Source organism: Bos indicus x Bos taurus, chromosome 18 (assembly GCF_003369695.1).
Source record: "Bos indicus x Bos taurus breed Angus x Brahman F1 hybrid chromosome 18, Bos_hybrid_MaternalHap_v2.0, whole genome shotgun sequence".
NCBI lineage: Eukaryota > Metazoa > Chordata > Mammalia > Artiodactyla > Bovidae > Bos > Bos indicus x Bos taurus.
In genome coordinates this window covers 52,540,817-52,682,278 of record NC_040093.1, presented here as the reverse complement: position 1 = coordinate 52,682,278, position 141,462 = coordinate 52,540,817, and the positions used below count along the sequence as shown (strand labels likewise).

Below are 141,462 nucleotides of genomic sequence, written 5' to 3'. Positions count from 1 at the left end.
ACAGGGCCTCACTGGCTGTTCTCGGAAGGCCTCAGTTCCTCATCACATCTCTGGGGAGGGCAGCTGGCTTCCCACAGAGTGGGTGATCAGAGACAGGGAGAGAAAGACAGACAGACAAAGACATAAGCCCCAGTCCTCTTGTAACTTAGCGATGATGCCACACCACACCTGCCTGTTCTATTTGTCAGGGGTGAGCAAGTGGGTGAGTACAGCCCACACTCAGGGCAGGAGAATAAAGCTTCCCTCTTGAGGGGTGGAGAGTCCAGGAATTTGTGGGCATACTTTTATTTTTTTAATTAATTTATTTGGCTGCATCAGGTCTTAGTTGCAGTGTGCAAATTCTTAGTTGCAGCTTGTGGGATCTAGTTTCCTGACCAGGGATGGAACCCGGGCTCCCTGCATTGGGAGCATGGAGTCTTAGCCACAGGACCACTGGGGAAGGCCCCTGTGCACATACCTTAAAGCCACCACAACAGATGGCCTTGCCCTGCTGGGGTGTGTGGCTTAAACAGGGGTCCAAGACTGCGGTGATGCTCTGCTGGGAAAGCAGATGACGACCTGTCTCCTGCCTCTACTGCTTACCCGCTGAACATCCTATCTTCTTTGTCAAAAAAAAAAAAAAAAAAAGACTAAAAGCAAAACCCAGGAACCATCCCTGATCTTAGCAGGATGTGGGATGGTTAACTCGGCTGGGGCTCAGTTTCACAGTGGAATAACCTCTGTGTGTGTTAGTTGCTCAGTTGTGTCCTACTCATTATGACCCCATGGACTGTAGCCCACCAGGCTCCTCTGACCATGGGATTCTCCAGGCAAGAATATTGGAGTGGGTTGCCATTTCCTACTCCAGGGGATCTTCCCAACCCAGGGATTGAACCCGAGTCTCCTGCATTGCTGGCGGATTTTTACCACTGAACCACTGGAGAAGCCAACCTCTATCCTCACCTTTAAAATGAATGACAGCTGCTTGAATCAATAGAGAGGAACCTAAAATGTTACATCAGGTGGAGGGAAAAAGAACTGCTAAAGGATTTGAATGGTATGACCATCTTTACGGACATTTCGTGGGACACACGTGACGATGGCATATAGTGGGAGGGGTACACAGTAACTTGGCAAGAAGTGGCCGCTGAGCCAGGTGAGAGGGGAAGGACGGGGCAGAGCTTCCACTCTAAGCTGATCTCCTTAAAAAACACTGCAGAGCAAATACGGAAAAGATGAACATTTGTTCAGTCTGGGTGGTGGAACATGGGTGTCTGGTACAGGCTGAACCAGGCACAATGTAAAGTCTTGAGTGTGTTTTGACAGCGGAGCTGCTGTGAGGATGCTGTGGGGAGAGGTGGGTTGAATGCACCCCCTGCCCCAGACACTAAGGTGCTGGAGACTCCTAGGGTCATCTCCTTCCCTGGGCCTGGATTGGGTCACTTGTGTCACTGAGTCGCGATACGGGAGGCAGGCGTGTCGGCGCATAGCAGAGTCTGACTCCGACTTGGATGTTGGACTGCTGGCAGCTATGAAGCCTCCGCACCAACGCCCCACGTCCGGGCAGGCTGATAGGAAGTGGGTGCTCCCTCCTTCGTGGCTGCTGGCAGCTCCGTTCTGAGAGCAGACACCTCACCCCCAATGACAGCAAGACCCAGGCCAGTCTCCCTTCCCTGCCATTTCGGACCCACATGGCTGGCCGCCCTGCTCCCCGCAGTGAGCCTCATCATGGGTGCATGGGCTGCTCATCTCTCCCGACCTGAGACCCCCCACTTGGCGGTGGAGGGGGTGGTCCACCCGGTCCCTCCCACCCAGCCGCAGCACTCTGATACCTGGGAGCTCTTACCTCCTGACTCAGGAAGGCTGGGCCAGGCGAGTCCCTAGTCCATCACACATGGGCATCTTGTCTCCGGGAATCAGACAGAGGTCTCCCTCTGTCTGGATTCCGTCTCCCCTCCCACCTCACGGCTCTTCCCTGGGATGACCCTTGGAGTCTCGGTGGGAGACAAGAGAAGGGCAGCTCCCTCTGGCGCGAGATGGACAATGGCCTCTGGGGGCTCTGTCTGCCTCGTTGGCCAACAGTGCTCACAGGAACTTCCTCCAGGAAATGACCCTAAAATGCTGGAAAGGGAAGATGGGGGGCCCGGGCCCTCTAACGCCCCCCAGGGGACTGAAAGTGAGCTCAGCTGTCAGGGGACAGAGGGGCTCGGAGCACCCTTGACGTCTGATTCCCTGAAATATGGTCAGTGTTGGTGGCAATGTGTGTGAAGAGTGACGGTGCATCCTGAGAACAGGCCGATTATAAAGCAGCCTCGGAGGTTTGCCACGAACTTAGCACTGAACCAAATGAAGTTGCCCTTTTGGAGGGCAAAAAAGGCCCCAATTCAGCAACTTCATGTGGTTTGCACAGGAAACAAAAACACCCTATGTATTTTGTGCCTTCCCCCCTCCTTTTACCCAGAGTGGAGCTGGTTGTTTGTCTGATCCCTGATTTCAAGAAATGCCCAGGCTCTGTAGCCCCTTGGGCTGGAGTGGAAGCCCAGCGTGCACACTGCATCTGACGGGCGGGGAGAAAGCGAGGCGAGGCGGCTGCACGGACGCTCCCGTCCAGACGGGGTCTCCCTCGGCCCACCGTCTGCTCTGGGCCTGCTTGCAGCGCCGCCGCAGGAACTGAAGCCACAGGCCAGAGGCTGCTGGAAAGGCCCTCTGGGCGGTGCAGGGCTGGACCCCAGTCACCTGGCCTCGGTGCAGAGAGCTGGTCTCTCTTGGCCTCTCTGGATAAAGTGCATTTTCTGGAACTGGCCGCATAAACAGTTCCGCTGGACTGGCGGCTAACGGCAGAGATTCAGGCTCCACGCTGAGATGCAGGCAGCACGCCAGGACGGCCTTCTAGCCCTGCCACTGACACTGCCTGGGGCTGTGGTCCGCCCTGCCCCGCCAAGAACCCGGCTTCCTACAAGGAGGGCTGGCGGAGAACCTGTGTGCACCTGATGACCCCTGCCATTGGGGGGTGGTCCTGGACCTGGGTGTCAGCACTGCCCACTTTAGAAATGCAGTCTCAGGGCCTGTCCAGTCCTGCCAACCCAGAACTAGAGCCAGGAGGCTCTGTGATGAGAGGCTGAACTGTAGCAGGGAGGACCATCCAGCAGCAGCTGGTTTGCAGAATGTGTGTGCCCTTTGACGTGGCCAGTCTGCATTTTGGAATTTATCCCAAGGAAGCAATCAGAGATCCACACAGGGAAAAGTCTGACCTAGTAATGCAGTGCTTACTCCAGACACGATGGACACCTCATTCATTTCATGTCCTTGGGCGTAACCCTGGGATGGGGCTGGCTGGCCAAGAGGGGACTGAGGCTCACAAAAGTTAAGGACCCCCAGGTCGCCTGCCAGGGCACAGTAGGGTGAGGAGTTGAGCTCGGGCTGCCCACCAGCAGTCCCCTGCCTCTTGGGTGAGCATGGCCATGGTGGTGCTGTTTACAAGAAGTGGGCAGAATGGGGGCACCTCGCACTGGGCGTGGGCGCAGGGGGACGTGGTCTGTCTTTACAACCAGGCACCCTGCCTCTGGTTTGGGGGCGTGGATACCAGTCCCTGATAGGCCCGCCTGTGCACTTGAATAGCACCCCTAGAAACTGGGCTGAGGTCCACAGTTTCCTCCTGCCCCTGTAAGACGCCCCGGAACCCCAGGGGCTGCCGTGGCTTCCCGGGGGTGTGGGGGACTCTGGTTCTCCCAGCTGAGGCCTGTGAGCCTGCTCTTCCTGCCATGGCTGCCATTGGCCGGGAAAGCACGTGTCTGTGGTGACTCAGGCTGGCATCGCATCGGGTAGCTTGAGGCAACCCACATCCTAGAACCTGGTGCTTGAGACCAAGGGACTGGGGATTAGGGGCAGAAGAGGACCCCCAGCCCCTATGGCTGCAGCTCCAAGGCGTCACTGTAAATGGGTTCCCAGGTTCTCAAAGGGGCTGGCAGGTGCACAAGTCCACAAGACGAGCACAATGGCTTCCCGGCCATCAGAGGCACAGATAGCCCAGCGTCAGTCACAAGCTGGACCCATAGATACCACTCCATGTGTCTTCCAAAGCCCCAGAGAAGGGGGAGTCTGCCCCTTTACCCCACCCTGTACCCTAAGTGCCCTCCCTGTCCCATTTCTGCTCATAACCAGGGCACTTCAGAGTCAGCGTGGACCCTGGAGCCAGACTGCCCAGGTTCGAATCCTGGCCCTGCCCCTTGCTATGCTAAGTCACTTCAGTTGTGTCCGACTCTGTGCGACCCCATAGACAGCAGCCCACCAGGCTCCCCCGTCCCTGGGATTCTCAAGGCAAGAACACTGGAGTGGGTTGCCATTTCCTTCTCCAACGCATGAAAGTGAAAAGTGAAAGTGAAGTCGCTCAGTCATGTCTGACTCCTAGCGACACCATGGATTGCAGCCTAACAGGCTCCTCCCTCCATGGGATTTTCCAAGCAAGAGTACTGGAGTGGGGAGCCATTGCCTTCTCCGGCCCTGCCCCTTAGGAACTGTGTAATTTTGGACAAGTGGCTTCACCTCTCTGTTCTTCAGCTTCCTTCTCTGTAAAAGGAGTCATAATAGTCCACTGAGAGCATGCAGTTGTTGTGAGGGTTAAATGAATTAACATATGGAGAGCACGGAGAACATACGAGCACAATGCAAACATTATAAAGCTCTAAAGGGATGGAAACTATATTCAAATCTAACATTCGCTATTATTGATGGCTCTGGACAGACACTAGCAACCTGGGCCGTAGAAGACAATTTAATGAAATGAGAAAATGTGCAGAACATGTGCTAAATGGAAAAAAAAGGAAGTACAAAAAGCGTCTTCCTACTTTTGTAAAATCTATCTGTGTTAACTGCACCCAGAAGAAAAAGCCTGGGAATAAAGAAATCAATTGTTGACTGTGTAACTGCTGGACTTGGGGGCGATGATGACTTTCACCTTTTGTGTGTGCATTCCTGTATTTTCCAAAGTGTGTACAGTAAATCTGATGGTTATAAGATGAACCAAATACATTTTAAAAACCTGCCCACAAAGAAGAAAGCTATATTTCAGGGAGCCCCCGACTCTTGTCATGATGGGGAGCTGTCTTTCCTTTTCCCAAAGCCGTGGCCCCACTGTGGGGGGTGGACCAGTGAGAAGTTACAAGAACCCTGATCTCTCTATCCCCAGCTCTCCAGGGAGCAAGAGACCCCTGAGCCAGCAGGCTCAGGCCCTCCCCACTCCTGAGCTTCTGCCTCTTTTCCTGGGGGTGCCTCCCACAGGGAGGGATGGATTCAGTGGGTAACACTGAGGCCAGCTCTTCATTAAATGAAGGGATTGTCACTGCCTGCAGCTGGGTCAACAGTGACAGTCACACGTCACCTACTCTCCGCAGGAAGGCGGCGTTGATTCTTCTTCCCACATGACAGGTGATGACTCTGAGGCCCTGAGAGTGTGGCCCAAGGCCACAGAGGAGCAAGCGGCAGGCTTAGGACCGAAGACGCATTCCCCCGAGTCTGCCCCAGGCTCGTTCTTCATCGGGTGGGGATCCCTCCACTGACAGCTCTGTACCAGCCGAGTCTGGTCTCCACGTCACCAGTAACTGTGGCTGCCGGCTGTGAGCAGAGCGCACTGGGCTTCCGCAGACGGCTTTCTGCCACCAGGGCAAAGACCACACTTGTCCTCTGCCATACCCCCAGCCCTGGCATAGGGGTTCTTGAATGAATGTTAAGTGAGCTGTTGAGGGTTTGAGGTAAAGAGCCTGTGTTTGGGAGGCAGGAGAGATTGGGAGAAGGGGCTGGGAAAGAAGCCTGTCTGGTCAGCAATTCACTTGGCCGAGCAGAGCACAGACCAGCTCCTGTGAGCTCAAGGCCTGGCATGTTCTCTGACTAGTCGGGGTTCAGGGAGGCTTCAGTGGGCTGGAAACACCAGATTAAAGCACACTCCAGGGTGTAGGCCCCCAAAAGTCCGAGCTTGACTGGTGCTCACGCTCTGTGATTGCCACTTCATGTCTCACTGACCCTTCCTCTAGGAAGCCCTCCAGTGTCTTATCAGCTGTGGTTACAGTGGGAATGGGAATGTGTGTGTCTCAGAACCCGTCTGTTCAGGTACCTGAGATGCTTTCCACAAGAACACATTGTTGGGGGTGCTGATGACTCATCACTGGTTCAACTACCCCTACATCCCCAGAGCATGAGGCTCTCTGGGAGGCAAGACTACTGCACTCTGAGGATACAAGCCGGGTCAGATGGAAGAGGAGTGGCCAGTTGTCTCAAAGAAGTTGGGTGTGTTAGTGAAGATCCTTCAGGAATGACACCAAAAGCAGGAGGGATAAAAGAAAAAGCAGATACAAAGGGCTTCATCAAAATTAAAAGCCTTCATGCTGCAAATGATAAAACCATGAAGAAAGTAAAAAGACAACCTAGAGAATGGAAGGAAATATTTGCAAACAGTTTATCTGTTAAAGGATTTGTATGCAAAATGTGCAAAGCACTCCTACAGCTTAATAAGAAAAGTACAGATTTAGAAAAGGGCAGAGGACTTGAATACACAGTTCTCCCAAGAAGACATACAAATGGCCAGTAAGCACATGGAAAGATTCTCAGCGTCACAAGTCACAAGGAAAACAGTGCAGCTGGGCTGGAAAACGGTCTGGCAGCTCCTCCAAAGGTGAAAGAGAGTCACCACGTGACCCAGCAATTCCTCTGCTAGGTTTATACCCAAGAGAATTGAAAACATACATGCACACAAACGTTTGGAAACAAATGCTCATGGCAGCATTGTTCACAGCGGGCAAAAATAGAAGCAACCCAAATGTCCATCAGCTGATGAATGGGTGAGCCAAATGCGGTCCATCCCCATGACGGAATGTTACTCAGCCACAAACAGGCCCGAGGTACTGATGCTAAAACATGAATGAACCTTCAGGACATTATGCCCAGTGAAAGGAGCCAGTCACAAAGAGCCTGCATTGTATGAGTCCTTCTATATGGGGCGTCCAGAACAGGCAAATCCGTGCAGACAGAAAGCAGATTAGAGCTTGCTGGGGGTTGGGGGAGGGGACGGTAAGGAGTGACTGCTAATATGTACCGCGCTTCTTTGGGAGTGATGAAAAGGCAAGATTACATTGTAATGCTGGTTGACAACTTTATACTAAGAACCCTGAATTCTACACTTTAAGTGTATGTATTATATGGTATGTGAATTATATCTCAATAAAGTTTTTGAAAATTTTTTATTAATTTCTTTTTTTAGTATATTCACAGAGTCATCGCCACAATCAACTTTAGAACCTTCTCATTGCATCAGAATGAGCTCCTGTACCTGTCAGCAGTCACTTTCCCCTTCTCACCAACCTTCCTGGCCCTAGATAACCACTCTTCAGTTTTGTCTCAATGAATCTGCCTTTTCTGAGGACTTCATATCTTATATGAATTATGTACTATGTAGTCTTTTTCTTTTAACCTATTTTTGGCTGTGTCAGGTCTTATCTACAGCACCAGAGATCTTTGTTGCGGTGTGCAGGTTTCTCTCTAGCTGTGTGGTGGGAGCCCAGTACTTGCCGTGTCCAGGCTTAGTTGGACACTAACAAGACGTGGGGTCTTAGTTCTCTGAACAGGAATTGGACCCACATCCCCACATCACCACATCACCTTTCCACATGCATGGAAAGGTGGATTCTTAACCACTGGACCTCCAGGAAAGTCCCTCAATAAAGATGTTTTAAAAACACCCTTTTGCAAAACCCGGAGAACCCAGCTGAGAGAGCTGTGTGCAAAAAGGGGTTCGTTCGCTTCTGTACTTGAGTAAGTCAGTAAGTTCAGACAACACCGGCCTTCAGGTACCACCTGATTTGGGGGACTAAATCAGGTCCTCAGCCCTTGGGTGAAGGGGCCCAGCACGTGGGCTAAGACTTGGGAAGACTCTTGAGTGCGTTTGTGTGAGCAGAGTACTGGATTCTGAGCAGCCCTGCGTGCACTGCCGGCTCCAACTGGCACAGAGGGGTTGGGGGAGGCTACATCCATGGGAAAGCAAGGTGGGGGTAGGGGAGGACTGGAAGAGGGGAGGAGGCGGTCCTCAGACCACGGTACCTCTGAGTTACTCTATGGTCCTGGGCAAACACTGGCCCACCATCTTCATGCCATCATCCCCTGAGGGACTCGTTGAGCACTGCTCTGGACCAACACTGAGTCAGGATAGAATGTCAGCCCAGCAAGCCCCGGTCCCTGCCAACAGCCACCTGGCAGAGAACCCTGGGGAGAAGCAAGTCTGGACCACACGCTGCGGGTGCACAGAAGCCCCAGGGTCTGTGGCAGCACAGGCGGGGCCACCCACCCTGGCCTTGGAGGTGGTCGGGGGGCCAGGCAGACTTCCTGGGAGAAGGAGTTACAGAGCAGAGACCTGACAGGATGCGGCAGGAGGGGGAGCAGAACAGATGAGGGCAGAGCCAGCAGCCCAGGCCAAGGGGACATAGGGGCTGGGAGGGGAGGAGGCGGACGGAGAGGCAGGCACCGGTCAGGGAGGCCTTGTAAACCGGGTTAGGGAGGCTGGGTGTGATCCCACCTCCAGTGGGCTCTGATGAGACACTTCCTGACAGGACAGGTGTGAACTCACCTGGCCTGGCCCGCATACCTGGTCCACACTGCTTGAGGCTCCCATCCACGACCACGACTTCACCTCCCCAGCTTCTGAGCCCTTCTACACTGTCTTTGATCCTGGTAAACCCACCACCTACGGCAGCTCAGCCCCTGCCCATGGCCCTCGCCCAGACTCCAGGACTTTCATCCTCCCCTTTGATGAACCAGCAGATTTACAAGCCTCTTCAGGCCAACCCTGCAGCACACACACACACACCCCCAACCCCGCTGCCATCTCGCTAATCATCACAGGGATGGACGAATCGGATACAGAGTAGATAAGGGAATGGCAGGAGGAAACCACTAGCTGCCTCAGTCTAATGAGGTCTAATCACCCTTATTAGCCCTGGGAGGCAGAGAAGGAGGCGGGAACAGAGACAAGCGATCTGGACGGGGGTGGGGAAGCGTTTTCCTGGACGCCTTTCTGCCCCCCACCCCGACACCCTGCCTGCTGAGCAGGGAGTGTGCGAGAAGCCTCCATAATCCTCCCACTCCTCTGCCCATACATAGTCTGTGTCCCCACTGCCACCACTGTGACATCAGAGTGTCAGACAAGGTCAAACACGGATCGAAAGCAGCCCCAGCTGACAGCACCTCCGGGCTCCAGCGTTCACTTACGTGACAAGCTCTGGTTTAGCAAATGTTTAGGGAACACCCACTGTCCATTCATTCATCGGCTTGTTCATTCATCATTGACTCGACTGCAACGATCACACTCCTGGTGTGTGCCAGACACCATGCCAGGCACAGAGAGGGGAGGAGAGGAATCAGATGGGGTCCCACCTTGCAGTGTTCGCCTGCCTGTAAGTGGATGAGACCATGAATTAAGACATATGACTTTACAAATAACTACAGGGCAGAGCGACATGTGCTACAACCAGATGAGCACAGGTGTCAACAAAACTCAGAGGAGATGCACCTGCCGAGCCTGGTTCCTGGGGAGGGAGGCTGATGGTGAGTCTTGTGAATGAGGAAGTGTTCCCGGTACAGAAGTGTGTGCACACGTTACAGAACGCATAAACTAGAAAGCAAAAGTAGCTGTGTTAATAGCCCCAAACTGGAAACAACTGACCCGAATGGCTAGTTATGGTAGAATGGAGCGAGTAACATCTGATGTATTTATACAGTGGGATATTATACTGTTAAGCAAATGAATGAGCCATAGAGCTATGTTGGGTAAAAGAGAGTGCATGTATTATAAGTTTGGTCACATAAAGTTCCAAAACTAAACTCAACTACAGGACTTAGGAATACACATACACAGGTGGTAAAACTATAAAGAAAAAAGATAATGAGAAACTCGGATTAATGGTTCTGTTTGGGAGAGAAGTTATGATTAAGGGGAACACACTAGGGGGTTTGAGATGCTGATAATGTTCAATTCCTTGCCTGGGTGGTTGTTCGTGGACAATGCTATATAACCATTCATTAAAATGTACAAACATGTAGCTTGACCATAGACGACAACTTTCCCAGTGAGGGGATATTTACACACTCAAGACAGAAAAGTGTGGTAGTTGCAAGCCTGCTTTTTACTGTTTGCTGATGGTGATAGAAGCAAGGTCTGATGCTATAAAGAGCAATATTGCATAGGAACCTGGAATGTCAGGTCCATGAATCAAGGCAAATTGGAAGTGGTCAAACAAGAGATGGCAAGAGTGAATGTCGACATTCTAGGAATCAGCAAACTAAAATGGACTGGAATGGGTGAATTTAACTCAGATGACCATTATATCTACTACTGCGGGCAGGAATCCCTCAGAAGAAATGGAGTAGCCATCATGGTCAACAAAAGAGTCTGAAATGCAGTACTTGGATGCAATCTCAAAAAGGACAGAATGATCTCTGTTCGTTTCCAAGGCAAACCATTCAATATCACAGTAACCCAAGTCTATGCCCCAACCAGTAACGCTGAAGAAGCTGAAGTTGAACGGTTCTGTAAAGACCTACAAGACGTTTTAGAACTAACACCCAAAAAAGATGTCCTTTTCATTATAGGGGACTGGAATGCAAAAGTAGGAAGTCAAGAAACACCTAGAGTAACAGGCAAATTTGGCCTTGGAATACAGAATGAAGCAGGGCAAAGACTAATAGAGTTTTGCCAAGAAAATGCACTGATCATAACAAACACCCTCTTCCAACAACACAAGAGAAGACTCTATACATGGACATCACCAGATGGTCAACACCAAAATCAGATTGATTATATTCTTTGCAGCCAAAGATGGAGAAGCTCTATACAATCAGCAAAAACAAGACCAGGAGCTTACTGTGGCTCAGACCATGAACTCCTTATTGCCAAATTCAGACCTAACTTGAAGAAAGTAGGGAAAACCACTAGACCATTCAGGTATGACCTAAATCAAATCCCTTATGATTATACAGTGGAAGTGAGAAATAGATTTAAGGGCCTAGATCTGATAGGTAGAGTGCCTGATGAACTATGGAATGAGGTTCATGACATTGTACAGGAGACAGGGATCAAGACCATCCCCGTGGAAAAGAAATGCAAAAAAGCAAAATGGCTGTCTGGGGAGGCCTTACAAATAGCTGTGAAAAGAAGAGAAGTGAAAAGCAGAGGAGCAAAGGGAAGATATAAGCATCTGAATGCAGAGTTCCAAAGAATAGGAAGAAGAGATAAGAAAGCCTTCTTCAGTGATCAATGCAAAGAAATAGAGGAAAACAACAGAATGGGAAAGACTAGAGATCTCTTCAAGAAAATCAGAGATACCAAGGGAACATTTCGTGCAAAGATGGGCTCGATAAAGGACAGAAATGGTATGGACCTAACAGAAGCAGAAGATATTAAGAAAAGATGGCGAGAATACACAGAAGAACTGTACAAAAAAAGATCTTCACGACCCAGATAATCACGATGGTGTGATCACTGACCTAGAGCCAGACATCCTGGAATGTGAAGTCCAGTGGGCCTTAGAAAGCATCACTACGAACAAAGCTAGTGGAGGTGATGGAATTCCAGTTGAGCTATTCCAAATCCTGAAAGATGATGCTGTGAAAGTGCTGCACTCAATATGCCAGCAAATTTGGAAAACTCAGCAGTGGCCACAGGACTGGAAAAGGTCAGTTTTCATTCCAATCCCAAAGAAAGGCAATGCCAAAGAATGCTCAAATTACCGCACAATTGCACTCATCTCACAAGCTAGTAAAGTAATGCTCAAGATTCTCAAGCCAGGCTTCAGCAATACGTGAACCGTGAACTTCCAGATGTTCAAGCTGGATTTAGAAAAGGCAGAGGAACCAGAGATCAAATTGCCAACATCCACTGGATCATGGAAAAAGCAAAAGAGTTCCAGAAAAACATCTATTTCTGCTTTATTGACTATGTGGATCACAATAAACTGTGGAAAATTCTTAAAGAGATGGGAATACCAGACCACCTGATCTGCCTCTTGAGAAATTTGTATGCAGGTCAGGAAGCAACAGTTAGAACTGGACATGGAACAACAGACTGGTTCCAAATAGGAAAAGGAGTACGTCAAGGCTGTAAATTGTCACCCTGCTTATTTAACTTGTATGCAGAGTACATCATGAGAAACGCAGGACTGGAAGAAACACAAGCTGGAATCAAGATTGCCGGGAGAAATATCAATAACCTCAGATATGCAGATGACACCACCCTTATGGCAGAAAGTGAAGAGGAACTCAAAAGCCTCTTGATGAAAGTGAAAGTGGAGAGTGAAAAAGTTGGCTTTAAGCTCAACATTCAGAAAACGAAGATCATGGCATCTGGTCCCATCACTTCATGGCAAATAGATGGGGAAACAGTGGAAACAGTGTCAGACTTTATTTTTCTGGGCTCCAAAATCACTGCAGATGGTGACTGCAGCCATGAAATTAAAAGACGCTTACTCCTTGGAAGGAAAGTTATGACCAACCTAGATAGCATATTCAAAAGCAGAGACATTACTTTGCCAACAAAGGTCCATCTAGTCAAGGCTATGGTTTTTCCTGTGGTCATGTGTGGATGTGAGAGTTGGACTGTGAAGAAGGCTGAGCGCTGAAGAATTGGTGCTTTTGAACTGTGGTGTTGGAGAAGACTCTTGAGAGTCCCTTGGACTGCAAGGAGATCTAACCAGTCCATTCTGAAGGAGATCAGCCCTGGGATTTCTTTGGAAGGAATGATGCTAAAGCTGAAACTCCAGTACTTTGGCCACCTCATGCGAAGAGTTGACTCATTGGAAAAGACTGTGATGCTGGGAGGGATTGAGGGCAGGAGGAGAAGGGGACGACAGAGGATGAGATGGCTGGATGGCATCACTGACTCGATGGATGTGAGTCTGGGTGAACTCTGGGAGTTGGTGATGCACAGGGAGGCCTGGCCTGCTGCAATTCATGGGGTCACAAAGAGTTGGACACGACTGAGCGACTGAACTGAACTGAACTGATTGGGTTCATTTCCATCTTGGGCAACTGATTTGACCTGTCCAAGTCTCAGGTTTCCTCATGTGTAAAATGGGGATAATAATAATACCAGCCTCATAAAGTTGTCATAGGATTAAATGTGATAGCAAATGTCAAGTGCTTGACACAGAGCCAGACACATGAATGTAGTAATTAATCCTGATCACCATAATCACCACCATCAGCACCGTCATCAGTATCACCACCATAACCATCATCATCACTACCATCATTATCAGCACTACCTTCAGCGTCACCATCATCACCACCATCACCATTGCCACAATCATCACCGCCATCATCATAACCACCATCATCACCATCACCACCATTACCACCATCACCATTACCAATATCATCACCATCACCACCGTCTCCATTGCCACAATCATCACCATCACCATCACCTCCAACACCATCATCACCATCACCATCATCACCATTACCACAATCATCACCATCACCATCATCACCATCACCACCATTACCGCCATCACCATTACCAGTATCATCACCATAATCATCACCATCACCACCATCATCCATATCACCACCATAACCATCATCATCACTACCATCATTATCAGTACTACCTTCAGCGTCACCATCATCACCACCATCACCATTACCAATATCATCACCATCACCACCGTCTCCATTGCCACAACCATCACTATCACCACCATCACCATTACCACCATCACCACCACTGTCATCAGCATCATCATCACCATCATCACCACAGCCTCTTTTTCCTTCTCATTAATCCATCCAAATCACTTCTTCCTTATCCTTCTCTTCCTTCTTTATTCTTCCACCTCTCTCTTCTTCATAATTGTCTTTATCTAGAAATGGAAATGACCCAGTGACAATGCTCCCTGGGGTCATAGATAGTTCTGCTGCTGCTGCTAAGTCACTTCAGTCGTGTCCGACTCTGTGCGACCCCATAGACGGAAGCCCACCAGGCTCCCCATCCCTGGGATTCTCCAGGCAAGAACACTGGAGTGGGTTGCCATTAGATCTTTGTAAATAAGGAAGTAAAATGACGCCTGCCGTTTTTCAAAGCTCTTTTATTCTCAATTTCAAATTATCTGTCCCATTGACAGGACACATATCCTAGTTTATTTTATTGAACTATTGACTTACAATGCTGTATGAGTTTCAAATGTGAGAATGGTGATTCAGTTATATGTATAACACACATATACATATATATATGATGTGATGATATGATGATGTGTATATATGTTATATTATATATATAGAATATATGAATTATTTGTATTATATGTATGTGTGTATATATATTATACAAATAATCTGAAAAAGTATATATATAATATATATATATATTATTTTCAGATTATTTTCTCTTTTAGGCTACTATAAAATATTGAGTATAGTGCCCTGTGCTATACAGTAGGTCCTTGTTGGTTATCTATTTTACATATAGTCATGTGTATAAATGAATCCCACCCTCCTAATTTATTCCTCCCTACCCTTTCCCCTTTGGTAACCATAAGTTTGTTTTATATGTCTGTGGGTCTAGTTCTGTATTGTAAATAAGTTCATTTGTATCTTTTTATAAAAGATTCCACATATAAGTGATATCATATGATATTTGTGTTTCTCTGTATGACTTACTTCACTCAGTATGATAATTTCTAAGTCAATCCATGTTGCTGCAAATGGCAATACCTCATTTTTATGGCTGAGTAATATTTCATTACATGTGTGTGTGTATATATATATATATATATACATATATATCTCACATGTTCTTTAACCATGTGAGATAGGTAGATATAGATATGATGAAATATTATTCAGCTATAAAAATGAGTGAAATCTTGCCATTTGCAGCAACATGGATAGAACTTGAGGGCATTATGCTAAGTGAATTAAGTCAGGCAGAGAAAGACAAATATTTCATTGCAACTATGTGTGGAATCTTTTTTTAAAAAGGGGGAAAGAAGCTCACCGATACAGGGAACAGATTGGATTGAAGGTTGCAGGGGAGGTGGGTGGGCAGAATGGGTGAAGCAGGTCAAAAGGTACAGACTTCCACGTATAAAACAAGTAAGCCAGGGGATGTCATGCACAGCATGCTGCTGCTGCTGTCTCTTCAGTCATGTCCAACTCTGTGTGACTCCATAGACGGCAGCCCACCAGGCTTCCCCATCCCTGGGATTCTCCAGGCAAGAACACTGGAGTGGGTTGCCATTTCCTTCTCCAATGCATTAAAGTGAAAAGTGAAAGTGAAGTTGCTCAGTCGTATCCGACTCTTAGCGACCCCATGGACTGCAGCCCACCAGGCTCCTCCGTCCATGGATTTTCTAGGCAAGAGTACTGGAGTGGGGTGCCATCACCTGGCCTCTAGTTAACAACACTGACTGCATATTTGAAAGCTGCTAAGAGTGTAAACCTTAAATGTTGTCATCACACACACACAAAATAATCTATAACTCTGTGTGGTGATGGATGTTAATTTTAATTAGACTTATTGTGGTGGCCATTTTGCAATATATACAAATATCAAATCATTACGTTGTACACCTGAGACTAGTATGATGTATGTCAGTTATACCTCAAAGAAAAAAAGAAGAATGAAAATCTCTAGGTCCATCCATGGTTGCTACAAACGGCATTATCTCATTCATTTTTATGGCTAAGGCAATGCCAAAGAATGCTCAAACGACCGCACAGTTGCACTCATCTCACACACTAGTAAAGTAATGCTCAAAATTCTCCAAGCCAGGCTTCAGCAATATGTGAACCGTGAACTTCCTGATGTTCAAGCTGGTTTTAGAAAAGGCAGAGGAACCAGAAATCAAATTGCCAACATCCGCTGGATCATGGAAACAGCAAGAGAGTTCCAGAAAAACATCAATTTCTGCTTTATTGACTATGCCAAAGCCTTTGACTGTGTGGATCACAATAAACTGTGGAAAATTCTGAAAGAGATGGGAATACCAGACCACCTGATCTGCCTCTTGAGAAATTTGTATGCAGGCCAGGAAGCAACAGTTAGAACTGGACATGGAACAACAGACTGGTTCCAAATAGGAAAAGGAGTTCGTCAAGGCTGTATATTGTCACCCTGTTTATTTAACTTATATGCAGAGTACTTCATGAGAAACGCAGGACTGGAAGAAACACAAGCTGGAATCAAGATTGCCGGGAGAAATATCAATAACCTCAGATATGCAGATGACACCACCCTTATGGCAGAAAGTGAAGAGGAACTCAAAAGCCTCTTGATGAAAGTGAAAGTGGAGAGTGAAAAAGTTGGCTTTAAGCTCAACATTCAGAAAACGAAGATCATGGCATCTGGTCCCACCATTTTGTGGCAAATAGATGGGGAAACAGTGGAAACAGTGTCAGACTTTATTTTTCTGGGCTCCAAAATCACTGCAGATGGTGACTGCAGCTATGAAATTAAAGGACGCTTACTCCTTGGAAGGAAAGTTATGACCAACCTAGATAGCATATTCAAAAGCAGAGACATTACTTTGCCAACAAAGGTTCGTCTAGTCAAGGCTATGGTTTTTTCTGTGGTCATGTGTGGATGTGAGAATTGGACTGTGAAGAAGGCTGAGCACCGAAGAATTGATGCTTTTGAACTGTAGTGTTGGAGAAGACTCTTGAGAGTCCCTTGGACTGCAAGGAGATCCAACCAGTCCATTCTGAAGGAGATCAGCCCTGGGATTTCTTTGGAAGGAATGATGCTGAGGCTGAAACTCCAGTACTTTGGCCACCTCATGCGAAGAGTTGACTCATTGGAAAAGACTGTGATGCTGGGAGGGATTGGGGGCAGGAGGAGAAGGGGACGACAGAGGATGAGATGGCTGGATGGCATCACTGATTCGATGGACATGGGTCTGGGTGAACTCCGGGAGTTGGTGATGGACAGGGAGGCCTGGCATGCTGCAGTTCATGGGGTCGCAAAGAGTCAGACACGACTGAGCGACTGATCTGATCTGATCTGAATATTTCATTGGATGTATACATATATACACCGTATTCTTTATCCATGTCAGATAAAGGAAATATAGATCATCATGTAGATATGATAAAATATTATTATGTGGAATTATAACAAGGCATGGTGAAGAAAGCCCTGTGGGTGGGGTCTTTGATCCACATGGTATTTGCTGCAGCGCCTAGTCAGGAGCTGGCAGACCTACTTTCAAAATGGTATGCTTACAGAGCTGTCACCTGGGACTGACTGTGGGCCAGGAGTCCAGCTGCGCTGACGGCTGGAGGCTCTGTTTCTCTCCCAGTGCTGCTTGGGCTTCCTAACATCATGGTGAGTGGGGTCCAAGCTCTCCAGGATCTCAAGAGCATGAAGCAGAAGCTGCATTTACACTGTAACCTTCAAAATCACATTGCGCCCCCTCTGCTACACTCACCAGCCAGTCCACCTCCCAGCAGGAGAAGTATCAGCATTATGTTCTAAGAGAGCAGGAATGAAGGGGGCTCCTGATGCAGGCATCTCACAGTGTCGGGTAAACACGGGCACATTCATGAAGTTTCTGTTCAGTTACCCAGTCATGTCCGACACTTTGCGACCCCATGGACTGCAGCACACCAGTCTTCCCTGTCCTTCACTATCTCCCAGAGTTTGCTCAGACTGATGTCCATTGAGTAGATGATGCCATCCAACCAGTTCATCCTTTGTCACCCACTTCTCCTCCTGCCTTCAATCTTTCCCAGCATCAGGATCTTTTCCAATGAGTCGATTCTTCACATTAGGTATCCAATGTATTGGAGTTTCAGCTTCAGCATCAGTCCTTCCAATGAATATTCAGGGTTGATTTCCTCCAGGATTGACTGGTTTGATCTCCTTGCTGTCAAGGGACTCTCAAGAGTCTTCTCCAGCACCATAGTTTGAAAACATCAATTCTTTGGTGCTCAGCCTTCTTTATGGTCCCACTGTTGCATCCATACATGACTACTGGAAAAACCATAGCTTTGACTACACAGACCTTTGTTGGCAAACTGATGTCTCTGCTTTTTAATATGCTGTCTAGATTGGTCATAGCTTTTCTTACAAGGAGCAAACATCTTAATTTCGTGGCTGCAGTCACCATCAGCAGTGATTCATGAAGACGAACCGTAAACTGTAGACTGAAGCTCAGTTCCCTGAAGGAAACACACAGGCTTCTGTGGAGGTGAAATGGGGCCATTCTTTAGATAGGGAAACCAAGAAGCCTTTCTGAAGCCAAAATCAGAAAACTTCTTGGTCATAGGAAGAGGGAGTGGGCAGGGAAATGGGGGCTCTCAGTCCTGGAGGCTGGAAAACTGGACAGCTTTGGCTGGAATCCTGCTCAGTCATTATTTTTCCTTTGGCCAGGCACTTCACAGAGAGAGCTCCAAGCTGGTGTTTTTTTTTGTTTTTGTTTTTTTAATTTAGTATTTATTTGGCTGTGTTGGGTCTTAGTTGCAGTATGGGAGATCTTTAGCTGCAGCATGTGGGATCTAGTTCTCTGACCAGGGATGGAGCCCAGGCCCCCTGCATTGGGAGTATGGAGTCCTAGCCACTGAATCACCAGAGAAGTCCCCTCCAAGCTGGCCTTTGTGGAAGCTGAGTGGGTAAGCCCAGGTCACCTGAGGAGTTCCCTGAGGTCACTACCATGAGCTGTTCACCCTAGAGCCTGGTGCACAGAGTCGTGAAATTCCACATGGGGGTCTGGCTTTTTGTTTTTTCTCCCTGGTCTGTGTTTTGAAATTGCTGGGTGGTACTACGTTTATAAACTTAGAGAGTTTCCTCCAAAATGAAATCAATACTGTCAGCCCTACTTTATGGGAGAATGATTTCCAAATTGCACAAAATGAATCCCTCTAATATCTGCATTTCAGGAAAGAGTCTGAAACTGCTGGAGCTGATCTGACCAAACCTGGAGGGGAGGGAGGGGTCCTGGGGGTGTGTGCTGGAATTGCCTGGGGGAAGGGTATGCATTAGCTAGAGGTAGAAGGTGCTGGCCAGTAATTATTTGGAACCAATCACCATTTCCCAATGAGATCTCAGTTGCAATCCACTGCTTGTGTGAGGAAGGGCCGCTGAATCAGCAAAAGACAGCTTGGAAATAAAATGGAAGAAAGAAAGTGCAGAGTGTCCAAGAGAAATGGCAATTTTATGTCAGCTGTGTTAAGGGGAGCAGGCTGAAGGCTGGGTGTCCCATGTAGAAAGCCATGACCTTCGCTGGGGATTGGCCTTCTAATAACATCACGTCCCATATCTTGAGCACCTATGAGGCACTGGGCACTCAGTTCAGATAAATTCTCACAGTGCTCTGATGGAAACTGTTATTGTGCCCATTTTACAGATGAGAAAAATGAGCTCAGAGACTTTAAGGGACTGCCCAGAGCCACACAGCTGCCAGTTGGTGGAGGCAGGATTTCAATCTGAATTGTGAGGAAAGTCTGTAGCCCTTCACAACATTTAATCTTTCATTTACACGGAACAGCCCTGAGATGCTATTTCATATCCATTTAGAGAGACAAATGGCAACCCACTCCAGTACTCTTGCCTTGAAAATCCCATGGACAGAGGAGCGTTGTAGGCTACAGTCCATGGGGTCGCAAAGAGTCGGACACGACTGAGTGACTTGACTTTAGAGAGACAAAATACAATAAAAGCAGACCTAAGCCTGATAATACTGAGTTTCAGCCAGGAAGCAGAGAACCAGAAACCCAGGGCACTTGCTCCGGGTGTTCTGGAGGGCCGTTGGGCTACTTCCATTAAGTCTAAGACAGGCTAGGCCCAAGAACTCCACCCCTAGGTATGTAGGAAAACCTCCCAGAGGGCACAGGGAGGCGCCACCTAGAAGGTGCACGGAATCCCAGTAACTCCAAGTCACAGAACAAAACTGAAAACTCCCTAATTGTCTCTCTGATGAGGGGTGGTGAAGAGGGTACAGCCTTGCAGGCCGATGGCCCTTCAGAGAGGGGGCTTTGGTTATCCCGGGGAGAAAATAAACTGGACTTGAATTCTAGGAGGAGGAGGGGCTGGTTTTCTCTTGAGAGCCAAAGGTGGGAACACTGCTGGCTGGAGGTGTAACCCCGTCCCCCCACGCTGCCCCCGGAAGTGCAGCTCTCCTGGCCTGCCTAAACCTCGGCGGCAAGGTCTGCTCCTCTGAGTAACCCCCAACCCCCATCCCCCACTGCAACCAGCCGCGACCCTGTGCAATCTCGCCGCGCAGCACTTGGCTGCTGCCATTTGCCCAACACGTTCCGGAGAGCTGGGAACTCGGGCTCCCGCCTGCGGATTTATGGTCCAGGAAATGCACTTCAAATTGGTCCCAGGATACCCGGATCCAGGAATCAGACACCATCTTTTGGGGGTGGGGGGTGGGGTGTGGGAGTGTGTGTGGAGAGAGACCTAATTACGCCTGAGAGGCGATTCCACTTTGTTCCCCCAAAGCGCAACGGCTCACGGGATGGAGGGGGACTACCTGTTGGCCGGGGCGCAGGGGAGGAACGGAATTTGGGTGTCTTTACTTCAAGGTTTGTGCGTAGCTGGACTTTCTCTTAATTTATGGGGAGGGGCCAATGGCCAAATACCAGTTTTCTTTCTAAGGCGAGCATCCCCTTTCCCCCACATGTGGACCCAAATCGCCTGTAAGGAAAAAGGAAGGATCATTTGTCATAGAGAAAACCACCTGTGGTCCGCAGAGAGCCTCTCCAGTCAAGTCAGGGCCAGGCGTCCCAGACAGGAGTCGGGCGCGAGGGGCGAGGCGCGCGGTGGGCTAGCCGAAACGCGCGGGGCGCCCCTGGCCTGCCCAAGGCCTACGGCCCCGGCTTCACCTCGAGGCTCCCGGGAGGGGGCAGAGAGCGCCCTGGGTGCTGGGCGCCTTCCCGTTACGCAGTTCCTGTCCCTTTAAACCCAAGTCCCGGGAAAGACGGGGGGAGGGGGGGCGTCTGGGGCGCCGCGGCTGGACCCCTATTTCCAGGCCGATCGGAGCAAGAGGTGACGCCGGGCGGGTGGGGCGCCCCGAGTCCCCGCCCGCGCCACGCGCCCTCAGCCAGGCGGGCCAGCTCCCCTCTCCAGGCCGCGGGCGCGCCGGGGGCGGGGGTCCGGGCGGCCGGGCGGGGGCGCGCGGGCGGCGGGGTGCGGGGGCGCGCGCGGGCGGGGCGCGGGGTGCGGGCGCGCGCCGCGCCGGCCCGAGCGCGCGAGCCGGGCCCAGAGCGCACGCCACCAACGCCGCCGCCGCCGCCGCCGCCGCCCGACCCGCCGCATTGCTGCTGCCGCCGCCGCCCGGCCCGGCCCGGCCCGCGGCCCCCAATATGGTGCAGCCGCCCGCGCCGCCGCCCGTGCCGCCGCCGCCCGCGGGCCCCGCCGCCGCCCTCGGGCGCCCGCAGCGCGGCAGCCGCAGGTGGGGGACTGCGCCCCGGGCCTGAGCGCCGCCGTCCCCGCCTGGCCTGCGCGGCCAGCCCGGCGGGCTCGCCTCCGAGGGGCACTTGCCGCTGAGGTGGAGCCGTTCGCACCAGCCGCTCTTGCTCCTGCCCCCTCCCTCCCCCTCCCCTCCCCTCCCCCGCCCTCCTCCCCTCCGGTCCTGTCTCCAGCGGGAGCGCGAGACGCTGGTCAGGCTCCGCGGCGCAGCTCGAAAATGAATAATCGCCCCCAATTGACTTGAATTCCTCCGAAGCCGACGCCGCGGCCGTCCGCCGCCCGGGATCTGTTCGCTGTGTTTTTTGCTTTCTCCATTCTTCCTTAAAAAAAAAAAAAAAAAAAGCAAAACAAAACCAGCCAGCCAGCCAACCAAGACTCCGGTTTGTTGATCGCCTTTTTTTTTTTTTTTTTTTTCACCGTTTGCGGGATTTGCAAACCGAGTTACATGCATGTCCAGTGGGGGCAGGTTTAATTTTGACGATGGAGGGTCCTACTGTGGAGGCTGGGAGGACGGCAAGGCGCACGGCCATGGCGTCTGCACCGGCCCCAAGGGCCAAGGCGAATACACCGGCTCGTGGAGCCACGGCTTCGAGGTACTGGGCGTCTACACCTGGCCCAGCGGCAACACGTACCAGGGCACTTGGGCGCAGGGCAAGCGCCACGGCATCGGCCTGGAGAGCAAGGGGAAGTGGGTGTACAAGGGCGAGTGGACGCACGGATTTAAGGGGCGCTACGGGGTGCGGGAGTGCACGGGCAACGGGGCCAAGTACGAAGGGACCTGGAGCAACGGGCTGCAGGACGGCTACGGCACGGAGACCTACTCCGATGGAGGTAGGTGCGCCCGGCGCGCGGGGGCTGGCGGAGGAGGGACCTTCTTCTCTCGCTTCTTCTGTTTTATCTCTGGGGAAGTCGAGCTTCTCCCTCCAGAGGACCGTGGGCACCTGGGGCATTTCCTGGGGCTCCCTGGAGGCCACAGCGGCCTTGGCTACAGGTTGCCTCACTGCCTGGTGGGGGACAGCGCCCCTGTGCCAGCGGAAGGGTGTTGGGGGCTTTCTGGGAGCAGTGCCAGGCCCGGGAGCCTCGGAGCTGAGCCGGGTGTTAGTGCATCGTCCAAGAGCAGGCCGGAAAGGCCAGGCTGGGCCCGCGGCCTCCTCTGGGACCCAGCAAGGGCGCAGGGGGGCTGGGAGAGGGCCCCCCCCCTTGCTGGCCCAGCTCCCTGGGTGTCGGCCTCTGGGAGTCAGGCCCCTGCTCTGCTGCTTGTTTTTCCTGCGGTGCCTCCGGGCCTCTCTTAGTCCTGATCAGCCCAAGCCAATGGAGAGAGAGCGGCTGGGAGGGCTAGAGGCGGGGGACGCGCACCCAAACCGTCACAACAAGGCAATAAACTTCTAGGTGGTTGGACGCGGGGCTAGCGCTGTTGGAGCAGGCTGCTGGCGGGAGGGAGGCAGGGAGGCCCATCTGTTTAGCGTGAGCCCAGGAGTCTCGCCTTCAGCGGCTGAATCATTTTCACCGGTAGTTCAGGGATGCTCCGTGCCTTCATTCCAAGATGCCGCCACATTCCCGGCTGAGCCGGCGCCGGAAGCCAGCGTGCTGCCCGCCCTCCGCGGCTCTAAGATGGTTTCTGTGCAGGGAGCCCTGGCTGTCCCAGACACTCCAGTGTCCACTCCTCGGGGCATCTGAGAGGTGTGGGGCACTTCTGTTCCTGGAAGCCAGACCCCAAGCAAGCCTGCTCCCCAGAGGCCCCCTCCCCCATCTGGGAGCTTATCCTGATGAGTGGCTCCCTCTTGGCGGCTGGCTAATTTTTCAGGCTCGGATGCCTGGGAAAGGAGTGGGGACTGGAGGGGACTTGTGTGCTTCTGCTGGGCACAAGAGTCACAAACATATGTGCGGTCCCCTGCTCGCTCTCTGAGGCTCCTGAAGCTTGTGCTAAACACCTGCTCCCCGGCCACATCCAGGAGTGTCAGAGGGCTGGAGAGTAATTATTATTTTGGCTTATGCAACTGAGAGGCAGGGTTCGTTATTCCTGCGAGGGGAGGAGGCGTGGGGGGCAGTTAATTATATAACGCTCCTGCCTGTCAGAGCCATGGCGCCCCGTCCCAGGCGGCCTGTTCTGTGCTGTTGTTGTTCTCCTGGAGTGGGCTGGAGAGTTGCCTTGACCCTGGGGTGCCCGGGGCAGGCCGAACAGACAGCCCTCCTTGGGTTCTAGGCTGTGGGCGTGTGTGTGTGTGTGTGTGTGTGTGTGTGTGTGTGTGTGCAGGCACGGCAAGGCCCAGGCAGCAGATGTGGGTGGCTGAAGTGGGCGGCCAAGCAGCCTGGCGCTCCCAGCTGGGCACTTTGGGAGCCCAGGGCAGCCGTCACCCGCGGCTCTGGTCTGGCTGCTCTGCAGATCCCTCCCTCCGGAGGTTCTGCCAGCTGTGTCTGTGCCTGGAGACTGGAGCCTGGGAGGAGAGGGGCTGGGCCGGTCCCCAGTGGGACTCGGCAGGGTGTCTGCGAGGGAGGTCCAGCACCGTGGTCGGCCCCCCTTCCCCAGAGATCTTCAGTGGCCCATGGAATTCTAGCCTCTGTTCATCAGACATCTCCCAAGTGCCTACCATGAGCAGGTGCTCGGGACCCTGCTGGATGGAAATCTGTGCCCTCACGGAGCTTCCATTTTAGAGGGAAGGGTGGTGGTTTCCCTGGGAGGAGAGGATCCGATCCTGTGGGGGCCACGGGTGTAGGATGGGCTGTGTTGTTGTGAGAAGCGCTGCTGTCATTGGGTGGACGTCCTTGGGTCTCCGTCGGCTACCAACCAGCTCCACTGTGTCCACCCCCTAAAACGCTTTCCTCCACATCATCTTGCTTGAGTCTCACAGGTTGCAGGGGAGGGAGTCATGTCCACCACCTACCGAGCCAAGGGAGGCCCTGGAGCCCATGGGACAGGACTGAGCCCCCAACCTTTGGTGGCAGAGGCGAGGGTTTGAACCCCTAGTCTGTCCAGGGTGGGACCCCCCCCCATCCTCACTCACATCCCATCACCTGTGTGCCAGCCAAGGCAGGCACGAGGATGCAGGGTGCCAGGCCAACTTGCTGCCTTTTGGTTGGCGACAAGGCAGCACAGAAAGTCGAACTGACCTTTGTGGCCTGGAATAATCAGGCCAGACGTCTGGGGCTACTGGAACCCAATCCCCACCCCTCACTAGGAAGGGGGTGGCTGTTGCGAATGTTTGCCCTCAAGCAGTGCGCGGGGCGAGCAGAGTTGACATGATGTTTCGTAATCCACCAGAACTGAGTGATGGTCTCCACGCCTGCTCCCAAGTCAACTGGTGGGCAGCGTGGGTCATGCTTGGAGAGGGCCAGCAGAGTCTTAACGAGCTCATGGTCCTGCCTCCAACCCTGCTTTCCTCTGCACACGGGATGGGGATGTGGGGCGGGCAGCCGCCCAGCTCCCAGTGCTGACTTGGGGAAACGGCGATTTTCATGAATAATGCACCAACGGCAAATGTATTCTACATTTAGCTGGAATTGGTATGGAATCCATTTCAACTGGGGACACTTCTGCCAACTCCTCCTCCTCCAGGTTCATCCTCCCCCAGGCACAAGGCCGGCATTGCTCACTCAACTGAGCTGAGTGGCTTCCACTGTCTGTCGGGTGACCCTGAAGAGATGGTGAGGCCTGAGGGCACAAGGGTGTCAGGAGCACACGCTGTAGGGTCGACACCCATTGGGCTTGAATCCCGGTTGTGCCTTTGTTCTTCTCTGTGACCTTGGGGTGAGTTACTTAACATCTCTGAGCTTCTGTTTCTGAAGCCATACAAAGGGCCAATAGCAACGACTGTGAAGTAGGTGGGGCTTAATTGAGGTGGTATACATGGCAGTGCCAGGAATAGAGTAAGCATTCATTATTATTTAGCACTGTTTTATTGTTAGAGTTCACATGCAATGAATGTCACTTACAATGATCGTTATTAGAACCAAAAGCCAGACATGACGATAATGATCATGAAAATGTTAATAAACGGCCATGCTCAACACTTACTGTGTGCCGGGCATGTGGCGAGTGTGCATGACCACAGCACTCAGTCCCTGTTCGTTTCCGGGCTTGGTTTTCTCCTTCCTCCCATTTCCCACTTTGGGAAGCAGAGGCTCAGAGGAGCCCGGTGACTTGATGCTGCACACTGGGCGGCACCTAGAGTCACACTCAGGGCGGCGGTTCCCAAGCTCTTGCTTCTGTGCGGAACACCTCTCCCTGAACTCCCTTGTGCAAAGCTCCATGCTGGTTCTTCCTCTCCCTCCACACCCTCCTTCTCCTCTGGGCGCGCAGAGGAGTTGCAGGCAGGAGCACACGGCCAGATACCCGACCCGGGCCCTCTTCTCCGCTTGATGGACCCCTGCTTTGCTGCACAGGTAAATATTTCCTGTCGGGTGCCATGTGCACAGGATCCCTTGGACCAAAAGTTACCCCCCGCAAATAAAACCCTCCCACAGCCCGAAAGATGTGAGTCATTGCACACACCCGGCCGCTCCCCCTCACATACAGATTCCGTTCACTGGCCCAGATCCCTCGGCCCACACAAATCACACACGCCCACAGTCAAAATTCAGACCCCCTGCGCCTGCGTGCGCGCACACAGTACACCTGTCACTGGAGACGGTTTCCACCCTGTCCCCCAAAACACAGCCACGTGCGCCCTCCAGCTCTGTTCGCTTGCCAGGTACTCCAGGTCCCCCCACCTCCGCTCCTCCCGAGAAGCGGCACTCCCCGTAAAGAGAGGGTGCCAGCCACAGAGCAGGGCTTGGGTACTTATATGGGTCTGCGGCTTTGTTTCCACTTTAAATACACATTTAGGCAGTCAGTACCCCTCCCCCTTTAAGTGGGGGAAACCCTCTATCAAAATAAATGACTTTTGGTGCTTGGAATATGTGAAAAGTGAACTTTTTTTTTTTAATCCAAATGCTTAATTTAGGAGGAAGCAGGTCCTTGGACAGGGATATTGAGCCAGTAGGAAATCATTTCAGAAACAAAAGGCAATTGGAGATGAAAGTGTGTCTTCAGAGAGTCTTTCAGCCCCTTTGGGGAGGGAGAAGGCTCCGTGAGGTGAAAGGAGAAGGGAAAGCAAATAACTAGTTCTTTGTTGCCAGTAATAGCTGAGAGAGGAGTGTTACTGAAAAGTCCCCTCACCCAGCACAGCCCTGGAGCAATTTGACGGGCTTTATATTAGGAAGCCTAACTGAACTGGTGAAGATCAGCACCCTCCGAAAATAGCCATCCACTGGGTAGCTAGTGAGTGGCCCTCGCTGACGCTAACAGTTCATGCAACGAACCCAAGGACAGGGGACTGTGGGTCCATCTTCTGAGGATGCCTGTGGAGAGAGGAAGCCCCCGGGAAAAGGTGGTGATGGTGGCAAGAGGGCAGGGCCAGGAGTGTCTGCCATTTTTCCTCTTCCTCATCTTCCGCCAGGTCTCCACAGCTCTAAAGACAGCTAGCTATCAACCCTGAGCTGATAAGTCTGTATAAAACACTCCTCAGGTCCTTCAATGTCAGTACAGTATTAGATTTGTGAGCCCTGGAAGGACGGGTGATGTTTGAATTTTCTGCAGTGATTCGTCTCCTCTTGGATCAACTGCTCCCCAGATTGTAGTTTCCTGGCTTGGGAAAGGGCACGTGGTTGATGAAAGTGGTGTTATGTTGGGTCCTGGCTTTGCCAAACAGGCTCTGTGGACTAGCGCAAGGGGCCGGCTCACCAGTTGTTCCAGAGACGGGAGCGGCCCCTTCAGCACCATGGAGAGCGCTCCCCTGTTCTGCCTGAGCTGCTGGGAGAGACTGCCTTGCTCCGATTCCCTCTGGGCACTTCGTCCACTAAGACCTTGTCTACTGGCCAGTTGAATGCCTTCTCGGTGTCTCCTTGTGAGCCAAGGGGGCATTTCCCAGCTAGGGTGGGCAGGGTTGGAATGGGGTCCTTTAGTAGAACTCATGCAAATCAAACCTGAGGTTTACTTCTGCCTTGGGTTGTGTGTGTTCAGTTCCCATGGGGTGTACAAGGGTTACAAGTGCACACCAGGGGCTTCCCTGGTCATCCAGTGGCTAAGACTCTGAGCTTTCACTGCAGAGAGTGTGGGTTCAATCCCTGGTCAGGGAACTAAGACCCCACATGCCACGTGGCACGGCCAAATAAAGAGAAAACGTGCACACCAGGAAGTGCACACACGGCAGCAAAGGAAGGATTTTGTCTGTTGCAGACAATGAAAGATGGTCTTGCCTCCGTTCTGTTTAAATCAGCATCAATGGATTAGTCATCTGAAGCAATTCTGCCCAATCTGCATGTGGCCATTTGAATTTAAATTTGAATTAATTGCAATTAAATGAAATTTAGAAACTCAGTGCCTCTGCCATGCTAGCTGCATTCCACACGCTTAAATGCTGCTTGTGACTTGAGGCCACCACCTTGGACAGTGCAGAGACAGAACATTTCTGTCATCGCAGAAAGTCGTCTTGTACAGCACCAGTGTGGAGCATAAGAGTCGTGCAGGAAGGGCTGTGTGTCCCGTCACTAAAGTAGTGCCCACATACAGTGGTCACTCAGTAAATATGTGTGGGATGAATCCATTGGGCAAAGGAAGCAGTATTTGGTAATTTCATTCACTGTCATCATTTCACACATCCATCCTGTTGCAAGAGCTTAGAACTGGATGTAGACAGTTAAAGGGAAATTTAAAAACCCTCTAAAGCATCACTGTTAAAATTCCCTGATTGGTTTTGTTTTGTTATCAGCTCTGTTGTTGCTCATAGACCTGCCAGCGTTTTCCATGAGTAAGATGGATGGTGTTGAATACAGTGAATAATAGAGAAGATGTTCTAATGCTGTGAGGCAGTCATGGCCAGGAGACATTGTTGGAATACTGTCTAATGAACAGCATTCATTGTAAAGTGCTAGGCAAGGGACTTTTCTGGTGGTCCAGGAAAGCCTGGACCCTGGTTGGAGAAATAAGATCCCATGTGCCATGGGGCAAGGAAGTCCATGTGCTGCAACTACTGAGCTCACGCACTCTGGAGCCTGTGTGCCACAACCAAAGAAGCCTGCACGGCACAACAGAGAGCTTGTGTGCTGCAACTGAGACCCAGTGCAGCCAAATAAATAAATATTTTTTTAAGTGCTAGGAAACACAAGCAGAAAAATAAGTACCCTTTCATCTGTCCACTTTCTAATGGTCCCTTTTCCTCAGCTTGATTCGTTCAATAATGGAGCATTTACCAAGTTCCTACTATGCTCACAGCGTAAAGATTAAAACCTCATTTTCAGTGGGTCCACCTGGCAGTATCTGCTGCGCCTGACTCTGTGTCTTTGTCCCATTGGGCTGCTGCAGCGGAAAACCATAGACCAGGTGGGGGATGGGGAGGTTATAAACAACAGCATTCGTTTCTCATGCTTCTGGAGGCTGAGAAGTCCCAGATCAGGGCGCTGGCAGATTCAGTGTTTGGTGAGGACCTTCTGGGTTGCAGACCGCTGGCTTCTCTGTGTCCTCACATGGGGGGAGGACAGAGGAGTTCTGTGGGGTCTCCTTCATAAGGGCACCAGTCCCATGATGGTGGGCCCCATCCTCATGACCTCATCACCTCCCAAAGCCCGTACGGTTCTGGGGGTACACAAGCATAGTCCATAGCACTATGTATACAGTACATAGTTTGAAGTAATGTAGGCTGTTGGAAAAGAAATAAGCAAATAAAATCTAAAACACGAGAAACAGCATGACGTGACTTTTACCGAAAAATATGTAGTCTGGGTACAAAACTATAATATGTAAAATAATTAGGAGTTTCTCATGCCAGACTTCGGCATCTCAAAAGGAGATTCCACAGGTGAGGGTTCTGTGAAGGGAAGGGAGAGCCATGTCCGTCCTTAAGTGAGCCCCAGAGGCATCCTCAGAGGGGCACCTGAGCCGAGTCTGAATGGCGGGGGGTAGTGCGGTCGTTACACCAGGACTGAAGTTGCTGGCCTTGAAGGAGGCTTGTCCTCAGCGTCGGTTTTCTCATCTCCATGATGAAAGTGTTCGTCACTTCAGTCGTGTCCGACTCTTTGTGATCCCATGGCCTGTAGCCCGCCGGGCTCCTCTGTCCTTGGGATTCTCTAGGCAAGAATACTGGAGTGGGCAGCCATTCCCTTCTCCAGGGGATCTTTCCGACCCAGGGATCTCCTGCATTGCAGGCAGATTCTTTGCCATTTGAGCTACCACAGCAATTTTTTCCATATGTGTCATCTCACGAATTCCCAGGAATGTCAAAGTTATTGATTCGGACACAGGGAGGGCTCCCTGGTGCTTTTGGAGACCTCCGGTTGAATCAGGGGTCAGTCTTGCTGCTGGTGCTGGCCTGTCACTGTCTCTTACCCCAGGCCAGGGTGTCCTCCACCTGACTGTGTGTGAGTCGCCTGGGAGGTGTGTTAAGATAGGTTGCTGACCTCCTGGGTCTGAGAGGTACCCCCAGGAATTTACATTTCTTACAAGTTTCAGTTGACGCTAATGCTACTGGTCCGAGGACCCCACCTCTAGAACCACGGTGCTAGGCAGCCCTTCTCATCCCCAGCCACACAGTAGCTCCACCAAGGATGGTGTCCGGGGAGACTGTTAGAAATGCAGGCCTCCCATAGACCTGCAGGATCAGAATCGTCGTGCTTGCAAGATGCCCAGGAGGTTCACATGTGGGCAGCTCCATTCAAGCTCCTACCTTGGCTGCATGCAGAGTCATCTGGGCACTATGAAAAATACGTGGTGCCTGGCCCCACCCAGAGATGCTGACGGGGTGATCTGGGTGTGGCCTGGGTATTTGAGTCCTTTTTCAAGCTGCCCAGGTGATTCTTATGTGTGGTTTGGTCAATGGCCTTGCGTCCAGAGCAGCCTCAGCCACACGTTGGGATCACTAGGATGGTTTGAGGGAGGGACGTGTCTGGGCTCCATGCGGCACCTCTCCAGCCAGGATCTCGGATGGTGGCATCCGGCTTGGGTGTGTGACAAAGGAGGCAGGGCTGAGAGTCACCGCTCTGGACAGTGTTTTAAACTCCGGGTCACATGGCTCACGACAATGAAATAGACTAGCATTCCCCAGCACCACATCCATGAGGGTAAGCGATGTTTCACTTCTGCCCCATCACCAGCAGCCTCCTTCTCTGTGTCTCCCCTTTGTTTCTTGAAAGGATGCCTCTCATTAGATTTAGGGCTCAGCCAAAGTCCAGGATGATCTCATCTCAAGGACTTTATGTTCGCTGCATCTGCAGAGACCCTTTTTCTAAATAAGAGCACACAGGGGATGTCCCTGACGGTCCAGTGGCTAAGCCTCCATGCTTCCACTGCAGAGGGTATGGGTTTGAGCCCTAGTTGGGGAACTGATATCCCACATGCCACCTGGCCCAGCCCAAAATAAATTAAGATGTTTAAATAAGGGCACATTCCCAGGTATCAGGGTTTAGGACTTGGACATCTCTTTTAGGGGACATTTTTCAACCCACTGCAATGTCATACCAGTTTTGGTTTGAAAGAGCTCCAAGGTGAATACGTGCTAACTGGAATCCTGAAGCCAGGAGATTCCTTTGGAAGAAAGGTACTCACTGTCTTCACATCCACTTTGTTCCAGGGGCTGAGCTGTGCACTTACCACAAGTGTTATTTCTTTTAGTCCTTTGCTGCTTGTTCAGTCGCTAGCTCACGTCCGACTCTTTGCAGCCCCATGGACTGCAGCACGCCAGGCTTCCCTGTCCTTCACTGTCTCTCAGAGTTTGCTCAAACTCATGTCGATTGAGTTGGTGATGCCATCCAACCATCTCATCCTCTGTCACCCCCTTGCCCTCCTTCTCTCAGTCTTTCCCAGCATCAGGGTCTTTTCCAGTGAGTTGGCTCTTCACATCAGGTGGCCAAATATTGGAGCTTCAGCTTTGGCATCATTCCTTCCAATGAATATTTGGGGTTGGTTTCCTTTAGGATTGACTTATTTGATCTCCTTGCAGTCCAAGGGACTCTCAACAGTCTTCTCTAGTACCACAGTTTGCAAGCATCAATTGTAGTCCTTAAATCAGTGGTTTGAGGTAAGGTGTGCATGCTCAGTTGCTTCAGTCATGCCCGATTTTTTTCAACCCCATGAACTGTAGCCCACCAGGCTCCTCTATCCATGGGATTCCCTCAGGCAGGAATACTTCCATTTCCTTCTCCAGGGGATCTTCCTAACCCAAGGATCAAACCCAAGTCTTCTGTACTGAAGGTGGATTCTTTACCATTGAGCCACCAGGGAAGCCCTTGGGGTAAGGCATGGGGTCTCATTTAGGGGATGAGAAGGTGAAGTGTGCAGTTTCCGTGGCTTTAGGAGGTTGCATGACTGTTGGGTGTTGGGCTCAGCTGGCCCAGAGCCGCCCACAGTCCCAAGCGATGGTGTTCCCCAGTGGAGCCATCATTTCATCTCCCCTTCCTTACAGCTGAGGAAGCTGGGGCCAGAGGAGCCCATATCTCACTGTGAAGCAGAGGCCGGAGAGGGTGACACCATCTTTTGAGCCTGGACCTCCAGTGGGCCTTCGTCCACATTTGTAAACACGTGGGTTCTCCCAGGCCCCGAGAACTCTGGCCCTCTCCCAGGGGCAGGCAAGTCCTGTGACATTTTGTGGGCACCTCTGGGGGTTTCAGACCCCCTGAGGCTTCTCCGTAGACCCCAAATGAGAACCCCGCCATTCTCCATGGGTGTCCGTAGATTTCACAGCCGAGGTTTCACAGCCAGTGGGAAGTGGACAGAGGACCTGCAGACTCCTACGGGTCTGAGTCCGAGGCATAGGGCAGGAGTGGGCACTGGGCCTCCCCTGCCACTCCATCCCTCCTTCCTTCTCAGGATGCTCCACTCCAAAGACCCACAGCCCGAGGCTTCTCCTGGAGGACTCCAGGGCCCACGCTTGCAGCCAGCCTCTGATGCCCTGACCTTACTCCCACCCTGCTCCCCGCAGCTGCCCTCTGTCAGCTACCCTCACTCCCATGCCTGGTGAGTGTCTGGCCTTTTGAGCTGGGGGTGAGCCAGACTCCTTCTTCCTTTTTATAAAAGTTTTGGCTGTGCTGGATCTTCCCTGCTGCGTGTGGGCTCTTCATTGCGGTGCGGGCTCAGTAGTTGAGGCGCGCAGGCTTAGTTGCCCCTTAGCACGTAGGATCTTAGTTCCCCGACCAGGGATTGAACCCCGCATTGGAAGTGCGGATTCTTAACCACTGAGCCACCAGGGAAGTCCCTGCCCAGGCTTCTTCCCTGTGGTCCTCCTGTGAGATAAGCATGACCCCTCCATTTTACAGATGGGGGGTGGCCCGAGGCTCAGGGAGGCAGGGGAGATGGGAAATGCTGAAACAGGGACTGAACTGCCTGTGGTCTGACCAGGGCCGCCTGGACGGGCTCCCAGAGGAGAGCACGGGGGCCTGCAGGGGGGCTGCCTGATGCGGGTGGTCGTGAGGACCGTGCTGAGAAGACCTGATCCCCACCCCAGCGGGTCTTTGCATCGGGGCTGAGGACGGCTAATGGGGACAGGAGGTGTTTCCATGTGGGCCGGGCAGCACCTGCACTGTGGGAAGTCCTGGAGGGGTTTTCAGTGGGAGGGTTTCAGGGACTAAGGGGGCTTGGGGGGGCCCTGCCAGGAGTGCCAGGTGAGACCCTACGTGCCCGGCCGCTGTTACAAGCCACACAGGCTTTCTCGGAGACTGGTTGTAGGAGGAAAGTTGGGGCATGAGCTGGGGCCCCACTGCCTACCTGGAGATGTTCAGCCAATGCGTGTGCGTTTCGGGGCCCTGCCCCCAAGCATTGGGTTGTTACTGGTGAGTTTGGAGACCTGGCTGCTCGTGGGTCGCTCTGAGATAAAAAGCAGCAGTCGAAATGCACTTTGGTGAGGACAGTGAGGGTGGTTTGTGGCTTTGCAGGGGTGGCACCCCCTCCCCACCGCTGGCCCCTCGGTGCCCCTGGGCCCTCCCTGTGTACCCGTGCTTGTGCACTGGCTCCTGTGGCATCTTCTCTCCTTGGACGGGAAGCTCCAGAAGGGCAGAGGCCCATCTGTGGTCCTGACTGTGACCCCCAGTCCAGCCACAGCGCCTGCAGCAGGGGGACCTCGGGGGACCATGGTTGGATGGTGAATGAATGACCCCTTAGCAGGGAGCTGGCAATGTGAGAGGGCAGCCCTGTGGAGAGCGAGAGAAGGTGCTGGCGGGGAGGACAGCACGTGCAAAGGCCGGAGGCAGGGCTTGGTCTGCAGCAGAGGGGGCAGAGGGGAACAGTGTCCGGGCTCAGCTTCCGGGCTGCGGGAAGGATGCTGGATTTTGTCCAGAGGCCAGGGAAGGGCTCTGAACGATTTAAGCAGGGCAGCGTGCGATCTGGTGTTTGTGCTTTCGTAATTAAATGTTTGTTTCCAGATAATTGTAGATTCACACGCACTTGTGAGAATGATACAGGGACATCCCCTGAACCTTCCACCACATGCCCCCAGTGGTAACATTTTGCAAAACTCTAGTACAGCGTTACAGTCCGAATGCCAGCCTGGGTACTATCTCAGACAGAGTATCTCGTCACCACCCGGACCCTCCGTCTTCCTTTAGGGCCACATCCGTCCCTCCTCCCCGCTCCCCCCGTACCGGTCTCCTCGGCCTCTGGGACCATAGACCTGCTCTCCATTTCTGTCATTTCTCATTTCAAGAATATTCTACAGATGGAGCCCTTGGGAGCTGCCTTTGTCGCTCGCTGTGGTTCCCTGGAGACCATCCAGGCCATTGTTCGCACCAACAGCTGGTTCCTTTCACTGCCCACTGTGCTTCTCCATGAATGGAGAGGCGCCCTGTCCCTGTTGAGGGGCGTCTGGGGTGTTCCCACGGGGGGCTGCTATGAATACCACCGCTGCAGTCTTCCATGCAGAGGCTTTGTGCAAACCTAAGCCTCCATTTCTCTGGGATAAATGCCCAGGTGTGCGCTTGCTGGGCCGTGCAGCAGCTGTCTGGCTGTGTTTGGATGATCACTCTGGCTGCTGGGTGGGGAAGGAAAAGGAGGGGCTAGAGAGGAAGCTGGGGGCTCCCAGGAGGGGTGCAGGTGTCCAGGAGGGAGGGGATGATGGTCTGGGTCTGGGTGGGTACAGTGCACAGGGGAGAACCAGAGGCCTGAGGATTTGGAAGTGGGCAGAGCAGGGGGGTGGAGTGCAGACAGTGCCCAGGAACTGGGGGCTGAGGGGACCCCGGGGAGGAGTGGATGTGGGGTCGGAGGAGGACAGGGTGTGGTGAGGGTTGTGAGTCTGGGTCTCAGGGGACATCGTCCTGTGGGAGGTGATGCTGAAAGCCAGGGGAGGCGTCTTCCCAGAGGGGCCCTAGGACTCAGAATTGGAGGAGGAGGAGGAGGAGGAGGGTGGGGGGTGAAGACAGACCGAGGGGGCAGCAGGACAGAGGCGGGCCAGGGACTCGGTCCTCGCTTGTCCCGTCCACATGGCCACCACTTTCCTCCATTAGGCCATCTGATCACTCCCACATAGTGTGCCCATTTACAGACCAGGAAAGCAGGGACAGAGGATAGAGTGACCTGCCCAAGTCATGAGGGAGAGCTGGGTTCCAGAAGCCATGGAATCACAGAGCACAGGGCTGAGTTCAGACCACAGGCCACTGGTTACAAGCCTGCGTGGGCCTTCCTGAAGGTCCATGAGCTCAGGCGACGATTTCCAAGCTCGCACCTGGTACCCACAGATGCTCCATGAATAAGCTGCTATTACTGCTGTTGTGGATCCTTCACAAACCCCAAGGGTGGATGGTAGCCCCCATTCTGTGCTTCACATCCTCCCCACTTATCCTATTATATCCCATAGGTGGTCCCAGGTCACACCTGCGCCCTGAGAGAAGACAAATCGTACTGTTTATTGAGATATAATTTACATAAAATCCACTTTTTTAAAGTGCATAACTCGGTGCTCTTTAGAACGTTCACAAGGTTGTGCAGCTGTCACCACCGCCTAATTCTAGAACATTTTTATCACCCACAAAAGAAACCCTGTTCTGCATTAAGCAGTGACTCCCCACTGCCCCCCGCCCCCCAGCCCTTGACAAGCCCTGTTCTGCTGTCTGTGGACCTGCCTGTTCCAGACATCTCATGTGGATGGAATCCTACACTCTGCATGTGGTTTTCTGGGTTTGGCTTATTTCACTCAGCACCCAGGTCCATCCACATGCCATGTATCAGAAGTTCATTCCTTTTTTTTTGGTTTAAAATTTTTTTTAATTTTATTTTTGGCTGTGCTGGGTCTTCACTGCTACGTGGGCTTTCCTCTAGTTATGGTGAGCAGCGGCTACTCCTAGCTGTGCTCCACGGGTTTCTCATTGGGATGGCTTCTCTCGTTGCAGAGCACGGGCTCTAGGCATGTGGGCTTCAGTAGTCGCAGCCCATGGGCTCTAAAGCACGGGCTCAGCTGCACAGCATGTGGGATCAGGGATTAAACTCGCGTCTCCTCCATTGGCAAGTGGATTCTTTACCACTGAGCCACCAGGGAAGCCGCTTCTTTCCTTTTTAAGACTGAATAGCAGTCTATATGGATAGACCTCGGTTTGTTTATCCATCCATCCGTCGATGGACGTTTGTATTGGTTCCACCCTTGGACTGCTGTGAATATTGCTGCTGTGAACATTTGTGGACACAGTTTCATGTGGAAATGTTTTCCGTTCTCTTGGGTAAATACCAACAAGTGGAACTGCGAGGTCTGATGGTAGCCGTGTTTCACCTTTTGAGGAGCTGGGGGACTCTTCCAAAGCAGCTGCGCGGTTTTTGCAGTCCCATCAGCAGGCGTCTGAGGGTTCCAATCCCTCCACATCCTCTCGAACACCTGTTACGTCTGTCTTTTTGATTATGGCCATCCTGGTGGGTGTGAAGTGGTGTCTCACTGTGGTTTTGATTTGTGTTTCCTTGATAACCAGTGAAGGTGGACATCCTTTCACGTGCTTCTTGGCCATTTGTGAGACTTCAGAGAAATGTCTGTCCAGATCCTTGCCCACTTTAAGATGGGGTTATTTGTCTTTATATTATTCGGTTCTAAAGCTTTTTTTATGTATTGTAGATACCACAGTGACTTAAACTGAAGCACCTGACTCTTAGCCACCCCCAGGGTGCCCACTGGCATGCTGCCGCCCCCTTGGGTGACAGATTCCTTGAAATACATTGTGGGTGCCTTTCTCTTGGCCCGAATTCCTAGCACAGTGCCAGGCACACAGCAGGGGCTCAGTAAACATTGGGACCTCAGCACACCAGCTAAGGGGCCAGGCGGTCCTGTCTACCTCAGTGAGGTGGCTGTGATGGGTTCCATTTAGGCTCTGTGTTACCAGCCAAGAGAGAACGGCAGTGGTGTCTGTGGGGAAGCGGGGACCCACGCAGGTATTTACTGAGCACTGACTGTACTGGGCAGTGAGCTAGGCCTGGGGGAGAGAGGGGTCCGAGAGCCCCAGGGCAGGGTGTGCGTTTGCACAGGCTGGGGACCTGTGTCAGCGAATCCTGGACAGGACCGGCAGATGTCTGGGCATCTGGGAACACCTTCTAGGGCAGCGCTTTTCCACAGAGACCTGAGAGTTTCAGGAGAGAGGCAGGTGTCAGAGGTGCACAAGGAGGAGATGTTTAATCACCCCCAGAGGCAGAGAGAACAAGGCAGCCCCGGGAAGTACGGATGAGGGGTGGGGGACCAGTGTGGCTATGTCTGGCTGGGCACAACGGGCCGTGCCTGGGGGCCAGACCCCCCGCCCGGTGCATGGGGACCATGGCCTGACCCTTCTGTCTGCACAGAATCAACTCGATGGTCAGGAGAAACGAGCCAGGAGGTAACCCGCTGGGGCCCAAGGTCCTAGTCCACAGCCGGGCCGGATTCTCCCAGCATCCCGCGCTGCCCAGACAGACTGGGGACCCGCGCATCCTGCGTGGGGGCCTGAGCGGCTGTGTCCACAGGGCCGGGCCCAAACGTGGAGGAAATGAATTGAGTCCCCAGCAGAAGTCAGGGTTTTCTTGGGGCTGGAGGCTGCCGTGTTAGTGACTGTATTAGTGGAGAGACAGGAGAGAGGAAGGGAGGAGAGCAGGGGAGAGAGACAGAAGGAAGGAGAGACAGGAAGGGCAGAGAGAGATGGAGGGCAGAGAGGTAGGGTTCAGGGGGAAGAGCCAGGGAGTTGGGGGCGGGCTGCGGGGGCGGCAAGGGAGAATGAGCCCTTCCGCCCCTCCAAGGGCACACATGTTATTTCTCAGTCCCCCCTTGTTCAGAAGCCCAGCACCCAGCCCCTCCCACGCACCTTCCCGTAAAGCCCCAGCAGCTGTCCCCTGAGGCCGGCTGTCTTGAAGCTCAGAGCAGCCTGAGCAGGGCCGGGGGCGATCGGGGGTGGGTGGTCTGTCCCACTGCCGGCGGCCAGGCTGCTCCCGTGTCCCAGGCAGGCACCTGCCTCAGTATTCAGCCCTGCGTCCCCTTCTCTGGACAGTGAGGGGCCCTCGGTACAACTGGGTCCCCATCCCCCAAGCAGCCCACGGCCTGATCCCACTTGAGTTGCTGTCAGTTTGGTCCAAAGTCCTGGGGTGAAAACTCAGGGCCGCCTCACCCACCTGTGGAGCAGAACCCCCCGACCTGGGACACCCCCTCTTTCTGCCCGGAGCCGCTCCCTGGGCTATCCTGTAGGAGAACCCCAGGCCTGGACCCCTGCCCAGCAAGCTGCCTGAGGGTCATCGGGGGTGATTCTGAGCCTGGGCCAGTCAGGCTGCAGGGGGCAGCGCTGGGGGCTCCTGGGTCCTCCCAGCGCCCTTGCCTCTCCAGAAGGTCCCCAGGCCCCTTGGGCGTTGAGTTGGAGGGGCGGTGGAGGTGGGGGGTCTGCTGGCCCGTGGACACCATGTGGGCCTCTCCTGCCCCTCCCTCTGCCCTTGGGGTCCACGGGGCGGGTTCAGGGCGGTGGTGCCGCGTGTCCCGGGCCCAGGCCCAGCATCCGGCATGGTGGGCGTGTGAGCCTTGTGTTCAGCTCTCCGGCCGGCGGGCCTGGGTGTAACGCTCTTCCAGGGTGTTTGCAGCCACCCACACTGGACCTGCCATTTCCGGGGGTGACAGAGTCCCGGGTTTGGCGACCACCACCACAGTTTGCTGCCAGTGAAATAAGGATACAGTTTCTTCCCCCACAATCCCCAATGCCTCCCTCCCCCTGGGAGCCCACCGATCCTGGGGTGGGGGGTCCCTGCCCCAGCACCCCCCCACCTCGGGAGCAGATGTATGACCTGAAATCAGAGAGCCCACCTCCGTGTCCCGTGGGAAGTCCTGACTGGAGCCTTCTCCACACCACTTGCTGCCAGGGCCTCTGGGTTTGGGGGTGTTCTGTGGGAGCTCAGGGCACCGCTTGGAAATACTCCTCAGCTGTGGGGCCCCCCTGGGCTGCAGAGCAGGCTTTCTGGGAGTCTTCATCTGTGGGAGCCCCCATGGAACCCAGGAATCAGAGGGTTTTTTCCTGGCCTTGACAGGAAGTGGTCATGTCCCCACTGGGGTGGTCAGGGTAGCTGTGATGCCTGTCAGTGGTGGTGGGGGGATGTACAGAGACCCCCAGGGCCCTCCCCAAGGCAGAGGAAGGGCGGGGCCAGCTCCCCCCGCCCGGGGCCCACCCTGCTCAGACTGCAGAGGCTCTGCGGAACGAGGCTCTGTTTTTTATAGTTTGAGCTACAGTTCATACAACATACAGTTCCCCCATTTAAGGCGTGTGATCGCGTGACCTCTAGTATATTTGGAGTTGTGTAGCCATCACCAGGCAATTTTAGAGCATTTTCATCACCTCCAAAAGAAGCCCTGTGCACAGCTGTCATCACCCCCTGCTCATCCCCTAGCCCCCGGCAACCAGGAGTCTGCTCTCTGTCTCTGCAGATCTGTCCACCGTGGACAATTCATGGAGCTGGAACCCTGTGCTGTCTGGCTTCTTTCTCTCCCTGTACCGTTTGCGAGGTCCATCCATGTCAGAGCTTGACTACAGGCCACGTGGGTATTAAGACTGGGTAATATTCCAGCGTGTGGAAGGACCACATTCAGTTTATCCAGTCGTCCAGTGAGGGAGCTCCGGGTTGTCTCACACAGTACTGCTGTGTGAACGTTCTTGTACAGGTTTGTGTGTCGACGTGTGTTTTATTCATTTCATTCTTGGGTATCAAGCCAGGAATGAAATTGCTGGGTCAGGCTGGACCTCTCCGCTTAAGAGAAACTGCCAGACTGTTTTCCACAGAGTCTGAACCCTTTTACATTTCAGCTTCTTTTTAAAAGACTTTCCTGGGAGCTGAGACATCTTTACGAAGCCCCCCACCCCTCACCCAAACCTGAAAATCTGTTCCTGGACATGGTGAAGTCTGTGTTTGGAGAAAATCATTTCTTGAGCACACGGTCTGTGCCGAGCATGGAGAACGCTCAGTGTCGCCCCCTGCAGGTGGCTGCACCCATGTTCCTCCCCGCCACCCCCAACCCCCGCTGCCCTGCTCTAGCTTTCTTCAGGGTGCGGTTCACCTAGTGTCTCTAAATCTGTCCCCCTAAATCTCAGGTCCGTGAAGTTCTTTGTTCTCTATACCCTCAGCCCCTGGCACTCGGAAGATGTCTGGTGGTTATGGGTTGGGATAACCTGTCATTTAGAGGAGGGGCTGTCCCCAAGCCACAGGAAGCTGGGGAGGGGACAGGGAGGGACCCTGGGGAGGCTCTCACACTGAGCGTGACCAGCAAGCCTGTTCTCCACGTTTGAGGGCTTTGGAAAAAGCCCTGCACACTAGGGCCCAGGCTGGCGGGGGTGTGGGAGCCCCTGCTTTTGGTGGTGGGCTTGGCTGTTTTCCTGTGACAATGGCTCAGAACTCGAGTCACATCCCAGAGGGATCTGACCTGCCTGAGCCCCAATCCTCCATCCTTCCCCGGGTGCTCAGCCTGCAGCCTGGGCCCAGGCCATGGTCCTGGGGTGTCTGGTGTGTGTGTGTAGCACTTGTCCCTGAGAAGAACCGGCAGGGCTCCCCAGAAAGTGTGAAACAGAGGCTGCGGCCTCGGGGGAAGCTGGGAGCTTGACCTCTGGCAGCTCTTCAGCAAAATCTTGGTCCTCAAAAAACGTAACAAAGAAAACAGTTATTGGTCCTGAAATAAGAATCACACGCCAGCTTTTTTTTTTTTTTTTTTTTAATGGTTATTTATTTATTTGGCGGCTCTGAGTCTCAGTCATAGCACCATCTTCATTGCGGCATGTGGGATCTAGTTCCCTGACCAGGGATCGAACCCAGGCCCCTTGCATTGGGAATGTGGAGTTCTGGCCACTGGACCTCTAGGGAAGTCCCCCTTGAGTTTTTTAAAACCCACCTCTGCTCAGGCCTTGCCTCTGACCACTGAATCAGCGTCTCTGGGTGGATGGGGCATCGGTCATTAGTTTAAGGTCCTGCAGGGGTTCTAACAGGACAACCCGGGATCTTGACCTCAAGTGCTGAGAAACCCAGAGGGTGTTATAGCCCTGGTGGTCTGCCCACCCCCACAGTTTCTGCTTTGAGGGGCCCAGGGGAGCCCGAGAATCTGCATTTCATCAAGGTTGTGGATGCTGTTGGAGACCCCAGCCCAGAGCAGCCACGGCCACCACTGTCCTTCACAGCCCCCAAGGCCTCTGCCTGGTCACGTGCTAGACAATCGTGGCTTCTGATGTGATGTACTTAATGCAGAACCTGCCACGCACCATCTTGAGGCGCTTTGCAAGTACAAATCCACTTTCTCCCCTTGAGTGTCCCACAAGGTGGACACTGTTGCTGTCACCTCCACAGAAGGGGACACAGAGTCACAGCCATGTCAGGTGTCTCAGGGCAGCTCTGGAGGCATTGAGTGTCGGTCTGGCTCCAGCTCCTCTCTCCTCCCCCCTTTCTTTAGCCTGAGGGGAAATAATTTTACCCCCATTTTGCAGATAGAGGCCCAGGTCGGGTCATCCTTCCAGGATCTGTGCTCAGACCTGCCTGACTTCCAGCCACTCTGGTGAAGGGCCCTCCCCGAGGAGGGGGCTCCCTTGCTTCCTCCTCCCACTCCTGCCCAATGGCCCCCGCTGCCACACCTCACAATTGCTTCCATGAACCCCTCACTTCTAAGAGGCCAGCCCTGCCAGCCTCTGCAATTGAATCATGATATCCCCTGGGTGACCAGAGAGGGAGGCATGGGCCCAGAAGGAGGCTTCCTGGGTGGCGGGATTGGGAGCCCTGCCTTCTATTCCTGTCTCCCCTGTTCAGGCCCAGGGGGAGGGGCAGGAGAGGTGGGCAGGGGTGGTCCCTGCTCACTGAGGCCCGAGAGGAGGTGGGGCTACGGGAGGGATGCCCAGCTCTCCCCAGCCTGTGCCTTGAAACCGTTGCCCCTAGAGAGGAGGCTGACTTGACATGACTGGGTCAGAAGCAGCAACTGCTGCTGCTGAGCGAAGCCCGGGGCCCTCCCGCCGCCCGGGGCCAGCACCTTAATGCCGGGCGCAGAGCTGCATCCTACAGGGACCTCCTATGGGGTGAGTCGTCCTGCCACCCTGAGTGAGGACCGCTGGGCCAGGGGGCCTGGTGTGGGGGGAGCTGGAGGCTGTGTACTTCGATGCAGACCGCTCTCAGAGTTTCCCGGTGGGCAGTGGAGAAAGGTCGCAGGCCTGAGAATCCGGCACATGTGGCAGGGGTCCTAAGCTGAGCCGCTTCCATCTGGACTCTGGGCAAGAGCCTTAACCTCATCACGCCTCAGTTTTTCTGTCTGTAAAATGGGCAGTGTCTCCCTCGTGGCTCCCTGGGGCCCGCTGTGAGCACTTTGCAGGGAGGTCAGAAGCCCCGCCCTCCCTGGGAGGTCAGAGTGACTGACAGGCGAGCAGAGGGGCTCTCCCCAGGGAGTGCAGCCCAGAGAGAAGCAAGCTCAGGGAAGGGACCGCTGACTGGGGTCTACAGACCAGCCGCTCCTTAGACTCGCCCCAGAGGTGCACGCGTCAGCTGGTGGTGCCGGGGGTGGGCCGGCCCCTCTTCCCCACAGCCCCTTCCAGCTCTGCGGACAGCAGAGGAGGGAGGTTCAGATCTTCACCCCTGCCTGCTGAGTGGCCTCAGACAAGTCACCCCACCGCTCTGAGCTCCCTGATGTGATGGCAGGTCCTGGCCCTCCGTAGATGGTAAGAGCTCAGCAGATGTCAGCGGATGGTGTCCCTGGACGCTGTGGCTGTGGTTCCTGACCTGAGTGCCCTGGAGGGTTTTCTTGGTGCCTCCAACTGAGAAGGCAGCCAGTGCAAGGAAGTTCAGTAGAACCCTGGCTTGACAGTGCTCAGCTGTAAAGAATCCCCCTGCAATGTGGGAGACCTGGGTTCAATCCCTGGGTTGGGAAGATCCCCTGGAGAAGGGAAGGCTACCCACTCCCGAATTCTGGCCTGGAGAATTCCATGGACTGTATGGTCCATGGGGTCGCAAAGAGTCAGACACGACTGAGCCGACTTTCACTTCACTTAACAGTGTTCGTTTATCTGAAGTTAGACCCATCTCTTGTTTTTCTGATGTGGAAAAGACCTTCCATTTATTCGTAATCACCAAAACTTAAGCAGCAAAGGTACTCCTGAGTTGGAGTGGAGGACACAGTATGGTTCAGGCCCACAAAAGGCGCGGAGGTCTGAAGTGCGTGTTGCAACGTGAAAGAAGCCAGTCTGAAAAGGCTTCATACTGAGTCCAACCCCACGACTTTCTGGAAAGGCAGAACGGTGGAGACAGTAAAAACTGGGCGGTGGCCAGGCGCTGGGGGAGGGAGGGTGAGCAGGCCGAGTGGAGAGGGCTTTTAGGGCATGGAGACACTGCATGTCTCGGTAACAGCGGATACAGTTTGCATTCATCCAGAATCAGGGGATGGGCCACACCAGGGGTGATGAGATGTGTCAGTACTGGCTCGCTGACTGTAATACATGCGCCACACTCGTGTGGGTCTGTACTTGCACTCGCTTTTCTGTAGACTTTATAGTTCAGTTCCGTTGCTCAGTTGCGTCTGACTTTTTGCGACCCCCTGCACTACAGCACACCAGGCCTCCCTGTCCATCACCAACCCCCAAAGCTTGCTCAAACTCAATTCCATCAAGTCGGTGATGCCATCCATCCTCTGTCATCCCCTCTTGACATTTAATCTTTTTTTAAGCTTTTTCTATTTTAATCCGTAAGAAATATCTTTATTCATCTTAAAAAATAAAAAAAACCCTAAACCTTCCCAGGATGAGTGGATAAGGAGACAGTAAAAGATGAGTGGTGCAGAAGGAGCAATGCTGGTGTGCAGTTGGTCGAGTGGGCACGACCTAGAATGCCGGCTGAGGCTGGCTCTGAGCCTGGTCCTCCCCCAGTCTTTGAGGACCCTGCCCCCCACCGTGGCGGTGGGCCTCCCTGGGTGGCTTCCTGGTCCAAGGCCAGCAGGCCTAAATCCCCTGCCCTCTGGGCAGCACGAGGGCCCATACTCGCTGGTCTCCACGGGCTCTGCTTTTGCTCTCAGCCCCTCCCAGCCTTGGGGTGGCTTCCTGGCTGGTGTCCTGTCCTCAGCGTGGGAATGGCCTTCACCTGCACCCGATGCTCATGGCCTCTGAGGTCACTGACCTTTCCTGCCTCTCATCTGACATATCTGATGCCTTCTCAGGGAGTTTTGTCCCCTCCATCCCTCCAAGACCTCCACCGACCTGCCGCCTGGGCTTCCTCTATGACTTCCTCTACCCACCTGCTAAATACTGGGCTGGGCATCCTCCCGGTCAGCGTCCTCTGTGAGGAGCAGGGCTTAGCTCGACATCCAGGTTCACCTTTGGGCCCCCACGAGACACAGATCCCGAGGCTTAGTTTCTGCAGCTGGGAAACAGGCATAAGACCACTATTGTGAGAATTTTCTCGTCAAAGTCTCATCCCCCTTGAAACATTTAATCTTTGTCACGATGATGTGCCCAGAGTTTAAGACGTCAGTGGGCGCTGCAAACAGTAGCACTTAGAACAAAATCAGCAGGATCCCGACCCCTACTGCGCCCCAGAGCTACAGCTTTAAACTCCTGCAGCCGTGTCTTCAGAGACCCACCTCCGAGTTTCTACATCTGTGTGCTGACTGCTTCTTGGCTCATCGTCTCTTAGCTGTTAGGTACTGACTTCCTAAGGGGCTACAGTCCATTAGGTCGCAAAGAAATCAGACACAACTGAGCGACTGAACACGCGCGCACTGACTTCCTCAGAGTCAGCATGGGACTCTTAGGTGAAGATTCTTAGTCTTGGGACTGGCCTGGTGGTCCAGTGGTTAAGAATCCATCTGCCAGTGCCGGGGACATAGGTTCTATCCCTGATCCGGGAACTAAGATTCCGCGTGCCTGGGGCAGCTAGGGCCACGACCACAGCTACTGAGCCCGTGTGCTGCAACTACTGAAGCCTGCTTGCCCTAGAGCCCGTGCTGTGCAACAAAGAAGCCCCCACGATCAGACGCCACACCCCACAACTGGGGAAAGTCTATGTGCAGCAACAAAGAACCACATGGCCTATGTATATTTATGTGTATACTTGAGTCAGACTTAAATAAAAGCTTCTCAGTCTTTTAGAACCACCTTCCTCTTCCCTTTAACTGTTTCAGCATGGTTACAATTCTTCTGTTAAATTCGTTGTGAGTTGTCATTATTACGAGACTATTAAGCATTACTTATTCCTGGGGCGAGCAATGCACTGATTCTGTATACACTCAAGTACTTCTCCTGTGCAGCATAAGTTAGTAACTGCCTCATTTTTCAAATGTATGAAGTGAAAGTCGCTCAGTTGTGTCCAATTCTTTGCAGCCCCATCGACTGTAGCCCGCCAGGCTCCTCTGTCCTTGGAATTCTCCGGGCAAGAATATTGGAGTGGGTAGCCATTCCCTTCTCCAGCAGATCTTCCCAACCCAGGGATTGAACCCAGGTCTCCCACACTGCAGGTAGATTCTTTACCACCTAAGCCACCAGGGAAACTCAAGAATACTGGAATGGGTAGCCTATCCCTTTTCCAAAGGATCTTCCTGACCCAGGAATCGAAACGGGGTCTGCTGCCTTACAGACAGATTCTTTACCAGCTGAGCTACTAGGGAAGTCCTGATTCCCCCGTCAGGGAATCAAACCCCTGTCTCCCACATGACAGGCAGGAATACTCACCACTATGCTGGTCATTTCTTTCCCCACCTTCCAAATGCTCAATAAAATACTACTCCATACAGCTTTTTGTCTGAACAAATCCACCAAATTCTCTACATATATACAGTATACACACATTTCATTTTGTATATTTTCTTTCATTGCTTGCTATAAGTTATGTACAGTTGACCCTTGGACAGTGTCAGGATGAGGAGCTCCGCCCCTCCATGAATTTGAAAATCTATGTATAATTGATAGTCAACCTCAGTGTATGTAGTTCTACAGTATATGCAGTTCTGCATCTGGGAATTCGACCACTGTAGGCTTTACCATTGGGAAAAAATCAGTATAACTGGACTCTCAAACCCATGGTATTTTTGTGCGCATATGTAAAACCGCTTCCCCTCATGTTTGTTGGATCCCCCGTGCCCTCCCCCTTCTGTGGTTTGCTTCCTCGTTTTGGTGGAGTACATCGTGCAGTAGCTTCCTAAGAAAGGATGCATGGAAGATAGTTGTGGCTTGATTACTTGATCGATTGGCTGTATATGTAGTTTTAGATTGAAAGTCATTTTTGTTCCGAGTTTAAGTGGGAGAAATTCCCCACCAACGTCTCGGTCTCGGTGTTGCCACAGAAAGGTCTCATGCCATGCTCTCAGCCCTTTGTGTGAAGTCTCTTTTTCTTCTCTGGAAGCGCTTGGGGTCTTCCTTTGCCCACCGAGGTTCTGAAGTTTCACTGGGCTTGGCCTGTGTCTCTCTCCTTGGTCGTGCAGGGTGTCTTGAGCCCTTTCAGCCTGGACTCTCACATCCTTCAATTCTGGGACACTTTCCCATTTTACATATTTGGTAATTTTCCTTCCTTGCTTTCTGGAACTCCTAGTATATAGATTTGAAGCCATCTACATGACTCATGGATGGCTCTAAATTTCTTCTATCTCTCACTACTTTGCCTACTTCTTTTTGTTCTAGTTTCTGAAAGATTTCCTTGACTTTATCATCCAACTCACATCAAAATTTTTATTTTGGCCATTACACTTTTAATTTCCAGGAACTCTTTTTCTCTGATTTCCTTTTCCTTTTTTTAAAAATTGCATTTGATTCTCATTTTGAAGGTGTAGCATCTTATCTCTATGAGGATTTCCTATTTGGTGTCCACACCCTGCATTTCCCATGGTTCCCTCCAGTTTTCCCCTAGGTGGGGCTCTTTCTTGCCCCCTCACCGTCAGGTGCCATGGGTGAGCATCCTTCCAGGATGGGGCCCTGGCCTGAGCACCCCCACCGCCCCCCATCTGCTGTGGGCTCCATGCCCTTCCCAGGAAGAACAGTCCCCGTCCTGCCCAGGGCTTGCTCTTGGAGGACACAGCATCTGGCTGGACTGACCTGTCTTGTCCCCAGACTGGTCCCTGAAAGTATCACAACATTAACAGTTGAACACGTTGTGTCTGTGATGAACGTGTTGGAAGAACTTCAGTGGATGAGGCTGGGGAGGGGTAAGAAAATACAAGTGTGTGAGAGACGCGAGGGCTCTGGGGAGACCTGAATAAGTCAGCAAGAGCAGACTGTGCACAGTACCCGAGAGGCTGGCAGCGGGGGTGAGGCCTGGATCTCCGCTGGCTGAGGGCCGTGGGGCAGAGCCAGCTTTTGAATTTGGACCTGGTGGTGTTCAGAACCAGACGGCGCCAGTGTCCATGGTGTGCCCAGAGCAACGGTCACAGTGGCGCTCGAGTGGGTCCCTGGGCACAGTGTTGGCCTTCCCGGAAGGCTTGTCAGGAACGCAGGGGCTGTGGCCAGGAGCTCGGGGGATGTTGGACAGCCCCGCAAGCCTGAGACCCGCTGGTGTTCACACCCTATTGGCTTTTCTCTGCAGGCCTGGGTCACTCCAGTTGGCATCTCCCAGGCCGCGTTTGGGAGGTTTGTTTCCTTACCTGAGGTCCACTGAGATCTGGTTCTGAGTTCTGGGTGACGGGGGTCATCCCTTATCTTCATTGCAATGTGCAAAGTCCCTGAGTGGGTCGCCTGTGTGCCACCCTACCCACCCTGAGGTTACCTGCCCCCCCACCCCCAGCTGCCCCCTGGATGATTCATCTTCATCTGGGTGTCTCCCTGTGAGGGGCAGACACAGGGCTTGCAGGGCCCCGGGTCAAGGTACAGAGTGCAAACAGGAAGTTGCCCCTGCCCTGGGGTCTGCGCCACCCAGACTGACCCTGCAGCATCGCAAGGGTGCCCATGCAGGGCCACAAGCGGTCTTCTGTCTGCACTGGGCTGGCTTCTGTCTCTCCACATGCAGGCTGCTTGGCATATAAAACAAAACGGCGGACTTAGTCTTTTTCAAGAACCGACCACATTCAGTGAAACAGCCATGGAGAACCAGGGGTTTGATTTCAACCCGTCCTCTACTGGCCCCAAACAAGAAAGGGAGATGGGAGGAGAAGAAAGGACCTGGCCCTGCGGGGGCCAGCCCAGAGCCCCAGCTTTGGGAGAAGCTGGCTCCTGGCTGAAGGCCTGTCTTCTTTCTCCTGATCTGGACCAGCCTCGAAACTGGGCCCAGCTATCCCAGCAGGTCACAGCAGAGCTGATCAAGAGCGTAATATCGAAATTCATTTTTCTTACTGACATCAGGTGTAAATTCGGAAATGTGTTCCGACTGGGAACGAAAGTGCAAATACAATAAAGCTGCATGCCCTGAGCACGGAAGGCTCAGCTGCCCGCATCACACCGTGTGCAGGAGGCCACACCCAGGGCTCCATGTGTCTAGAGGATGCTCATGGTTGTCACCCCCATGTCACAGGTGAATTAGGAGATCTGAGAGGTGGAGTGAGGTCCCCGGGTCTGGGGTAAGTGGAAAGCCCCAGCTCTGAACTCGGGGCTCCTGACTCCTGGTGCCCACGCCCCAGGCTCCAGCACCGCTGGGCAGGCTGGCCCAGCAGGGCCCCAGCAACCACAGGCATTTGTTTCAAAGCCCCGAGGCCCTCATTCTGCTTAAATCACCTAGAATGTGACCAGTTCATCTTCTGTCTTGATGTTTCTCACTGTGCATGCAAAGTTGTTTCAGTCGTGTCTAACTCTTTGCGACCCTGTGGACGGTAGCCCGCCAGGCTCCTCTGTCCATGGGATTCTGTAGGCCCGAATACTGGAGTGGGTTGCCATGTCCTCCTGTCGGGGATTTTCCCGATCCAGGGATCGAACCAGCGTCTCTTACGTCTCCTGCATTGGCAGGAGGGTTTTCTACCCCTAGCACCACCTGGGAAGCCTGTTTCTCTGCTTCTGCTCATTTTTCTGCTACCAGCTATTACCATGTATCTAATTCCAGACTGTCTTCATCACCCCAAAAGGAACCCTGACCCTGATAGCCATCACTCTCGTCCTCCCTCCCCCAGCCCCTGGCGACCACCAACCTGCTATCTCCCTGGACTGTCCGTTGAGGCTGTGTATTTTAAAGCGGAGGCTGGCTGTGCGGAGCCTTCTCTTTAGCATTTGCTCCTGTCTGGGCACACCCTCTGGACACATCTCTGACCCTCTCCAGCCTCAGCTCACCTGTCCAGGGACCCCTGGAATCATGGAATTCAGGCATAGTATGCCGAGCAGCTTTTTCGCTGATGTGAAAACAGACTCACCTCTGCAGAGCTGCGTGGCTTGTGGAAAGCCAGGGCAGCAGGACTCAGGAGCTCAGAGTGGGAGGGAGGCTCGAATCCCTACCTGGGACCCTTGCTTTGCCTGCGCCGATGCTCAGAGCAAGCTGCAGCTTGCCTTTGCCTCCGTGTATGCGATGGACTCCGCGTCCACGTCTGGAAGGTGGAACCACGCCCTCCAGCCTGTGGGGACGTCGTTCAGACTCCAAGATAGACACAGGGAGGCCCACTCCCCGACGCCTCCCTGTTATTACCCTTTTATCTGAGGGAGGGAGTGTGGGCAATCATTTTCTCAGGGATGGAAGTGGCCCGCACCTCACAGGATGCCAGGTGTGGCTTCCAGCCTGGTGCCCTCTGGACGAGGGTAGGCAGGACCTCACTGCGTGCAGAGCCCTGGCAGGGGGAGGATGCGAACCCTGGGGTTGAATCCTGTCCCTCTTTGAGCCTCAGTTTCCTCACCTGCCAGGTAAAGTGCTGTTTATCCCTGAGGTTTTCTTCCTTAACCAACTTTTCTTTCATTTTGTAAACTTTTTGTTTTATATTGGAGTATAGTTGATTTACAGTCTTGTGACAGGTTCAAGTGTACAGCAAAGGGATTCAGTTTTACGTATCCCTAAGGTTTTAATGACGGTGATGAACAATAGTTGCTGATTACTGAGCGTTAACAACCTTTCCACACTTTACGTGGATTACCGCATTTAATCGCACAGCCATCTTCCCTGTTTTACAGGTGAGGAAACTGAGGCATGGGAACTTAAAGCAGACATTCCCAAGGTCACAGATGCAGAAAGAATGGAGCTGGGAACTCGATCCCGTGTCTGTCCCCCTCCTAATTCCTCCCTCTACCCCCATACCCACCTCCTCCACAAGGCTGGGTGTGCAGCCCCCATGTGTCCTCAGCTATATGTTCAGCCTGCCTTGAGGGGGTGCAGGGGTGTTGGTGGGGAGGTGGGCTGAGTCTTTTCATGCAAGGGCATCCTCAGCTTTGTGGAGGGCTGCCAGAGAAACCTGGGGTGACATCTTGGGAGACCCCAGCGGGGGCGACTGGATTCAGCAAATAAACACGTGGGACATTTAGTTAACCCTGAATTTCAGGTCATCAGTCTGATCATTTCTGGCCTAAGTATGTCCCATGTAACATTCCCTAAAAATTATTTGTCCATGTGGAATTCAGATTTAACTCGGGGCCCTGTGTTTTATCTGTCCCCAACCCACAAGTGGAAGTGGCAGGAAGCTGGGAGTGAGAGATCCCTGCAACAGCTGCTGGCTCCCAGCTTGAACTGGCCACAGGAAGGCTGCTGTCTGGTGGAAGGGTCTGGCCTTAAAGGGCCAGCTTCACACAGCCACCCACCCAGGAGGGGAGGAGCCATCCAGGACCGAGAGGCTAGTCCAGCGTCCCTCTCACAACCCAGGGTGCGAGTCCTGGCTCTCTGCCCCAGCATGGGCAGCTGTGGCCCGAGGCAGGAAAAGCTGTTGATATTGGGGGGGTGGGAGGATGGAAGAAAGGATGGAGAGCCCCGCCCTGCTGTGTGTGGAGTGTCATTTAATTTGCATAACTACCTAATGCAGGAGAAATGGAGACTCGTCCTGTTAAGAGTCACACAGCCAATAAGCAGAGCAAGAATATGAGCCCAGTGCTGTGATGTTTTAGCTTGATTGTGGTAAGATATATAGATAACATAAAACTCGCCACTTGAACCATTTCTAAGTGCACAGTTCAGTGGCGTCAGTCACTCTTACAGCGTCACACAGCCATCACCTCTGTCTGCTTTCAGGACTACCGTCCCCCCAAACAGTAACTCTGTACCCAATAAGCAATAATTGCCCATTCCCTGCCCCAGCCCCGGCCCCACCATCTACTTTCAGGCTGTCTGGTTTGACTCCTGGATATCTCCTGTGAGAGGAATCAAATAGCGAGTGTCCCTTGTGACATGTTTATTTCACCGAACATGGTATCCTCAGGGTTCATCCATGTTGTAGCAAATGGCAGGATGGCCTTCCTCTTGAAGGCTGCATGAACAATGTTTCATTGTTGGATGGACCACATCTTCTCTGGCTTTAGTGAGTAATGCTGCTGGGCTCGTGCAGGTACGAGTGAGTCTCCACTTTGGATTCTTTTTTTTTTTTTTTTTTAAACTTTACAAATTGTATTAGTTTTGCCAAATATCAAAATGAATCCGCCACAGGTATACATGTGTTCCCCATCCTGAACCCTCCTCCCTCCTCCCTCCCCATACCATCCCTCTGGGTCGTCCCAGTGCACTAGCCCCAAGCATCCAGTATCGTGCATCGAACCTGGACTGGCGACTCGTTTCATACATGATATTTTACATGTTTTAATGCCATTCTCCCAAATCTTCCCACCCTCTCCCTCTCCCACAGAGTCCATAAGACTGTTCTATCACTTTGGATTCTTTTGGAGACATCAGGTCTGCCAGTTCTCATGGCCTTCAGGTGTGGTGGTCTTCCCAACTCTTCTTGGATGCCTCCAGCAATGGAGAACTCACTACCTTCCAAGACTGTCTCGTCAGTACTCAGTCTGTAGCCTGGCTCTGTGTCCTTATATCTGTCACTCATGGGCCCCACGAGGCCAGTGTGGAGCCACTCACCTAGGGTGTGCTTCTTTGTCTCTCCCACACCCTTGTGCCCATGTGCCTGAGGAGCTCTGCGGTTCACTCCTGACGGCATCGGACTCTTAACTCCTCTCTCCCTCACCCCAAGCCCTAAGGGAGCAGAATTCAGCTTCGAGAAACAGGAGGGAAGGGTCTTTAAAAATGACCACCTGTGAGTAACATGGAAAATTACTTTACCATATGTAAAATAGATAGCCAACGGAGAAATAGCTGTAAGGCTCAGGAAATTCAAACGGGGCTCTGTATCAACCTAGAAGGGTAAGATGGGGAGGGAGATGAGAAGGAGGATCAAAAGAAAGGGGACATATGTATACCTATGGGTGATTCATGTTGAGTTTTGACAGAAAACACCAAAATTCTGTAAAGGAATTCAGTTCAGTTCAGTTCAGTCGCTCAGTCGTGTCCGACTCTTTGTGACCCCATGAATTGCAGCACGCCAGGCCTCCCTGTGCATCACCAACTCCCAGAGTTCACCCAGACTCACATCCATCGAGTTGGTGGTGCCATCCAGCCATTTCATCCTCTGTCGTCCCCTTCTCCTCCTGCTCCCAATCCCTCCCAGCATCACAGTCTTTTCCAATGAGTCAACTCTTCACGTGAGGTGGCCAAAGTACTGGAGTTTCAGCCTCAGCATCAGTTCTTGCAAAGAAATCCCAGGGCTGGTCTCCTTCAGAATGGACTGGTTGGATCTCCTTGCAGTCCAAGGGACTCTCAAGAGTCTTCTCCAACACCACAGTTCAAAAGCATCAATTCTTCGGCGCTCAGCTTTCTTCACAGTCCAACTCTCACATCCATAGCAATTATCCTTTAATAAAAAATAAACACATTTTAAAAATAAATTAAAAAAAAAGAATGGTATACTTTAGACAGCACTCAAAAAAATGACCACCCCTGATAGAAATCGTCACACCACCTGGGGGCTGACAGTCTGACTGCCTCGATGTAAACCTGGCCGAGTTGCCCCAGGACGGGGTGAACCGTGGCGGCCGTGTCACCCCTCCCGCCCGCAAGCCTCACCCTCTCGTTTGTCTCCACAGGGACCTACCAGGGCCAGTGGGTCGGCGGCATGCGCCAGGGCTACGGCGTGCGGCAGAGTGTCCCCTACGGCATGGCGGCGGTCATCCGCTCGCCCCTGAGGACCTCCATCAACTCCCTGCGCAGCGAGCACACCAATGGCGCAGCGCTCCACCCCGACGCCTCCCCTGCCGTGGCCGGCAGCCCGGCCGTGTCCCGCGGAGGCTTCGTGCTGGTGGCGCACAGCGACTCTGAGATCCTCAAGAGCAAGAAGAAGGGGCTGTTCCGGCGCTCGCTGCTGAGCGGGCTGAAGCTGCGCAAGTCGGAGTCCAAGAGCAGCCTGGCCAGCCAGCGCAGCAAGCAGAGCTCCTTCCGCAGCGAGGCCGGCATGAGCTCGGTCAGCTCCACGGCCAGCGACATCCACTCCACCATCAGCCTGGGCGAGGGCGAGGCCGAGCTGTCGGCCATCGAGGACGACATCGACGCCACCACCACCGAGACGTACGTGGGCGAGTGGAAGAGCGACAAGCGCTCGGGCTTCGGCGTGAGCCAGCGCTCGGACGGGCTCAAGTACGAGGGCGAGTGGGCGGGCAACCGGCGGCATGGCTACGGCTGCATGACCTTCCCCGACGGCACGAAGGAGGAGGGCAAGTACAAGCAGAACATCCTCGTGAGCGGCAAGCGCAAGAACCTCATCCCGCTGCGCGCCAGCAAGATCCGCGAGAAGGTGGACCGGGCTGTGGAGGCGGCCGAGCGGGCGGCCACCATAGCCAAGCAGAAGGCGGAGATCGCGGCCTCCAGGTAGGCGGGTGAGGGGCGGCGTGATGGGGGGTGGGGCACAGGGCAGTTCTGGGTCGCTGGACCTGGTCTGGTTGGTTGTGCTGCCTGGTTCGATGCCTACGTGTGTGTTTCTCAAACTATGCCCTGTGGAACCCTGGGGTTCCTCAGAGGTGGTGCAAGGAGATGGTTGATCTGAGGAGGCCCTGGGTCTTACAACCTCCCCTCAAATGGAGCAAACCTCCCTTCCCCTCTCTTCCTTGTTTTATATGCTGGTGTTTGATGGAGAACAATGTTGGCCATTCTCTTAGGATGCATAGCACAGCTGCTGGCTGAGAGGAAGGTGTGTGCCCCCACGGCCTCATTCCCAGGTGGGCATGGAGTGCCGGGTGCTGCAGGGATGTGGGAGGCTGGGGGTAGCTGTCCCGGCCACCCCAGCCTGAGGCAGATTCTCCACAGGCCCTGGAGATGGCACCAAGTGAACAGGGCTAGGCTGTGGGCGCTCGCCCAGGAGTCACTCACAACTTGGTGCTGTCGGCCATCAGCTGTTCGTGGGACACGGGGCTCACTGTGTGGGTTCAGCAGCCTCCAGACCCTAAGCAGGTTCCAGAGTTGACTGTAGGCGGGCGCTGTGTTGGCTGCTGAGGTGGCTTTGTATTGGTGCAGGGGTGAGAACTTCAGAACTGGTAGAAGGGGTCCCTGGGTCCTCCCGGGAAGTGCAGATGAAAGTGTGTGAGCCTGGCTCTGCCCCGCGCTGCTGTGGGAGGCCGTGGACAGCAGGAACTGCCAGCCCCAGGTTGAAGGGAGCCACCCAGTTGAAAACCAGGGCCCCCAGGTGGCCACGCTCCTGGATTCTCAGGAAACCATTCCTGACTTGAGTGTGTCGAGAGCTTCCTGCCATCTGTGTACTTTCCTGGGTCAGGGTAGGGCCCTGGGGTCAGCCCCGAGGGTCATGGGGCCTGGGACAGGAGTCTGGGGCCCTTTAGATGCCTCAGGCTGCCCGGACAGGAGGTGTCCAGGAGGACAGACACTGAGTCTTTCTGGATGATTCTGAATTCCCGGCCAGGGCAGGCCTGGGATTATTCCAGGGAGACACCCAGCTCAGTTATGGCTCAGGCCTTCCCAACCTCATTGCTAATAAAACTTTAGCCCATTTGGTTCTGGTTTTCAGCGACCTTCCATCCATATTGGAAGAACAAAAAAAGGTGGCTGTGGTTTGTTGGCAGGATATCTGCCACTCACATCCAAGGTCTTAGAGGGGAACAAAACCCATTCCAAGAAGCCAAGGGGAAAAAGGAATTACTGCCTGAATGTCGGGGTCCAGCCCTGCTCTGTTCACCCCTGCCAGTTCCCCCAGAAGTGTTCAACGATAAATAGGAGCAGTGTTTATCACTGCTCCTCTGGTATTTTACAATCGGATTTGGTTCCCTAGTTATTTTTTCCTTTATGAATATATAACCCTTGCTCCACATAGAAAAACTGGATGATGGAACATGAAGGCAGGGAGCAGCCTAAGGCAGGTCTCGTGCGTCACCCAGAGACCCTGCTGGCGTTGGGCATTTTTCTTTCCTTCCAATAGTTCATCTATTTTTTACCTTTTGTGTTTGTTTGTCTTGTTGACCTTAGTGGATACGAGGCACTCTACAGGGCAGGGGGTCAGTGTCGTCAGAGATTTAGGGGCTTGTGAGGCAGAAGCACAAAGGTTTCATGGACAGCATTCCCCGGAATTGGCTATCTTATTTTTGCTAATATTTATTTATCCGCTGCGCCGGGTCTTGGCGGTAGTAACGGGATCTTCAGTCTTTGTTGCGGCTGCAGGATCTTTAGTTGTGGTGCGCGAACTCTTAGTTGTGGCCTATGTGGGCTCTAGTTCCCTGACCAGGGATTGAACCGGGCCCCCTGCGTTGGAAGTGTGGCGTCTTAGCCTTTGGACCACCAGGGAAGTTCTGATTTTATTTGAAAGTCTGTCACTCAAGTGAACCTCTTGGGACTGGGGACATGGGATGCGGGGCAGTTTTCTGACATACCCCAGAACCTGGGGCTGCTGGTCTCTAAGAAGGAGTACATGGAGGTGGTGGTGTGGGCGGAGCTCAGAGCCAGCTCCCCGAGGACCCCTACCTGGATCCCCGTGTAGCTGCCTGCCTGCTGCAAAGGCCTGAGGGTGGCTCCGTGTATTGCGTGCTGGCTCGCTGAACGTCCAGCCTGGCCCACCACTGCTGAGCAGCCTGGGGAGGGCGCTCACCCTCTGTGGGCCGGGTCCTTGTGGACAGATGGCATGGAGCAGCATGCAGTGCCCTCGGCAAGTGTGGGGCCTGGCTACCCTCCCAGGTGACCCCTGAACCAGGTCGGCCCCTCCCCTCGTGCCCCGGCCTTGCAGGGAGGTGGGTGTGAATGCACACCCTGACGTGGTCTCAGCCTGGCAACCTCGTAGTGCCCTAGGCCACCGTCAGAGGTGGGAGGGGACAGTGTCCTCGGTCCCCAGACACGGTGAGGACGAGCCTCCATTCCAGGCTGCGGCAGGAGCTGCACTTGCCTGCGTTTTCTCAATGGGCTTAGATTAAAAAAAAAAAGAGAGAAGCCAGAGGCTGCCGTCCTGGAGAGCTAAGCCAGTGGACGCCCCGGAGCCCCGAGGCCCGCCCTCCACCGGAGCGTGAAGGCAGCCGCAGCAGCCGCGTGGGGCCGCGGAGTGCCTGGCCCCGGGCGGGCTGTGGTCACTGTCACAGCCAGCAGCCGGCCTGGCGTCAGCAAGCCGTGTCCTCAGGCCTAGGAGGGCGCAGTCGCTGAGCCGAGCCAGCCAGAAACGGTTGTGTGTATGTGCCCTCTCTCCCAGTGCGGGGACCTCCCTGAGGGCGGCTGCCGTGAGGACGGGCACGGGCCTTCCTGGGGAGGGGGGCGGCACGGAGCTTCGGGTCCCAGACGGGGTCCTGCTCCCTCTGTTTCAGGGTGAACCGCACCCACCCTGGCTTCTAGGGCCAGGGCCGGGCCACATGGCTGAGATGGGGAGCTCGGGTTCCTCCTGAGCACCGGGTCTGCAGGCTGGTCCCCATCATCGCTACCCGTCATGCAGGCTGGCATCACCAGGGACACACAGGCAGCCCGCCCAGAGATGCCAAGCTCCTCGACAGGGGTGCCACCTGGGCTCCAGAGCCCTGCCCCAGCCCCCTCAGGACGTGTGTAAAATGCAGATGCCCCCCACCCCCAGAGCTTCTGCCTCAGCAGATCCGGGTGGGGCTTGAGAACCTGCATTCCTGGGGAGCCCCTGGCATGCTGGTGCTGGCTGGGCCCCCATGGGGGGAGCAGACATGCCTGCGGCCGAGGTGAGAGGTGGAGGAGCTTCCTGCCCAGTCAGGTAACGTGGAGCCGGGGCTGAGGGAAAGGTGTGCCAGGCCAGTCGGTCTGCAGAGATAGGCGGGCTCAGAGGCCCCGCAGGCCTACGCTGGGGACTTCTCAGCAATGTCTTGTCTGCACAGAAGCTGGTTCTGAACGAATGAATGAAGATGCTCAGCCCCGCCCCTCCTCATCGTCAGGGGCCTGGCCACCTCCTTCGGTTCTGTGACCTGGAATCAAGGCCGTGGCTACCGTGGGGCTGGGCCAGGTTCCCCAGGAGCCACAGCCACATCGTTCATCCCAGGAGGATCACAGGTCCCCTCTTGCTCCTGGGTGCCCGCAGACTCTCCAGGGCGAGAGACGGACCCGCCGCAGTCCAGCGGGGCAGCGTCCTCGGCAAAGCCCACAGGGTAGAACTGCAAGTTCCCGCGGGCTTGGTTGTCTCTGGCCCGACCTCCCGGAGACGTGGTCAGTCCTGTGGGGCCTGGTGGGTCAGCTGGCTCCATGGGGGAGGAGAGGTAAATTTCCCCCAAGGTCCTGGATTGTAGGGGTTACACCAGAGCCTGAATCTGATGAATGTAACAGCTCGCTGTCCTCACCCCGAGACTCTGCAGGGGCCAGAGAGGGAGGGGCTGGAGGGTGGAACAGTCACTCCTGTCCCCGCCGCCTCTTCTTGGCCAGGCTGCCCTCTGGCGCTAAACCCGCAGCCTGGAGCATGGGGCCAGCTCTGCTTCCTGGGAGTGACTGCTGTGCTCGGGGTTGAGAGGGGAGGAGGTGTGGGCAGGGCGGCCTCACGGTTCCAGGCTGCAGGGTCCCCACGGGGCAGGGGTGTGGGGGCAGGAGGTGCGCCAAGGCTGCCGGTGGTCGTGGTGGTCGGCAGGGCTATGGCCACTGGCCCGCGTGCTGCCCATCAGCTGATACCTCTGTCTCCTGATGCTTTGCTGAGTGAGCAGTTGTGGGCAGGTGGAGCTAGGAGGGACCTTGACCTGACGTTTAGGTGGAAGATGACAAGTTCCTGGCAGGGGGCAGCCATTCCTCCCTCCTGCACCCGTGGGGGGCTGCACACCACATCCTCGCGCCAGGCCGGCCGACCCTTCTGAAGGACGGGGGTGGTCCCCGCCAGGGAGGTGGGAAAGCGGGCTCCGAGGGCAGCCTGGCTGAGAGTCAGGCCCCCGTGCCGGCAGGGCGGAGCCAGTCTCAGAGTCAGGCGGTGGCCCAGGCAGGACTAGAACTCACATCTCGGCGGTGCCTGCTGCCCTGCACCTGCTCTCAGCCCCTTCAGACCTGGACCCAGACTGGGGGCTCTGTGAATAGAGGGGTGCTGGCTGCCTTCCGTGAAGTGCTCTCGAAATCCAGCCCTGCCCCTGGACAGGAGGGCTTCACGCGTGAAACCTCGGTGAGGTCTGCTCAGGGACAGGCGCCTACCTCCCCAGTCACCTTTTTATGTCGATCCTGGGCTGGCGTCTGTCTGGGCCCCGGGGATACCTGTTTGCTTTAAGCTTTCTGCTGCGGCTTCTCTCTCTCTTTCTTTTTTTTTGCTGTGCGGGCTTCTCTCTAGTTGCCGCGAGCAGGGGCTGCTCTCTAGTTGCGGTGTGCAGGCTTCTCATTGCGGTGGTTTCTCTTGTTGCAGAGAACAGGTTCTAGGGCGTACGGGCTTCAGGAGTTGTGGCTCCTGGGCTCTAGATCGCAGGCTCAATAGTTGTGGCTCACAGGCTTAGTTGCTCCACGACATGTGTGATCTCCCCGGACCAGGGATCGAACCCATGTCTCCTGCTTCCTCAGGTGGATTCTTTACCACTGAGCCACCAGGGAAGCCCTGCTGTGGCTTCTCTGCTCCTGTCAGTTACGTGTCTTCAGCAGGTCATCCCCAGAGCCCTGGGGGCAGGGGGACAGTGCATGAGCCCCATGTGGGTCAAGACAGGGAGGGCGCATTATCTGCAGGGGAGACTGCCTGGGGCTGTCTCACTGGGGCATCTTTCCATCCTAAAGAAAACAAAATATTTAAGGACCTGAAATCAGAGTGGGGGTTGTGGTTTATTATGGGTTTAAAATATGTTCATATCATTTCTTGTTAAAGTATAATACATCCTTATGAAAATACTAAAGCAATAAGGGGGATGGCTTCGCAGGTGACACTAGTGGTAAAGAATCTGCCTGCCAATGCAAGGGATGAGGGTTCAATCCCAGGGTCGGGACGATCCCCTGGAGAAGGAAATGGCAGCCCACTCCAGTGTTCTTGCTGGGAGAATCCCAGGGACGGAGGAGCCTGGTGGGCTACAGTCCCTGGGGTTGTAAAGAGCTGGACACAGCTGAGTAATGGAGCACTCACACGATAAGGCAGACAGTATTGAGCAGCCGTGTCCCACGTGGGCTCTCCGTCTCCTTAGAGGAAATCACAGTTTTTTCCACATGTGCGCAGATAACCATATCACACCTACAGGATCCTGGGTCACGGTGAAGGAATTGTACTGTCGACTTGTTCTGTAGCTTGCTTCCCTTTTCCCATCACTTATGTCAGAGACCTCTTTCCTTGTCAGGGTTTTGCCCTGGCATCTGCGTCATGATCTGTGTTACGGGTGCACCACCGTCCAGCTGTTACGTGTGTGCTAAGTCTCTTCAGTCGTGTCTGATTCTTTGCCACCCCAGGGACTGTAGCCCACCAGACTCCTCTGTCCATGGGAATCTCCAGGCAAGAATACTGGAGTGGGTTGCCACGCCCTCCCCCAGGGGATCTTCCCAACCCAGGGATCGGCCCCTCATCTCTTATGTCTCCTGCGTTGGCAGGCGGTTCTTTACCATTAGCGCCGCCTGGGAAGCCTGGTCCAAGTCTGCATCCCATCCTGCAGTCTTAGAAGGCAGCTAAGACTGTTCTTGTCTGCCTGGCTCCGCGGCTGGCACAGGTCTTTCCCACCACGACCCCCTAGAGCAAGTGTGCGTGGCTGAGTGACGTGTGCAAGGTGCTGCCTCATTGCCTGGCGCCAGGCTCCATCACCTTACCTTGGCTGGGAGGGAGGGCTGCAAGAGGAGGCGGTGGGGCGGCCTTGAGTGACTGCTCTGTCGTTGAGGCGTTTCTCCCTGCAGTCAGCCAGTAACAGCCCCCTGCCCCCGACCAAGAAGCCTACATCCTAACCATCCCTGGAACCTGCAGATGTGTGACCTTCCTTGGGAAAAGGGACTTGGCGGATGTGATTACATTCAGCGCTACTCAGGATTGCCTGGGTGGGTGCCCAGTGTCATCACAAGGGTCTTTGTTGGAGGGAGGCGAGAGGGCAGAGTAAGTGATGTTGCAAGTGGAGGTCAGGAAGACGTGGCCACAAGCCGGGGGGTGCTGGTGCCTCCAGACGCTGGAAGAGGGGAGGAGATGGATCTCCCTGGAGCCTCCATCGGGAACCAGCCCCAGTTCAGCCTGTAAGACAGATTCGTTCTGGACTTCTGACTTCTGGAACCGTAGAATAATAAATGTGTGCTGTTCTGGGTTGCTGCAGCTCCGTAGGGAGCCCATGAGCCCCCAGCTCTGGCACTGGGTGGGCTGTGTCACCTGGTGTCCCCCTTCTAGAGGGGGCAGGCCCGGCCCCTTCCCGCCCCCGGCAGGAGACCTGCTCTGCAGCCGTGCTTCCAGGCCCTGCGGAGATGGACTCTCGGTGAGGAGTACGTGCGGCTTCCTGCCTCCGGGGGAGGGCCGGCCACACGCCAGGAGAGGCCTTCTGGTGGGCGACAGCCATCTGTTCCGGCTCTGGCCTCCCAACATTAAAAAAAAAAGGAAGGAGAAGAAGAGGCTGGGGAGTGGGGTGCCAGGTCCTGGAAATGCCCGGGTGAGGGGTCAGCCTGAGGGCTCCTGGGGGTGCAAGGCCACAGAGCCCCCAGACCTGGCTCCACCCCAGAGACCCAGGAGCACTTGGCCTTGGGCCTGCGTGTCGCGTCTGTGAGCCGCTTCCCGGGGCTGGAGGGTGTCGGCTTGGGGTGCCAGCCTGTGCCCACACCTCTGTCACCTCCGGTCCTTGCGCGTGGGGTCGGGGATTCAGGCTGTCAGATGGGATTAGGATCGCTGCCCACTTTGCTCTGGGCCACTTGTCAGACAGACGCACGGAGCTCTGACTCACCCACGGGCAGCTTTCCCACCTGGCATCAGAAGGCGCCTGGGGTGACCTGGGCCCTGTGTTGGCCGTGTCCAGGAGAGCCCTGGCCCAGGGTTCTGGGCTGGGGGGCTGTTGAACTCGCCCCTTCACAGAGAAGCTGTGGCCTTTTCCACGGCCTGGAGGACGGGCCTCCCTCGTGGCCTTGGTGACCTGTCCCCAGACTTGGTGGCGCAGGGATTTTTCATCCTAATCTAAACCCAAGCCCTCCTGTTACTGCCCGAGCCTGTTTCTTTCCCGTCGTTGAGGGAAATAGTAAACTGATCTGCTGTTAGTAGGTCTGTGGCCTCAGGCAAGGGACAGAAACTCCCTGGGTCTCCAATTTCAACCCTCTGAAATGGGTTGAAGAGGTGATGTGCCCAGTGGGGTCTTTGTGAAGAGTGACATGTCACCGGGAAAGACAGGACCGCAGCTGCCTTCCCTGTGAAGTGTTAGAGCAGGCAAGAGGGGTGAGGGGGTGTAGAGGAGACTCCCCTGCCCTTGACCCCTTTACCCCTGGGCAGCCACGGAGCCTCAGTCTCCCCACCCGAGTGCCTACCTCCCTAGATGTGGAAACGACCATATCCACACTCGTCAGATCCGAGTTTAATTTGAGTTTAAACTGAGGAGTTTCATCAAACCAAAGTTCGCTTCAGTGCAGCCTGGAACAGCCAGGCATGTGTGTAGATTGCATGTTTGTTCCTCACCCCCAGGCCCTTGGCCCTGTGACTGTGGTCCGCCCCCTGGAGGCTCGGCCACGGGCTTTGCCTGGTCCGAGGGACCAGCCTGGAGTGATGGAGGGCCCCGTCCCAGGCTGAGGCCCTGGGAAGCTCTCTGTGTTTCTGCTCACTCTCCTTGTACTTCTGCCGTCGCCGTGACAACACGCCCTGGGAGCCCCCATCCCTGGGGGTGGGGGAGAGGGACACTTGGGGACACCTGGATGCATAAGCAAGAATAATGATTATTTTAAATCACCTCCTTTTGGGGATGGGGGATTGTTGAAAAGCGTTGTTTGGCATCACTGACTGCTACGGCCCTCGTGGGTGATCCTGGATAAAAGGATCACTGTGCTTATTGCACACAGTGTGGGTCCGGCCACGCTAGACCATTAGTCCTCTGGGGGAACATTCCTGATCCTTTGTGTGAGTGTCCTGGGGCTGCCATATCAAAGTGCCACAAATGGGGTGGGCTTAAACAACGGGAATGTTCTCTCACAGTCCTGGAGCCAGAAGCCCACCATCAGGCTGTGGGCAGCATTACCGTCTCTCTGGATTCTCTAGTGGGTGGGGGAGCGGTCCTTCCTGTCTCTGCCAGTTCCTGGGTGTCCAGGCATCCTTGTGGGGTGGCCACATCCGTCCAACCTCTGCTGGTGTCTGTCCTTCCTTCTTATGAGGACATGTCATTGGACTTAGGGCCGCCACCATCCAGTGTCACCTTATTACATCTGCAAAGACCCTGTTCCAAAGAAGGCCCCACTCTGAGATCCCCAGTGGATGTGAGCTTGGGGTCTGCACTCTGCACGGCTGCTGCACGGCCACGGCTCCTGCAGATGTGAATGCCTTCTTCCACTGCCTCACTTTAACTCCTGTGATCACAGCTCCTGCCTCGGAGTTAGGCTGGCCTCCGGAGGGCTTGGAACAAAACTTACTACTCTCTTGGGGAGCTCCCTGCTTCCCTACAAAGTGTCTTTGGGTCTCAGGGTCTTATGTGCTCTGGGTCTTCGTGTCCCAAGCTCTGAGGGGCCACTTTAGCTTTCCCGTGCTTTTTCTAACCTTGAATATCTTCCATAAGAAGCTGCCTTATCCTCATTTAAGGGGTGTGTGTTTGAGGGGTGCAGCTTGCAGATGGCTTGGGGAGATAGAAGGGGTTTCCTCGGTCACTGCTTGCTGACCACCCTGTTCTCACAATGCCCAGCCTCTGCTCCAATATGAGCTTCAGGCTTTGTCTGCCAACAGCACCCCCACCTACCCCCGCTGCCACCCCAGACTCTGCCCCAGGCTCCCCTCTGCCTCTCGAAAGATCCACTTATAGGCTCTGCCAGGGCGGAGGGGTCATCTTCTCCCAGCCTATCTGGTATCCGGAGGTGTCATAAACCGTGTGAGCACTGAAGTTACAGATTTGGAAATTCCCTGGTGGTCCAGTGGTTAAGACCTCATGCTTCCGTTGCAGGGAGACCCAGATTTGATCCCTGCTTGGGGAACTAAGATCCCACATGCTGCATGACACAGGCCAAACAAGTTATGGATTCAGCCTTACCAGCGACAAGGCAGGAAGGAGAAACAGAAGCTGGGAAGAACAGAACATCCGGTGTGTAAGCGCCTCTGAACTTACTGGTGTCTGCTGTTTAAAGACCTATATATTCTGCGCAGTAGAGCCGCTCAGTGTATATACTTTGGGGGATCTTGAAGAGTCATTGTGACCACTTGAAGTTTTCTCTAAACCTAAAGTCTTGTAGAATGTGACTTGGTTCCATTAATCAGGACTCTGTTGCAAGCAGTAGCATCATCATTCAAAGTAGCTCAAGCAGAGAGGCCCTGTGTTGGCTCCCAGTCTCTGGGTTGGCTTCAGGCACAGCTGGATCCAGGGATTCCGATAATGTCAGGGCTCTGTCATTCTCTCCCTTTCTTGGTTCTGCTTTCCTCTGTGTGTTGATTCCACTCTCCAGCAGGTTCTCTGCATGCGGTGGGAAAGGCCACCAGGTCTGCATTCACATACTCCTTAGAGTTCTCGGTCCTGGCGGGGAGGCGAGATGGTTTTCTCCCGGGCCCGTATAGTTATGGTCTGGAAAGGCTCAGCTTGGCTTTGCAGGAGTCACCTGCCTGCTAATTGCCCTTGATGATGGAATTTGCTGATTGGCCACACTGGGTCATGTGCCCACCTGAGATGTGAGGGGTGTGGTCAGAGGATGGACATCCTGACACCCCATCAGGAGTGCAGTGGAGGAGGGAAGGTCCCTGATGAGGGGCACTGGGCAAGCAAACCTCTGTCCAGCTCCAGAAGGGAGCACTCTCAGATCATGTTCTCCCGTCCATGTGGAAGGTTAGAGGTGCCTCAGCCGCGCTTCTTCCCATGAAGACACATTCACATACCATCAGGTCACTCTTTAAAGGGCACGACTCAGTGGTCTCTAGAGTGTTCAGAGTGGTGCAGCTGTCCTTGCTGCTTTCAGAACATTTCCACCACCCCAAAAGAAACCTGTACCCCTTAGCAGCCTCCCTGAGCCCCTGGCAGCCACAGATCTAATTCTTTCTGTTTGCCTGTTCAGGACAGTATGTGGTGCGGCTTGTCTGGCTTCTTCGTTAAGTGCAGTGTTGTCATGCTGTCAGCGTTCAGCCCCGCTGCAGCCTGTGTCTGAGCTTCATCCCTCTCCACCCGAGTGACAGCCCGCCGTGCGCATGGGTCTTGTGTTGTCGATCCCCTCCCCAGCTGATGAGCAGCTGGGTGGTCTCTGCTTCTGTCTGTTATGAATAGTGCCGCTGTGAGCGTTCGTGTAGGAATCTTCGGGTGGGTGTCCATTTTCCGTTCCCCTGGGTGGGTACCTGGGAGAGGAATTGCTGGGCCGAATGGCGACTCCGGGTTTAACGTTCAGAGGTGCTGCCCCGCTGTTTCCCACAGTCTGCTCCTCTGACTTCCCTGTCAGCACTGGGTCCCGTGTCTCAGCATCCTCCCTGACTTGTTCCCGTGCGTCTCTGATTTTAGCCACCCCCGTGGGTGTGGAGTGAATTTCCTTGCATGGTAGTTTTTTCTTAATATTTATTTTATTTGACTCTGCCAGACCTTAGTTGTGGCATGCAGGATCTTCAGTTGCAGCACGTGGGATCTAGTTCCCTGACCAGGGATTGAACCCTGGCCCCTTGCAATTGGAAGCATGGAGTCTTAGCCACTGGACCACCAGGGAAGTCCCTCCTTGTGGTTTCAATTGACATTTCGAGCATCTTTCCCTGCGCTTCTTGGCCATCTGGGCATCTTCTTGGGAGATCTGTCGGCAGCTTGGGTTTTAGTGAATGTTCGTGTCTCTCCCCTGTGGGCTCTGTGTGTTGGTTGGAGGCACCTGCCCCGGAAAGCAGAGCTGCCCCGTGCTCTAGGGTGGGCCTCCCCGGGGTGGTGCCCAGGAGAGCTCTGGGCTGGGTTTGGCGGGCACCAAGGGAGGGACCTCCTCCCCAGCAGGGCTGTGCAGCTGTCTGCACTGACCTGCCTGACTCGGAGCCCTCGGCCACAGTGCTGTCCTGGGGGAGCAGGAGGGCCCTGCTGGGGACAGAACTGACTCGACTCTACCTGTCACCAGGGAGACCCGGTCCCTCCAGCCCTGAGGCCCCGGTGAGCTCATCTTCCAGAGGGGTTACTGCAGAGCCCTCCCCGGCTGGGGTCCCTCGGGGAAGAGACTGAAGCTGCCCAGGACCCTGACCCCTCCCCGAACCTCAGCTGCCACTGGGCTTCCAGGACCTTGCCGTGTCAGGAATGCTGGCCGCTCTCCCATCCCACCTTGGCTTCTCTGGCTTCTCTCCCTTGAGCTCCTAGCCCTGCCCTGGGCTTCTGGGCTCGGGGGAGGGACGGTGTAGGCAGTAGAGTTCCAGCTGTGAGTCTCAGGTCTCAGTGCTGCCACCCACCGGTGAGGGGCTGGTGAGAGACTGCGTACATCTCTGCAGTGGATAGACGGGCGCATCTGCAGCCGTAGGGTCAGCAGTCTGTTATGCTCTGTCCCAGTGCTTCCAGGCCTCAGGATAAAGTCCAGATCCCCGGCTGGACGGCTGCCCTTGTGTTCTGGCCCTCTGTCCCACACACCCGCCCCAACACCCTCTGGGCAGCCTCTTCTTTGCACACGTTGTTCCCTGTGCTCGGAACGCCTCAGCTCCACCAGCCAACTCCTGTGCACCCCTTAAGACCCAGTTCAGATATACCTTTCCAAACTCATCCCTGATTGAGGCAGGGATCAGCTGCTCCCTTTCTGTGATCCCAAAGCACTTTCTCTTCCCCTCTGTGTTGGCGTCTGTCTGGCGGTGCAGTTTTTGTCTGTTTGTTGGGTTATGAGTTCCCTGAAGTTAGGACTGTTTCCTTCTCAGCACCCAGTAGGTAAAGGAGTGAGAAAGGGAAGGAGGGGGCCTCGCTAATAAAGAGAAACATGTCTGAGTAGTAAGGGTTAGGGGCTGTAGGGTCAGGCCAGCCGTGGTGGGCTCTCACGTGAGCTTTCACTGAGCCTTGGTTTCCCTGTCAGTATGTCAGGTGTGATAATAGACCCACTCTTGGGGGCAGTTGGGATGGACCGGGAGAATGCTCAGCATGTCCCTGCCTCCAGGAAACCCTCAGGAATTATATTTCCACCTTGGGATCTTCAGGGTGGTGGGAGCTCACAAGAGGCTACCTAAACACTAACTCAGGAATCAGAAGGATTCTCCTGCCAGACTCTGGTCCTCTCGCTGCCCACAGACACTGTCCTTCAGGTTCTGGTCACCAGTCCACCGTCTTCTTGTGGAAGGGTGACCGCACACATGGACTGGTCACCTGGCACCTCCCAACAAGGACTCAAAATAAATCCCTGCCCTGGTTTGGCTCCAGGAAAACATTGTCACTGCAGACAAGCTGCTGTTTGTTGCCAAGCACCCGAAGGGCGTGGCTACGCGGGCTCCCGTGGCCCACTGTGGACAAGGGCCGTGTGCCACCATTTCCCTCGGGGGTCAGGGGGTGGCACTCCGGGGCTAGAAAGAGCCGTGGCTCATGTCTCCAGCCTCGTCATGGCCCTGGTCTTCCTGCTTCAAAGTCTTGCTGGTGTGTATTCGGCAAGAGGTGGGGACCTCCATCAACAACAGCCCCTCCCGCCAACCCCTGTGAGCACAGAATCCTGCACACGAGGTGCAGAGCTGGCCTCTGGCCAGTGGCCACCTTGGCAGTGTTGCCTCTCCTTGCTGAGCTGGTTTCTCTGTCTGTAGGACAGGATCATTTTCTGTTTTGGTTTTGATTTTCATTTCCTCTTTCCCCTCAACAATCATGACTATTCCCAGGAGTGGCAGTTAGACTACTTACTGCCGATCAGCACAGCATCAGCCGGCGTCCCTACCAGTACGTGGAGAACCGAGCACCTGTCTCCATCCGTGCCTCTGCCCGGCCCGCCTCCTGGGGAGTCGGGGTTAAATGAGGCGGGAGGCAAGTGCGCACAGCACAGGGCCCGAGCACACCTGGAATCTCGGCTGCTCCACTGCCGTCACGGCCCCACCACTGCCCGGCCACCCTCTGCAAGCTGACCTGAGTGGGGCCGCCAAAGGCGGGGCCGTGACAGTGGGGCTTGGATGAGTAGGTCTCTCCAGGGTTGCCAGCAACCCCTAAAGTTAACTCGTCAGTGCCCCGACCGTGAACTGGCCTCCCCGAGCTGGTCAGACGAGCAGGATGCCACTGGTCACGCTGAGGCCTCCGTGTCCCATCTTCACTGGCCCTCAGGGCAGCACAGGAGCCTGTGTGCCTGCTTCACAACTGAGGAAACACAGCACCTTCCTCAGCCTAACCCACTCCTGGCATCCTTGTCCTGCTCCGTCCCTGGTGTCTTAGACATGTGACAAAATCTCGCAGACACAGGCCTTACACGAGACGTGGTCTCTCCCAGGTCTGGAGTCTGCAGTGTTTGAGGTCAGGGTGCCTGTGGGGTCGGCTCTGGCCTCTCTCCCTGGGGGCAGGCAGCACCATCTCTGTGTCCTCACGTGGCATGTCCTCTGTGTATACGGAGAGCTCTCTTCCCCTTCTTATAAGGACACCAGTCCTGCTGGATGGGGACCCCACTTTTATGACCTCATTTATCCATAAGGACCTCCTATAAGTGCTCTCACCAAATATAGTCACATTGCAGTGGTAGGGCTTCACATAAAAATTTCAGGGGGCACAAAACTCAGTCCACAGCACCTGGTGTATTAGGAAGGAGGCAGATTGACAAGACCTAAAATAACATCGGTTTTAAGGTCTGATACAGGCTGTAACGTGGATGAACCCCGGGGACGTGGTGCTGAGTGACAGAAGCCAGACACAAAAGGACAAGTCCTGTCTGACTCCATTCAAGTGAAATACCTAGAAGAGGAGAAAGGAGAGCAGAGGTTCCCAGGGCTGTGCAGGGGAGGGCAGAGAGTCCCTGGGACTGGTACTGGGATTCTGTTTGGGGCACTGGAAATGGGTTTGAAATAGATTGTGCTGATGGTCACACGACACTGTGGATGTCACCCCTGCTGCCTAATTGCACGCTCCAGAGGGTTAACTCCATATCATTTGCCACAATAAGAAGCTCATAGCGGTGCAAAGGAGTTGCTTATGTCTTGCATGGAACATCCACACTGTCCCCTCCAAGGTGCACAGGACACTGAGCTCACACCCCATTGGCCAGAACGGAGTCACATGGCCACCCAGCTTCAAGGGAGGCTGGGAAATGTAGTCCTTATTCTGGGCAGCCATGTGCTGCTATGCAGGAGTGGGGCCAGGGTTCCTGGGTGGGCAGCAGCCGTTCCAGGCACACCTGGTCACAGGGCGGTCATTCTTGAGGACCTAGCTTCCACTCTTCTGTGCAGCCTCCCCTGAGCCCCAGGATTCGGGCACTGTGTTGCCCACATTAGGGAGGTGGAACCTGGCTTCCTCCACCCCACCTGCCCCAGACTCTTGCTCTTTGGGTGCAGGGTGCTGCCTGTTTGTTGACTGGCATCTCCAAGGCCAGGTGAGAACCTGGCACTGAGGAGATACTCAGCAAATACTTCACGAGTGAGCAAGAGTGGGTGAAAGTCCCCTCCTGGGGGTCACAGCTATTCAACAGCAGGGCCATGATTTGAACCCCAAACGTGACATCTGGCTGGAGCGTTCTGTGTTTGCCGTTTGCCTTTTTCCCAAAAGCACTGGGACAGGGGTTCCATCTCTGTGTCTCCTTCTGCCTCTGTCTCTCCCTGTGGGTTCTGACACAGACCCTGGGCACAGGGAGGACAGTGAGAAGGGGACTTGCCCTTGACCCCAAATGGTGGGCGCTGGTGGCAGTGAGGTAGGGTGCAGCAGGGCTGTGCTCCCTGTTTCCACTGTGGGGAAGCTGGACAAGCTGCTGGGCGGCTGCTGGCAGAGTCTATGGGAGTCTGAACCCCAGCCTGGTGGGCGGGCAGCTGGGAGCCCTGCTGGCTGCCGGCCTGGAGTGCGGCATCTGCCCCCCCACAGCCCGGCTCCTGCCCTTTCCGACTGAACGTGCCCTTGTTAGCTGTCTGCCCGGCAGGAGACTTGACAGGCCCAGTAACTGTGTGAAGTAGCTGAACAAGGGCGCGATCACAGGCAGGGTGCCACCGTGGCCGTGACCTCGGTCATCACTGGCTCTGGAGGAGGCATCTGGCCAGCCAGGGGGCCCAGCCAAGGCCTGAGATGGCCTGCCCTGCGTCTGGGGCCTCGTGCTGGACTGCATGAGTTGTGAGGCCCTGGGGTGAGCACCACCCCCTACCTTGTCTGATGGGCAGAAGCCACCTTGGGCTCCGGGTTGAGAAGGATTCTGAGGCCAAGTCTGGGCTCAATGGAAGGGCCTTGTTAGTGATCCAGACCGTCTGTTGTGGGTTTGGGCAGGGGCTGGGAGGAACACCAGGAGGGGCTGTGGGAGCGGACCGGGGCTCCCACTTGTGGACATGAAGCTCTCCAGAGTGAGCTGCTCACCCTCTCTGGCCCTTGGTGCCTGCAGCACTTTTTTTTTTTTTAATGTAAAAAATTTTTGTAAAACATACATAACATGCTGTGCTTAGGTCACTTAGTCGTGTCCGACTCTCTGTGGCCCATGGACTGTAGTCTGCCGGGCTCCTTTGTCCATGGGATTTCCCAGGCAAGAACAATGGAGTGGGTTGCCATCTCCTACTCTAGGGGATCTTCCCGACCCAGGGATCGAACCCGCGTCTCTTGCATCTCCTGCGTTGGCAAACAGATTCTTGACCAGTAGCACCACCATATGTATGGGCTTCCCCAGTAGTGATAGTGGTAAAGAATCCACCTGCCAATGCAGGAGACGAAAGAGTTGGATCCCCAGTCCTTCCCCAGCCCCTTCCCAATCCCCTCTCCAGCCCCAGCCCCCTCCCCAGCTCCCAGCCACAGCCCTTCTACTCTCTGTGTGAGCCTGGTGGTTCTCGGAACCTCACGAAAGTGGAGTTGTACAGTTGCATCCAGCTTATTTTACTGAGCCTAAGGTCAGGGTACATCCGCGTGGTGATGTGTGTCAGAATCCTCCTTTCTGATGTTGAATGATACTCCGCTGTGTGGATGAACCACGTTTTGTTTATCCACGAGTCATTGATGGACATGTGGGTCACTTCACGTTTTGGCTGTTGTGAATAATCCTGGAGTGAATGTGGGTGTGCAGATATCCTTTTGAGACCCTGTTTTCAGTTCTTTTGGGTCTATACCCACAAGGGGCAGGTGCCGACAGGCATTGTCTTCAGTGGGAGGTAAGGGGCTCACTGCGAGTGGTCAGACTAGACCCTTCTTCCCCAGGGAGTTCTCAGGGAACCCCGCCATGGACCGTGGGCCTGCCTGGAACCTCCTGTCTCACCTCAGGGGCTGGTCCAAGAAGCCAGGTCAGGGCTGGCAAGGGCTGTGGTCTCTCCCACCTGCTGGTTGGGGTAGAGACCCCTTCCTCCCTGGGCCTTGAGCTTGGGCCTTGCTGTGAGGTTGTGTCCATGATAATGACCATAGGCTGATCCCTGACCGCTGTGGGAATGGTCTCCTGTGAGCCCCTGACGCTAAGCTCTCACCACGCCTTCCCCTGTGGCTCCAAGCTGGGAGCAGAGGGGATGGGATACAGGCTGGTCCACTCACCAGCCTCTAAAACTGTCCCCTACCTGCACCTGCCTGCCCGAGTCCGGTTTCTGCCGCATCCCGCCCGGCCCAGCTCACCCTGGCGACCACATCCACACTCCTCCATTTCCTGAGGCTGTTCAAAGTACTTTGTCTCTTGTCCAGAGTGTTCCGTCCCCAGTTGGCAGGTGGGTCATCGTGTCTCCGTCCTCGGCTTTGAGGTTAGATCTAACGGTTGGCCCTGACCCCAGGCAGCCCATGAACCACTACCCCCACACCTGCGTGGAGAACCCGCTCCTGGTCCTGGGTGGTGACAGCTGGGCTCCTGAGCCAGGCACCTCCATCTCAGGGCCTCGGAGCTGGAGTGGTGTGAGTCCTTGGCCTGCGAAGTTCCCCTCCATCAGTGTCGACATGCTTTTCCGTAAAGGATGAGACAGTAAATATCTTAGGCTTTAGTGGCCCTGAGCTCCCTGTCATAGAATCATCTCTTTTTTTTTTATTTCTTTAAAAAAAAAAATATTTATTTATTTTTATCTTATTTATTTGGCTGCTCTGGGTTTGGGTTTCGGCACGTGGAATCTAGCTTCCTGACCAGGGATGGGACCCGGGCCTCCTCCGTCGGAGCTTGGAGTGTTAGCACTGGACCGCCGTTGTTGCTGTTCGGTTGCTCAGTCGTGTCCCACTCTTTCCGACCGCGTGGACTGCAGTGTGCCAGGCTTCCCTGTCTTTCACCATCTTTCAGAGTTTGTTCAGACTCATGTCCGTTGAGGCAGTGATGCCATCCAACCAGCTCATCCTCTGATGTCCCCTTCTCCTCCCGCCTTCAATCTTTCCCAGCATCAGGGTCTTTTCTAACGAGTCAGTTCTTCGCATCAGGTGGCCAAAGTATTGGAGATTCAGCTTCAGCATCAGCCCTTCCAATGAATATTCAGGACTGATTTCCTTTAGGATGGACTGGTTGGATCCTCATGCAGTCCAAGGGACTCTCAAGAGTCTTCTTCAACACCATAGTTCAAAAGCATCATTTTTTTTGGTGTTCAGCCTTCTTTATGGTCCAACTCTCACATCCATACATGACTACTGGAAAAACCATAGCTTTGACTCTATGGATCTTTGTCGACAAAGTAACATCTCTGCTTTTTAATACACTGTCTAGGTTTGTCATAGCTTTTCTTCCAAGGAGCAAGCGAGGAAGTCATTTTTCCTAAAATCATTGAAAACGCAAAACCCACTCTCAGCTCCAGGCATCAGCTGGATTTGGCTGGTGGGCTGTGAGTGGCAGTGCCCGCCCTAAGAGGGGCCTCTGACTCTGTGTCCAAGTGTCACACCACCCTCTGGCTCCACAGGCACTGGCCCACCAGGGGAGTGTTCAGGCTCTGTCCATCCTGCTTTGGGTGTTTCTTTTCTTTGGCTGTGCATCGGTGAGCGGAGCATGCTGGCCCCCATTTCCTCCAGTGTTTGTTCCTTGTCCTCCCTCTGACTGCTCCAGGTCCTCTGCCTGCAGTGGCACTTCCTCCAGGAAGTCCTGGTCTCCACCCAGACTCCCCACATTTGCTGCCTGAACGCCTGAGAGCTGGGCCTTGGCCGGGGCTGACCTGGCACTTGGGGGCAGCCTTGCTCCAGCACCATGCTGCATTCTCTGATATGGACACCAGGATTTGGGGTCCCATCGAGCCCCACCCCTCCTACAGGTGTTTGGAGGTGAGGTGCCTGCTCACACCCTTTCTGGTCCATCTCAAATCCGGGCCCCACTGGTGGGACTTGGGTGGGGAGCTGGTGAGCACAGCTGAGCCTTCATCCTGCTTAATTTCATAGAGGAGGTGATAACTTCTCCCTTTCTGTTGTGTGAGGGCCGGGGGTTTCATTTCACGAACAGTGACCTGTCAGGCTGGCCCTGCCCAGTATCCAGGGAGAGTCGGAAGAGCCGATGGAGGGGGCAAGGTCTTGTCCTTCCCTCCCTGGCAGTGACTGGGGCTCAATCTCTAAAGAGATCTTTCGTGGCCAGTGCTGAGCCCCTTGTGCCCTCAGATTACCGACTTAAGAGCTAGACGCCAGTGCCATCTCCTCCCCTTCCTCCCCTGGGACCAGGCCTCCGAGCCCCCACCCCCTTGGGCCACCCCGCTGGGCAGGGTTCCTCCTGCCTGCTTCTAGCACTCGCCGGGGATCTGGCCTCCGGGGAGCTCCAGAGTTTTTACAAACATCTCATTAATCCTCTGTGAGGTCCCGCGAGCTTAAGCCCGCGCAGCTGTGCCTTTGGAGAACTGATGATTAGTTATGAAATCTCCCCCAGATTCTCCAGCTGGACGCAGAGCCTTGAGGTGCTGCTGGCGTCTACCGCCTCATGTCCCATAGGACGAGGGACGTCTGCAGTCCAGGGTCGGGGTCCACCCTGGGTCCTCCCGGGTGGAATTGGCTGAAAGCCCCTGGTCCCCCCTGTACACCTGCAGGAAATGTCAGGTCAGTGAGTAGATTCCTGATCCAGGATGCTCACCTGCAGGGTGGGGCTCCGAGCCCAGACCAGGTGTCTTGTTCCACCCACACCTGACTTGGGAGATGCTGAAAAAAGAAAAGGAGAGACTGGTTACTGTTAGACAGAAGCCTGTGCCCAGACTGGAGCTTCATCAGAGTGGGAGGAGCGGGCACCTGAGCTCAGCGGGCAGGATCTTACCCTCTGCCCCGTCTGTCACCTGAAGCAGCTTATCAACCTCCCCTGGGCCACAGCGTCCTCCTCTGTAAAGCGGGGTGATCCTCACACCAGCCACTGGGATGGATGCCACATGGAAAGTGCAGGGCGTCGGGTTGCTGGGACCAGTAGGCCGGATACCTGAGAGCTGCCAGCCCAGGGGAGGGGGGCAGGCTGGATGGCGCAGAGGGAGGAGGATTAATGACGTTCGTGGCAAGACCGGCAGCTGATCCAGGGCACGACCCTGTGCCCGGCCCTGCAGGGGCCTTCGTGTGCTCACTCTGGCTGAGGAGCTTATGTTTAGGGGCTCTGGGGCTCAGAGAAGCTGGTGGAGACCTGGAGGACTTCCTGAAGGAAGTGCCACTGCAGGCAGAGGACCTGGAGCAGTCGGAGGGAGGACAAGGAACAAACATCGGAGGAAATGGGGGGCCAGCATCACACAGCAAGAATCCAGCTACATGTGGAGCCCAGCCCTGTGTCTAGGAGGCTGTGGGAGTTGTTCCTTTAGCTCTGCCTCCAGCACAGCTCCCTGGTGCCTCAGACAGTTAAGAATCCGCCTGCAATGCAGGAGACCTGGGTTTGATCCCTGCGTGAGGAAGATCCCTTGGAAAAGAAAATGGCTACCCACTCCAGCATTCTTGCCTGGAGAATCCCATGGACAGAGGAGCTTGGTGGGTTACAGTCTGTGGGGTCATAAAGATTTGGACACGACTGAGCGACTGACTTTTTCACCAGCATAGCTCAGCCCTTCCTGGACTGTGGGGGCTTCCTACAGCAAGTCAGGGACTGAACGAGGCCCATCCCACCACTGGCAGCCAGTTCCTACAAGCCTGCGGCCCTGATCGAGCTCGCTGTCACTCTGCAGGAGCAAAAGCAGTGATGGGGTCACCAGTGGCGGTTCCGAATGGTGGGTGATTGCTGCACCCACGGGGGCCCAGGTAGAGGGACCTGGCAGAAAGTTGGCACCACCTCTGAGCGGCCTTTGTCTCCACTCCTCATGGAACTGAGGCCTGGAGGAGGGAGCCCACAGGTTCCACCCACAGGATCTCAGTGCAGGGCCGGCCCGCAGGCCTGGGCACACGTGGCCCACCTGGCCTGGTTTTTGTTTATCAACCAGCCAGCAGCGCCCGTGGGTTCTGCTGTGTGAATGGCTAGGTGCTGGATCCGTGGGTGGACCCTGGACGAAGGCCCATGCCTCACCCACAGCGCCATCCCCCGACTGGCCCTGCCGTTCTACCCTCTTTTCCATCCGCTCATTCATTAGGAGAGTGTCTCCTGAGATACCTCTGTGCCCCAGACAGATGCCGGAGATGGGCACAGCCATTCTCAAGGGACTGGGATGGGGCAGGGTTGGGGAGCCAGTGTTCCTGAAGAATCACTCACCTGCACCATCCATCCACCATCTGTTCAGTCCCCGGATGCCTGGTGGGGCCGGTCTGGCCCCTGCCGCTGTCCTTGGTACTTGGCAGGAAGAAGGAAGATGCTGCTCACGGAGCATCCACGCTGAGGCAGGAACAGGATCTGGTCCCTGAGTGCCAAGGGGAAAGGGTGGGGGGTGCAGGAAGGACTTCCCCACAGAAGTGACTTTGGTCAAGAGATCCCAGGGCCAGTGGGATCGGGTCCTGGCCCTCCTGGAGTCAGGACGCAGTCTTGCCATCAGAGAGGGGGCCGCGGGGGTAAGCAGGGCACTGGGTGGGCTGTAGGTAGAGTGGTCATCTGGGTCCCCGACCCCAAAGGGCCCTGATGCTCAGCGTCACCATCTTGACATGCCTGATCCTTGGCATCTGTGTTAACTCAGTGCAGTTCGATGGGGCAGCACGTAGGTCTTGTCCTTTATCCCAGGGGCAAGTTTGCGGCCGCTTGCCCCCTGACCTCTCCGGGCCCTGCCTGCCCTTCCAGTCCCACAGTGTGGCCAGTGTTGTTAAGGGGCCCATGTCCCGCCACTGCTTGCTGCTCCATGGGACCGGGGATGTCAGGCTGGGCACACAGGCCACGCTGAGCTGAGCCGGGTCACAGAAATTTGGCGGGCGATGGGGCGGGCTGCCTCAGGGTTCTTGGAGAGCCATGGGGGCCAGAGTCCTGGGCCCAGTCCAGATGTGGACAGTCTGGTGCCTTGTGAAACTGAACACAACTGAGTTATTTCAAGTTTCAAGCAGTAAGTAGGCAAACCAAAGAGGGCAGGGACCTGCTTCCTTTTAAACTGGTTTTAAAAAAAAAAATTTTTTTTTTTAACTGGGTTTTAAGTGACTGTGGATTCCATGGGGCCTTACCCTGGTCCCCTTCCCTCTGTCCCACCCCTGCCCAGCCCTCTCCCTGGCCCCCACCCTGTCTGGGCACACAGACAACCCCTGGCAGATGCGGCCTGCCCGCTGGAAGGTAGTGCTGGCATCAGCCGTCTCCCCCTCGCTGGGTGGGAATATAGGCTACTCATGGGGCGGCAGCTCGCCTGCTATTCCTGGTGTGCGGGGGCTTGGGGTGCGGGGTGCGGGAGGAGAAGGGGGGTGCTCGCTCTAAACATAGACTGCAGCCTGGAGGGAGGTGGCGGGAAGGAGGGAGAGATGATGGTGGAAAAGCAACTCTTCAAGAGACGAGTTTCTAATGAGCGGCAGAGCCTGCGGGTTGCCGTGGCAACTAGGGTGTGCCTCTCCCCACCTCCAGCCCCACCCCCACCCCCTTGATCATGGCCCTTCTCTCTGGGCTTGCCCAGCTCAGGACACAGGTGGGCTTGTCAACGCACCAGCAGTACCAGCAGGGCCCTACCTGCAGAGGCCTTGGTGTTCTCACCTGTTAAATGGGGAGAGGGGATGGTGCTGGCAGCCTCAACATATCTTTACAAACGGTCCTGAAATGAACAACAAACCCACCCTCACTGTTAATAACCAAAGTGCAGGTTCAAACTACAAGGGTATAATATTGTTTCATCTGTCAGCTTGGGAAGGAAAAAAAAAAGTGTCCCACTGAATTGGACATGTGGGAAATGGGCAGCCACACTTCTGGAAACGTGTCCTGAAGGTGGATTTGTGTGTCAGTACCAAAGGCACAAGGATGTCACTGGCCCTTGATTTGTAAAAAAAAAAAAAAAACAACTGAGTAGAGAGCAGCCTACCCATCTGTCCGTGGGGCAGGCCCAGTGTGTTTGGCTCAAAAACCATGAAAGAGAACAAGAAAGGCCTGCGTTTGCTGGTGTGGAACAATGTCCAAGACACAGTGGAAGGCGGATAACAGAAGAGGCGAGAGGCAGAACCAGGTCGGGGGCGGGGCTGGTGCCGGCGTCCAGACTTCCTAGCGTGGGAGCCTGTACAGGCTTCAGAAACAGTGTGGAAAACTACAGGGAACTCATTCGTCGAAATGTGTGTGACATGCGACAGGCAAAAGCAAGTCTCAGGAAACAGTACGTGGAGTGTGACCCCAGTTGTATTCAAACGAGCGTGCCTGTACATGTGGGATTCCCCCGCTATCCAAAAGCAGAGCACATGTATGAACTCTCTCCTGAGCTGGAATGATGTGAAGCAAAGAAGTAGGACTTCAGTCCGTGGGGTCACAAAGAGGTGGACACAACCGAGCAACTGAACTACAAGGACCTCGGGGCACATCTGGCTCTCAGATGCACAAGAAAGTCCAGGCAAAGTACAGGGGCTTCCCGGGCGGCTCAGTGGTAGAGAATCTGCCTGCCAGTGCAGGAGACACGGGATCGACCCCTGCTCCAGAAGATCCCACGCGCCACGGAGCAACTAAGCCCGTGAGCCACAACTACTGAAGCCCGCGTGCCTAGACCTGTGCTCCACCGCAGGAGAAGCCGCCGCAGTGAGAAGCCCTCCCACCCCAACTCGACAGTGGCCCCTGCTCGCCGCAACTAGAGAAAAGCCCATGCAGCAAAGACCCAGCACAGCCAAAATAAATAAATAAATCCAATTATATTTTTTAAGAAAACCCCACAGATTCCGATGGAGGTCACAGTGCCAGCGGCTGATGCTGAGACTCTGGCTGTGGCTCCCTGGGAAGGGGCTTGGCCCCTCTCGCCGCACAGCCAGCCCTGAACTCTGTTTTCAGTTTTCCTCTCTTCTCATATGAATGATGGAAAACAGGGATGAATGTAGGTTTTTCCTAAAAACAAAGTGGCATAAAGTGAACTTTGGAGAAGCAAGGGATCCCTTTATGTAGAAAGAGAGCTGGAAGGGCGTCGGCCAGAGTTAATAGTAGTTACTGTGGGGCTGGGGGCTTCCCTGGTGGCTCAGGTGCTAAAGAATCCGCCTGTAACGCAGGAGACTCGAGTTCCATCCCTTGGTCGGGAAGATCCCTTGGAGAAGGGAATGGCTACCCACTCCGGTATTCTTACCTGAAGAATCTCATGGGCAGAGGAGTCTGGTGGGCTACAGTCCGTGGGGTCGAAAAGAGTCAGACACAACAGAGCCGCTGTCTACTCAGCACTGTGGAGCTGAGTAGATGGGGAGGGTGGAAGGGGAATTCACACTCATTCTCCACAGTTTTTGTTTAAACCTTTTTTAAAAAAAGAACTCACATTTCTATATATACACACATATGTGTGTGTGTGTTTGTGTATGTATATATTGTGTTTTGTTTTTTTTTTTTAAAGAGAGAGCATCCAGCCACAATAGCCGGGCACTGGAAGATTTTTAAACCTACATCTTCCGGGCTGGTCCCACTGCCCCACTATGAGGCAGACACCCACATCAGCCTCCCCAGCTTCTCCAGCACACGGCCTGCTCCCCTGCCCCGGGCCTTGAACCCCGCTGCCACTTCATCCCAGGACTGTTTGCCTGGCCAGCTCCTTCCTCTCAGGCTTCGGGAAGACCCGTGTCCACTCCAGAGTACGGCCAGTGCACACTGCTCCGTGGTCGTGTCCAAACCAGCCTCCCCATCAGGCCGCCCACTTCCTCAGGGCGGGTCCTCCCCCTGTGCTCGGAGTCCCTGGTGCCCCCACGTGTCCAGCGCGTGGCTGTCAGCCCACCTGGAGCGAGGGGACGAGCGAGCCCTGCTCTCCCAGGGGGTGTCTGGCGGTGATGGGGCCCTGCCGTGGGAGGGCGTGTCTGTGTCTGGGTTGAGTTTTATACCTCCTCTCTGCCGTTTCCTCTTTTGATCCAGGAGGGTGGTTTTCTAGAGTTTGGTGTTTTTTTTTTTTATGTATTTATTTTTAATTGGAGGATAATTGCTTTACAGTATTGCGTTGGTTTCTGCCATCCACAGAGTTTGTTGTATTTTCTAACTCAGAAAGGAACTGTCCAAAACAAAGGAAGTTCAGAAGTGGCCAGGCACCATGAAGAGCAGGAAGAGGGTTGCAGCGAGGCCCTGCCCCCGGTCTCCCACCCCCTCAGCTGCACCCAGTCAAACACAGCCACCCTTCCCCTGCCAGTGCCGGCCCTTAATTCCTCCCCAGAGAAATACTTCCATCAAAACAACAACAGAACAGCAGACTGGCTGCTGCCGTGAGCCCGGGAACGGCCGTGAGCGCTAATGGGCATGAGATTTCTTAGTGGTGCTGAAAATGTAAAATCCGGTTATGGTGACAGTTACAGGACTAAGTACCCTGAATATCATTGAACTGCACCGTTAAATAGGAGAAGTTATTATGTCATAATTATGATATGTAAATTACCCACCGTGCAAACCTCGTCTATGAAATACCCACTAAAAAGGAAAACTGAGCTGTGTGCCATCTACGCCCTGTCTCAGGAACCTTTACTGAGACCCCACAGGATCCTTGTTACTGTACCTTTTTCAGTTGAGACCCAGAGAGGCATAACATGCCCCAGATGGAGAAGGAGGTGGATGGAGACTGGATGCCAACACTCACCCCCATCATACCTTCTTGGGAATTGATGAGGGTCCTGGGAAACTTGGGTTGCTCTCAGAGGGGCAAGTTGTGGGGGCGGGGGTCACTTTCTGGGAGTTATTTTGGCCTGAGATCAAAGGTTTCAGAGAAGTGGAGAATTAATACCCTATAGTGACTACAGGACTATACTCATCTGTAGCATGGTGACTGCAGCCACAAAATTGAAAGACGCCTCGTGGAAGAAAAGCTTTGTAAAACCTAGAGAGCATATTAAAAAGCAGAGCCATTACTTTGCTGACAAAGGTCTGTATAGTCAGAGCTGTGGTTTCTCCAGTAGTCACGTATGGATGTGAGAGTTGGACTATAAGGAAGGCTGAGTGTCGAATAATTGATGCTTTCAAATTGTGGTGTCAGAGAAGATTCTTGAGAATCTCTTGGACAACAAGGCAATCCAACTAGTCAATCCTAAAGGAAATCAATCCTGAATATTCATTGGAAGGACTGATGCTGAAGCTGAAGTTGCAATACTTCAGCCACGTGATGTGAAGAGCCAACTCATTGGAGAAGACTCTAATGCTGGGAAAGACTGAAGACAGGAGGAGAAGGAGGTGACAGAGGATGAGATGGTTGGATGGCATCACCAACTGGATGGGCATGAGTTTGAACAAACTCCAGGAGATAGTGACGGACAGGGAAACCTGGCGTGCTGCAGCCCATGGTATCACAGAGAGTCGGACATGACTGAACAGTGACAGCAGTACCTTTCAGTAGGTTAGATGGTGGACCCCAGAAGACTTGTCCAGCTGGAACCTTAGACCATGCCCTTATTGGGAAGAAGGGTTTTTGTAGATGTAATTAAAGATTTTGGCACGGGATCATTCTGGCTTAGGGTGGCCCAAATCCAATGATGAGTGTCTTTATAAGAGGCAGACAAGGAGAGACACAGACACGGGAAGAGGCCACGGGAAGATGGAGGCAGAGACCGGCGCAGCCCCATGACAAGGACTGCCAGGGACCACCAGCCCTGCAGGAACCGGGAGGGAGGCCTGGAACAGCTCTCCAGGGCTTCGGGGTGTGAACTTCCGGCCTCTGGAACTGGGAGAGAATAGGTTTCTCTTTTAAGCCCCCAGTTGGTGGTCACTTGTTACTGCAGCCCCAGGATCTCCTACAGACCCCAAGGCTGCTCACCGGGTGGGGTCTCAGCGTCAGACCCCTGACCTCAGGGCCTCCCCCGCCCCCTCTCGTCTCAGCGCTGGGGCCGGACGTCCCTCTGTGCGGCATCTTGACCCCCGTCTGCTCTGTGCTTTGTGAGTCAGCCTCGCTGGACCTGCTGGGGCACTGGACGGCAGTTCCTTCATCACTTTGAGTTCTCTTTTCTCTTCCTTTGAAGGTTTTTTTAATAGAAAAAAAAGAGGTGGAGGGGGAAGTGGGGAAATATGACAGGAGGAAGAGAGGCCAGCTGTCGCAGTTTGATCCAGAATGTTCCCTGGTTTTCTGGGCTGCTCATCTTAGATGCTCTAACTGGGTCTGACCAGATGAAAGACCCTTTTCAGGGCCTCAGGTGGGATTCAGGCAGTACAGACCCTTACCAGTTTCCTGGCTTCAGTAGAAAATGCCATTAAAATAGCTGCAATAAGGGCCTTGTTTTATTCTGGCTTGTTTTTTGTTTGTTTGCTTTTTTGGCTGCACTGAGCCATAAATGTGCAGCATCTTCAGTTGCGGCCTGTGGGACCTAGTTCCCCAGCCAGGAATTGAACCCAGGCCCCTCATATTGGGAGCGTGGAGTCCTAACCACTGCACCACCAAGGAAGTCCCAGCTACTGTCCTTTTTTGACTTGAGTCATCTTTGAAGATCCTGCCAGCCCCCTGCCTTACTTGTCTGGATGGACTGAGGCAGTGGATGGGGGCTCAAATGGCAGGTTTATTCCTTCCCAGTCCTGGAGGCCGGACGTCTGGCATCGAGTTCTGGGCAGGCTGGTTTGGGGGCGTCTCTCCCTGGCGTGTAGACCCTCCCCCCTCCCTGCGTCCTCACGTGGCCTTCCCTCTTTGTGTGTGTGCTGGTCTCTCTTCTTAAACCGGTCATCAGGGTTTAAGGGTTTAAACTGGATCAGGGCCACCCAAGTGACCTCATTTTAACTCGATGACCTCAGTAAAGACTCGAGGGTGCCCGGGTTAGGGCTTCAGCGTGTATATTTGGGGGAACACAAGTCAGCACACACGTGTTCTCAATGTCTACAACATACGAGTATTCTCTGTAACACACCTGGCCGTGGGGGCTGAGAGCCACACTTGCCCTGAGGGTGATGCTGGGTCTCCTTTGCCTTGGTTCTCTCCCCTGTGAACTGGGTCATGTGGGGATTTGATTCCCCCCCAACGGTGCTCGCCGCAGCCTGGCTCCTGGCTGGCACCGTCAGAGTCCCCATCGGCCAGCAGGCTCTGGTCGGCGCCTCTCCTAGTGAAAAAGCCTCCATTCTCCATTTTCTGCCCTGTCTCTGCTCTCCTCTGTGGCCCAAAGGTGTGGACAGGGAGAGATGACATGAGGGCAGTCCTGAATGGGGAGCCAGCGAGCAGCTGATGGGGCCACATGAGGCCCTGGATGCGGCTTCTGTTCAGAGGGGTCGGGAGTCTGGTCCTCCCCTGGCCTATCCCATGCACCCTGGGCTCTGTACCACCCCTGTGGACCCCGAGCAAGCCTCTCCACCCCTGGGGCCCCAAGTTGTCTTGTCTGTGAGATGGGGGCTTTGCCGACTTCAAGGGGCCATGGGGCTGAAGGGAGGGTGGCCACAGCTTGCAGCGGCTTGAAGTGGGATCTGAGTTCCCTGACGGGGAATTGAACCCAAGCCCTGGAGGTGAGCGCACCGAATCCTAGCCACTAGACCACCAGAGACTGGCGGCTAGAAGTGGGTCTCCAGGTCTTCTCTTCTTTGAAGAAAATGTTCAGCAAAGAGAAGGAAAGTTTGTGAAACAGGTAGAATGTTTATTATAAGTAAAACATGAAGAAGGATATGTGGGCAGGCTCAGGGAGTCTTGCACTTTGGGAGATGGTTTAAATGCTCACACGGTGGGCAGTTTCCAGGTGTTCTCTGGCCAGTCATCTCGCATTGTCTGGCTTCGTGTCCATATTCGATCTGACCCAGGGCCCTCCCAGATATGTGCATCTTTTACCCAAGATGGATTCCAGCACGAGGGTTTTGGGAGGTTGGTGGGACATATTATGGTCTGACACTCCTCCCTCCTCTGATTTCTGCACATGTGTAGTCTGGGAGATCTCCTTGACCCTGGGAATGAGAAATATATGGCCTCCTTATCTTTACTCAAACAGGGCCCAGCTCCTCCCTTCCACCTTACCGTTACCTTGAAGTGTCAGAAGGAGACGAAGCCCAGCTGCTCAGGGGCCTGACTGCCCCACCCTGTCTCCTGGCGACGCAGTGCGGGGGGCCCCTCTGCTGTGTCTGCCCACTCGGGGCTCAGGGCTCAGCCACCTGCCTTTAGCCCAGTCGTCCTGGGGGAGCGTCCATGCCTGGGACTGCGCTCTCACTGGTGTACACACAGCCTTGCATATTTCCATCTATAGGGATGCACTGCTCCTTGGCTGGAAGCCCTAGCAAGGACCTAACGATGCGAAGGCAAAGGGTTACTGCACTGGCCCTGCCTATGAAAGGAAGGCTTTTGCGCCTCTGTCTCCCCTTCTTTCTCCCCTCGACTCTGGCTTGCCTACCAGCCTCTCTTCAAGGGAACTAAGCCCTGGATTCTGCCCTTAGAGATGCCCACACTACTCAGGCCACGTGCAGGTGGGGACAGATACAGGTCTGGCTCTGCCCTCCTCCAGGCAGGGGGCGGCCTTGCTCACAACAGTTAGAAAGAAGAAATCCTGTGGCTGGGATGGGGGCTGGTGGGGCTGGGGCTGGAGGGACAGTGGGGCACCTGCCCTTCCTCCACCCCCTGTCCCCAGCCTGACATCCCACCCACCATGGTGGGCTGAGTGGTACCCCTGAGAAGTCACCTCCACCTGCAGACACCCTGGAGACCCAGCGCAGCCCTCTTTGGGGAACAGATCAACCAGAGTGAGGGTCTGGAGACGTAGTCATCCTAGATAGGGGTGGTCTGAGTGCAAGGACAGCTCCCTTACGAGGTTGGGGGAGGGGATGCCATACATGGAGAAGACAGCCCGTGAAGGCAGTCATGGAGGGACATGGATCGACCTCAGTTAAACCGTTATAAAACCAGAGGGAGGAGGTGGTGGTGACGAGGTCAGGTGCCGTCTGCAGGGAGACCTGCTGGGAGGACAGTATAAGGCCAGAGGGCAGGGGCCGTGGGGATGAGAGATGGACGTGGAGCTTGGTCATGGCCTTGGGCAGCGAGGGCAGGGCCCCAGGTTGTCAGGCGGGCAGGGCCACGATCCTTCTTCCTTGGGCCAAGAACACCTCTTCCTGGACCCGTGGAGGAGCCCTTGGCACCGAGGACCTCATGCTCAGCTTGGCCATCCCGGCTGGAATCACATGTGGGTGGGCTCCAGAGGCTCCTGGGGGCCCTCAAGAAGGCCGTCAGGAGGAGGAGTGGGGTGGGTGGGAGCCCTAACACCTGGCTTCCGTTTGGTGCCTTCCTCCTGAAGGTGCTCAAGGCACGTCTCCACCTCTGAAAGACGGTCCTTCACTGGCTGGAGAAGCGTGTGTACCTGTCCCTGCCCTGAGCCCCAGAGCGCGCCAGATCCCGGTGCCTCAGTCTCCTGACTGGTCAGTGAGGAGTGACCCACACACCGACCTCAGGGTCATCACAGGTGTGGAAACCAGCCAGCTTCCAGGGTCAACAGTGCCCACGACAGTGTGTAGAGGACCCCTGAACCCTGGGCATCCCCACACGCACACAGCAGGCGCTCAACAAGTGCTGAATTGAATCCGGGCATGAGAAGGTCAAGCCTGGACTTGGGGAGGGGGGCTGGCGGCCACGAGTGGGACCACACACCTCCTCCTGAGCAGACAGTGAGTTGGGCGGCCAGGGGCAGCCCCGGGGGTGGGCACGCCTCAGTCTGGGGTGTGGGAACACGTCGAACCAGTTCACTGCAGTGTCAGCTGGGGGCAGAGGGCTGGCTGCAGACAAGCTCAGGTTCCCAGGCCCGCCCAGACCTGCTGAGTCAGACACTTGGAGGGGCTTGGCCATTTGGGGTTTTATCACACACACCCCACCCTCAAATAAGGTGACATTCCCAGTTCCCAGATGGACAGAGCTCGAGGGGACCCAGGCAGGTCACTGCACGCCCCACCCATCTGTCCATCCGTCTGATGCACCTTTGGCCTTGTTTTGTGCAGCCCTGTGTCTGGGAGGTGGTGTCCCCCTGGTTGACGGGAACGCCCGGCCCTCCTCTCTGGGAGCTGGGGTACAGGGGGCAGAGGTGCAGGGCACCAGGTGGACCTGCCAGGTGGTAGGGACCCAGCACTCCCCAGCCGGCTCACAGTGCCGGCCCGACCCCTGCTCAGCATCCCCAGCGGGCAGGTCCCCATGGGGGCCGTCACCTCACTGCCAGCCGAGAGCCCTGAATGTCTCACTTCCGGGGAACCTTCGCGATGCCTTGGGAGGTTTCTTCTCTATTAAATGCAGTTGCTTGATTTAATTTTATTTTAGGGTTGCCGCAGCGTGTTCTTTTTATATATGTGTGAACGTATATGTGTAAATATACGAATGATGTTGGGGGATTAATGTCCGTGTGTTTTTACTAAGCAAAGCTACAGGAACCAGACCGCGGCCCCTCTGGGATGTCTCTCATCCCTCCCTCTCGGGGGGTGTGTGTGTTCCCGAGCAGGCGGGAACAGTGGGACCTCCTCTCTGGGAGCCTCCGGTCGAGGGGGTGTTCACCAAATAGACCATGAAGGGGGCTGGATATGGGGGTCGGGGCTCAGCCACACCCACCACGCTGGCTTTGAGGCCAGGCCAAGGTGGCTCTCTGAGGATGGGGACCCAGCTCCCGCCGTCCAGCCGGGCCTCCCAGGAGGGTGGGCAGGAGGTGCTTATTCTTAGTTCCATGGGCTCAAAATAAACAGGGAAACAGCCCATCACGCTGGGCCTGATGAAAGCAGGGCCTCCATCAGCCTCTTGGATGAGCCCGTCCCCAGAGCTGCTGTCATGTCTGAGCCACGTCTCCCTTGGGACAGGGGGGATGGCACACGCGTGTTTACACAGGATGTGTGTGCAGAGATGCGCTAGGTGACGCCTGTTGGCCTGACCTCTGGGGGGATTTGCACTGAGTTCTTCGAGGTGGGCGCTGATACAGTAAGGTTCACGTCATTCCTCTAATGACGGACCAGCAGCCCCACTAGTTCACAGCGCACAAACCCTCCTTGTGCCACATCCCCCATGGCCCGCAGTCTGGCCCTGCCTCTGCCCCAGGGGCCTGCCCTGCCCACGCTCCCCTGCGGCCCTCTTCCTGCCGCCCCATCCCTGGGCTCCAGCATCGGCATTTGTCACAGTGAGTGTGGGGACTTGCCGTTAACGGGCGTCAGAGGATGCTCCCTGGAGGTGGGGGAGGGGTGTCAACGTGGAGTCACCAAACCTACTCGGACGTGCACTGTCCCCTCCGGGCCCACAGTGCTGGTCTCTGGGTCATTCCAGCCTTCCACACTTAGTACTGGACTCAGCCTGTGTGGCTCCCCATCCTGCATTGAGGAAGCCTGGAAGCCAAGACGCTTCCTCCAGGCTGGCCACCTCTCTCCTGAGCCGAGGCTTTAATTCTGTCCGGCAAACCCCCTGAATGGGATTGATGCTGTTTCAAGCCTGCCTTGGGCCCCGGGGAGCTCAGAGTCCTTCCCCGGCCTGGGCCCTCCAGCACCCTCTCTGTGCTCAGCCCTCGTCCTTCCTTCTTCCTGACCCTAGAATACCCCACTGTCTGTTCATGCATCAGCCTGCTCAGCATGGAAAGAAGTTAGCAAGAGGCAAAGTCATAGATAGGGCTTCCCAGGGGGCACTAGTGGTAAAGAACCCACCTGACAATGTAGGAGACACAAGAGATTCGGGTTCCATCCCTGGATCAAGAAGATCCCCTGGAGGAGGGCCTGGCAACCCACTCCAGCGTTCTTGCCCGGAGAATCCCCATGGACAGAGGAGCCTGGTGGGCTACGGTCCATGGGGTCACAAAGGGCCAGACACGACTGAAGCAACTTAGCACACGCGCACGAGCACACAATGCCATAGATAAGAAGCCGCTTATTAGAACAGGAAGCTTGTGAGGCTTACAGGTGGATGGACGAGAAGGTGGGCTACAGCTCTATAATCAAAGGAAAACTGGGGAGGAGAAAAAGACCACCTTCTTCCTCATTCTTGAGTAGGCGTCAGGCTTCCATCATCAGCTTCTCCTCCAGGTTGGGCAGGGGAGTCTTCTTGTCCCTGCTTGGTCAATCCAGGACTGTTGTGAGGCATTGGAAATGAGCGAAAAGGTGGTAACATATGCTAAAAATGGGACATCATCCCAGGCTTCAGTATCATGTCGCGTTTTCCTTATAGCTTTAATGAACACGTCCTAGGAATCAGTAACTGCCTGAGCCCCCTGGGCAGGGAGCGGGTCTCGTGCCACCACCGTTCTGCTGTTTTAGGGTATGTCTCCTGCTCCTATTGCATGGTTTTGGGGATAAGCAAACCTGCTTTCTGGAGTGACGTGAACATACAGGGTCTCCCATACTTTTTTCTTTGCTTCCAACCCCCAGTGGGAGTAACGATTTAATCACCTACCTTGTCCCTGGAACTCTTAGGGCTTCGAGGCACCCGCTCCAATGACAGGCACACCTGGAGACACACGAGCCCTGTCCCCACCCTCCTGTCCTTGCAGCCTCCTCGCTTGAGGCGCTTCCACTGCTCGGCTCACAACTCGGACACGTTTACTTCTCAGGGTTCCATTGTCTATGACAGGAGCACACTCAACTTGGGGGCCAGGCCCGTCCCGACGTCACGTCTGAGGGCCTTCAGGAGGCTCAGCGTGGACGTCACCGGCTTGGGGGACACTCGTTAGCCAGGTGACGACCCCGGGTCCCCGGGAGTAGGGACAGCACAGGGTGGTGGCGGCACGCCACTCAGACCCCAGGAGCAGCCCTGGGACTCCCCCCGCCACTCCACCCAGGAGGGGGTCACCGTCTCCATGCAGCGATGGGAGGGGCTGAACTGAGGCTCAGACCCCTTGTGCTGGGCTGGGGGTGCAGGTGGGAGTGACTGCCCTGGGGAGGCAGCTGTTTGGGGCTGGTGCGAAGGTCCCGGCACTGGACAGGGGTGGTGGCTGCGTGGCCTGTGGACGTGCCGGACACCCCTGCCCCGCAACCTCCCAGGCGGCGCCCTTGTGACGTGCGTCTCCCTCGGTCAACTCAAACATGCATGAAACGTCCACAGAGGGAACCCTGCTGACCACCGAGGGCTGGTGGGGAGGCTCTGGGGGAGATGGGGGTGACTGATAGAGGGAGCGGGGTCTTTGGGGGTGGGTAGAAGATTCTAAGATTGACTGCAGTGGTTGTAGTACAGCTCCACAAATGGACTAAAACCACCGAATTGTACTCCTCAGATGGGCGAGTTATATATGTATATATTATGTGTATATAGTCACTATTATATGTATGAAAGTGAAAGTGAAGTCGCTCAGTCGTGTCCGACTCTTTGCGACCCCATGGATGGTAACCTACCAGGCTCTGCGGTCCATGGGATTTTCCAGGCAAGAAAACTGGAGTGGGCTGCCATTTCTTCCTCCAGGGGATCTTCTACACACACTATTACATATATATTATATACAACACACTGTAACACTGTTACACAGATACACAGTATTTTATATATAATAGTGGGTGTATATACAATAGTTGTGTATATATAATATATATACTATATATCCATGTATATATACACACACATATATACACACACTAATGTATATATACAGTTTTTTTATTTATTTTTTAATTGAAGGATAATTGCTTGACAGAATTTTATTGTTTTCTGTCAAACCTCAGCATCAATCAGCCATAGGTATACATATATCCCCAGCCTCTTGAACCTCCCTCCCATCTTCCTCCCCATCCCACCCCTCTGGGTTGATACAGAGCCCCTGTTTTAGTTTCCTGAGCCATACAGCAAATTCCCATTGGCTATCTATTTTAGATATGGTATACACACTATTATATATACACACGCTATTATATAGATACAAACACTATTATATGGATACACTATTATATATACTGACATTATTATATAGATACAATTTTATAGACACACACTATTATATAGACACAGTATTATAGACATGCACACTATTATAAACACATATATACACAAACTATTATAGATACACACTATTATATACAATTATATATGCACCCTATTTTATATATACACACATTTTTATATATACATATTGTGTGTGTGTGTGCGTGTGTGTGTATATATATATATATGGGCTTCACTGGTGGCTCAGATGGTAGAGTCTGCCTGCAGTGCAGGAGACCCAGGTTCAATCCCTGGGTGGGGAAGATCCCCTGGAGGAGGAAATGGCAACCCACTCCAGTATTCTTGCCTGAAAAATCCCATGGCCGGAGGAGCCAGGTGGGCTACTGTCCATGGGGTCGTACAGAGTCGGACATGACTGGGCAGCTCTGCTTTCTTCACTTTCACTTAACTATATATATGTATACAGACACTGTTATATATACAAACTCACATAGACACACACTATTATAGATACACAGTGTTATATATACACACACACTGTTACAGATACATACATATACACACACATATACACATGTGCATGTATTATACAGACACTCACTGTTACATACGTATTGTTGTTGTTTAGTCACTAAGTCATGTCCGACTCGTTTGTGACCCCAAGGACTCTAGCCAGCCAGGCTCCTCTAAGCATGGGATTTTCCAGGCAAGAAGACTGGAGTAGGTTGCATTTCCTTCTCCAGGGGCTCTTACCACCCAAGAGACTGAACCCACGTCTCCTGCATTGACAGGCGGATCCTTTGCCACTGAGCCACCAGGGAAGCCCTTATATATATATACATATACTATTATATTTATACATACACACACACTATTGTAGATATACACACAATTATACATATTCACACACTGTTATAGATACCCTATTACAGATACACATGCGATTTTATATATACACACTACAGTATATACATGCACACTATTATATACACACAATACATATATATATACACACACTATTAAATAATACACTAACATACAATATACACACACTAATGTGTATACACAGACACTGTTATATAGACACACACACATTACTATATACATGTGTGTGTGGATGTGTGCTCAGTCGTGTCCGACTCTTTTGTGACCCCATAGACTGTAGCCCACCAGGCTCCTCTGTCCATGGGATTCTCCAGACAAGAATACTGCAGTGGGTTGCATTTCCTCCTCCAGGGGATCTTCTCAACCCAGGGATTGAACCTCATCTCTTGCGTCTCCTGCATTGGCAGGCAGATTCTTTACCACTGCTGCTGCTAAGTCACATCAGTCGTGTCCGACCCTGTGCGGCCCCATAGACGGAAGCCCACCAGGCTCCCCCACCATCCCTGGGATTCTCCAGGCAAGAACACTGGAGTGGGTTGCCATTTCCTTCTCCAATGCATGAAAGTGAAAAGTGAAAGTGAAGTCACTCAGTCGTGTCCAACTCTTAGCGGCCCCATGGACTGCAGCCTACCAGGCTCCTCCGTCCATGGGATTTTCCAGGCGAGAGTACTGGAGTGGGGTGCCATTGCCTTCTCCGCTTTACCACTGCACTACTTATTATATATATACATACACACTATTATACACACACACATGCTATTATATATGAATACACACAATTATATATACACACACCGATATATATATTCACACACTGTTCTATGTATATACACACTATTACATATATATTATATATATATATACATTATTATATATATAATATATATATATATATATACACACACTCTGAGTTATATCTCAATAAAGTGTTACTACAAAAGCCAGCCCCTGGCACATTCTGGAGAAGCTGCAGCATCAGCTGAGGCAAGCCCCGGCCCAAGGGCAGGTTCCAAGGGAGCTGGCCTCCTGCCCCGACCGCAGCCCTCTCAGCTACGGGAGCTGCCTTACAGGAACCAGGTCACACCGTCAGTCCAAGACGGTGTGAGTCTTGGACCATCGGTCCAGTCCAGCGTGTGTGGGGCTGTGGGGCCTCATGGGGTCAGACGAAAACTGTGGGCCCCTGCTGAGGGGAAGGAGGAAGAAGGTGGAGCACTTCGAGTAAGATTTCAGGGTGCCCTGGTCTCCAGGTCGGGGTTTCCATGAGGGGTCGCTCACCGGGTCCCATGCGGCAGACGGGCAGAGAAGGAGGGGGAGACGTGGAGGGGAGCTGGCTCACCGGATGGGACCCCCGCGGCCGGAAACCCTGCCTCGGTTCTTGCCCCTCTGTCCCCAGGGCTCTGGCCCCAAGATGGGCCTGGGCGGCCAGGGCCTCACAGTGGCCCTCGCCGGGTCTGACGCAACCCTGCCAGTCCTCAAAGTGAACACGGGCCTCGGCCAGCTGTGCCCCCATCAGGGCGGACGGGACAGCCCCTGAGGGCCACAGACACGCCCTGTGCCTTCAGGGGTGCAGGTGGGGGACACCCCGCGGGAGCCCGTGGGCTGCAGCCATGGCTTATCAACTGATGACAACCGATGAGCTCCGTGTTCGAAATTGGTCCCGCATTACTGGCTCTGCTGCCCCCCAAGCTTCCTGCCCCTCGTCTGTCATGATGACAACCACGGGTTCCCCTAGGGATCGTCCACGGGGCGCTGCTTCTCCACTTCCACTCCGAGGGGCCCGGGCAGCAGCCACACTGAGGGACTCTGTCTTTCCCCGTTGTTCGGAAACCGTGTGGAAGGGAAGAATTTCCCCAACACTGCGCTTTTACGGTTAATTCTGTCTTAGCGGCCGGCTCCCAGGTGAGGCGGCGGGCTGGCGGGCAGGGGGAGCCTGGAGGCGGCTGCTCTGGGTCCTGCACTCCTGCTCACGTGATGACGTGCACACTCTCTGTGTATGTCACACCCTGTTTTCTTCTGTAAACTCATCCTGGTTAGCACAGGGGCATTCTGAAAAAAACAGAACCCTGTGGCTTACAAGGAGTGAGGGGTCTCCAGGTGGAACCCATGGAGCGGGTCCCATGGGCGCTGAGGGGTGTGTGGCCAGGCTGCTCAGAGCGCTCCAGGGGAGGGAGCAGGCCCCTGGAGGGGCAGGCTGCAATCGTCTCAGGGGACTGGCGGTTGGGAAGCAGGCCCCTGGAGCCAGGACAGGAGGCAGGAACAAGTGGAACCCAGAGGCAGGTGAGACCCTCCGTCTGGGTGACCCAGCCCTGCCCCCAGGGTGTCTCATGCGGACTCAGCTGGGGAGGGACAGGTCCAAGCGTTGGGCCGGAGGCTGTCCTTCTGGAAGTTTCTGGGCCGTACATCAAGCTTGTTTGGAGTCGTGGCTCCCGTGTCCACCCTGGGGTGTGAGGTCCCCACGCTGGGCCTGTGCCCCCACATGAGGGCAGTGCCATCACCAAATCCAAGTGACTGCAGAGAACCATCACCCTGAGTGCTAAGGGGAGTCAGGCCTCGCCTTCTTTCAGCACCTGGAGACCACGGCTCCCACCCACGTTGGGAGGTTTTCTCAGACCCCCTGGGTGTGTCTCCTCCACGTCCACAGGGTTGGTGGCACCAGCCTGCAGAGACACTGTGGTGGCCGGGACAGGGTCTGGGGGGAAGAAATGCTGGGCTGGGGGCCAGGGGCCAGCAAACCCATCCTGGCCTGTGTCCTGGGAACGGGAGCTGTGCAGCTCTTGGCTCAGCTGGGTTGAGTGAGGGCCCTTCACACAGGGTGGGACAGAGGCTAAGCGGTCACCTGGGGCAGGTCAGAGCTGGTATGCAGGCAGGCCACACTCCTTGGGCCCTGGCACACTCTCTATGCCAGGCTGGTGGGTCCCGCCCCTTCCTACTCCAGGCCGGCCACCTGGAGCACGGCCCACTCTGAGCGCTGGTGGCGGTGGCATCAGTTCAGTTCAGTTCAGTCGCTCAGTCATGTCCAGCTCTTTGCGACCCCGTGGACTGCAGCATACCAGGCTGCCCTGTCCATCAGGGAATAGCCACCCCCAGAATCCCCGTCTCTGGTCAGGGCCACACTGAGGACCAGCCCACCCCTGGAGGCTGAGACAAGTCAGCCAGGGGTCTAGTCTGTGGCCAGGACCCGGGGAGGATGAACACTCCTCAGGCAGGACTGGGCTCGTCCCAGGCCAGGTTCTGCTCTCGAGTGTGGCCTGCCCTGTGCCCGCAGCGGCTGGAGGACACCGAGGCCCTGGTGGGACTGTGTGGGTGAGTGAGGTGTCGGGCACCCTGTCCTGGCCCATCCCGGGCCCTCATTGCCCTCCCGTCTCCCCCACCCAGGACTTCCCACTCCCGGGCCAAGGCGGAGGCAGCCCTCACCGCGGCCCAGAAGGCCCAGGAGGAGGCGCGCATCGCCCGGATCACTGCCAAAGAGTTCTCCCCTTCCTTCCAGCACCGGGAAAATGGTGAGTCCGCGCGGCTGGGGTCCCTGGACGTCTCCCACAGGCTGTGCCCCAGAGCCCCCTGCCAGCCCACTACATCCCTCCTGCCTGCCTGTCCCCCAAGACTCCGGTGTGCTCCACATCCCCCAGGGCTGTTCTAAAACTCTGTCCCTGCTCTGCCCGACCAGGTGGCTGCCCGCCACGCAGAAACTGTGACCACTGAAGCCCCTAGCCTGCTCTTCAGTCCACATTTAAACATCAGCAGCCACACATGACCGAGCTGGTGGCCGAGCTGGTCAGTGAAGCTCGGAGACACTCAGGGGATGCCCACCTGTGCTCTCGGAGCAGGAAGCGGATGAAAGGAGTTAGAAGCCCCTCGAGTCAGCCAGACCGGGGACCCTCCTCCCTCCTCGGGAGCAGGGGGGTGACTGGTCCAAGGGCCTGCCGAGGCTGAGGTCCTGGCAGCCCACCAGCCACCCTCCTCACGCAGCTCAGGGTCACTCCTCTAGATGCACGTCTCCCAGAGCGACTTGAGGCTCTTGAGGTGCTAGGGTCGGATCCGTCCTGGGACCACCCTCTGGAGCTCTGCTCTCAGTCCTACCTTCACAGCGGCCTGGAGAACCCCAGGACCCAGGATGGGGCAGGGGCAGTGGGACTGTCACTTAAACTCCACGTCCTGCCTTGCGGAGGGTCACCCAGCACAAGACACTCTGTCCTCAGCAGGAACACATGGGGGTGCAGCCTGGGGATGCACTCTCGGACCTCGGGTCACCTCTGCAGCTGGGGGCCACCCCATCATCCTGATCCGGTCACCCTCAAAAGTGCCCACAGATGGGGATGGGGGTCTCCTCGGGACTTTGAGAACACTGTCCTCCCACTTTCTCTGCCCCCCCGCCACCCGCTGGCAGGCAGTGAGTGCTGCCTGGCCCAATCCTGGTCCCCTCTGGGCCTGAGCACAGAACCCCCCGAGTAACCTGCCCGCCGGCACCTGTCTCCTCCCTGCCACAGGGCTCGAGTACCAGCGGCCCAAGCATCAGCTTTCCAGCGACGACATCGAGGTGACCTCCACGGGGACGCCCCCGCAGCAGGAGAGCCCCGAGCTGTACCGCAAGGGCACCACCCCCTCGGACCTGACCCCCGACGACAGCCCCCTGCAGAGCTTCCCCGCCAGCCCCACGGCCACCCCACCCCCAGCCCCCTCCGCGAGGAACAAGATGGCCCACTTCTCCCGGCAGGTCTCGGTGGACGAGGAGCGGGGCGGGGACATCCAGATGCTGCTGGAGGGCAGGGGAGGGGACTACACCCGCAACAGCTGGGCCGAGGAGAAGGCCGGAGGCTCCCGCGGCGTCCGCAGCGGCGTTCTCCGCAGCGGCCAGCCGGCCGATGACTTCCGCACCCGGGGCGCGGGCCACAAGCAGTCCGGCAACCCCAAGCCCCGGGAGCGGCGGACGGAGTCCCCCACCACGTTCTCCTGGACTTCCCACCACCGGGCTGGCAACCCCGGCCCCGGGGGCCCCAAGCTGCTGGAGCTGGACGAGGAGAAGCTGAGCAACTACGAGATGGAGATGAAGCCCCTGCTGAGGATGGACTCCTACGCACAGGACGTGCACCCCCCGAAAAGACGCTACAGCAAGGGGGGCGCCGGCCGGGGCCCCGGGGAGGACCACCGCCCCGAGGACCGGGCCTTCGGGGCCCAGAGACTGCGGTCCAAGTCCCAGAACAAGGAGCACGCCAGGCCGGCCCCCTGCGCGGAGCCCGCAGTGCAGAGGCTGGAGAGCCTGAGGCTGGGGGACAGGGCGGAGCCGCGGCTGCTGCGCTGGGACTTGACATTCTCCCCGCCCCAGAGGTCCTCGCCCGTAGCGCTGGAGTCTGACGATGAGAACGGGGACGAGCTCAAGGCCAGCACAGTGAGTGGGCACCAGCTGTCCGGGGCAGGGTCGGGGATGGGGGCTGGACAGCGAGAGCCCGACCCCGCCCATCCAGCTCTCAGTACCCTCCCCCGCAGGAAGCCCCCCCTCGGGGATTACCCAACTGCCTCTGACAGCTCCACGAGAGGGTTACTCCCCCGGGCCATCTTTCCAGCAAAAGCACCTGGGTGGTTCTGAAAGCTCCCCCAAAAGAAATGGGCATCCTGGAACACCCATCCCCAGACCTTACTCCAGCTTTCTCAGACCTCTCCCCCTGCTGTCCTCACCTTTAAGAAAAGTTCTGTGTCTTGGACGGAAACCCAGAGGCCAGACAGAGCAGGTGGGACACAGGCGTGTCCGCTCCTACGTGGGTGAGATGGATATAGTGCCTCAGGCCCCTGGGATCAGATACCCGGGGCGGGGCTGTGACCCAGGTTCCTCGGGCCTGTTGGGGGTGGGGCGCCTCCTGCTCAGCTGTGAAGTCCACGTTGTCTCCTGCACACCCACTGCGGAGGGCAGGCGGTTTGGAGGAGAGGACAGAGACCTGAGCCAGACTGAGCGCTGGGGCTCTTGCACCCCGGAGGGACCCCCCAGGTCCCTTGCTCCCCCCACCCCTGGCTCCCACCTGGAAGTAGACACTCCCTGCTTCCTTGACCGCATGGCGGCAGGCAGGACCCATGAAACTTCTCCGACCACGGCCCAGCGGCTGACAGACGCCCTGTGTGACCAGCCCTCAGGGCCCCTCGCAGCGTGCCCAGTCCCCAGCAGCCAGTGTGAGCCTGTGTCCAAGTGGAGGGCTGTCCTGAGACACGCCTGCCCTCTCTGAACCCAGGTGGTCCTCGCGGACTGAGCACCCAGCTCTCCTTCAGAAACGTGTGGTGTGTGTGCACGCGCACGCGGTTAGTTTAGGAAGCCAAGCAATGGGCAGAGTGGGAGATGCAGGAAGGGCTTTATACTTAGCCCCCTGAACCGTGCTCCTGCTTTAAAACCTCTTAAAGCGCGTCTTGGGTGCTTTAAGACAAAGCTACTTATGGGAGCACCACCACTTCCATGGAAGGGCTTCCCACAGAGACCTGGGGTGGCAGGGGCAGCCGCTCTGTTTGTCCCTGTACAGCCCTGGGGCCTGCAGAGGGTTGAGGTCCAGGGAGGGAAGGGCTGGGGTCGCGTGCCCTGGTGGGCTTCGTGTCCCAGGATTGCACAGGGGGCTCCCAGTGGCTGCACGCCACAAGCCTGTGGAGAGGACTGGGAGAGCTCTGCCCTCCCTGGGTTGGGGCCACGCTTGGGTGGAGGGGCCACTTCTGAAGCCTGGTTGTGCAGAGCTGGAGGCAGCGACACCATAGGCCAGGGGGCAACCGTGTTCAGAGACCCGGGGCAGGAGAGGTGCGGGCCTGAAGGGCTTCAGAGTCCAGACTTGGACGCTCGAGGGAGCCTCTGACTGGTTCCTCAGTGATCCATGTCCGTCCCCCCGCAGCCTCCTGGAACCCCTAGTTTGGCTCAGGAGGAGGGGAGCAGCCTCAGGCTCACCTCACCTTTTCTCCTTCTGTTCCAGGGCTCTGCGCCGATCCTGGTTGCCATGGTGATCTTGCTAAACATCGGAGTCGCCATTTTGTTTATTAACTTTTTCATCTGAGGAGATTGTCACGTTCGCAAAAAACAGTTGGGGTACAAACGGGAGACGTTTCAAAGCGAAACAACAAAAGGGAAGGCTCGTCGCTTGGACACCCAATGACAACTTCCGAGTCTTTTCACAGAACCACACGATTGGGTATTACTCACAGTTTGCCTTTTTTTCTGGGTAATGTTTTTTGGATTTTAGCCACAGTTCCTTGCTTGTATAACACTATGCTGTGTGGCATGGCAGAAGGAGGCCAGCACGCCGACCCTCCAGCTTGACGTGGAAAGAAAAGGGATCCCGGCAAGTCCGCGGCAAAAAAAAAAAATCGTCGTCGTCATCACACTCCATCTGGGACGTGGAGGGGGCAGCCTGGGCAGAGGATCTGGTGGTCCAGCCGTGGGGGGCTGGGGCGGGGTGGGGCGGGGGCCAGCGGCTGGGGACGGGCCGCACACAGGGAGTCCAGTAACCCTGCGTTCCTGTTCTGGACGAGCGGGTGATAGGCGTGGGCATCCCCCCGGGCCTTGTTCCGTCTCAGACCTCTGCTGCACACCAGGAGGGGGGGCAGGCATCTGCCCTCTCTCCTGCCCGTGAAGCCATCACACCCCGGTCCCTGGCACTGCCCCACGGCCCTCCTCACAAGGCCACCTCCCCACACCGAGTCTTATAGCCAAGTCCTTATTTTTCTCACTGTCTCTCCCTCTCCCACCGACCCAGGCCCCCAGGGCTGCTGTGCAGTGGGCGTCCAGGGGACTGGCACTGGGGGCAGGAGAGAGGGAGCACTGTGGTTGGGGATGGGGGAGAGGCCTCATGGGGACAGCCTGCCGTTGGGCCTGGGCCCCAGCACGTGGCGCTCGTGCACTGCGGGCGCAAGATGACTGTCCAGGCTCCTGCCGAGGTCCACAGTCCAGGCTCCTGCCGAGGTCCACAGCACGGTCGGCCCCCACGCCACGTGGTCCTCTCTGGCTGTCTCTGAGCCCGCAGTCTCCACATTCTCGTCCTGTGCCTGCCTCCACTGCCCCGGCAGACACGTGTTTTCTTCCTAGATGCCTCACGCGCACTTGGGGGCTGGTCGGGTCCCAGGACAGGAATGTGGTCGCAACCCAGGGGGGCTTGACAGCTCCTGAGCAGTCATGACATATCCACCTCCAGAATATGCAACGTACTTGTTTCAGCCCCACAAGACCAGGTTCTGGTGTGTCTGCCGCCAGCGCTGTCCACCATCCAAACTAAACACCAAGGTCCCAGACCGTCTGGGTGCCCGCCTGGCGGGCCGCGTGCGCGGATGCGTGTGTGGGGCCCGCGCTCAGCCTGGGAAGGCCCAGGGCTCGGCGCCCCTGGGCTCTGCTTGCTCTGCTTCTGTTCAGCTGTCTCTCTGCTGCGTTTCGAGCAGATTTCTTTACTACACTGCACTGGATTGCTATATTTTTAACCAGAAATAAACTAAAGATTAGAGCATGTTCCAGTTAAATTCAGTTCTTTTTTTTTTTTTTCTGTTACAGACTCACCCCCTGTTCCTTTTCCCAGTTGGGTTGAGTTTGGGGGTCTTCTTCGGGGGAGTGGGGGACACAGGAGAGGGAGGGAGGATCTGCAGAAGATACATTTCTGATGCTGTTACATTCTAAAGGGATGTTCCATGTTTTTGTACATCTTTGGTTCTTTTTTTTTTTTTTACTACCGCGTGGTTGCCGCAGCCCTGGAGAGAACCAAATAAACATGCCTGCTCCTCGCAGCTCTGCGCGTCGTCTGTGCTGGGTGTGTGTCCTGTGTTTCCATCCGCGACACTTGGTAAAGGTCAGAGACCTCTGGTACATTCTGGGCACTGCAGGACACAGATGGTACCCGCGCAGGCAGGTACCCGCACAGGTTTTCATTCACATGCAAACACCCTGAGCCGCGTGCAAGACAGCGGCAGCACAAACGCCCATCATTCGAGGCAGGGGTCTCACCGCAGGCAGGCTGGCATCCCATCCCGCGTCCGGCTGCCGGCAGCACCCCTGAAAAACGGAGCAGCGCCTGCTTGAATGGGGAATCCCAGGTGGGTTCCGCCAAGACCATCACACCCTGGGGCTGACGGGCTCTGCAAGCTAGTTTTTAACCGGTTTCCAGATGGTGGTCAAAGACAGGACTGCCTCTCAGGCCGGCCGGCCAACCTGTTGGCACCCCGGGTTTCCCAACAAGCACATCCACGGGCTCCCTCCGGGCCAGGCCGGCTGACCCGCCACTGCCAGACACGTCCTGGGTGGACACGCGGGACGGAGAAGAACAGGAGTGGTGGCAGCACCAGTGGTGCGGAGCGCTGGCAGGCTTTAATTAACCCCAGAGCAGCCTCGCGAGAGGCATCTTGTCCCCTGACAGCTGCTTCCGAGCTCGAGATGTGAAAACCAGGGCAGAGAAACCGAGAGACCTGGGCTGCTCGGCTAGGCTGTGGAGAACGGGGTGGGGCGCCCCCAGGCTGGGAGCTGGAGCTGCACCCGGACAACCGACGGGGAAGACGGGGTCCGTGCAGAAGAGCTCGGCGTGGCTGCAGGAACGCAACTGTGGGCCCACTTCCCTGCTGGACGCCCTCCGTGGGGGCTCTGTGGGAGCGTAAGGGCACTCTCCACTTTCCTACCTTCAGGAAGCCCACAACTCCCTCAGGAAGTGTGCAGAGTGCAAGGCGGGTGCCCAGACTCCTGGACGGCCCGGAAAGTCCCCCAGCGTGCCGGCCTGCTCATCAAACGGCTCCCCTTTGTTTCTAGAGTCCCACTTTGGACAGTAAGTCATATGGCCACCCCACTTAAAAACCCAAGAGAACATTCCCGAGAGCCCCAGGGAAAGGTCCAGGTAACAAGCTCGGGACATGACGGACTTGTTGAAGCCGACGAATGTTGGGGAGAGTGAAACGAGCTGCTTCTGTCTTTCGCCCTTTCTTAGTTTGGGTTTTCCTGACCCAGCAGCAGGACCAGGCCTGCGGGTCCCCCCAGGCCCCTGGGCGGAGGCCATCTCCTCTGGGTGAAGCTCAGCTCACCCAAGGGCTTGCCTCCAGCTCTTCCTGCTTTTGTCTCGGAAACTTGATGTACAGTGCCTGCCACACATCACAACCCCTGTGCCCACGGCCACACGTGGCCAGCTCACGACACCCAGCTCATACTGTCCTGGCGTCATGAGTCTCATGGGGGATGCGGGTTTTCTACCAGGCAGTTTGGTAAGAGGAGGACCCCATACAAGGGCGGAGTGACGGGCAGCCAGGCTCAGGCTGGCCGGTCTTGCTCTGCCCAGAGTTGCCCACATCAGGAACCCGGCAGGAAGCAAGACCAAGAAACCACAGGCCCCAGTTACCAACCATGTCTCTGACTCAGCCTGAAAGGAAGCAAGCACAGCTGCCTTTGTCTCTGTAAAACTAGAGACAAAGCTGTGCTTGTACTGCGTGTGCATGAGCCCAGGAACACTACCTCTGGGACACTGTGCGCCCGCACTGGGGATGTGAAGGCATGGGCACAGACACATTGGGGTACTGGCCACCCAAGGGAGCAGCAGGACAGAGACAGCCAGGCCAGGCAGGGGAGACCAGAACAGGAGGACCCCATGAGGGCGATGGAAGGAGGACACTGCACTGACCCTGTCCCATGAAGGGAAGCCCCTGTTCTGTACAGGAGAGCCCCAGTTCAAACCAGGCAAATCCCCTCTCCTTCCAGGAGAATCCCCTCTCCTCCAGGGGAAGCCCCTCTCCTTCAGGGGAAGCCCTTCTCCTCCAGGAGAACCATCACCTTCCAGGAGAATCCCCTCTCCTTCCAGGGGAAGCCCCTTTCCTCTAGGGCAAGCCCCTCTCATCCAGGAGAACCCTCAGATTCCAGGACAATCCCCTCTCCTTCCAGGGGAAGCCCCTCTCTGCCAGGAGAAGCCCCTCTCCTGAAGGAAAACCCTCAGATTCCAGGAGAAACCCCTCTCCTTCCAGGGGAAGCCCCTCTCCTCCAGGAAAACCCTCACCTTCCAGGAGAACTGCTCTCTTTCCAGGAGAAGACCCTCTCCTCCAGGAGAACCCTCACCTTCCAGGAGAATCCCATCTCCTTCCATGGGAAGCCCCTCTATTGCCAGGGGAAGACCCTCACCTTCCAAAGGAAGCCCCTCTCCGCCAGGAGAACTGTCACATTCCAGGGGAATCACCTCTCCTACCAAGGGAAGCCCCTCTCCTCCAGGAGAATCCCCTCCGCTTCCAGGGGAAGCCCCTCTCCTCCAGTAAAACCCTCACCTTCCAGGAGAATCCCCTCTCCTTCCAGGGGAAGCCCCTCTCCACCAGGGGAAGCCCCTCACCTGCAGGAAAACCCGCACCTTCCAAGAGAATCCCCTCTGCTTCCAGGGGAAGCCCCTCTCCTACCAGGGGAAGCCCCTCCCCTCAGGAGAATCCCCTCTGCTTCCAGGGGAAGCCCCTCTCCTTCCAGGAGAATCCCCTCACCTTCCAGGGGAAGCCCCACTCCTACCAGGGGAAGCCCCTCTCCTCCAGGAGAATCCCCTCTCCTTCCAGGGGAAGCCCCTCTCCTCCAGGAGAATCCCCTCTCCTTCCAGGGGAAGCCCCTCTCCTCCAGGAGAATCCCCTCTCCTTCCAGGGGAAGCCCCTCTCCTCCAGGAGAATCCCCTCTCCTTCCAGGGGAAGCCCCTCTCCTCCAGGAGAATCCCCTCTCCTTCCAGGGGAAGCCCCTCTCCTCCAGGAGAATCCCCTCTCCTTCCAGGGGAAGTCCCTCTCCTACAGTAGAACCCCCACTTTCCAGGAGAATCCCTTCTCCTACCAGAGGAAGACACTCTCCTTCCAGGGGAAGCCCCTCTCCTCCAGGAGAATCCCCTCACCTTCCAGGGGAAGCCCCTCACCTTTGATGGGAAGCCCCTGTCCTCCAGTAGAACCCTCACCTTCCAGGAGAATCCCCTCTCCTTCCAGGGGAAGCCCCTCTGCTTCCAGAGGAAGCTCCTCTCCTCCAGGGGAAGCCCCCCTCTCCTCCAGGGGAATCCCCTTGGCTTCCAGGGGAAGCCCCTCTCCTACAGTAGAACCCCCACTTTCCAGGAGAATCCCTTCTCCTACCAGGGGAAGTCCCTGACCTTCCAGGGGAAGCCCTTCTCCTCCAGGAGAATCACCTCTCCTTCCAGGGAAAGCCCCTCTCCTCCAGGAGAATCCCATCTGCTGCCAAGGGAAGACCCTTTCCTCGAGGAGATTCACCTCTCATTCCAGGGGAAGCCCTTCTCCTCCAGGAGAATCCCCTCTCCTTCCAGAGGAAGCCCCTCTGCTCCAGGAGAACCCTCACCTTCCAGGAGAATCGCCTCTCCTCCAGGAGAATCCCCTCACCTTCCAGGGGAAGCCCCTCACCTTCGAGGGGAAGCCCCTGTCCTCCAGTAGAACCCTCACCTTCCAGGAGAATCCTCTCTCCTCCAGGAGAATCCCCTCTCCTTCCAGGGGAAGCCCTTCTCCAGGAGATCCCCTCTCCTTCCAGGGGAAGCCCCTCTGCTGCCAGGAGAATCCCCTCACCTTCCAGGAGAAGCCCCTCTCCTCCAGGAGAATCCCCTCTCCTTCCAGGGGAAGCCCCTCTCCTCCAGGAGAATCCCCTCTCCTTCCAGGGCAAGCCTCTCTCCTCCAGGAGAATCCCCTCTCCTTCCAGGGGAAGCCCCTCTCCTCCAGAATACCCTCTCCTTCCAGGGGAAGCCCCTCTCCTCCAGGAGAATCCCCTCTCCTTCCAGGGGGAGCCCCTCTCCTCCAGGAGAATCCCCTCTCCTTCCAGGGGGAAGCCCCTCTCCTTCCAGGGGAAACCCCTCTCCTCCAGAATCCCCTCTCCTTCCAGGGGAAGCCCCTCTCCTCCAGGAGAATCCCCTCTCCTTCCAGGGGAAGCCCCTCTCCTCCAGGACAAGCCCCTCTCATCCAGAAGAATCCCCTCCCCTTCCAGGGGAAGCCCCTCTCCTCCAGAATACCCTCTCCTTCCAGGGGGAGCCCCTCTCCTCCAGGAGAATCCCCTCTCCTTCCAGGGGGAAGCCCCTCTCCTTCCAGGGGAAACCCCTCTCCTCCAGAATACCCTCTCCTTCCAGGGGAAGCCCCTCTCCTCCAGGAGAATCCCCTCTCCTTCCAGGGGAAGCCCCTCTCCTCCAGGACAAGCCCCTCTCATCCAGAAGAATCCCCTCCCCTTCCAGGGGAAGCCCCTCTCCTCCAGGAGAATCCCCTCTGCATCAAGAGAAGCTCCTCTCCTCCAGGAGAATCCCCCCCCCTTTCCAGGGAAGCCCCTCTCCTTCCAGGAGAATCCCCTCACCTTCCTGGGGAAGCCCCTCACCTTCCAAGAGAATCCCCCCTCCTCCAGGAGAATCCACTCTTCTTCCAGGGGAAGCCTCTCTGCTCCCAAGAGAATACCCTCTCCTTCCAGGGCATGCCCCTCTCCTTCTAGGAGAATCCCCTCTCCTCCAGGAGAATTCCCTCCCCTTCCAAGGGAAGCCCCTCTCCTTCCAGGAGAATCCCCTCACCTTCCAGGGGAAGCCCCTCTCCATCCCAAGGAACTCCTACTCCATCCTGGGTAATTCTGTCTGTCCAGGGGAGCCTTCAATCTGTCTAGGGTGTCCCCCTTCATCCCAGGTTACCCCTTCTGTGCAAGGGAGCCTCCTGTCACTCCAGCGGAGCCCCTTTCCTGTCCCAGGTACCCCCTCTCAGTCTAGGGGAGCCCCCACCCTATCCAAGGGAGCCCCATCTTTTCAGGGGAGACCCACATCCATCCAGGGGAGTCCCCTGAGTCCCCTCTCCGTCCAGGGGCCCTGCATCCGTTCCAGGGAGCCCCTTCACGGGAGGACCACTTCTCCATCCAGGGGCCCTTCTCCACCCAGGGAGTCCCCCCTGTCTAAGGGAGTCCCCTCACTGTCCAGGGCAGTTCCCCCTCAATCCAAGGAGAGATTCCTCTGTCCATGGGCACCCCCTCCCCACCTGGGGGCCCTTCTCCATCCAAGGGATCCCCTCTCCACCCTGGAGTGCCCCCACTCCATCCAGGGGAGCCCCGTCTCCACCCTGGGGCATCCCCTCTCCACCCTGGGGAACACCACTCCATCCAGGGGAACTCCCTCTTCAAACAGGGGAGCCCCTCCCCACCCTGGGGAGCCTCCACTCCACCCTGGGGAGGCCCCTCTCCGTCCTGGGGTACCCCCTCTCCACCCTGGGGAGCCCCCGCTCCATCCTGGGTTGCTCCCTCTCCACCAAGAGGAGCCCCCTGCCGCCCTGGGGAGCCCCCACTCCATCCAGGGGAGATCCTCTCCATCCAGGAGGCCCCCACTCCGTCCTGGGGAGCCCCCTCTCCACCCTCTGGAGCCCCCTCTCCATCCTGGGGAGCGCCCACTCCATCCAGGAGAGCCCCCTCTCCACCCTGGGGCACCCTCTCTCCACCCTGGGGAGCCCCCGCTCCATCCTGGGGTGCTCCCTTTCCACAGAGAGGAGCCCCCCTCCATCCTTGGGAGCCCCACTCCATCCAGGGGAGATCCTCTCCATCCAGGGGTCCCCATTCCATCCTGGGCAGCCCCCTCTCCATCCAGGGGAGCCCTCTCTCCACCCTGGGGGACCCCCTCTCCACCCAGGGGAGCACCCCCTCCATCCTGGGGAGCCCCCTCTCCACCCTAGGGTGACCCCTCTCTACCCTGGGGAGCTCCCCTCCATCCTGGGGAGCCCCCACTCCATCCAGGGCAGATCATCTCCATCCAGGGGGCCCCCACTCCATCCAGGGGAGCCCCCCTCCACCCAGGGAAGCCCCCACTCCACCCAGGCGAGTCCCCTCTCCACGCAAGGGAGCCCCCTCTCCTTCCTGGGGAGCCAGTGAGAGAAAGGGGTGGAGCCCATCCAAAGGTGGGGAGGGGAGGTGGGCTCACCAGCCAGCCAGCACAGCACGGAGCAGGCAGGAGGCCCACGGAGGGCCCAGGCAACCCGGACACGGCAGACACACCAGGAGACCCCAGGCCAGGCCCAACGGCATAGCAATCAGACCACCCACCGACAGGCACTTTATTTTCCAAAGAACCAAGAAAACTGTACAGCAAGCGGTAGGAGGCTACCGGCACCTTTTAGACACGAATGAGACGGCTGACTGTGCAGTCAGGCAGAGCTGGACTCCTGCTCCAGCCGAGGGAAGCCCCGTGGGCCCCGCGTCCCACCAGGTGCTGCACTGTGGACGCAGCTCACCCTCGCCCTCAGTCCGGCCCCGACCTGCCAGAGGCCCAGCCAGATGTGCAGCACAGAAGAGGGGCAGCGCCTCGGGCCAGGCCAGTTTATTTTAAGCCACAGGGAACCGCGCCTCCCTCGGTCCATCTTCCGGCCGAGCCGTCGTAGAAGGCCTGGGCCAGGGCCTGCGCGGCCCTCAGCACCCTCCTCTCCGGGGCGCCAGGCCCGACGCTGTCCCGCGCACACCTCAGCCAGTGCTGCTCCGTCCTGGGCAGGTAGTCTGCGAACAGCTCGCCAGGTGCCACCGAGGGGTGCTCCTCTGGTGGGGAAGGAGAGAGAAATATGTTCAGTGAGGAAGGGGCCCACGTCCTGCGGAGCGAGCGTGTGAGCACCCCACTTCCATGGAGGACTGCACGAGGAAAGAGCACAGGCCCCGCTCACAGCAAGCGCTCACACGCCCTCCGCACAGTGAGACACGCACACCGGCTGCCTGCCTCGGGGGCACGTCTACACAGCAAAGTGAAAGAAGTTAGTTGCTCGGTTGTGTCCAACTCTGTGCGACCCTGTGGTCTGTAGCCCACCAGGCTTCTCTGTCCATGGGAGTCTCCAGGCAAGAATACTGGGGTGGGTTGCCATTTACTTCTCCAGGGAATCTTCCCGACCCAGCGATCGGACCCGGGTCTCCTGCATTGCAGGCAGATTCTTTACCATCTAAGCTGCACAGCAAAGTAAGCTTTAACAAAAACCTAGTAAACTTTAAAATCTTGTTACCAAAAAAAAGGAGGGGAGCTGTGAGCTCGGGGGAGCGGACCCCTCCCCTGGCCCCACGCTCCTCCCCTCCCCCTCCTCCCAGTGCCCCAGCACTCACCCCCGCCCTCCTCGCCGCTCTCCTCCTCCTCCTCCTCCTCGTCCTCGTCCTCCTCCCCGCCACCTTCGGCACCCTCAGCCTCCTCACTGTCCTCGTCCGAGTCGGTCTCCTCCAGCCACTCCTGAGATTCTTTAGGCAAAGGGGAGAACCAGTGTCAGTGCGGCTGCCCTGAGGACGCCACCCTCTGCCTAAACACTGGGACGTGAGCGCAGGGCCCACCCAGCACGTCTGGGGCTCAAGGCCAACACCTCATCCCTGCCTGTCACAGCAGGGCTGGGCAGGGAGGCTGTGCTCCGAGACAGGAGGGTCTCTCAGCCACTCCAAGCCTCTCCCCAGACTGAAGATCTGAAGGTACTTCAGCCTCAGCTCAGGACTCAGCAGTGGCCTGCCTGTGGTATGACAGGGCAGTGGGGAGGAGGGTCCACTCCGGGCACACAGGGCCCCTTGGGGAGAACAGGTGTCCAGGCCACACTGCCTGGGGTGAGTCCGGGGCTCACGAGTGGTGTTGGGGTGAGCCCACGCCCTCCCCGGGCCTGCAGGCACTCTCTGTGGGTGCGGGGTGGACGGCGCTCCCCCTCACCTGGGTCTGTCTCTACCAAGACCATCCACTCTTCCATCTTATGGAGGTCCAGGCAGTAGAGGTCGCTGAGGGTCACCTGGCGGTCGCCAGCCTCAAACATGCCACCGTAGAGGTAGAGGCGCCCGTGCTTCACGGCCAGCATGGCATTGGAGCGGGGGCTGGGCTCCACCGGGGCGACACCTGCTTCCTCGGGGCCGTCGTCGTCATCCGACTCCAGCTGTCCTGCCACTCCCGGGGCAGCAAGCACCTGTTTGATGGTGACCACGGTCCCGTCCTCTGAGACCACCTCCCTGACCACCTCCAGGGGCTCCTGGGCACTGGGCCCCTTCGCCGCCTGCTTGTCGGCACCCCCGGGCTCCGCCTTTCTGCCCCGCCTGCGCCTCCTCTTCTCCGCCTTGGGCCCCTGCGGACGGAGAGCGGGCAGCATGATGGGCGAGCACCCAGGTGTCAGAGGACCCCCGCCCCCGCGCCCGCCCCTCGTCCCGGGCCACACCCTGCCAGGGTGACCTCTCGGAGGGCCGAGCCACAGCACAGCACTCACGCCGTCCGGCCCCCATCAGAGGCGCCGGGGGACTTCGCCCGGAGCCAGTCTTCCCCACAGGGTGGACCGCCCTCCTTTTTGGCCCTAGGGCTGTGTTTCTGAGGCCCCCGACTGACGCAGCCCCAGGGAGCTGAGCCCCGGAACAGCAGCCCCTGAGCCACGCTCCCAGCCTGTGCTGGCATCAAGGGCAGGGGCGACCTGCTCCCCGCCTTCAGTGATGGTGAAGATGGTGACGATGGTGCCACAGAGCTCCACAGACCCAGGGACAGGGGAGGCCCTGAGGTGAGGGAGGTGTCGCAGGCCGGGGGCCCACGCTACCTTCAGCTGCCCTGCGAACCAGCGGTTCCTGATGGGGTCGTAGAAGTGCAGGTCGTTGAGGAAGTCCCCCTCCAGGCTCTCCTCCTCCTCCTCGTCACACACCCCCCCAAAGAGCAGCGTCTGGTGGTTTGGGGCCACAGCCACTGAGAATCCGGACCTCGGCGTGGGCTTGGCTCCAGAAGGGTTAATCCGTGTCCACGACCACTTGCCTGCCAAGGAGAGGAGGTAGGGACCCATGGACCTGCAGGAGGGCACAGCCGTGGTCTGTGCCTCCCGGGCCAGCCTCCCCAGGGCCGGTCTACGCAGAGGTCGCCCGTCCACACAGCCTCCCCACATTCGCCTGGCATACTGAGCAGGTGCTGTGAAGGCAGGGGTGAAGAGGAGGCCGGCCTACTGGCTCTGGGACCCCTCATACCACGCCCTGGGGCAGGCCAGCACTGCAGTCCTTTTTTGAGAAAAGCCACTATAAAGCACTGTTATAGCAATAAAAAAAACCTAAACTCGTATGTAGTGCAGGAGATGGCTGTAGGGTGGGGAGGAGGCAGTGGTTTCTCTCACCAAATCACTAGTTTTTGAGCTTTAAAAAATGAACAATGGGAAGACACCTAAGTGACTACCGACAGAAGAAATGGATGAAGCAAGATGCGATATATATACACAGTGGAATATGACTCAGTCATTAAAAGGAATGAAATAGCGCCATTTACAGCAACGCGGATGGACCTAGAGATGATCATCTGAGACAATATCATATGATATCATTTACGTGTGGAATCTAAAAAGAACAATATAAGTAAACTTACCCACAAAACAGAACAGACTCACAGACAGAAAACAAATTCAGGATTACCAAAGGGGAAAGTGTGGAGGGACAGATTTGGAGTGCGGGATTAACAGACATGTCACTGTGTGTAAAATCAACAGAGACCTACTGTGAGCACAAGACCTCATTCAGTATTTTACAACCTATAAGGAAAAACCATCTGAAAAGCAACAGAGATACTTAGCTATAACTGAATCACTCTGCTGAGTACCTGAAACTACACAACACTGAACATTAACTATACTTGAATTAACAAAAAAGAACAGTGGTGACTTCACCCCACCACAGGCCTTCCAGGAGTCTACTTCCCACCACTGAGCAGGAGGAGTGAGAGATGACACAGGCACCGTGAATGGACCGACACCACCAGGGTTTTTAACTCTGCATCCTCGGTGCCCCGGAGGGGATGTGGGAACTGTTTGAGAGGTGTCCGCAGGCCTGCCCGTGGGTGAGGGGGCACGTGCAGGGGCTCCCCACCAGCCCCAAACCCTCTGCCCACCTTCCCGCCGACACACAGCCGCCCACGTGGCTTGTCCCTGGCACAGCGCACACACCTTCGCTCCCATCCTCAGCCTTCAGCAGGAACATGTCGGAGTGCTGGGTGCCTCTGTCCACATCTTTCCTGACTCTCTGCAAAAGGAACAGGGAGCCGTGAGAACAAGTGCCACACCACGCCATGCACAGCCCCTCAAGCTCGTGGTCCCAGTTCTTGTGGAGGCGACTCGGGAGCTTTCACTCAGATCAGCTTCAAAATCTGAAACACGACAGGTTCCCTCCAAGCCCATCCGCACAGACAGAGCCCTCTGCTCAGGGCTACACCTGCGGCCGAGAGGCGAGCGCTGCTCGGGGTGGACGGGCTGGCGCGGGGACCTCTCCTGTCATCACACAGCCACCCTCTGCCTTCACCCCACGTGCCCTCCACCCCCATCACCTCCAAATATCAGGACTTGAGCTGTGGTCCAAGGACCGGATGAAACTGCAGACGCCGGCACAGCCGCTTGGAGGCTGCGCCGAGCTCTCAGCAGCACCGCCTGCCTCATACCAGGCCCACGGCCCGGGCAGACATGTGGCTCTCTAGAGCACACCCAGTGTGCACACTGCGCCTCCCGTCAGGGCACAGGCGTCTGGACGGCGACCTGGCAGGTTGGCTCTCCTGGGGGCTCCAGCTGCTGGGGCAACAGCTTTTACTTCCAGGTCTTTGTCCTTCAAACTCCCGATTTTTAATAAACTCTTAACTTCAGAGTATTTCTACGTGTACAGAAAACCTGAGCAGCTGGTACGGAGAGTTCCCATATGCCCTGCACCGTTCCCCTTCCTGTGATCCCGACTGCGTGGGTGCGTGTGGCACCATCAATGAGCCACACTTGAGCCCATGGCTCACTCACACTCCTGTTCTCCCCAACGTCCTTCTCCTGTCCCAGAGCCCACCAGGCTGTCGTGGATCCTAAGGCCTCCTGGGCCATGAAGACTGCTCAGACTGGCCTGTTTCTGGTGACCCTGAGGTTGAGGAGTGCTGGTTGTGTGTCCTGTAGAGCGCCCTCCACTGGGACCCGTCCGACACTGTTCTCATGACTGGACAGGCTGTGGGTTCCGGGTGGGCTCTCAGAGGTCAAGTGCCCCTCCATCCCACCCCACCAGGGGTGCGTGCTGTCACCGTGGCCACCATCGCAGACGTGGACCTGGGCCACCTGGCTGAGGTGCTCACCAGGTTTCTCCATGGTCCAGTCACCGCCCCCACCCCAACTTTCCAGCCTGTCCTTGTGGGAGGAGCGTCCCTCTGTGCAGCCCCTCTAACGGGGGCTGCGGGTCGTGTTCCACCTCCTGGAAGGTGGAGGGTCTGCCTCGGGGTGGAACAGTGCACAGGGCGTCTGCCTCTCCTCCTCGTGTATGAATTTATTCAGTCACTGGCTTGCACCCGTGCACCATCGGGTCTCCTCTGGACTACAGTCCGACACCACCTGATTCACTCCGCTGCTCACACGCCTCCAGCTCTGCCCCTGGGGACCCTCTAGGGCGGGTCCCAGGCCGATGATGTGCCCCACTGGCGCAGATTTCTTGAGTTTCCTGGGCTCCGGCACCGTTCACACACTCCCTGCCCCAGTTCTGGAATTGGCCGCTTCCCTGCAGAGCCCTGGGACTTCACTGGACAGTCCTTGAATCCCAGGTCTGGGTGCGAGGCCTTATCACTGGGCAGTATGGTTTTGTTCTCTCAGCTGAAGTGCACACGTAATTCATCTTGTCTTGTTTACTAATGAGTATGCGTTGTGTTTACTGTAAAGGGAAAAGCTATTTTCCTTTTAGAAAACGAAACAATCCCCATTCCGTGACTGGACTATGGCCTGAGCGTCCTAGAACCAAGGACGAGGCCAGGCCCCTGCCTCCTCTTTCATCCGTGGGGAAACTCACAGTCAGGCGGCCAGCCTCTGCGTGCCACAGTCCCCGAGACGGACAGTCCTCCCGTCCTGCAGGCTGACCAGGAAGTGGCTGCCACTCCCAGGCCCACCCTCCAGGCCAATGCCCCCCACTCACGGGAGCTAAGCCCACACCGAGGCCTCACCCACAGGGGCACATAGGGGAAGTCGGCGCCGCAGGCAGGTCACTAGAAACCAGTTACAGCCGGCGCAGCCCTCCCCCTCGTCCCCTTACACCTGCGGTATCCATGGTATTGCTCCACCGACAGCAACCATCCTTCCTAGACCAATGAGCGGAGCGGGTCTTCCTCACCGTCACGTGTAAACACGGCCCCTGTGGCCTGTGAGCCAGAGCCCCTCCCAAGCAGGCGCTCTGCCCACCGGGTCAATGGCTTCCACATAGCGGCCAGGGTGCAAGGATGCTGCAGCCGTCAGGGCTCCTCCTGGTGTGCAACGCCCCCATTCCACCCCCCGATCCTCACGGGGGTGACTGGAGCCCACCGTGCGCTGGTCTCTCTCGTGGTGGCCTGTGCTGTCCTTCCCAGTGACGCCCAGCATGCTGGCACAACACTCAGCCCTCCCACTGGAAGACACGGGGTGGGCATGACGCCCGGGGGCTGTGGCACGTCCACCTGGGGTCTCGGCTGTTCTCAAGGGTGAGCGGATGTTGACTCCACAGAGTGGTGACTCGGGCGTGCACTTCACACACAATTCCTTCCTCTGCTCACACGGACATCTGAGAGACGTGTGCCAAGTGTGACAGCACTAAGCTGTCACAGCACAACCGTCAGTGACCCCAGAGCCCAGGACAGCCTGTGCACGTGCCCCCACGTCCTCCTGCCTGGACCACGAGCTCTGGACCATGTCCTGAGTCTCCTGCTGCCCCAGCCTCACACTCAGAGCCAGGCCCTTCAACTGTCAGCAGGAGACAGCCCTGGCGGCTCCCAACTTCGGTGTGCCTGGTCCCAGCAGGGGGCACGCTCTGGCACTCCAAGGTGGCACTGCAGCGGACCGGACTCCCGGCCACTCTGAGAAAGGACTCCCAACAGCACTGGGGGAGGACTGGAGCGGGGGTATGGGGGCACCAAGCTGAAGGACACAGAGCTGCCAGGGAGGGGCCAAGGGCCCCCACGTCACTCCCGGCCTGAGCACTGAGACACAGCAGCAGCCTGACAGCAGAGCAGAAGGCCTGGTCAGCACAGGGGACACCAGGGCAGGTCAAGGGCACGCTGGGCCGCCTCGCAGCAGGTGGACAAACAACCCTACTGTGTGTGCTGGGGGCGCCCTCTGGACAGGCCAGGACGCACTGCCATAAACCTGCCAGGACTGCTTCTTGGCTCCACGTCCGAAGAGTGAGGCACACGGGGCCTTCCTTCTCCGCCTGCCAGCACGACTGCCGGCCAGAGGCCGCCCTCAGCACCTTGGCAACAGAGGTCAGTCTTTATCACCACTTCACACTGGTTCTGCTGGACTGACAATGGCAGGGATTTTTCAGAACTGGGGTTGATGATGGCTGAGGTCCCCAGATGGACTGTTTGTGGAACGCAGAAGCCACCAAGAGGTCTATTCCCATGAGCTAAGGGCTTGCTGACACAGGCTGCCTCCCTGGATGCTGCCTAGCTCAACCAGACACCCCAGGATGGGTGGTAAGGGCAGGAGGAGCCATGCGCTGCTCCTGTGATGGGTGTCCCCACCCAGACGAACCACACCATCACACCCGCGTCTTTCATCAATTCTGGTAAACCCCCAAGAAGGCAAACAGACCAGCTTCTCATTCCATCCAATGCCAAGGCCTGGCATCAGTGGGCTCTGAATCGTGGTGCTAGGACTGCCCCCTGGCTGTCTGTGCAGTTGTAGAAGCAGCGGTGGGGAATGAGATCCTGTCTTGATTAAAGTGGGGTCAGCCTAAGGCGGCTTGCTGTTCATCATCTTGTTTGGCTCTGTGGAGCATGTGCTGTGATTAAGAGGCAGCCCTGGCCACAGCCCACGTCTCTCACGTCTAGATGAGGCCCGGGCAGATCACAACTACAGAAAACTGACTGTTTTCCTTTCCAGAGCAAGGGCTGACCACTGGCTTAGTGGGGGTGGGGCAGAGAGGAAGGAGGGGGGGTGCACCTCGTGGCACACGGATGAGAACGCAGCAAGGCTGTACAGGACCTCAGTGTGTTCACAGAGGAGCAGACCACACACCTCTGTCCATGTCTCATCTAAACAACAGAAAAGACTTACGTTAAACTAACGTGCAATCTTATTTGAGGTTCTCATCGTTGGCAAGACTGAAAGCACAGCAGACAGAAGCCCCCCTGTGTCCCGCACATCTTACCTGTTTTGAGTAGCCACCATAGATGATGATGTTGCCCTGAGGGGTGACGGTCATCTGGCAGCCCGACCGGGGTGTGGGCCCAGTCCCGGATGGGGACAGCTTGCTCCATGTAAAAGTGTCCAGGTTGAAGGCATACACATCATTGTAATAGATGTAATCTCTGTTGTAACACAGGGACAAAACAAAGGGGTGGCAACATGAAAACGTGAACTTCACTTAAAATAAAGGTGCCTTTCCTACACACTGTGCCTTCTGAGGCATTCCAAAAGGCACAGTGGCCCTGCTCACGCCATGCTCCCGGGACTTCAGGGGCAAAGCACTCAAAACACAGATGGGGCCTTGAGAAGAAAGACGAACGGGGCAGGGTGGGTCTGCCCAAGTCACACACGGGGAATGGTGCCCTGAAGGCAGGTCACAGGCAGCCGTGGGCAAGGGGCTCGGGTCAGAGTCACATGATGAGAGGTGGGCCTGCTTCCGCAGGAAGGACACACGGACATGCGGAAGGAGCAAGCGGCTCCACCGTCGGACAGATTCCTGCCACTCCTCCTGCACTCAGGCACCCTGTCTGGGGCCCTGCGCCCACAGGCAGGCCACTGTGGCGATGGGAGACCCATCCATAGCAGGGCACTGGGAACGGGACGGGGGCGCATGTGGACTCTCTGACCCGCTCCCACCACCAAATGCACCCTTCCGTGGGAGCAAGGCTTTCAGTAGGTGAACTAAGGAAGCCGGGGGCTCGGTTCTTAAAGGACTTCATCACATCCCACTGTTTTCTCAGATTTCACGTGGCAGATATCTAGCAAAAAAATTCTACATGTAAGATAAATAAAACTGTAATTGAGTTCTCAAGGTCGAACTAATTTGTTTGATACAGATGATGACCACACAGATTACTCTTCACAAAACTTTAAGTTTTTTTGTACTCTTGAAACACTTCATAAACAGTCATTTTAACAATTATGAAGAATTCCACAACAGGGATAGCAGAGCAGTAAACCAAGCTCGGGGCCCTCCTGTGCGACTGCCCAAGCAATGTGCCCATGCCGTCAGCCCTTGCTTTAGGGATGGGCAGTGTCCTGCAAGTGTGTTCTAAGCGGCTCTTCCCAGAGAGCCCCCTCCTTACTACACCAGGAAAAGAGGACCCTCCTGTTGGTACTGACCTTGTACTCTCATGGAAGCCACCGAAAAGGATTAACTGTCTCTTCCAGGCCACCATTCGATGTCCACTCCGGCCTGAAGGACCACCTGGTGATCTAAAATTGAAAATATACAAAAAATAGGCACTTGGCAGGTGGAGGAGGAGGACGTGGAGCTCCCACAGACACATCAAAGCACATCTACGAGTAGAACGACTCACACAGAACATCTACTAAATGCCAGGCAGAAGACCTCAGACTTCCAAAAGCGCAAGAAAACCTCCACGTAACCAGGCAAGAGAAAGAAAAAGCAAACAAAATGAACGGATGTGAAAGGGGACCCACACCCATGGAGGGGCTGAGGAGCGGGAGAGGCTCTGCACCCAGGGCAGGCTCTGCACCCAGGGCAGGCCCCAAGCGCTGCCCCCGCCACATGACCCACAAGCAGGCCCCAAGCGCTGCCCCCGCCACATGACCCACAAGCAGGCCCCAAGCGCTGCCCCCGCCACATGACCCACAAGCAGGCCCCAAGCGCTGCCCCCGCCACATGACCCACGAGCAGCCCCAGGTGCTGCCCTACCACATGATCCACGAGCAGGCCCAGGCGCTGCCCCCACCACATGACCCACGAGCAGCCCCAGACGCTGCCCCCACCACATGACCCACGAGCAGGCCCAGGCGCTGCCCCACCACATGACCCAAGAGCAGCCCCAGGCGCTGCCCCCACCACATGACCCACGAGCAGGCCCAGGCGCTGCCCCACCACATGACCCACGAGCAGCCCCAGGTGCTGCCCCCGCTGTACGAGGAGGACACAGTCCACCACTACCACCAAGAGACCGCGAGCACCTGACAAGTGCTGCCCCCCAATCTGGGGAGCGCATGGGTGGCACTGGGCGCCAGCCACTGTCCTTGCCATCTCAGGAGCTCGCAAGCTGCCACCGCTAAGAAACTCAGAAGCAGGCACCGAGCACTGTCCCTACTGTTCCACAGGCCCACGGGCCCAGTGGCCACCACCACTGCGGGGACCCACAAGCAGGCACTGATCACTGCCCCATCATACCAGGTGTGTGCATGGGCCACAACACCCGCACGCCCCGTATCCAGGGAATAACAGGCAGCACACACGAGGAAAGGGGCAGAAGGCATCCAAGCCCGTATGTCGCAACAAAGACCAGGCGCAGCCCAATAAACACACATTTTTTCAAGAGTTTTACAGACAAGCAAGTTCAGTTCAGTTGCTCAGCCATGCGACCCCCACGGACTGCAGCACGCCAGGCCTCCCTGTCCATCACCAACTCCCAGAGCTTACTCAAACTCATGTCCATCAAGTCAGAGATGCCATCCAAAAGCTAAGGTAATTCAGCACCACCAAACCAGCTTTACAACAAATGTTAAAAGAACTTCTCTAAGCAGAAAAGGCCGTGAACTAGAAACAAGAAAGTTATGAACAAAAAAGCTCATCAGTAAAGGCAAACACACGGTAAAGGTAGGAAAGACCACACACAAATATGACACCAAACTCAGCAACCGTGAGGAGCATATAAGTGTAGGATATTAGAACTGCATTTGAAATTAACACCAGCAACTTGAAACAATCTTGTACATATAGACATAGACTGCTTTATCAAAGCCTCACAAGGGAGACTCCCTGGTGGCACAGTGGACAGGAATCCCCCTGCCAATGCAGGGACACAGGTTCGATCCCTGGTCTGGGAAGATCCCACGTGCCGCAGAGCAACTGAGCCCAGGTACCGCAACTACCGAAGCCCACGCACTCTGGAGCCCGTGTGCTGCGACTACTGAGCCCACACACCGCAGCTGGAGAGTCCACACGCCACATCTGAGGTCCAAACCAGCCAAATACATGAACAATTGTTTACAAAACTCACTCATATAACAAATTGCCAGCCACAGGTGTTAGCTTCTGCAAAAATCCCCCAGTGCGTTAAATGACACATTAGAGTAGATGGGCTTAAGTGATATTTGTACAACATCCCACCTGAAAGCAGCAGAATACACATTCCTCTCAAGTGCACATAGAACATTCTCCAGGACAGATCACAAGCTGGGTCACAAAGCAAGCTGCAGTAATTTTAAGAAAACCTGAAATCATATCAAGCATCTTTTCAGACCGTAACACTATGAGACAAAAATCAGTCATAAGAACTTTAAATAGCACAAACATGTGGAGGCTAAACAATGTTATTAAACAACCAATGTATCACTGAAGAATCAAAGAGTAAAAAAAAAAAAAAAAAAACCTAGAAACAAATGACAACAAAAACACGGCAATCCAAAACTGATGGACATGGCAAAAGCAGTTCTAAGAGGGAAGTTCACAGCAATACAATCTTATCTCAGGAAACAAGAAGTGTCTTGAACAAAAAAACCTAACCTTACACTGAAAGCAACTAGAGAAAGAAGTAGGAACAAAACCCAAAGTTAGCAAAAGGGGAAAGAAATCATAAAGAACAGAGCAGAGACAAATGTAATAAAAAGGAAAACAACAGAAAAGATTAATGAAACTAAAAGCTGATTCTTTGAAAAGATAAACAAAATTGATAAGCCTTTAGCCAGACTCACCAAAAAAAAAAAAAAAAAAAATGGGAGAGGGGTCAAATCAATAAAATTAGAAACTAAAAAGGAGAAGTTACAACTGACATCATGAAATATAAAGACTCACAAGAGACTACTACAAGCAATTATATGCCAATAAAATAAGACAACCTAGAAGAAATGGACAGATTCTTAGAAAGGTTCTGCTTTTCAAGACTGAACCAGGAAGAAGTAGAAAATATGAGCAGACCAATCACAAGTCCTGAAATTGAAACTGCGACTTAAAAACTTCCAACAAACAATAGTCTAGGACCAGATGGCTCCACAGACAAATTTTACAAAACATTTGGAGAAGAGTTAACACCTACCCTTCTGAAACTATTCCAAAAAACCGCAGAAGAAACACTCCAAACTCATTCCATGGGGCCACCATCACTCTAATACCAAAATTAGACAAAGATACCATAAAAGAAAATTACAGGCCAATATCACTGATGAACACAGACACAAAAATTCTCAACACAATACTAGCAAACTAAATACAACAACATATTAAAAGGATCACACACCATAATCAAGTGGGATTTATCCCAAGAATGCAAGGATTCTTCAACATTTGCAAATCAACCAGTGTGATACACCACATTAGCAAACTGATGAATAAAAACCATATAATCGTCTCAACAGACACAGAAAAAGCTTTTGACAAAACACCCATTTATGACTAAAAATCTTCAGAAAGTGGGCACAGAGGGAACCTAATTCAACATAATAAAGGCCATATATGACAAGCTCAAAGCTAACATCATTTCCTCTCAAATCAGGTACAGAACAAGGATGTCCACTCTTGCCACTTTTATTCAACACATTTTGGAAGCCCTAGCCATGGTAATCAGAGAAGAAAAAGAAAAGGAATCCAAATTGGAAGAGAAGTGATTATCTGTCATTGTTTGCAGATGACATGCAACTATATACAGGAAATCGTAAACATGATAACAGAAAACCATGAAAAAAAAGAAAGAAGACTACTAGAGCTCATCAATGAATTTGGTACGGTTGTAGGATACAAAATTAATACATAAAAACCTGCTGCATTTCTATATACTACAATGAAAGATCAGAAAGAGAAATTAACGAAGCAGTCCCATTTATTACATCAAAAAATAAATAAATAAAATACCTAGGAATAAATTTACCTAAGGAGACAAGAGACCTGTACTCAGAATATAAGACGGAGATTAAAGAAACTGAAGATGGGGGGGAAGGGGAGGAATTGAAACTAACATAAACAGATGGAAAGACATACCACGTTCTTTGGAAGAATCAACGTTGTCAAAAAAGGATACTACCCAAGGCAATCTACAGATTCAGTGCAATCCCCATCAAATTATCAATGGCATTTTTCATAGAACTAAGATTTTTATAATTGTATGAAAACATAGAAGACCTCAAATAGCCAAAACAATCCCAAGAAAGAAAAACGGAGCTGGAGGAACCAGACTTCCTGACACCAGACTACACTACAAAGCTATGGTAACCAAAGCAGTGGGGTATTGGTGAAAGAATAAACAAGTAGGTCAGTGGAACAGAAAAGACAGCCCAGAAACAGATCTCCTAAGTACAGTCAACCAGGACTTCCCTTGTGCTCCAGTGGCTGAGTCAGCCTGCCACGGTTTCAGGGAAGACCATGCACTCCATGGGGCAACAACTAAACCCATGTGCCACACCTACTGAGCCCACGCGCAGCAACTGCTGACGCTCACTCGCCCTAGAGCCCGTGCCCCGCAGCAAGGCAAGCCACTGCAACGAGAAGCCTGCACGCCTGTGCACCGCAATGAAAAATGGTCCCCGCTCGATGCAATGAGAGAAAGCCTGTGTGCAGCAAAGGACTCAGCACAGCCAAAACCTAATTAATCAATTTTTTTTTAAAGTACAGCCAACTGATCTTCGACAAAAGAGCAAAGGCAATACAATGGAGCAAAGACAGTCTCTTCAACAAATGGTGCTGGATCAACTGGACGTCCAAATGCAAAAGAATGAACCTGGACACAAACCTTACGTGTCCTTTTGCAAAAAATACTCAAAATGGATCCCAGGCCTACATGTAAAATGACTGACAGACAAGCTGGCCTCCCAGGCTGCTCAGCAGTGAAGAATTCACCTGCCAACGCAGGAGACATGGTTCAATCCCTGCGTAGGGAAGCTCCCCTGGAGGAAGAAACGGCAACCCACTCCGTATTGCTGCCTGGAGAACCCCATGGACAGAGGAGCCTGGTACGCTATAGTCTACAGGGTCGCAGAGAGTCGGACACGACTGAGTGACTGAGCACGCATGCAAGCTGGGCTGTATTAAAATTTAAAACTTATGCTCTGCAAAAGATGTATCAAGAGAATTAGAAGTCAGTCTGGAAGAAAATATTTGCAAAGAACACACCTGATAAAGGGCTGTTATCCAAAATAAACAACCCTTAAAACTCAAGAGTACAGAAACAAGTGACCCGATTTAAAAAGTGCTGACGTGGTCAAGCCAGGCCCATCTGCCAGCTACCTCTGCTCACCCTGTTCTGCGCTGGTGCTGTCTCCATCTGGCTCTCCCACCAACACAATCCAACCACCAAGTCCAAGCTACAAAGGATGGTTACAACCTGAGCCCCCCAGTCCAGCTCCTCTCTACAATTTCCACTTTTTTCTACAAAGCTTTCCCCCAAACCACGGGCCCTAAAAGATACAACAGAGACTCAAAATGAATGAGAAGCTCGAGCTGCCCATCCCAGCATCTCCCCACCAGCAAATCTCAGATGAATGACTCGTCATACGTGGCCATGAGGACCCCCAGGGTCCTTCCTTATTCCAATCTAGAACAAATCCCTTTCTCTCACCTTTCCTCGAAAGCCTCAGCATCCCAGTCTCTCTCTCCTAATGCCCGGTTTACTAACATTCCTTTTAACATGTCATTCAAACTGACCAATGTACTCAGCCATGGAAAGTCAACCAAAAACTATCTGTCCCCGTCAACTATATCCTGCTAATCCAATCTTTAAGCATCAGCCTTGGGGTAGAGTCACCATATGCAGATGACGACCAGGATTTCAACTTACTAAATCCTTCTTCCCTTCTACCATGGGCAGTTCTTCCAAATGCAACCTACAAGGAAAACTCAGCCCCACTTCAATTTCATCCTGCTTGATTTGGTCCACAAAGATGACTCTGAAAGCTGAATTTGCCAACCAACTTATTTGCTTTCCCCCCTAGCTTTTTATCACCCACAAACCGACTAAGCATGTTTTCTCATGTAAATTCATGATAAAAAACACCAGAAGGACAAGTTCAGAAGGAGGGGCTGTGCCAGGCCGCGACACCACAGGTCCACGCCTGTACTCTCTGCAGAGAGGAAGCAGCACTGTCCTCGGAGCGGGCTGCAGGCCACACCACCGCCCCATGCCCCCGTGCTGGGTGCCACGGTGACAAGCTCCAACATACAGCTACCTACACAACAGAGAAAGTGAATGAGAAGAACACCACCTTGCTGGGTGTGCAGCAGACTGCCTTTCTGAGGAACTTTCTGTTATAACACTTTACAAATATACAACCTGGGAAACAGGTTTTCATTCAAAAGCTAGTAGATTCGCTTCCAATTCTACTTCCGAAAAGGTACACAGGAGAGCACAAATGTTCCCAGTGCTACTCTAGTAACTGTGACTGCAGAGGCCCAGTGACCTACAGAAACAGTGCCAGCAAGCCAAGCCCCTAGATGACCCCCAGGGTGGCCAGGTCAGGGCCTCCCACCCAAGAACCTGAAGGGCATGTCATCCTTCCGTGGGCCAGGCACGGAGGACTCAATTAACTTTCCTGGCAGTAGCCAAGTACGGCTGTGTTTTGTAACCAAAATGGGAATTTTTTCCTATAAAAAGGCTCTATATACCCCATCAGAAAAATAAACTCACCCAAAAAAACCTGTTTATATTTCAATCTTCAACAGGCACTTTTCAACTGCCGTCACTCCTAAATATGGAGTCTTAAAAAATTCACATGTCCTACTCAGCCAGATCTATAAGCAGCACAAAAATACATGTGTCCTGCCGTGGGAGGGAGAGCTTTCAGCACATCCGAGTTACGTGTGGTGCGGCGCTCTGGCAGGGCATGCTGCCACTCAGCATCACCCAGGCCCTTTCCAACCCACCGCTGCAGTGACATTTACAGAAAATGCACACACATCAAGTAACTCCATGGGCTTCGGATACAAACAGAGCGTTAGGCACTCAGTATGCAAATGCGTCCCCAAGTTATTTTAAAGTTTACACCTTACAAAAGATATGCCATAGTACCACGCTGTTCCTGAGACATTTACTGAGCAGAGGGAAAAATTTCTCTCGTAACCCCAGAGATTCAAGGCCACACAGGCTGAGCTGATGGGTAACGATCTAGCGGCCCATCCTCAGAAAAAGAAGGGACCTTTCTGCAAGACTGGTTCTGACGTGGCCGGAAGCCGGACTCAAACCACAGGGAACAGCATCTTCCCCATAACCAAATAGGTACCTTCAGAATCTGGCCCCACTTTTCCAAGCACCACTCAAAAAATAGATTTGGGGAGTTATTAAGTATTTAATCACATTGCACAGAATAATTAGCAGCAGTTTCTAGAATCCAGGCAGCCTATCAGAGCTGTATCCTTCTTTAACTATTACGATCAGTACCGAAACCACCATTCGTGGGGGTGTTCATATAATAATAAACTACCACAGAGAAGTCTGTGCTGTGAGAGACAGGTGCTCAGTAGCTCAGCAGTGTCCTACTCTTTGTGACCCCATGGGCTATAGCCTGCCAGGTAGCTCCATCCATGGAATGTTTCAGGCAAGAATACTGGAGCAGATTGCCATTTCTTCCTCCAGGAAAGGCAGGAGACAGGACAGGTGGATAAATGTCAACTGCTGCCTTTGCATGTCCACAGAGCACAGCCCACTCTTCTCCCCTACTTTCTGGAGGAAATGCAGCTGAGCATAGGGAGAGAGGCTGTATGTTATGAAAGTAAAAACAGGATTCGTAGACAGAATCTTAAAATCAGGTCAGTTGTGCAGGCACCTACCACCGAAGGCAGAGACTGAAGGGACTCTCAAAACATCTAGTAAAGCTGGTCACGCTTGCCGAACGTAAATCGGGAGGCTGTGCTGACATTTAACCTCTGGTCTCCTTGACATTAGTAACACCAGGACTTTTCCTCTTGTTTTCAAACTGTCGTGACGTCTATTAAACATTGCTAGAATGGAGAGCGTGCATAAAGGAAGACAGCCAAGTCTCCAAAGGGGCTACTCGTAAACGTGCTACAGAAACATGGGTAGGGCAAACAGGGAGGACGAGGCAGACGTCTGGGAATCACCTGCTTCCCAGGAGAAAAGCCTGCTTAGAAGCCAAGAAGGGACTTCCCTGGTGGTCCAGTGATGAAGACTACGCACTCCCAACACAAGGGCATGGGTTCGAACACCGGTCAGGGAACTAAGATCCCACACCGTGTGGCGTGGCCCAAACAACAACGAAAAGAACTATGACCCTCAAACACTTCTCAGGACCATCAGGCTTAAGCCCACTCCCCACCCCTATTCTCCATACACGCTCTGGGAGACCAGCAACACTGTGATAAGGCCAAGGCTGTGGGTATCCCCCACGTTGACATCAAGGCACTAAAGGAATTCAACAGGAATAAGAAGCTGGCCAAGAAGTATGATGTGGTTTTGGCTTCAGAGTCTGATCAAGTAGACCCCACAAATGTGGGGCCCAGGCCTGAAGAAAGCTGGCAGGTTCCCTTCCTTGCAGACCCACAATGAGGACACGGAGACCAAAGTGGATGAAGTGAAGCCCAGGATCAAGTTCCAGATGGAGATGGTGCTGGGTCTGGCAGTGGCTCCTGGCCCCATGGAGATGACAGACGAGGAGCTCGGGCATAATATCCACTTAGCTGTCAAGTTCCTGGTGTCATTGCTCAAGAAAAACTGGCGGAAACGTCCAGGCTTCATACATTAAGAGCACTGTGGATCAGCCCCCGTGCCAGTACTCAGGCATGGCTCCATAAACGCTAATTCACAAGCTGAAAAAGGTTCTACAGACCCCAGTGCCGATATAACCCGTCCCTGCTGCCTTCACTGTTGGGTAAACTTTTCTCTCTCTCTCTTTCCCTCAAACTACACCCAGAAGAGTAAAAAACATTTCCTAGAAAACGAAACTTTTCTAGGGGTTCTAATACTTTTCTAGAGAGCGGGGCCAAATCCTGGAGTCTGGAGAAACTCAGTTCACAGTGAACTCCTGTTGCACTTTTCCCAGGACTGGAGCCCACACCGTGTGGATTCCCCCGGGCTCAGCAATATTCCCCAGAAATAGCAAAACCAGCCTTCATTTTGGCCGCAGCTCCTTCCCTTTGCTTCTCGGTCACTAAGAAAAAATCACAGAGAAGCTGCCAGCAGTCACCGCTCTCCCCACCATGGCCCTTATGTCGGCGTGTTAATAACCAGGCCCAGTGACCAGCAGCAGCAGCCCCAAGACAAAGCCCACCCAGAGTAATCAGTCCACCGGCTTCTCTGCAGCTATGCTGGGCCTTCGTCAATTAGGCCCTCATGTCCCTGCCACACAAGTGGGGAGGTGCTTCCATTTTGCAATAAGTAGTAAATCACAGAAGCCATATCCACACTCTTTTTCATTGTGAAGGATCTAAGAGGCATTTTACGTGAGTTTTCTTACAGGGCAGCAGACGTTTTTCACATCAGTGAACAGTGCCTAAGATAAGCATGAGACCCGCTGGTAGGCGAAGCCTCCAGCTGAGATCCAAGGCCGTCTGCATCAGGGTCACTGAGGAGTGGGGAGGGGCTGCTGTCAAATGCAGATTCCTGAGCCCATTTTAAAGAGGCTCTGGATCAGATGACGTCTGGAGGGAGGAGGGCAAGAAGATGCATCTTCAGAGCTCCCCAGGCATCGCAGTCCAAGAATCACCAACACAGGTGTCCGCTCGGCTCTGAGCCCTCCTCACAGGCTGACAAGTCTCCCAGCCACTCCACCACCAACTTGTGTTATCAAACCTCCTGAGTCCTATAGGACACCCCCTCTTAGTGCAGACGAGGCAGCCGCCCCGCGGTAGTGCCTGCTGCTGTGAAGCAAGGATGGAGCCTGAAAACATGTAGAAACACCCCAGACAAGACCCCTGGGTGCTGCTCAGAGCTGTGCCCACAGTGCCACAGGAGAAGGCTCTAGGAACACACGCCCTCTGACTGGAAAGTCTACTTCTGGGCCAGTTCAAAGGTTACTGAATGACAAAAAATAAACCTAAGACTCCTAAGAGCAGGTATGTGAAACGTTCCTGGGGTATGGCGTGGGAGGGGGGGCCCTGAGGATTAGAAAGGTGTTAATTCTCCCTAGGTGCAATCTACAAACTGCAATCCAATCGAAATCCCATTAGAATGGTTAAGGACAGAACCTGAAAAATTGATCCTAAAGCTCTTATGAAAACAATGAGTGCATGGCAGAGTAATTTTAAGTAAATGAGAAAAACCTGGCTGTAAAACCATATAGCAATTAAAATGGAGCACGATACTAGAACAGGTACAAACAGAAGATCTAGGAGTCAGAAGAAAACTTGGAAACATCCAGACCTTTCTGGACCGTGTGTACACAAATGCACTTGTGTGTGCGTGTATGTGTGCACACATGTGGCCTGCAGCTCACTCTGGCCCACTCTGCAGGCACGTGTGTGTGCACATACACTCAGGCATGTGTTGCTCCGCATCTTCGTTTCTCGTGCATATACTGTATTTCCATATATGCTTTCCTGTATGAAATGAAAAGCAGTATCTCTTTAGGGTCTGTTCCTAAAGGTGAATGGGGTGGATGGCAGGCGTGCAACAGGAAGCTGCCAGCGCTCTAGCCAGCATAACCTTGCTTGCCTCGCCCACCCCACCAGACTGCCCCAACCTGCTCTGGGAGCCCTCGAGGCTGCTGTCGTACATCCAGGAGCTTGCTGTTGACCGCTCGACAGAAAGTCTCTATTCTGGACACAAGCTCACTCTCCGCTGTACAGCTGCCATGACTCCCCACTATCCTGGTGGCGTCATCCCTGCTAGAGAAGGCTTCCTACTTACCATGCTCAGGCAGTCCCTCTCCTGTGGCTTCTGGAGTGTGGCTCACTGAGGACCCCTCCCTGAGACACCTGCCCCCTACCCATGGTGTCCGCAGACCCTGTAACAGCAAGAAAAGAGGCCACACAAGACACGCTGTCCTGGCCGTTTTATGGACCACGCTGGGCTGGGCAGCACGGGGGCTCCAGCCCAGCGCCATAACAAGGGGAATGGAGGCAAAGAGAGGAAGAGGCAAAGCCAGGGACACAGCCTCCGTGCCCTGACTTCCACCCCGCAGAGACCAGGGCTCTGGTCAGTCGCACAGCTGCGCCCTGCCACTGAGCTCTTCCTAGAGCTCAGCACAGCTCTGCCCCTCTGCTCATCTCCTCACGAAGAACCAGAGACCATGGCCCAGAAGGCCGGCTTGGAAAAAAATCCATCAGACAAAAAGACAAGAAATAAAGCACCTGACACTTTCCCTGCCACACCACTCTACCCAGGCTGGAACAGAGGCTGAGCTGTGTCTGCACTTCCGTATTAGCATAGAGCAGCCTCCACAGTATTTCTTACAGAATTCTCCGCCTTCAGTTACAATCAACAATGAAGTAAAGACCTGCTCAGCAGGAACAACTTCTGACTCAGGACGGAGGCTTCAAATGCTTTGCAAGCGTCACTGAGCTAACAGCAGCAGAGCGCAGCTTGAGTGGGACTCTCAGCTGGGGCTGGAGTCCGTGGCCACGGGGAGCCCTGCAAAGGGCAGTGACTGTACATCTCCGGTGCCTCCCTGCTTCCTTGGAACGAACACCTGTCACAGACCTGGCAAGGCTGAAGGCCACAAGGCAGCACGTGTCACACACAGCCTGGCAGGCCACCGCGGGACACGCCACCACATGCCACTGCCATCACCATCAGGCCTGCACAATGTGCTTTCCCAGAGCCACGTGCTGTGAGCTCCAAATGCTGGCAGGGGACAGGCATGGGCCCAGGGGTTGGGCTCATCACCCAGCACTTTACCTGACTTGCTCCCAGGTCTTGGTGGCCAAATGCAGCACCCAGAGGTCCTTGTAGTGGTAAAACTGCTCTCCGTCAGGAGAGGCAAACTCCCCACCAAAGATCCACAGCTGCCCACCACCCTGGGGCACCACCACGGCCTGTTGAGAGAATGGTGATGGGTCAGGGCACAGCCAGACAGCTTTCAGTCCAACTGGAGACCTCTCCCTGGTCACTCGGTTCCAAGCCCACACCCCAGCCTCAAAGGCCTGCCCCTCTGGTTCTGAAGGCCCAGGACTCACAGGTCACACGGGACTATGCAGGACTGCCTGGGCCGACAGAGCCACAGTCATTGGAGGCCAGTGGGCAATGGAGCCCCTCCCTGGAGGGCCCCCCACCCAGGGAGGGCATGGCTGGGGGAGACTCAACTTGGCTGCTCTTATGTGAATCACGTGAGGGGACAGACTTCACAGAAATCACTTCTGCCAGTACCCCAAAAATGTGGGGGTGCTACCTAGTCAGTGAATGCCTGTAGGGGGCAGACGGAGAGCCACCCTGCCCTGGTGTCACCAGTCCCAGGGCTCTGGCAGCAGGGCAGGCCACTGGGCACATCTTCACACCAAGTGGCCGAGTAGCTCCTGGCCGGGGGCTCAGAAGCAGTGTCCAAGGCAGCAGGCACTGTGTGGCTGGGACAGGAGAAGTGGGCTGGGGCAGCTGGACACGAGGCACGCCCAAGCATTCTGGGTGAACGCCTCCTGCCCCAGCAAACCTCCACGGACAAGCACACACTGGGCGGTCAAACAGTGGTTCCCAGGACGCCGCCTCCAGGCACCCTCGGAGCACCCCAGGCTTTCACTGCAGCACAGGCTGTCACTTAACTAAGCTTAATGCCGCAGAATTGTGGCTCCATCACCATGCCGCCCCTGCCCTGGACTAACTGGAGGGTCCCGGTGACACATGCAGGGTGATGTGGCCCCCCACGCCATTTCCACTCAGTTCTGTGCACCCTCTCAGCATTGACCTATCAGAAGACAAATCAACTTCCTGTGACTCTAAAACCCCAGTGATTGTAAGGAACTATTTCAAATCTTCAAACCAGACATGAAAATTAGCTTAGGCCCAAACATAACACATTTTTCTGAGTTTAAAGAAGTTTGGGTGGTATATTCACGCTTTGCGATACAACGCAGTTTTGAAATATCTTATTATAGAAGCTATTTAATGCCTGGGATAGAATTACAAACAATGCATCAACTGGGAAGAACAGTACAAAGAAAACACACACATATGCGCTCAGTTGTGTCCAACTCTTTGCAACCCCATCGACTGTAGCCTGCCGGGCTCCTCTGTCCATGGGATTCTCCAGGCAAGAATACAGGAGTGGGTTGCCATCTCCTCCTCCAGGGGATCTTCCCAATGAGGGAAGGAACCCACAGCTTTTGTGTCTCCTGCACTGCAGGCAGATTTTTTACCACTGAGCCCCCTGGCCCACTTTGGAGTGATTAATTTATGTATTTGAAAATAAAGCAATAAATTCCTTTACAAACACATGTTCACACACACATATACATACTCACAGTTGTTTTGAAGTAATGGTTTGAACGGACTGAAGGCCACCGTTCCCTGGACCTAACAAAGGTCGAACACCGTCCAGTGGCCAAAGCAGGACAGCTCTGCTCCCAGGCCGAGGCAGGGCTTCCCCCACCAGTGTCTACCTTCCTACGTGTCACACAAGGCTGTACGCTTCCCAGGCATTTGGGTTTCTGTGTTGTTGTCTTCAATGGAATAAAGTCATGTCCAGAAAACCTTAAGGTCACAACTCTCCCTCCAAAGGCCAAAAAAAAAAAAGGCACAATGGAGTCCAAAACAACACACAGACTCTGTGAGTGGATTCTGATGTCAGCCACATGCACCCACTTTGGGAAAGCCGAGTCCTAACAACTTGCCAGGCCACCAGGACCAAAGAAAACAACCCAGGAGACATAATAAAAAATGGTAAATGGGTCCTTTTGTTGGTGCATCTCAGCCCTGGAAGTACGCCTCGCGTGTAAAAGATGTCCAGTTCCCAGTGAGCAAGCCACCCCTGCTGCTCAGGTGGAACGTGACAGAGCTGTGACTGAGCTGCAAGGAAATGCCTTCTGCAGCTCCCCTGGGCACTGTGGGCACAATTCCAATCACCCAGGAGTAGGCATTCTGTAAACACCGACTACTCACTGCTCATGCACACACAAAGGCTGACGAGAACAGAGGTGACTCTTTATTTAAACCATAGGGAACTGTTTGTTCTACTGTTTGCAAGAACGTGTTTTGTTTCAAGTGAGTTGTTGCTTCGGGAAAAACAAACCATCAGATGAGTAAGAAGAGGTGAACTTCAGCTGCGCCCAAACCCCTCCTCCCCCGCCCTTCAACTCTCAACAGTCCTGCTCAGTCCACCCAGACAGGAGCATCTGAACATTCTACCCAGGGAGGGTCCCGGGAGGGGAGCACCAGGCAGACCTGATGAGTGAGGTCCACGAGGCTGCTGGGCACACCTTCGGGGGCCTTGTGGCCTTTTCCTTTCTCTCACCAGCTGTATTAATTTTAGAAAATGGCATTAAATTTTCAAATTACCTGCTAAAATAAACTTCACCCCCAAAAATCTAGGATCTCAGAGAAATGACAGAATGATGGGTACACATATAAGATTTCTCTTTCTACTCCTTCTACCCGTGATTGATTAAAGAGAAGATAAAGAACGTGGCTTCTGTTACCACATTCATTAAACTAGTCCAAAATGAGGAAATTTTTACATCTCAAAATATAATACAGTGGAATTTGAACTATAATGATCTCTAGGCAAAAGACTTCACCCCCAATTTTCTGTTTCCCATAGCTCTGATTTGTTGGAAAATTCACAGAGTAAATAGCAAGCCAACCTTACCTACAGGGATAAAGTTAAGTCCTAGACTCAAGAAGTACTCACAAGATATACATATGAATCAGAGCCTGCCCAAATGACTGAACCAAAATCTCAAAGACTCTTATGATACTAGTTCTTCAAGGACAGTTAATAACTAATTGAAACAGATAAGAAAACACCACCAAAGAAGCCCCTCAGCCTGCATGCCTGGGGCCCGGGAACTGGCCGGGCATCGGGCGGAGGCACTTAGAGTACTCCTGGACCAGGACAGGACTCGGTGCTTAGCCTGGAGGCCGGGGTGCACACGTTCTCAGAGCTGGAGTAGGCTCAGGTGAATGGACTCGAACTTATCAAGAGCCATTTACTAATTAAAACCCAGGCTTACTAAGATCTAGGTTCTAAATCAAAAAGCAGTGCACGCTTCTCTTCCAAAATATGAACCAGTCCAAATGGCTGCAAGCCTTGCTATGCACGAGACGTCAATGCAGTTCAGGCAGGCAGGTCCCCCTTGTGGACCCAATTTCAAGTGAGGAGGCTACTTCTGAGCACTGAATTAGGAGGAGAACCACAGTGTGGAGGAATGTTTCAGTCACGCCCTGGGAGGCTGACACTGGAGAGGTTTCACTCTTTCAAACTACCTTTTGAGCCCCAACACTGTTTCAAATACTTAGTTATAAGAATGAACAAGAGAATTTCTCTGGTGGTCCAGTGGGAGTCCGCCTGCCAATGCAAGGAACATGGGTTCTAGTCCTGGTCTGGGAAGACCTCACATGATGCGGAGCAATTGAGGCCGTGCGCCACAACTACTGAGCCGCATGCCCCAGGGACTCTGCTCTGTGATGAGAGAGGCCACCGCAACTAGAGAGCAGCCCTCGCTCTTCTCAACTAGAGAAAAGCCCATGTGGTAACGAAGACCCAGCACAGCCAAAAAATAGAAAAAACACATTCCAGGCGAAGACAGCAGAGTGAGGAGGTTGCCAGCTCGAAAGTCCGTCACGGAATCCTGCGTCAGGACCCCAACATGAGAAGAGGGGAGGCCGACGGTCACACACACGTACCTGGTGAGCACAGCGCCTTGGAGGTGGGTTGGGGATCTCCACTTTGGTCCAGCTGTCCTTCCTGATGTTGTAGACGTAGAGTTCGTTATACAGAAAAGTCTGCAGGAAGGAAGAGGAACTTCACGAACGATGCTTCCACACAAGCAATGGCAAGCAGAAGGTAGAGCTCAATCACTAGCTCTCCCTGGGCAGTGTGCTTCCTAAGGCCAGTTCCTGGACCCTCCAGGATGCTGACACAAAGACAAAGACCACCTCTGGACTGCCATGCAGGGAAGCTGAACTCAGGACTCTGGAACTATTTCATCTGTAGCTCTGAAACACAGGGCTACCTGGTCTGCTCAAAAATAAAACTTACAGTTTTTATGATGTTATCAATTGCTCTACCATGTATCAGCACTTTGCCTATTCAAACACCTCTGGGAACTTATCACGAGGAAGGACAGCAGGGCGTGGCCCACCTCATGCAGGCAGGAAGAGCCGTGACCCTCAAGGGCCCGCAAGGACCCTGGTGGCTTGTCAAGGACCACACCCCAGGCCAGTCCTGCCATGTGGAGGCAGGACACGTGACGGGGAGTTAAAGAACAATGGGAATTTGACATCAGTGCCTAAAAAGAATTTTCCTCTAAATGAGACTCAGGAAAATTTGAAGGGAAAGAATAAAATATATACTTTACTTTTTGGCCATTGAAATATTCACCTCCGAAAAGGATTAATTCATCTTTCTCAGGATGAGTGGAGAGGGAGGCATTTAACCTGCAAGAGACACAAGCAGCAGCTCAACACAAAATCAAACCACGTGACGCCCAAACTGAGGGCCTGTCTCCCTCCCTCCACAGGCTGCACCACCGGGGACCAGCTTGTCCTGAACTTCTGGGAAAGAGGAGTCAGGCTGAGGACGGAAGCTGAGGCATGGCCCTTAATGGCAGCCTCACCCTCAGGACACTGACAGCCAGGCTAGCCTCCCAGGAGGGCCCAGCGCCTCTCACACAGCATCTGGCGAAACATCATCAGGCGGGGGGGAGTTGGGGGCTCCTACTCCTGTGCCACTCTCCCCAGAGCCGTCCTGCTTCACAGCTCTGTCCTCCTACATCACAATCTAACTGTCTTCAGAGGTCCACTATTCAAGCATTTCAATACACATCCCAGACTGCTTCCATGTGGAAAATGCACACACCTTTCTGCTTACTTTCACACATGAGGATGAGGCAACAGCTCTGCAGGAGTTTTAAGTGAGCCCTGACATCTCAGCAGGAAGCACTGAAGGGTATGGCCACGGGGAGGGAAAACATTCTCTGTGCAGAAGCCCCTGGGGCAGTGTTCCCAAGATGTCCTCTACCACATCAATGCCAAACAATGCCTCTCAAAGGGAAAGGGAAAACTATTTTTTTTTTTTGTTGTCGTTGTTAACTGGGGATTTATTATACACAGAGACATTCTATAGGCTGAGAAACTCTGTAGTCAAACCCTCAAGTCAAAATAGTGCACCCTGGTCTCCAATACAACCAAGCACCCTGCCCTCACGCTCCCATTAAATCATCTCTGAGCAAAGACGTGGGGATACACACACTTAAACTTGGTGATTTTCATGGATTTTTCCTGTAATTTGATGGCGTGGTAGGAAGTGAGACGGTACTGAGGTGACCCCTGAAAGGTCTGTGTCCCAGCAGATCTCAGCTCTAGCACCTGCCCTTTTCCTTCAGGAAGCTGCCCAGTGACCTGTGACGTAGGGCACTGCCAAGGTTTCAAATTATACTGGAACATTACACCTGACTTGTAGAGCAACATACTTTAAGGCAAACGTCATCCCCCCCTCCCCAAAAAAATCAACCCGCATTCAAAGCGAGTTCCCTCAGGGGCCCTGCACAGGTAAAGCCTTCACGATCTCATGGATTTATCTGCTTCAACAATTCAGATGAACATGTCCACCTACCATATGTGACCCTTAGGCTTGACCCAAAGATAACATGACAAATAAAATGAAAATAAACCCTGACTCCCAGGGGAATTTATGAACTGAAGGACAGGAGGAACCTTTGGGAGCCTAGGGAAAGCCCCTGGTGTCCGCTCAGAAGTAAGCACACTGCTCCTGACCCTGAAAGGCAACGACCACATGCCGGGGGCAAGGTCGTGGGATTCAGGCCATGTCCTGCACCCCACTGAGGCTGAGGGGACACTCCACCACCTCCCTTTGTGATGTGCTGGGCCAAGGCCTCCACTCAGGCCTGAAGGAAATGAAGCAAATCATTTCTCAGCTTAACAAGACAGCCCTGGATGCTTGGGAAGTTAGGCATTTCCCCTTCTCCGAAGGACATGCATCTCCTCATCAGGGTCACTTGGCCTCCCTGGGCTCCTAGCTCGAGGAGCTCTGTGTCCTGGCCATGCTCTGCCTGGAGCAGGGATAAGAATGACGGAGCCCTGGGTCCTGCATCAAACCAGAGAACTGCTGGCATTTGCTGAGGAGGCAAGAACGAAGGGATAAGGAGCCAAGGAAAAAACCACAGCCTGCTCCTTCCTCCTCCTTCCACCGGGTCTGAAACCCTAAAAACAGACACTGGAGCTCCTCACATAAACTACAAACCCATCTAAAATGGCTTACAGTTTTATGTTTAATGGTCACACTTTCCACGTGAGAACATAAAAGCGCTATGAATGAGCACAGTGAAAAGCATCTTGATTTTTTAACTTTTGTACCTCTGAGGAGCCTTTAAAAACCTCAGACACATGGAGAAGGAAATGGCAACCCACTCCAGTACTCTTGCCTGGGAAATCCCATGGACAGAGGAGCCTGGCAGGCTACAGTCCATGGGGTCACAAAGGGTTGGACATGACTTAGCAACTAAACAACAACAACCTTTATGTATGCATGCACAACTGAGGCTCTTTGTTGTATGGCAGAAACTAACACAACACTGTCTACAAAAAAACCCTCAACACAGGTTGTCACCAGGTGGGGTTTCAAACCCGCATAACCTCCCTGATGAGCAGCAGGGCTGGCGGACCTCCTCTCCGTGTTTCCATGCAACAACAGAGCTGAACTGCCTCCCTCCCACCCGTCAGAGGCAGAGGTGAAAAAAGCGCCTTGTCTAGTAGGAGCTGATCTAGTGGGTTCTAATGATGGAAATGCCCAAGTGCCCGGTTACTTATGAAAACATGGTGCCTGTTTCAAGCAGCTTTCCAATTTCTACCAGAAAACTGTCAGAAGCTACCCTGTAGCTTGCTTACCGTGGGGAAGGTGGCGAGCACGGTGTCTCCACGACCTGAGTCTTTCTGGCATCGAGAGTCTGGAAGTGGGCTATGAGGGCTTCCAGGTCCTCCTGCAGACAGACAAGCAGTTACACATGGCCAAATGCCTGGGTCAGCTCTCCTCAGACCCCCTGACCTGACAGGAATTAGAACTGTTCCTTCCACTTAAAAGTCACAGAAGCTGACACAGGACAAACACTCAGCACCTGAGCTCCGGCACACGGCACATGCGTCATCTCAGTCCAAACCCTCACTCCCCACACCCACCAAAGGCCTTCTTCTCAGACAAGCCCACCCAATTTCACGCCAACACCTTCAATCACCGCCAGAAACCGAAGCCCGGGCCACCACACCAGCCTGCTTTGTTGTCCGCAGAGCAGGGTCTGACATTTCTAAGTTCATTTATCTAGTTTCCACCTTCTACCAACATAACAAAATGAAGTTCCAAGTGACCCAGACATGTCAGTCTGCTTACTGACATGTGCCTGCACACTGCGGGGGGTCGTCAACTACCAGCTGCAGCCAACCCGTGTAAGAACATCTCCACTGTTACAACTACAGATTTAGAGGTTAAGGTGCCTATTTCTGCACACGGCTGGGCAGTGCTGGAACTCAGACTTCCCACCCTCAGTCCCTGAATTTACACTAGTGTCCCCCAGCCCACAGGGATGCTGACCCGTCTGTCACAGCAAAGTCTCCCACCTGCCTGTCAATGCTCATCCTAGCACCTGGCTCATGCTGACACCTGGCATCTGTCCCCCATCGTTTCTCCCCACTTCACCTCATGCCAGCTCTTGCCCAGCTTCCACACTCTGCAGGGCCTGAAAGTCGGAGAGGCGTCCTTCCTGCACCTACAAATACTTCCAGGCCATTCTTCCTCCCTCGCCCACCTCATGTCTCACCCTACCTCCTCACTCTCCAGCTGCCCAGGCTCCCTCTTGGCTTCTTTCAGCAGAACATCACTTGCCCTGGGCTTGAACAGCCACCTGCAACCCCCCTCCCCATGGTACCCCCTTCACCTCCCGGAAGCAGCCGCTGTCTGGAACTGAGGGCTCCTGACTCTCAGGCATCTTTCTATATGCTTTCACTACCTGTTAACGTATCTCTAAGCTCTGTACATTACTGTTTCAAGTTTTCCAATTCCATGTAAATGTCATCACACTGAATATTCCCTTGCAACTTGCTTCTTTGCTTTACCCTGCTGAAAGAGCAGCCTGATGCCCTGAGTCTGTTCGCTGTCATGGTGGCAGTGCCACACAGCTTCTCCACCCATTCCACTGCTGCTGAACATCTGATTCAACTCCAAAACTCTACAAGCAATACTACCATGGCTGTTGGAGGACCTGTCTTTGCAGAGCTGGGGGTAATTTTTCCAAGCTAAATCTTTATGTGTGCAACTGCTATGTTGTATCTGCCATTTTTGTAGGTACTGACAATTTAAGACCCAACTGACTCTACCAATTTGCACCCTCACAAGAGTCCACAGAAACACCTGTCATCCTATTACTTCTGTGTAACAGCTGACCTGCTGACTCCAAGTCCCGAGTGCAAAACATGCTCCTTTAGGTACTAAAGACAAGTTACTGAACCACTGGCTCTTTCCAGGAAGGGACAGGTGAACAAGGGACTAGTGCAACCTTGACGAACTCAGAGGTTCCAGTCCAGTGTCATTACCTTCCTTAACGCAGAAGGGAAGACGGGATCAAGGTGGGAGGAAGGCATGGTTGCGACAAGCAGGCCTGCAGGGAGAGCTGCTGTATCAGTCATGGGGCGAGTATCAGTCATGGCACTGACACACGCTGGGCGAGGTTAGCAGGAAGCACTGAACACCCTGTCACTCGAGAACAGGAGCGACCATGATGTCTGTGGTTGGGAGCAGGTCTGGTCGCCCCCTTTGTTAGAAGCACAGGCCGTGCCGTCTTCTAACCAAGACTTTGGGGTCTTTGGGGTCTTCCCAGGACAGAACAACCCCATCCCACCCCACCGCACACCCCCGCCATGTCCCCCGCCTGACTCTTGTCTGTAGAAAAACTTTAGCCTCCCAGGCCTTCTCAAGTTCCAAAGAATAAATTTAATCAGAAGAGTGGGAAATTGCAGAAAAAAGTCAAGAAAGACAAAATAAAAGTAACTTAGCCTTAAAGTCAGGACTTTTCTGACTTTAAGCCATGGACATTCTGAGCCATGTCCATTGAGCTGTTTTGCAGATACTGAAAACCCTACCAAGTGGAAGAAGTTAACTGCATGCTGCCCACAAGGATGGAGACTCCAGACCAGCTGAAATCAGAAGGTTGATGACGTTGATTCCCAACTACTTCACTATCAACCAAACAGAAGAATGTCCATGAGCTGATGCTGCGACAGCCCCCTCTGTCACCCTGTCTTTAAAAACCTTCCCTGCAAGCCCTTGGGGAGTGAGCTGCTGAGGAGGCAGAGCCCAGGAGATGCAGGTCGCCCAGACAGGGTGAAGAAATGGGGCTTCAGCAGGACCGTGCAGAAGGGAAGGAATCAATCTGTGTGACCGCCACCTGTGTGCAGATGTCACCAGGTATCTGAGACATGAGTTCTGTGCTGAGCGGAACTCTAAGTTGTCCCTAAAGACCTCCAACGTAGTCACCCACCCCAACCCCAACTGAAAAATGACGGGAGATGGAGAGAGAAAGAGCCCAACCTCATTATTTGATAGATGATGAAACAGACACACGAATGCCTTACGAAGAAAAGGGACAGGGTATGTGGTCAATAGCTCTGGATGTGAGATGTCTGGTCAAATTTCAGCTCCCGGCCACCTCACAGCTGACCTGCGTAACCTGTTAGCTTCTGATTTCCTGACTGTCAGGTGGAGACGCCAAAGCTACCTAACTCAACTGGCTGTGAGAAAGCCCAGGGAGCACAAAGCCTGGAGGCAGCAAACACTCATTAACCATTATAAACTGTCCTGGGTTAGGGAGTCCCTGAGCAATAGTCAATTAGGAACAGAGCGCTCGCTTCTAAGTTTAGTACTGAGTCATCTGCAGACCCTGCTAAAGACGTGAAAAGATAAAGAGGGTAGGAGAGGAAGGAGGGAGGGAGAGGAAGGGAGAGACAGAGGGAAACAGGGACAGACACAGAGAAATATCCCTGGTCACCATCAACAGTTACGGAACTTCCCACAGTCCCACTCCCTCCACCGATGCTCACTGCTCAGGGCTGCCCTGAGGGTCACGTGCCCCGTTTAAAGCGGAGGATTGAGGCTTGCAGAGGTGCCCCGGATCAGCCCGGCCGCCGCCAGCGCCCCTCAAGGGGGGGCCCGGATACGCCCGCGACCCCGGACGAAAGAAGCCTGCCCGCCCCCCGGGCCCGCACACCTCCTCCTTCCGCGAGCGCTTGGACACTTTCTTCTCCATCTTAGCGGCCGTCTTCTCCGCCCCGCGGCCCTTCTTCTCTTTCTTGCCCTTTTTGCCCATCGCGCCGGATCCAAGGAGGCTTCTGAACCGCCTGTGAGACTCTAGCGGCGCGCCGCGCGCGGCGCGCAGGAAATACGTGCTGGGGGCGCGTAGAGAGTGCGTCACTTCCGGTTCGCCTCTCGCGCGTTTCCGGGCGAATGGTGGGGCCTGTTCCTGGGGATGGCTGCTTCCGTAGTCCTTCATGGTCCGTTTATACAAACCGGCCTGGGCCTTCGGGCTCGGGGTGGTGTCCGCCTAGAAGCAGCGAGGCCGCGCCCCTTCCTCTTCCCCCTTCAGCTGTGCCGGGGACGCGGCGCCTGTCGCTCCGCCGTGTTTGTTCAACAGTGCTGAGCCCCGTGCACAGTGGCTTAGTTGGCTTACTCGGTAGCACGAACCCTTGAGCAAATTAAATGGTTGCTGTGGCTTCCTGCCCTGGAGAGACGGTCATGCTCTTAAAGGATTCGCAGACCCCGAGCGAAGGTGTAAAACGCACTAGATACTGTTAGGGGCTGAGGATACTGTGCTCGGCAAGAAAAACAGCCCTGCCCACCCGTCTTCTTCTAGGTGACTGTCCTCAAGTATACTGTGTGAGGGGACTTGCTCTCTCCATCATGGCGCAGGGCTAATGACCCCGCTCCAAGAGCAGTCAGTTTCCAAGTCTGGAAAACCGAAACTGCCCGCTAGCTTTTGACTAAACGTAATAAATGCGAAAAAATACGTATAGTACGTGGACTGCTAAGGTTTGGACAGAGCAGAGTGAAAATGCCTCTCATTGCTTAGAAGGCATAATTTCATGCTCAGAATCAGGAAATAGAACAAATTAAGGACAAGGACAAGCAAACACACAGCAAAGGGAAAGCATAAACGAGGAAATAATCTTTCCTGCTTTGTGAGTGAAACACCACAAGACTCAGCCTTAAAGAAATTGAGACAGGCTGGGACCTGGGACCCTTTCCTCAGTGCTTGCACCTGGACAAATGCCTCCTCCATAAACAAAATGCAAAGAAACTATAAAGGATTAAAAACAACTGCACGCATACATGCACAGTTGGGGCAAATTATGAACAAGATACAAAAAGACAAAAACCCCAACTGCCACTTCTGAGAAGTCAGAAACAAAAGCATGGTTACTGTACATGATCCTTGCACACAGCACCACTAAGGGAGTGAGCAAGCCACCACCACCCCATCCCCCCCACCTCTGGACCAACCCTACCCTCACCTGTATAAGGGACCAGCTCACCTGCCCCATCCCCGATCTGGGAACAAGCAAGGGAACCTGCTACTTGGTTTCGCTCCCTCCTGCTGCAGCAGAAGTCCCAATAAAGCCTTGCTGAATTTCTTCTCTGGCCTCATCAATTTCTGTTGATTATGAGTGCTGTGCTAAGTCATTTCAGTTGTGTCCAACTCTGCAATCCCATGGACTGTAGCCCACCAACCTCTGATGTTCGTGAGATTCTCCAGGCAAGAATACTGGAGTGGGTTGCCAAAGAATCCAAGAATCCTGATGGGTAGCAAAATCAACTTAGATCCAATCAATTTATTAATCAGTGAGCAGCCAGGGAGGAGTGCTTTTTCAGCCAGCTCCAAGCTTTGTCCATAAACCTAGTCTTCAGGAAGGAAAATATAATTGGGGAACTATGAGGGCGGGGGTAGACTAGGATTCAGGCTGCTGCTGTCCCCAGCACTGATGGTAGGAGAATGGGAGGACATTCCAGATGCCAGAGAAAAGAACCAGCTAGCAGTCAGTCAGAAGGGAATGCAGAATTTCACAGGAACCTGGCCCCTGAGCCTGCAGACATAATTACCCTCAACGGTGAGCAACAAGGGGTCAAAGCCTCAATACTGCCTCTCAGAAATTGTTACATTCCCTCTAGTGCAATATGGCTAAGAACATACCTAATCCTTGTATTCTTTTCTGAGAATTGGGTAGTCTGGAGGCAATGCACTTGAAGCAAGATGGCCCTTCAGTCACAGCATGTCTGTTTGCAACACATTATAGTTGTCGCCTCTTCAGAGCTACCAAAGGGGGATCCTATTCCCTACTGAAGATTTGGAAGGATCTGGTAGATGCAGGATTTAATACTTCAATTATCTGAAAGAATCTTGAAGCTAAATTGGAAGGTTCTTGGAATTAATAGTGTCATGGTGATTTACGTGAGATTGAAACTCTCGTTACCAAAAAAGAAGGAGAAGAGAACATTTAAAATGAGATCAGAATCCAAAAATAGTAGAAAGATGAAGTACAGAGTCCTATTTTAGTGAAATTCACATTTTTGAAACTTTAATGAATAATCTTAAATCTAACCTATCATTACCATTTAGAGCGTACCTTTCATGTAGTCAGGCGCCCTCTGCTGTCTTCAAGTTGAAATCCAGAAGAGAAAAAAAGATGAACAAGGCGTCTAACTTCTAATCATCCTTACCAGGAACAATCAGTATAACAGGAGAGATATTCCAAGCGTGTTACAGATGAAGTGGATCTCTGTACTTAACCACCTGGAAAGTGATCATATTAAACCTGTCCACCTACTGCACAGAACTCCTGAGAGAATCCAATGAAATAAAAGTTTTTCAAAAGCTTAGAGAAATACAAAGCAAAATACAAATTTAAGAGATTCTGTGTGCTGCCAAGTGGGGTCACAATGGTTGTGGACTAACAGACGATCATTTCATTTAACAACATCCATTTCATTTAACAACATCCAATATACTACAACTTGGCGACGTTGTACCAGGACACATGAGATACAAAACAGAAGACCCAGCCACCAGCTTCGAGGAGATTTTGTTCTAATGAGACAAGCCTGATGGCATTCCTCAAATGCTTTGTGAAATTAAGCTGGGAATAAGAACAGAAGGAGGGGATGGGGGAGAAGGGGAAGAGGGAAGGGAAGGGAAGGAGTGACTTCAAAACCTTTGTTTCATATGTTTTGTCTGGTTTTCTAGACATTTGAGGGGAAAGGGTAAATACAGACTCTTTGCTTCATCATGGGTGATAGCACAATTTTCTCCTTTCTGGGATTAAAGTGTTTAATTTCTAAACATTTGGAGATCTCTTTGTTATTTATTTGTAATTCAATTCATTGATTTGAGAGCTCTTCATTTCCCTTTAATTCTGTTTCAGCTGCATCCTACAAAATTTAATATTTGTGCTTTGATTTTCATTCTGCTCGAGATACTTCCTAATTCCCTTTTTGATTTCTTCCTTGGCCCTTGGGTTGCTTAGAAGTGTTAGTTTGTTTCCAGATATTTGGAGATGTTCTAAAGATCCTTCTGGAAAATAATTTTCTTTTTCTCTAACCGCTTTTTATTTTACCTTCCTCTCTATTATCCTGCCGTTTCACTAAGATATGTTTGTTTATTTCTTTTTATTCACCTTGCTTGGAAATGGCTGGTCCCCGTGAAGCCATGCGTGGCAGGATTTCTCTGTCACTCTCCCTTCAGAAGATGCTGTTACTCCTTTCTCTTCTGGGGCTCCTTTCTCCTTTCCTTTGGCTTTCTTAACCTCTCTTCATTTCCCCCATTTTCCCTCTGTGCTGCACTTCTGGATAATCCGTCCTTCTGGAAAATTCCTCCTACTGGTTCATGGATTGTTTGCTGAACCCCATCAAATCTGTCTAATTTGTCCATATAACTTTTGATTATGATTAGTAATTTTCAAAGGGTCTATTTTTCTCAGATCTGTTGGATCACTTTTACAGCTTTCAGTTCCCTGCAGACATTTTCGAGCGTGTCTCGTCCTTAGAGGAAATATATCAATCCGTTTGTGCTGCAGTGACGCTGCTTCTGTCTTGAAGAACTGCTGGTGAATAACCTTTGAAAGACTTCAGCCAGAGCATCTTTCTCCCAAGGGGAATTGCTTTTGCTGCTGCCAGACAGCCATGGGCACTGCCAGCTCGTGACATCCAGTCCAGATTGTCTTTTGGACAATCCAGGTGATGCAAATTGAGGCTGAAAATCCAAGGAAGGGCTGGGATGTGGTCACAGTTTCTCAGGGACCTTGCCTTCCCACCCTCCTTGGCACTGGGGTGACCTCCCCAGTTGCTGGGGTTCTGGGGAGCCGGCTTACTTCTGCTGTGTCAGGATCCTCAGGGAATCTCTGTTCGTCTGCAATGTATCTCCTCTCAGATCCACCCCCCTGCCCCCGAGGATTTGCCGAGCTCTCCTTGCACTTCAGGGCTTCCCTGTTGGTTCAGATGGTAAAGAATCTGCCCGCAATGTGGGAGACCTGGGTTCAATCCCTGGGTTGGGAAGATCCCCTGGAGGAGGGCAACCCACTCCAGTATTCTTGCCCAGAGAATCCCCATGGACAGAGGAGCCTGGTGGGCTATGGTCCCTGGGATTGCAAAAAGTCGGAACCACTGAGCAACTAACAACACTCCTTGCACTTCAAGCTTGTTGAACTGAAGTAAAGTGTGGCAATGCCTGCTTGTGCCCAGAAGAGACTCATCCCTGAGCCCAGCCTCTACCCAATTTTTTTCATATGTACTTCTGGTTAGGTTCCCATTTGGTGATTCTGACTCCTTGTTAGCTTTCCAATGCCATTAAGAAGACTCATTTCAACGTTTATCCATCATTTTCTAGTTTGAATAGGAGGATTGGTCCAAATAACCTAGTCTACCATACTACAGCACTGCTCAGTCTTTAAATGGTATTTTTCAGTGTGTCATTAATATATACTAAGTTTAAAATTTGGAAAATGTAGGCACGTATGATGAAGGAAACCCCAAAGTCACCCACAGTCTTCCTTCCACTCACAAGCATGCTTAGCATAGAGGAAATTTCCTGCTGACTGATACTAAGCAAAGATCTGGGGCTCCCCTGGTGGTCCAGCAGTTAAGAATCCACCTGCCAATGCAGGGGACACAGGTTCAATCCCTGGTCTGGGAAGATTACATGCTGTGGGACAACTAAGCCCGTGTGTCACAGCTACTGAGCCCTCACTCTAGAGCCCACGCTTTGCAACAAGAGGAACCACGACAATGAGAAGCCTGCACAGGTGCAACTAGAGGGCAGCCCCTGATCACTGCAACTAGAGAAAGCCCGCATGCAGCAATGAAAACCCAGCACCCAGCACAGCCAAAAATGAACGAATAATGCATTAATTTAGAAAGCAAAGCTCCATGTTGTAGTTTCACTCAGCTGCTTGGCTCTCAAGTGCAGGGCCCGCTTCATTCTTGCTTTTACCAGGCAATAGTGCAGGAAATGGAACAGAAGACAGAGCCATGCGGCTTTGCTAACTGCAGCATCACAGCGAGTCCGGGAGCAAGCAGGGTGTGAGGAAGCTGAGGATCTTGCACGCTGCCCTGTGAGCCTGCAGCCGTGCATCTGTTTACCAGCCACTGTATCCCCTAAACCTACCCAGATGCAGCCTGAAGCCAGCTCCCCCGGACATGGGATTCGGAGGCATCAGCCTAGAGGACATGCGGTCTGTGAAACTGCACATCTGTTCCTAAGGTTAAATTTGTTTTTAAAAAGGTCAAACTCCTTGACCAAATAGTTGGCGATATTGGTGGGTTTTGAGTTTTTAAATCCCTCTAACATCACATGGTCTTCCCAGGTGGTTCAGTGGTAAAGAATCCCACAGCCAATGCAGGACATGTGGGTTCGATCCCTGAGTCCCAGGAGAAGGAAATGACAATCCACTCTGGTATTCTTGCCTGGGAAATCCCATGGACAGAAGGAGCGTGGCGGACTACAGTCCGTGGGGTCACAAAAAGTTGGACACAACTTACTGTCAGCAA

General features: G+C 54.3%; 2 protein-coding genes and 1 pseudogene across 5 annotated transcripts; 2 read left to right on the top strand and 1 right to left on the bottom strand.

Moving 5' to 3' along the window:
* The first annotated feature begins 21,560 nt into the window (after window positions 1-21,560).
* JPH3 (junctophilin 3) lies at window positions 21,561-98,043 on the top strand. Its single transcript, XM_027513853.1, has 5 exons — window positions 21,561-22,258; window positions 52,802-53,579; window positions 92,692-92,816; window positions 93,801-94,699; window positions 96,249-98,043. The coding sequence occupies exons 1-5, from the start codon at window positions 21,877-21,879 to the stop codon at window positions 96,327-96,329; spliced, it is 2,265 nt and encodes a 754-aa protein (XP_027369654.1). The 5' UTR covers window positions 21,561-21,876; the 3' UTR covers window positions 96,330-98,043.
* A 6,222-nt stretch (window positions 98,044-104,265) lies between these two features.
* Window positions 104,266-135,805, bottom strand: KLHDC4 (kelch domain containing 4). 4 transcript variants are annotated; one of them, XM_027513848.1, is made up of 12 exons: window positions 135,638-135,805; window positions 132,273-132,364; window positions 129,725-129,803; window positions 129,051-129,149; window positions 125,118-125,254; window positions 113,476-113,568; window positions 112,316-112,475; window positions 108,136-108,211; window positions 106,759-106,967; window positions 105,900-106,302; window positions 105,320-105,448; window positions 104,266-104,770 (listed from the first exon to the last, which is right to left on the bottom strand). In XM_027513848.1, exons 1-12 carry the CDS (start codon window positions 135,734-135,736, stop codon window positions 104,559-104,561), a joined length of 1,788 nt encoding a protein of 595 aa, XP_027369649.1. In that variant the 5' UTR covers window positions 135,737-135,805; the 3' UTR covers window positions 104,266-104,558. The 4 variants fall into 4 exon arrangements, with proteins under 4 accessions (XP_027369649.1, XP_027369651.1, XP_027369650.1 ...); XM_027513850.1 differs by having other exon boundaries at window positions 129,748-129,803; window positions 135,638-135,804; XM_027513849.1 differs by lacking the exon at window positions 125,118-125,254 and having other exon boundaries at window positions 129,720-129,803.
* Window positions 121,450-124,117, top strand: LOC113875778 (annotated as a pseudogene).
* Window positions 135,806-141,462: the final 5,657 nt, after the last annotated feature.

What these genes read in the sequence shown, in the direction of transcription:
- JPH3 (XM_027513853.1), top strand. Translation starts at nt 21,877, where the DNA reads ATGTCCAGTGGGGGCAGGTTTAATTTTGACGATGGAGGGTCCTACTGT. An exon ending in GCGGAGATCGCGGCCTCCAG is followed by an intron (nt 53,580 to 92,691) that starts GTAGGCGGGTGA and finishes TCCCCCACCCAG; the next exon opens with GACTTCCCACTCCCGGGCCA. An exon ending in CTTCCAGCACCGGGAAAATG is followed by an intron (nt 92,817 to 93,800) that starts GTGAGTCCGCGC and finishes TCCCTGCCACAG; the next exon opens with GGCTCGAGTACCAGCGGCCC.
- KLHDC4 (XM_027513848.1), bottom strand. Translation starts at nt 135,736, where the DNA reads ATGGGCAAAAAGGGCAAGAAAGAGAAGAAGGGCCGCGGGGCGGAGAAG. An exon ending in AATATTTCAATGGCCAAAAA is followed by an intron (nt 129,150 to 129,724) that starts GTAAAGTATATA and finishes TCCTTCCTGCAG; the next exon opens with ACTTTTCTGTATAACGAACT. An exon ending in GGCTGAGGATGGGAGCGAAG is followed by an intron (nt 106,968 to 108,135) that starts GTGTGTGCGCTG and finishes TCTCCTTGGCAG; the next exon opens with GCAAGTGGTCGTGGACACGG.